This window comes from Schistocerca serialis, chromosome 11, assembly GCF_023864345.2.
Source record: "Schistocerca serialis cubense isolate TAMUIC-IGC-003099 chromosome 11, iqSchSeri2.2, whole genome shotgun sequence".
Taxonomy (NCBI): Eukaryota; Metazoa; Arthropoda; class Insecta; order Orthoptera; family Acrididae; genus Schistocerca; species Schistocerca serialis.
In genome coordinates this window covers 75,532,561-75,671,253 of record NC_064648.1, presented here as the reverse complement: position 1 = coordinate 75,671,253, position 138,693 = coordinate 75,532,561, and the positions used below count along the sequence as shown (strand labels likewise).

General features: G+C 41.8%; 2 protein-coding genes across 4 annotated transcripts; both read left to right on the top strand.

The window, feature by feature from the left end:
• The first annotated feature begins 18,803 nt into the window (after nucleotides 1-18,803).
• On the top strand, nucleotides 18,804-77,948 carry LOC126427314 (uncharacterized protein K02A2.6-like). Of its 3 annotated transcripts, none has more exons than XM_050089619.1 (4): nucleotides 18,804-18,878; nucleotides 31,020-31,122; nucleotides 31,245-31,292; nucleotides 73,019-77,948. In XM_050089619.1, the coding sequence occupies exon 4, from the start codon at nucleotides 73,418-73,420 to the stop codon at nucleotides 77,627-77,629; it is 4,212 nt and encodes a 1,403-aa protein (XP_049945576.1). In that variant the 5' UTR covers nucleotides 18,804-18,878; nucleotides 31,020-31,122; nucleotides 31,245-31,292; nucleotides 73,019-73,417; the 3' UTR covers nucleotides 77,630-77,948. The 3 variants fall into 3 exon arrangements, with proteins under 3 accessions (XP_049945576.1, XP_049945578.1, XP_049945577.1); XM_050089620.1 differs by having other exon boundaries at nucleotides 18,827-18,878; nucleotides 31,081-31,122; XM_050089621.1 differs by lacking the exon at nucleotides 31,020-31,122 and having other exon boundaries at nucleotides 18,810-18,878.
• A 24,721-nt stretch (nucleotides 77,949-102,669) lies between these two features.
• On the top strand, nucleotides 102,670-106,755 carry LOC126427319 (uncharacterized). The gene is made up of 3 exons (XM_050089628.1): nucleotides 102,670-103,342; nucleotides 105,940-106,273; nucleotides 106,384-106,755. The coding sequence occupies exons 1-3, from the start codon at nucleotides 103,116-103,118 to the stop codon at nucleotides 106,426-106,428; spliced, it is 606 nt and encodes a 201-aa protein (XP_049945585.1). The 5' UTR covers nucleotides 102,670-103,115; the 3' UTR covers nucleotides 106,429-106,755.
• Nucleotides 106,756-138,693: the final 31,938 nt, after the last annotated feature.

The window sequence follows — 138,693 nt, the reverse complement described above, 5'->3', positions numbered from 1 at the left end:
CAGCCACTGCAAGCTCTTCGTGAAGGTGACAAACAACGACGTGTGTTCTGTAATTTCGTTGTCAGCAAGATGGAGGGTGACAGTTTTCTTCCACCCTTAGTGTTAAGTGACGACGCAACATTCTATTTAAAGGAAAGGTGGACCGTAATGCTACGAGAGTATGGGGTACGGAACAACGACATGAAGTTGTACAACATGAGAGGGATTCTCCAAATTTTAATGTGTTTTGTGCAATTAGACGGTAAAAGATGTACGGTCCATTTTGCTTTGCCGAGAATGCTGTTACAGGAGGCACAAGCCTCGATATGCTTGTGAGCGTTGCTATCCCACAGTTGGAGACTGCATTCGAACGACTTCATTTACCAACAGGATTGGGCACCGCCACACTTGCAATTGGAAATGCGGGAATTTTTAACTCAAAGGATTACTGAACGATGGATCGATCGCAATGGACCAAATGGTTCACCCTTACATTATTGGCATCCAGGTCTACGGTCCTGGCTGTATGTGATTATTTCTTATGGGGGTTTATAAAAGACTGTGTTTATTTGCCTCCATTACCAACAACAATGATTGAATTGAGACATCGCATGACTGCAGCTGTGGAGGCTGTAACTCAAGACATGCTCGCTGCAGTGAGGAACAGTTTCAATACCGGATTGAAATTTGCAATTCATGTCAAGTAAAGCATATTGAACACCTACGAAAAGGTATGAAAAAGAAACTTTTTCAGTTTCCCGTTAACGAAAAAAGAATATTCATTGTACGAGGGTCACTGAGTAAGTAATGTTCCACTTTTTTTTTTTTGAAAATGCGTTAATGTACAAATACAAATGTCCTTGTTGATGCTTTACATTTTATGTTTGTTCTGTGCCCGGTGTAGTTTCGAACCGTTCTGGCAGATGCCAGAGCCGTAGTACAGCGTCAACGTGGCGTCTACATACGACTAACGTTACAAGCAGCGTGCTGTTATTGAATTCTTGTGTGCGGAAAAACGAACTGGGGTGAACATCCATAAAATTTTGCGTACAGTCTATGGCGATGATGCAGTTGACAGGAGTACAGTTGGTCGATGGGTAAAGAAAGTTACAGCCTCAGGAATTTCAGAAACAGAACTCCATGATTAGCCATGCTCGGTACGTCTTGTCACAGCCACTGCTCCAGACATGCTGAGTGGTGCGGAAGCCATTATTCGTGCCGACCGGAGCATCACAACTCAACAGTTGCCTCGGCAGTTGTCGGCCAGCATTGGAAATGCGTCTGCAATGATCGAGACTCACGGATATCCAAAGAGGTGCTGACGATTGGTTGCACGAATGCTCTCAGCGGACCACAAGATTCAAAGAAAAGCCATTTCATCTGAAGTTTTGAGACCGACGGAGGGACCTCTCTGTCACGGATCGTTACCGGTGACGAACGCTGGGTGCGCCACTTTGCGCCGCAAACAAAAAGGCTGTCTATGGAGTGGCATCATGCTCATTCACTACAAAAGAAGGAATTCAAGACAACCCCCTCTGCCGGAAAAATCCTGATAGCAGTATTCAGGGATTGTGATGGCGTCATTCTGGTAGATGTGATGCCATCAATTCATTGACATACCTGAAGACTCTGAATAAAGAACCGTTCCCGACATGTCCGATCGGACAAGAATCCAAATCTTGGTCCTACACAATAATGCATGCCCGCACATAAGTATCCGGGAACACATCGCCAAACTGGGATGTACATCACTGCCGCATCCATCCTACCGTCCAGACCTGCAATCCCCCACCCACTTCCATCTCTTTGGGCCGCTTGATGATTCTCTACGGGGAACACACTTCGTACATGACGAAAGTGTCGGTCTTGCAGTGAAAACATGGCTATGCCCTCAGGACACGAGCTTTTACCAGCGGGAAGTACATGCTCTTCCACAACAGTGGGGTACAGCCAAAGATCGTGATGGAGACTACGTAGAAAAATAGGACATGAACAAGACATGTTGATGTATATTGTCACAAAATTCTGAGTCTTAACAATATATACGTCCTGAGGAAAAAATGTGGGGCATTACTTAATGAACCAACCTCCTATATCTTTGTTAGTTTCAAAAATGTAGACGTGCCAAATCGGATGATTCTTTTTCATACACCCTGTATAATGAAAACGGCGGTATAATCTGACGTGAACGTGTATATTAAACATATCATAAAATGTGCAGACAGAGAGTGCCTTTACGTCTTTTTCCTCATGTGAAGCCACCTTTTTCGCAGTTTGTTTGTTGCTCAGCTGCACTGGTGGGTAATTACTACTCAGAAAAGAAAAAATAAACCTTGATAGCGACTGCTGGCGGTCGAGGGCACAGGTCCACAAGCGATACGCGGCGCCTGGCCTTCGCTGAGTCGGCGGCTCCCTGCGTCACACCGGCAGAGCGCGGTGCACTGGAGAGGCTGTTTCAGTCCGCAGAGCTGCAACATGGCGGGCGAGGCAGGGGCGTAGCAGCTCGTTCATCTTGTACTGAACCCATTTCTTCTTTAACTTTTCGAGCCCCGGATCTATGATTTTTGCGAACTGGAGCCAGAACTTGATAGTGGAGCCCATCCTCCTCCCACCACATAGACTGTTTGTGATATGTCGTCAAAAATTTAAAAAAACTCAAGTACTCAAACATATGTTCATTTTGTACCGCGCATCTTCCTGAGGAGTTTGATGTACAAAATATATATGTCCCAGGATATGTAAAACAAGTTATTCGGTCTTAAGTCTCCCAAACTGGAGTGCCACGCCGCTTCACACATCAGTCTTGCATCACACGTGACTGTATTTTGCTCTGTGGAATTCGATCGTGTATATTTTGCAGTGGAAGCAATCAAACGTATATTGAGGGCAGTGGAATTTAAATTGTCCTGTAGTGTCTTTCCTGCTCCTAGTCATTCGGTTTCACATCCTGCCTCCTCCTAAGGAAGAAAAAAAAAACAGTAAGAACAAGAGACCATCAAAACAATACACATCTCTTTAATCCTTAGATCCCAGAATTTTTTTGTCTCTAATCTTGCTACAGATTTCCATGGTGTGCCTTCCTTACTGTGATAGGATCTACTACCTCATCAAAGTCCGTCAAACGGTCTGCTATATGCAAAATCAAGATGTCGTCTTCTAATACTGTAAAAACTGTTATACGCGTAGTACTCGACTTGATTATGTCTATTTTTCCACTGTCTGCTAGATAAAATGAACTGGCCTTCCTAATATTGCTGCAATTGTAACACACACCAAATAAGTGAGACTGTTTTCGCACAAATGATCATTTTTATTCATTTCGCTTACGTAAGTAACATGACAGCATAATTCACGAAGTATCGATATCAAATGCCTATTAGGCCTATTACAAGCAGACAGTTTTATATTAAGAAATAGTATCATGTTTCGTTCATGAGATCGAAAAATAGTAATACAAAATCTTTTATATAAATTTGCAGTCGTCATATTCTTCCACATAATTTGTGTGGTGTCGCCGTTTCCTCTCCTTCCTCGTTCTAACAAGAATCTTTTCATCAAAAATTCTGCAAGTATTCCTTCCATTGTGAAAGCTTATTCTCTGGTTAATTTCAGTAACCCTGCCAGCACCACAGGTTCAATTATCGAGCGTTTATTCCCCGCTCAGGCGTCATTACGTATTCGTACGACTCGTTTTCCGCTCTCTACCGAGAACAGACGTTAATGCGACTGCTAACTGGGGAGTGTACAATTGGTAATGTAGCGATGTGGCAAAAATTTTCTGTCAAAATTTCCTTTTATTGGATAAGCGCAGAAATATAATATGTAATCCGTCTTACCAGTTATTTCCACTCTGATAGTCTGAATTTATGGATTTAACTAATAAAATAACGCTGATAATTCGCACTGCCAATCAACCACATAAACAAACTGCAAATAGCATTCACCCATTCGGGTTTATTCGGCTCAGCTCGTATAGCACCGTCCTCTGTTTTTATTTCTAGACGCGACGGAATTCCCTGGTAGAAATATCACTTAGACTATGTATACATGCGAAAACAACTTATGATTCTTTCAGATACCGCGCGACTGCTACGGTCGCAGGTTAGAATCCTGCCCCGGGCATGCATGTGAGTGATGTCCTTAGGTTAGTTAGGTTTAAGTAGTTCTAAGTTCTAGGGGACTGATGACCTCAAATGTTAAGTCCCATAGTGCTCAGAGCCATTTGAACCATTTTTTTCAGATACCAACTTAGAATGTGTTCAAAAATATCCAGAAAACAACTTAGATGCATTTCAAAATCATATGAATTATTGATAGAGAACATGCGCTGGATGCTCAGGCGACGTGTGAAACAAGGTTTCTTTCTTCAAGAATATGAGCTTGGCGCCCTGTGAAATTGCCGCTCTGGGCAGGTACTCCTGTCTGCCCCCTACCCCTCCCCCCGCCCCACCGCCCAAATCCGGGCCTGAACTATTCTCGTCGAGCCGTCCTCAGGTGCGTGCAGTGTATGTTGATATTTTTCACGTTAGGTTCAAATGGTTCAAATGGCTGTGAGCACTATGGGACTTAACATCTGAGGTCGTCAGTCCCCTAGAACTTAGAACTACTTAAACCTAACTAAGCTAAGGACATCACACACATCCATGCCCGAGGCAGGATTCGAACCTGTGACCGTAGCGGTCGCGTGGCTCCAGACTGTTGCGCCTAGAACCACTCGGCCACCCCGACCGGCTCTCACGTTAGGTCGTTCATAGTCATGTGAATTAACGAGTTTTATGAGGCTATTAGCCTTGATTTTTTCCAAACGGCGTTGTCATTGGTAGGGTGTGTGAATCATGTACTGGTTTTAGTTCTATTCTTGTCCTTCCTTTTGTTCGATGGATCAGAGCTGGCAATCTGTAGGTTATGTCACCTCACGTTATCTTTTGAAGATAACACGGAAAAAACGTGTGTTCTTACTGTCAGTGCGTGCTGCTGAAAATTCCAATGGCAGGAAGATGAAGACCAGCGCTGAATCCTGAACTAGAAGGACCTGTTTATCGTAGGTCGCATGGAGCAACCAAGCGTAGCTAGCGACTGAAAAGAAGCGCAGGTCATTTTCATTTCGAAGAAGGTTCATAAGACCGAGGTAAATAATAATACGCCTGTATCGTTGACATCAACCAAGAATTACGGAATATGAACTGCGCTCACGGAAGCCTACTGTATATAAATCAACACGGATTCCATGTATAGAGATCTTGGGACACTCAGCTCGCTGTGTTCATCCATGAGGCCCACTACGGTGTATACACCGGTGGCCATGTTTGTGACGTTTTCCTTGAATTCAGGGAAGCATCCGACACAGCTTCACACTGCCGTTAGTGATAAAGCGAAATCGACGCTGTTATTGTGGGAGACCAAACACTTCCTATCTCAGACTGCAAGAGCGTCTTTATAGCATCTGAAGTGAGCCGCTGAGCATTGTCATGAAGAGGGTCACTGCCCAATGGCTGGGTTCCTCTTCGCTTGTTCTGGACTGCCCCTTAAGGTCGATTTTCTCGAATCGCCTTATACAACCAGTGAACAAGGAAATCGGCTGTCATTCGCTTCCTTCCCTGACAGCCTGAATCATGGACATCCTGCCTCAAAGATCTTGCGTGACTGCCACTCCTTGCTATCACACGTGAGGGTTGTGTTCATGGGCCACATGAAATCAGGCGGAATCCCTCAGCATAAAGAAATCGAACTGCAGCACACACTTCTCATCTGGAGCATGTCTCTATTGCTTACGCCACCAGTAGCTGCTCATTTTGTGCTCAGAGCTGGAAAGTGCGACGAGGCGCGACCAAAGACACTGCACAGCACAGCAAAGTTGCCTGGAGTCCATTTGACAATGAAATCCAACACATAACCAGCATATCTCCGGAAATATGCGGAACCACCGTTGTGATCCTAAACAGCAGCGAACGAAAAGAAGGAAAAATAAAATCAAGTGCAGTAAAATCGTCCAAATAAATCTTAAAGCGATTTTGTACAAGCTTCAGTTATTACTGTTTACATTGATCAAAATTATGTTTGCTTCTAGATTTACGGCAGCATCAGGCCTAGGATGTATAGTTGCTGTTTCGTCCGTACATTGACCGTGAAATGCACTCTCCAACATTTGGCTTTCAACTCAGCTTGGAACGCACAAATTGGTGTTACGCTTTTGCCAGTGTGATAAACTCGGCCTTACAATATATCAGGTACGGTTTTAGCGAGAGGGATAATATCTGCGAAAATATGTCGAATGAGGGAAACTAATATATTGAATCGTGATTTCAAATCCATGAGCAGAATTACAGGCTTCATCGTTCTACTTATCTAGAGCTATATTGTCGTTGAAAAGTGAAGCTAACTGTCTGCAATACGAGGATTTCACCAAACGATATGCTGTACTGCACCACAGGGCTCATGCTCAAGGCATTCGTTTGTTTAATTTCTCCTGTAGAGCTCAAGTGAATTAGGTTCAAGTGGAATGGAAGGAACGAGACCATTTAAGGTGAGGAAAATATTACTGCATTTACCTCTGACAAGACTAGCAACAGCACTGTATTCAGATGATGAGCGAAACGGTGACCCAACATTGCATTGGAAAACATGTCCACACAAATGACCGACAATAACTGCAGCTCCGTCGTAGCTCTGAGAATGTTCATTACCTTTAAAAAAAATCTTTGTTCGACTTCAGCAACAGCTCTGACCTAGCGAAGTATTGGGAAGACATACAAGAAAAACTGAGGCAAAATTCGATTCACATATCCCTTTCTGTATTTTATGCGTGAGCGTCTCTGAAACAGAAGTATTCAGTTCATTCTGTGTTAGATTTTACACTCCTGCAAGCACACCAAAAAGCTTCCAAATTTTGCTTAAGCTATTTATTTGCTGTATTCACAGAAAAGAAATTCAGCAGTCCAGCGTTAAACCAGCTTCTTTATAGTAGAACATCTTGAAAGCCTCTTGCGATGTATGATTCAGGCGTAGGTTACTCAGTGTTATGTTCTTCTCCTGTTGCGAACTGCGGGCACAAAAACTGTGCCGCAGAGTCCCGCGCACACACTAGTGCAGCCCTGCTTGAGGTTCCAAGGTCTCACCGCCTAGTTGTGGCTGCGCGGGGTAGCCGCGTGGTCTAGGGCGCGTTTCTACGGTTCACGCGGTTACCCCCATCGGAGGTTCGAGCCCTCTCATGGGCGTGGGTGTGTTTTTCTTAGCGTAACTTACTTTAAGTTAGATTAAGTAGTACGTAAGTCTAGGGACCATTGACCACAGCAGTTTGGTCCCATAGGAACCTACCACCACCACCGCTTGCCTGTCCTCCTGTGAATCGGTGCTTAGTTACTATTTTTTCTAAGAATCATAAAGAAAACAGCATTTATCGAAATCTATTGTGTAACATCGAATGTGATTTTACCGAATATTATGCCTGCCCCCTGTAGCTCAGTGATCAGCGCGGAAAAAGGGCAATACGAAGGGCCCGGGTTCGATTCCCGGTGGAGTCGGAGATTTTTCTCCGCTCGGGGACGGGGTTTTGTGTTGTCCTAATCATCCCTATTTCATCCCCATCGACTCGCAGGTCGCCGAAGTGGCGTCAGCTCGAAAGACCAGCATCCGGCGAACGGTCTACCCGACGGGAGGCCCTAGCCACAACACATTTACATGGAATATTATATTATTCAGTATGTATAGCGAGCAAGCAGTAAAGCAAACGAAAGAAAAATTCGGAGTAGGAATTAAAATCCATGGAAAAGAAATAAGACATTGAGGTTCGCCGATGACATTGTAGTTCTGTCAGAGACAGCATAGTAACAGGAAGAGCAGCTGAACGGAATGAATAGTGTCTTGAAAGGAGGATATAAGATGAGCATCAACAAAAGCATAACGAAGTTAATGGAATGTAGTCGAATTAAATCAGGTGATGTTGAGGGAATTAGATGAGGAAATGAGACACTTAAAGTAGTCCGCCGACCGGTGTGGCCGTGCGGTTCTAGGCGCTTCAGTCTGGGATGACCGCTACTGTCGCAGGTTCGAATCCTCCCTCGGGCATGGATGTGTGTGATATCCTTATGTTAGTTTGGTTTAAGTAGTTCTGCGTTCTAGGGGACTGACGACCTCAGAAGATAAGTCCTATTGTGCTCAGAGCCATTTGAACCATTTAAAGTAGTCCATGAGTTTTTCTATTATGGAGGCAAAATAACTGATGATGGTCCAAGCAAAGAGGATATAAAATCTAGACTTTCAATAGCAAGGAAAGCGTTTCTGAAGAAGATAAATTTGTTAACATCGAGTATAGAATTAAGTGTCGTGAAGTCTTTTCTGAAAGTAGTTGTATGGAGTGTAGCTATGTATGGAAGTGAAACATGGACGAAAAATAGTTCGGACAAGCAGAGAATAGAAGCTTTCAAAATATGGTGCTACGGAAGAATGCTGAATATTAGATGGATAGATCACATAACTAATGAGGAGATACTGAATAGAATTGGGGAGAAGAGTATTGTTCCATAAGTTGACTAGCAGAAGAGATCGGTTGGTAGGCCATGTTCTGAGCCATTAAGGGATCATGAATTTAGTATCTGAGGGCAGCGTGGAGGGTAAAAATCGTAGACGGAGACCATGAGATAAATACACTAAGCTGATTCAGAAGGATGCGGGTTGCAGTAGGTACTGGGAGATGAAGAAGCTTGTACAGGACAGAGTAGCACGGAGAGCCACATCAACCCAGTCACTGGACTGAAGATCACAACAATAACAACAATACCCAATTTGTTAAACTATCTAAGGAGTGATATTAAATTCTAATTTTCGTTTTGGCTTCACCTTTGTTCAGAGTTTTAAGGTGATGGGGTGGTGGTAAGTTCCTTTGGGATCAAACTGCTTATGTCATCGGTCCCTAATTTTACATACTACTTAACCTAACTTAAACTAACTTACGCTATGAACAGCACACACACCCATGTCCGAGGGAGGACTCGAACCTCCGACGGGGGGAGCCGCGCAGACCGTCACTAGACCCCTGAGACCGCGCGGTGTAGCAGCCTCTCCAAGGTCCATAACTTATGTCACTTACACAGTTAATCATGTGTGTTCCTTGTCATATTGCATACCGTCAACAAATATTTTGTTAATTGCTGTTCTTCCTGGTGTAGCGATTTTAGAGGACGGCAGTCAATATACCGAAGCAGAAGTTGCCTTGCCATCTGGGCAAGCGAGAACATGGCTACTGTGCATCGAGTATACTCTTCACCTAAAACAAGTTAGCCATAATAAGCATTGCCAAAACTGGGGTTTAATGTCTCTTGCTTCAGGGAGAGAGGGCCCTATCTAATTCAGTGGGCAGGCTGTAGAGCTGAACTTAACAACGACCTGCAATAACCCTAGTGCCAACGACCTCGCCACAGTGGTAACACCGGTTCCCGTCAGATCACTGAAGTTGAGCACTGTCGGGCTGGGCTAGCACTTGGATAGGTGACCATTCAGTCTGAATAGCGCTGTTGGCAAGAGGGGTGCACTTAGCCCTTGTGAGGCAAACTGAGGAGCTACTTGATTGAAAAGTAGCGGCTCCGGTCTCGTAAACTTACATACGGTCGGGAGAGCTGTGTGTTGACCACATGCCCCTCCATATCCGTATTCAGTGACGCATGTAGGCTTACGGTGACACGGCGGCCGGTCGTTACAGTTGGACCTTCATGGCCTGTTCGGACGGAGCACAGTTTTAGTTCATAACAATTCCTATTGTGTGTCGAGGGAACATAGATGTGTGGAGAATACATACATACTTCATTAAATATTCTGCTGTCTTTTGACGCTGCAGGATCAGGAAGAAAAGCTATTAACAAAATATGACCAGTTGTCTTCACTTTTCTGAGCGCCTGCAGCTTTGTTGAAATGTGTGTGAAATCTTATGGGACTTAACTGCTAAAGTCACCAGTCCCTAAGCTTACACACTGTGTAACCTAAATTATCGTAAGGACAAAGACACACACAGACACACACACACACCCATGCCCGAGGGAGGACTCGAACCTCAACCGGGACCAGCCGCACAGTCCATGACTGCAGCGCCTAAGACCGCTCGGCTAATCCCGCGCGGCGCCTGCAGCTTTGCTGTATAGTTAAATAATGAGGGCACACTGTCGGGTAAAATGTTATGGAGGTGTGGTAGTCCTCCATGAGGATCTCTGGGCGGGGGAAACTCGGGAGGATGTCATCAACAGAAAAAAACGAAACTGGCGTTCTAGAGGTCACAGAGGGGAATACATTAGCCGTTTAAGTTGGTTAGAGAATTTAAAAAGAAAATGAACAGGTTCAATTTAGATGCAGTGGGAGTAGTGAAGTGTGATAGGATGAAGGACAAGACTTCTGGTGAAGTGAATATAGGTTTACCAATACAAAGTCAAATGGGGTAATGTAGATGCAGGTCTAACAATGAAGAAGAAAACAGAAACGTGGCTAACGCACTGTAAACAGCGCAGAGAACGCATTATCATTGCGAAGATAAACAGGAAGCTAAAACCAACCAAAGCAGTACCAGTTTTATACGTCAACCAACTTCGCAAATGATACATAAAATGAAACAATTTAATATGAAATAAAAGAAATTATTCATAAGTTTACGGAGAGCAAAGTTTAATTTTGGTAGAGGACTGGTATTCGAGTGTAGGAAAAGGAAGAGAAAAAAAATTCACAATGTGATCAAAAGTACCCGGACACCAGCAAAGAGATACGTTTTTGGTGTTAGGTGCATTGCGCTGCTACGTACTACCAGGTCCTCCATACCAGCGACCACAGTAGTCATCAACCATCGTGAGAGTGCAGAATGGGGCGCTGTGCAGAACTCAGAGACTACGAATGTGGTCAGGTGATTGGGGTGTCACTTGTGTCATACGTCTGTACGCTAGATTTTCCCATACCTAAACGTCCCTAGGTCCACTGTTACAGATTTGATAGTGAATTGGAAACGAGGAGGGAGACGTACAGCACAAGAGCGTACAGACCGACCTCGTGTGTTGACTGACAGAGAGCGCCAACAGTTGAAGAGCGTCGTAATGTGTAATAGGCAGACATTTATCCAGACCATCATACAGGAATTCCTAACTGCATCAAGATCGACTGAATGTACTACGACAGGTATGTGAGAGGTGAGTGCAACTTGGATTTCGTGGTCGAGCGGCTGCTCATAAGCCACACATCACGCCGGTAAATACCAAACGACGCCTCGTTTCCTGTAAGGAGCGTAAACACTCGACGATTGAACAATGGAAAAACGCTGTGTGGAGTGTCGAATCACAGTACACACTTTGGCAATCCGATGGCAGGATGTGGTATGTCGAATGCGAAGTGAACGTCTTTTGTCAGCGTGTGTCGTGCCAACAGTAAAATTCAGAGGGCCAACAGTAAACTTCTACACATGTTAGTTGTAAATAAGCTGGAAAACAGTAACACTAGACAGAGCGGTGGACGAGTATACTCTCATATCTTGTTAAGCTGGTTTCTAAGACCCCAGGTTCCATACCTCAAATTGCTCAGTGGAGCAATCTCTATGTCCTGTTGAATTTTTGTTCGGCCTTACGGAAACACCCGGTATGTAATGTTAACAGTATCGGTCCTTTGACACGTCCTTCTGATGCGAATGAAAACACCTTTCCACCTGACGATGTAGTTCCTTTAAGAGCAGCATGCTGAATTCTGGTCGCAGGGAAGGCTTCAGCCTGGTCCCCTGACCGGCGACGTCTTGTTTCCTCAGCAAACGGAGAGCCGGCACTGTCCCAAGTGACTTCCTGAAGTCAGTAAACTAGGAGGAATCAAGCTGGCCGCCGATGTCTACAGCGCTGTGGCACTCAAGGAGAGTACGTGATACGTGAGCATAAAACTTGTTCCATAACTCAACAGCTGCTTTCGTAAGCAATGATTGCTTCTAATTTCCTTCTTGGAAAATGTCATGACTTGTGCTTTTTTTCATTTACTTCGTTGCTCCACTTGTTCTTGTTTTAAGGCTGTTCTTCTAGTTTTTGCCATTCGAATTTTCATTAGAACGGCAACAAGAAATGAACTCTCCTTTACTTCGTGTTATCTCGTCGCAAAACGGCACGCTCTGGTGAAGGCGAGACCCGCGCTATCGCTGGCGACCCCTACGCTGTTGACCCGCGACGAGTCCAGGGAGCGCCTGAGTGTTTTCCTGGTGGACAGTCACTCATCAGTGCAGCTGGCCAGTGGTTTCAAGCAAGCTGCGAAACCACAACTAAATATTTCGACTGTCATTCCACGACGAAAGCAGTTCCACAAAACCTTCAAAAATAATTGTATCTTAATGTCTGATGATGTGTTCATTGCACTGGTATGATTTCACGTTGTTACATTTCATCCCTCTCATTCTATTAAGTCCATTCATTTCAGATAATTTACTTTACTCAAATATGATATATTATATTTATTTCTCTCATATTAATTGCAAATATATATGGGTTTTGGGAAGATCAGCTTTTAACATTACCATATGTAAAGCATTTATTGCAAAATTACGAAAAGTCTTAATTGCATCATATATACTGAAGGAGCTGAAGATACTGGTACTCCTGCCTATTTTCATAGAGGGCCCCACAACACGACGTGTCTCGTGTCATGGACTCGACATGTCATGGACTCCACTATTGTCTGAAGTAGAGCTAGAGGGAACTGACCCCATGAATCCTGCAGAGCTGTCCATAAATCTGTAAGGGTACGAATGAGTGGAAAGTTTTTCTGAACAGCACACTGCAAGGCATCTCACATATGCTCAGTAATGTTCATGTCTGGGGAGTTTTGTGGCCAGCGGAAGTGTTTAAACTCAGAAGAGTGTTCCTGCAGCCACTCTGTAGCAATTCTGGACGTTTGGTGGTGTCGCATTGTCCTGATAGAAATTCCCAAGTGCGTCGGAATGCACAATGGACAGAAATGAATGCAGGTGATCATACAAGATGCTTACATACGTGTCACCTGTCAGAGTCGTATCTATACGTATCAGGAGTCCCATATCACTCCACCAGCACACGCCCCACACCATTATAGAACAGTGAACATACCTCTGCTGACATGTAGGGCCCATGGATTCATGGGGCGGCGTCTATACGCTAGATACAATTACAAACGTGACTCGTCCGACCAGTCAACAAGTTTCCAGTCATCAACAGTCAATATCAGTGTTGACAGACCCAGGCGAAATATCCTCAGACCTCTGGAAGAATGTGAGAGTTCCTATTTCACATAATGCAGGTGCTCACAACTGAAAATTGTAAAGACCCACAAATTTAGTGAGGTGCAGTCGCCATTTGTTCAGACGAATTATTTGTGGAAGAATGGAAAAAGTGACAAGAAACCCATGTCAGGAGAGATAAGCATATGCTCCAAGGAAATACAGGCATATACTAGGCTGCACTTACCCTGAAACTTCCTCTAGAACAGAAAGGCAAACATTTTGTTATAGCGTTTGTAGATTCAGGGAAATTTTTTGACTATGTTGATTGAAATACCTCTTCAAGTTCTCAAAGACACTGGGATGAAATATGCACTCTGTGATCCAACATATCCGGACGTCCCCAAAAACGTGCGTTTTTCATATTAGGTGCATTGTGCTGTCACCTACTGCCAGGTACTCCATACCTTCGACCTCAATAGTCATTAGACTTCGTGAGAGAGCCGACTGGGGAACTCCGCGGAACTTACGAACTTCGCATGTGGTCAGATGATAGCGTGTCACTTGTGTCACACGTCTGTACTCGAGATTTCCACACAAATAAACATCGCTAGATCCACTGTTTCCCATGTGATACTGAAGTGGAAACGTGAAGGGACTCGTAGAGCACAAAAGCGTACAGGCCGATCTCGTCTGTTGAGTTACAAAGACTGACGACAGTTTAAGAGGGTCGTAATGTGTAATAGGCAGACATCTATACTAACCATCACACAGGGATTCCAAACTGCATCAGGATCCACTTAAAGTACTATGACAGTTAGCCGGGAGGTGAGAAAACTTGGATTTCAGGGTCGAGCGGCTGCACATAAGACACACATCACGCCGGTGAATGACTAACGACGCCTCGCTTGGTTTAAGGAGCGTAAACATTGAATAGTGGAAAAACGCTGTGTGGAGTGACGAATCAGCGTACACAATGTGAAGATCCGATGGCAGGGTGTGGGAATGGCGAATGCCCAGTGAACGACATCTGCCAGCATGTGTAGTGCGGTGGTGTTACGGTGTGGTGGTGTTTTTCTTGGAGGGGGCCTGCACCCCTTGTTGTTTTGCGTGGCACTATCACAGCACAGGACTAAAGTGATGTCTTAAGCACCGTCTTGCTTCTCACTGTTGAAGACCAATTCGGGATGTTGATTGCATCCTTGAACAAGATCGAGTAGCCGTTCATAATTGACGGCCTGTGGCGGATTGGTTACACGACAAGAACCGGGATGAACTGGCTTGCACATAGCCCTGTCCTGAATCCTATAGAACACCGTCGAGATGTTTTGGAACGCTGACTTCGTACGAGGCCTCAGCGATCGACATCGACCCCTCTCCTCGGTGCAGCACTCTGTGAAGGATGAACTGCTGTTCCCCAAGAAACCTTCTAGCACCTAACTGAAGGTATGCCCGCGAAAGTGTAAGCTGTCATCAAGGCTAGGGGGGGGGCCAACACCAAAAGGAATTCCAGCATTACCGATGGAGGGCGCCGCGAACTTGTAAGTCATTATGAACCGGGTGTCTGGATAGTTTTGATCAGATACTGTACGTAGTGAAAGGTTATTCACATTAAGTACAGAAACAAGAAGGTGGTTATAAGTGTCGAGAATGGAGGGAGACAGGATTGTAAAGAATCGCCGCTTCTATTGAGTCTGTACGTGGAGCAAGCTTTGAAGTAAAATCTGGAGATATTTTGGAAGATAATTAAAGTTCAGGGTAAAAAAATAAAAACATTTAAGTATGGTTACGACATCCTAATGTTATAAGGCTTGCGAAGGACTTGGAAGAGCACTTGGAATAAGTGGATAGCGACTAGATATATTACAAGATGAACCTCGAGATTAGTAATCAACGACAATTAAGTGTGACAGAATTACATGAGGCAGTGCCATGGTAATTCGATTAGGAAATGAGACACTAAAAGTAGTAGATGACTTTTACTGTTTGGATAGCAAAATAATTGATGAAGACTGTAGTGCAGAGGATATAAAGTGTAGAGTGTAGAGTGACAATAGCAAGGAAAGCTATACTGAAGAAGTGTTTGTTAAGGTGTAATATCAGTTTAAGTGTTAGGGAGTATGACATGTAGGTATTCGTTTGGCAGTAAATCGTGGATGATTGGCAGATCAGACAAGAAGTTAATATAAGCTTTTACAGCATGGTTCTATTTAAAAAAATGTTGAAGGTATGATGGACTGAATAACAAATGAAGAAGATAGAAGAGACAGACAAAAATTTGTACCAAGGCAGGGATTTGAAATGAGGATCCTGCGCACTACGGAGAAGCAGTAACCACTACGCCACGCTGGCACAATGGCTTTGCACAACTCCACAGACTATCCTAGAGCACCTCCCTCCCCAAACCAAATCCATATTCACACCTGAGGCCGTTTGGTAGGAATGAGAATTTTAATTGAACATTGACGCATGCAAGGGTAGTGCACACTTCTGCAAACCCACTGTAGCAGGGTGGCGTAGTAACCAGCACATCTGCCTAGTGTGCAGGCCAGACAGGTTCAGATCCTGGCCTTGGTATTAATTTTCATTCATCTCTCCAGTCTACATATATCTGATGTTTCAGACTTGAAGAGATGTCTGGAACCATATACTTTAATTTGATTAAGTGAGGAAGTACTTAAATGAATTGGGGAAAAGCAAATTTATGACGCAACTTGACTAAAGGAAGAAACTAGTTCATGGGAGACGTCTTGATGCAATAATGAATTGTCAATTTCATTGTGTAAAGATACGTGGGCAGTGGGGGTAAGAGTTGTGGAAGGAGACCGAGGCTTGAGTAGAGTAGATACGTTGAAATGAATATAGATTTCTGTAGGTATACAGGAATTAAAAGACCGATGACCTCATCGGAAACAATCAACGGAAGTTGTATAATGATTGTAAGGTAGGACTAAAACTTGAATAAAGGTGGCTGATTTGAATGTATACCAAAGCGGACTGCCCAACGTGTCTTAACGCTCACTCCATGTAATGCGACGTGGGAACAGTGATCGTAACAAGGAAGACGAGTGTCACACCTCGTTAACAACAGCAGGCATCAAACCTCCTATTAATTGCTGCTGTCACTGTGTGTCTGGCCATTTCGACAAGTTTGCGAGTGAACTTTGCTGAGAGAACCGTATACACTGGCCATTTAGCGTTGGTAGCCAGCAGCACACGAGACTGCTGGTCTTCAGCTGTGCCAGACAGCACAGGAACTGGGCGGCAGCCGGCTGGAGGTGTGCTGTTTGGCCCGACGTATCACAGGTCTACTCTCTCGTCAAGTGACACGAGACCCTGAGTGCACCGGAGAAGCAACAAGGCGTTCTGCCCGGTACGTGTGGAGGCTGCAGTTCACGCTGGAAGCGGCTCAGTCAGCTTTCGCGGTGTTTCGTGTACCGTCACTCAGGCCCGTTCATTCAGGTTACCGTGAACGTGGACCACCGTGTGTGCTTTCGTACATTCTCGGTGTCCCGGTGTTGCCGTTACTGAGCCGTGATTTCCTGCGATGCTCTTGGTAAGATAGTTTCTCTGTCGAAGCTACGCTCTTTGCGGCGTCCGGGTTGGCTAGCGCCCTCTAATTAGGACGGCCGCGGCTCTGGAGGAGTGGCGGCAGCGACAGGGGGAAGGAGGCAGCGCGAGCAGCCGGTCGGCGCTCCGTGTACTGCGGGGACGCACCGTGCTGACACTCCGGCGCCTGGGCCTGGCGGAATGAGTCTCCGGCCAAGATGGGCTCTGTTTGAGAGCCGGGTCTGTCTGGAATCCTGAGGAGAGCGCGGAAATTTACCCTGGCGTGCAAGTTAACGGCGAGCTCCTGGACTGACTGTAAATGGTGAGCCATTTGTTGTAGAGCTTTTGGATGTCATTGCTCCATGTAGCCTCTTTGATTTCCGCTAGTCGTTCCTTAAACCACTTGGATGTGGGTCCGCGATACTTGGTACTGCAAGTCCATCCAACTGCACTGTGCACTGGTTCTGTTGCTTTACAAGTGTGGCCGATATTCGGCGATTCCTTTTATTACTGTTATTGTTAATACGTTAGGTCGTCAATTTTATGAGTCAAAGCTTATTCTATGTATAAAACTTGAGCCGCCAATTTAAATTGGAATCGCCAACTTCATTGTCGTTGGCAACTGTAATAGTAACAACTTTGCATCTTCAAACGGTGCTTTGCTTTTTAACGATGTGTGCGGATTGTCTGATCATTATCACCTTCAACTAGTTGTGGTTTATAAATTTATGAAGTGAAATTTGACGTCATTGGAGATGTGTAATGAACTATTGCTGTAGCAGTAACTGCGGGTGTCACACTATAACATTTAACATGGCCCCCTGCATTTGGCGCTATCCACGGCTCAGCTGTTGGTTTTAGTATTTTGGTGAAATGTGTATTAATACTGGGACTGTGTGATCTAGAAGCCGTTATTGACGTGCGCAGGTCCTCCTGCGTGTCGTTCTGACTTCAGCTCTCGAGCACGGAATTCACACGCGCGGCCATCGAGAATGTGCTGATTGATGTGTAAATCTTTCAGGCTATCATAACATCATATTCCAGAACGTTTTCCATAATAGTTAAATCACGTATTTATGAGACCTTGCTGTTTGAGTATTTTTCTTGAGACCAAATACCTTTTACAAATTGTAATTTTTCATATTCACAGGTCACTAGTGAACTCAGATCTCTAGTTATGATACGGTTATATTTGTGTATAGTAATTTTTTATGAATTTAAAGTTACGGCCATGAGGCTGTTTCTCTTTAAAATTATGTTTTGAATTAATCTCATTGTTTTATACAATTGAATAAACGCTGTAAATCATCCCAATTTGCAAATCCTAATTAAGCACTGTGTTGTTAACAGTGCTCTGTTTTAATTATCGTTTTGAAAATAAATTCTTGTGTCCACAAATGAGATCAGCATTCCACTGCAGAAGCCCATGCGCCCTGCGTAGTGTTGTACCACCTTACCACTTACTTCTGCACTTCCTGCTGAGCATGCTGTAGACACTCCCGTTTGGATAGATGCCAACAGCCACATTCACTGGACTGAATGGACACGTCCACCTCTTGACAATCGCTCAGGAACCCGATCACTTCTTAATATCCCCACTAAATAAATGGATCTTAGTCCCATAGAAAGGCGAGTCTGTGAGTTCCTGGGACAGCGTGTGATCGCAGCTCACCACCGACAACTAGCTCTAGAGATGTAGTCATCATTTGGTGCAGATCATACGAAATCCGTGAACTTCATTAGCCGCCGAATGGAGGCCACTGTCAAGTGCACACGCAATGTTGACGGTATTTGCATCCTCAGGGCGTGCCTCTCAGGGAATGGGCAGGAACGGGCTCCGATGTGAGCACGCTGCGGTGAGCAGGTACCTGGCTAACACTGAGTAGTTTAGGAAGATGCCGCGAGGTCAGAATGAGCAGCAGAGCGGTTGCCATAGTTATCACGTGCCCTTGAGGTCAGTGCTGCGAGGCGTTGCGCAACAACGCTTCCAATGTCGGACGTCAGGAAAGTTCGACGACGCTTGAGGGGGAGGGGGGGCTGAGAGGGGGAGGGGTTCTGGAGCAGAGGGCAGACTGCGGACACAGTAGGTGGGAGGTGTCAGCCCAGTGCAGCAGTGGCCAAGATACACTGGCTGCAGTGGCACAGAGCAAAACTCACACATCTGGTAAGTCTCTACGTGTTTCTTCCAGCACTGTGGCGGAGTGCTCAGCGTATCAATTTCCTCAACTTGATGGTCTCCTGCTCTCAATGGTCACCCCCCTCAAAATCAGTACCTGTGAATTCGAGAGTAGCTAGAGTTTGTACCGAACTTTAATACGACTTTCTCAACTGTTTCTATGACCTCTAGCGCAATAGCTCTTGATACGCATTCCGTCATCGGTTCACGTCATCTACGCATTTCAGCAGCTACTGATTCTTACGGCGTAGTCTACGTAATGGCGTCACTAGCCGCACTAATTATTGGTATATGTTGTATGCCGTCGAAACAGATTCACGAAAGCATTGTACTTTCGATACAAACTTGTCAGATCTGACAATAGAAGTAGTAGAGATCTGCTGGAATACGGCTGTACAGGCGTAATTTACAGGGTGATTCACGAGGATATGAAAATACTTTAATATGTTACGCTACGTTTAAAACTAAAGAAAAAAGTTCATAGGTCCGCAAACGTTTAGTTACGGAGTTACGGGTATTAAAAGGTTTTGCCTGAAATCTAGCAACTTCGCTAATATGAAGCCATCGCAAATCTATAGATGGTTAAAGTAAAGCATGATTTAAATTTATTTTGTTATTACTGCTCTGGCGAATCTAGCAAAACATGTCCCATATGCGTATCTACAGTTGTTTTCCAGAACATCCAGAGAAGCAAAGGCATAATTTCGTAAAATTTGAATTTATTAACTACCTGGTCTAATTTGTTCTTTAAATTCCAGACAACTGCACATAGTTTTTAACGGAAGTTGTAGAGAATTTAATTTTGGAAAATTTATGGTAAAAGCGTTATCTGAAACCGTATGAATGTGTCACATAATCTGGTTTTATGTATACCACAGCACACGTGAATTCGTGTTAAACCGAAAAAAAAACAAAGCTCACTGTTAAGAAACTTGTACAAAGTACATACAATTTCGCAATACAATCACAATCACAGTAAATGTTCAAAAACGTCTCCACCGAGTTCAGTGCATTTAGCTGCACGTGTACAGATTTTGTTGCTCGTTTCAGTTTCACAGGATTGTTCTTAATTTCTTCTATTGCACTCATAATGCGACCGAGTCCTGCCTCACGTGTATTGATTTTGTCATTATAATCATTATCTTTCACCCATCCCCGTACACAAAATCCGTTGGTGTTATATCGGGAAATCTGGGTGGCCACAGACGTGTAGCACCACCACCAATCCATCTCTGGGAAAAATGTTCATTTAATTGTGCAGTAACTCTGTTGGCGAAATGTGGAGGCATGCCGTCATGTTGAAAATACATTTGAATTTGCGTAGCAAGTAGAGTATCTTCGGGCAAGTGGGGCATTTCTTCTTGAGGGAATTGTAAGTACGACCCGCCAGTTAGACGTCCTGGGAAAATGAATGGTCCAATAAAGTGTTTATACCATCTCGAGTAAACTGTGCCTCATCAGAAAATAAAACGTATTTGTGTAACTGTCAATTAGTTTTTAACCAGTTGCACAACTCCAAGCAGAGGGCTGGATCTCCCGGATAACTGATGCACTTTTTGTTTATGGCAGAGACACACATTATTTTACTTCATTGTACACCATATCTTACATTGTTAAATGTCTAATAGTTGAGAGATACGCCGTGTACTGTACACAGGCTAAGTTGAACAGCATCCATAATATCCTCATAATCGTCTTCACGTATCGAGCGCTCGTACTGATTATGAGAGCTAGGTAGAGAACTTGTCTCCTGTAACATTCGAAATGCTCCACTAATGATTCGTCCATTTGGAATCCATCGAGTTGAATAACGTACGCCATATTCGTTAATTTCAGCCGTATCATTGCCATAACATTTTCTATAAATAAACACCATAGTGGCGTATTCCTACGTCGTAAATTTGAAAGGCATTCCTACTTCATAAATAATCTACAAACTACAACAGTTACTATGTGGTTTTACTTAAATACACTGTTCTTATTGTGTTCTTTCACTGAACAGTACAGAAAACTAACTCGTTGTAAGGTTAGGGAACGTCTGCAACAACTCACTAAAGGTAGCCAACAATGACACACACGTTTCTACATTCTTAATGAAAAATAAACAAATTTACTTGTATTACAACCTTTCCTTCTCTGGACGATACACTGCAGATACACGTCTGGGACATGTTTTATTATATTCAGCACACCAGTAATAACAAAATAAGTGGAAATCGTGTTTTACTTTAACCTCTTAAAGTTGTGCGATATCTTCATAATATCGAAGTTGCTAAATTTCTGGTAAAACCTTTTATTACCCGTAACTCCGTAACTGAACAATTGCGGACCTATGTTTATATGACCTTTTTTTCTATATTGTTACATGTAGAACGACATATTAAAATATTTACATATCTTCGTGAATCACCCTGTATGGCAGATGTATTTGCGATGTGGCCCAGCTTGAGACACTCAGTATTGATAACTGACCCAACATGCAACTTCTTGAGTTTTGTTTTCGAACGTCGGACGTCATTAAAGCTTGACAACGGTGCGGGAGGAGGCTTCATATCAAAGGCCCCGGGTATGTGCCACCAGTTTCTGACGTTGGACCTCTTCTCGCCAGGATACCTGCTGCATCTGACGAAGGTTTCGCCCCCCGTAGATGCCTAATGGACACGGGAGAGCGCACCAGACTTCTCTGCAAATACGTTATGCACTGCAGTGAATGTGACACTCGCAATATTGAAGACATTCTGCTGTACAAAACGTAAAATGTGATTAAAAGTGTCTGGACACCTGGCTGAAAATAACATACAAGTTCGTGGCCTCTCCATCTGTAATGCTGGAATTCAATATGGTGCTGGCCCACCCTTAGCCTTGATGACAGCTAACCCTCTCGCAGACATACGTTGAATCAGGTGCTGGAAGGTTTCTTGGGAATGGCAGCCAATTCTTCATGGAGTGATGCACTGAGGAGAGGTATCGATGTAGGTAGGTGAGGCCTGGCACGGCGTTCCAAAACATAGCTAAGGTGTTCTATAGGATTCAGGTCAGGGATCTGTGTAGGCCAGTTCGTTACAGGGATGTTATTGTCGTTTAATCTCTCCGCCACTGGCAGTGCATAATGAACAGGGGCTCGATCTTGCTGAAAGATGCAGTCGCCATTACCGAATTGGTCTTCAACAGCGAGAAGCAATGAGATGCTTAAAATATAAATATAGGCCTGTGCTGTGGTAGTGCCACGCAAAACAACAAGGGGTGCAGCCCCCTCTATGATAAACAAGACCACACCGTTACACCACCGCCTCAGAATTTTACTGTCGGCACTACACACGCCGGCAGATGACGTTCATTAGGAATTTGCCACACCCAGACCCTGACATCTGATCTCCACATTATCTACTTTGAGTCGTCACTCCAGACAACGTTTTTCCACTGTTCAGTCTTCCAACGTTTACACTCCTTACACCAAGCGAGGCGTCGTTAGGCATTTACCGGTGTGATGTGTGGGTTATGAGCAGCCGCTCGACCACGAAACCCAAGTTTTCTCGCCGCCCACCTAAGTCATAGTACTTGCCGTGGATCGTACTGCAGTTTGAAATTCCTGTATGAAGATCTGGGAAGATTTCTGTTTATTATGCATTACGACCCTCTTCAACTCTACGCGCTCTCTGTCGGTCAACAGAAGAAATCGGCCTGTACGTTTTTGTGCTGTATCACATTGGAAATAGTGGACCTAGTGATATTTAGGATTGTGGACATCTTGCGTGCAGACATATGACACATATGACACCCAATGACCAGGCCACATTCGAAGTCTATGAGTTTCGCAGAGCGCCCATTCTGCTATCTCACGGTGACTAATGACTACAGAGGTCGGTCATATGGAGTTCCTGGCAGTAGGTAGCAGAACAATTTACATAATATGAAAAACATATGTTTATGGGGGTGTCCCGATACCTTTGTTCACGTAGTGTATGTCTATGATCTCCCATTAAATCACTGGACCCATTTCACCGAAACATGGCAAACAAACAAACTACATGACTGTACGAGCATCATCACTGCTTGTCTTGTAGCCTTCCAGCTCGACAGGAGTGGGAATAGGGACAATATCGTATTTTGTCAGCCCATGCCATATTGGCTGAGCCGTATAATAGGCAAGTTGTGTTTAAGTAGTAGTGGCTGGCCTTAGGAACCTGCTTTACTGTGAAGCCTACTAACCGAGAGTACGAAATGGTTTGACAGTGGGTAGGCTGTACTGAACGACAGTGTGTTGGGTTCAAGTAGAACCGACCTGCTTTATCGATCTTCTTTGCATGACAACTTATTTGACAGGAGCAGTGATTGGTTTCTAGTCCCTGATGTGTAAGCTGCACTTCACATTACGTATGTGGTGGGAATATTATCAGCCTGCTTTATCGACATGTTTAGTGGGGGGCTACATTTGTGGGTGGGCATGGCTGAGGAATGTTGAAATAGATAAAGGAGGTGATAGACTGAGGTAGGGACCAGGAAATGATGGACAGGGTAAGTGGAGGCAGGGGGAGATGATATGAGGTGATGGACTGAGGGAGGAGGGGCAGGAGAAAACATAAAGGGGGATGGGAGTGGGAGGAAATGAACACTGATTGGCTGGGAGTAGAAGATGAATGAGGAGAGGGGACTACAGTAGATAGGACGAGATAGGTGGGAGAGGTGGGCAGGAGGAGAGGAACAAAGATGGGGAAGAAGAGATGGTTAAAAATGGCTCTAAGCAGTATGGGACTTAACATCTAAGGTCATCAGTCCCATAGACATAGAACTACTTAAACCAAACTAACCTAAGGACATCATACACATCCATGCCCAAGGCAGGATACGAACCTGCGACCGTAGCAGCCCTGTAGTTCCAGAATGAAGTGCCTAGAACTGCTCGGCCACAATGGTCAGCGAAGAAGAGATGGGTTTGGATAAGAGGGAGATGAGGACAGAAAGGTAGAGAGGTGTAGGTGATAATGGAAGGAGAAATGGTGGCAGGAGGAGATGGATAAGAGAAAGAGGCCAGGAGGATATGGACAGGGAAGGATGGAAGATGCGAAGGGAGAGGGTACAAGAGGAAATGGATATAGAGTGGGGGCAGATTTAGATGGAATAACAGATTGGGGGCAGGAAGAGATGGAGGGGAGAGTGAGGAGAGGCTATGGACAAAGCGGGGTGGAGGATATGGACAGTGAGAAAAGGGGAAGGAGAAAATGGAGAGAAGGGGTGGAGAAGATGGACAGAGTGAGAGAGGGGAGGGGGAGATGTATAGAGAGAAAATGGAGGAGATAATCAGAGATAGAGGGAGAATGAGATGGGGGGATGCAGGAGCCAAATGGATAGTGTAGATGAGTAGTGGTAAGATGGAAAATGATGAGAGCATAGGATGAGATGGACAGACAGAGGGGTGAAGAGGAGATGGGTGAAGACTGTGAGTAGGCAGAGATGTATACAATATATGTGCCATACAGGTTCGCAAGTGAAACTGTGGGGACAGTGACATACAACTGGTCATCTAAACTGTACACATATATCACAGACATTATAGTCAGTACGATTTAGGAGCATACGGGCTGTTCCAACTTTATAAAGTACCTTGAATTATTGGCACATGGACAGCACTGACTCAGAAAATATCTTTTTTATGGAACGCTAGTGGATTTTTGTTCACACAAAGTAATTACTGCTATCGACAGAGGACCTGCAGTTGATTCCATAATTCTAGGCCTACCGACAGCTATTGAAACCGTTGCTTACAACCAGCTTCTAATAAAATTACAATCCTATGGAGTATCATCTGCGACTGAATTCGTGATTTCACGCTATAAGGCTCTCATTATTCATCTCTTGGTGCTCCATCTCTCTTTCCATCCCTCTTTATCCCAATCCATCACCATCTGCCCTTCTCTCTAGCATCCCCTTCTCTATGTATTTCAACCTCCTCCCAGCCATGCTCACCCAGACATGTAGCCCCTATTAAACGTGACGACAAAACAAGCCAATAATACTCCCACAACACACCTATAATAATGGGTGGTTTGAAACCAATTAATTCTCTTGACTTGTATGTGGTTGTGCTCTGTATGGCGTCTGCAGGGTGAACCATCTAAAGCTTGGACTGCAAATATTATGGAAATGGAAAGTGCTATTGACGTGCAGTTTTCACAGAATGAATTCGAAGCCAGGGTCTCGTACTGTTAGCCAATAAACAGATTTAATAATACTTAGAAATTGTATTTTCTGTACCTGCGATTTTCCTAATGAAACAAATCTTATTGCCAGTAACAAACTAAAAATAGGGTAAACTAGAATTTCAGTGCTGTTTGCTGCAGAAGGCTAGTGCAAGCCAGTTATGGGATACCACATTGTGAGAAGTTTCCACACTGACACTTCTTTGAGCCATTCAACCTGCGTAGTTGTTAGATCGAAGTTGTTATGTTCGTTTACAGTGTGCTTGTGTGCTCCTGCTATCAGTTTTCTATGTGACAGTCTAAGCAGTAGCTCATGTGTGTACAACGGGATATTTCAGTGCAGAAAAAGCTGACACGCTCATGGTGCATGGAGAGTGTAGGAAGAATGCAGTTTGTTCTTCTACAGTGCTTGCGGCAGGATCCCAATCTCGACCATCTTCTTAATCAGTTGTGTGAAAGTGATAGTGTAAGAACTAGGGAACGTAACAGAATGAAGCAAGTGATAACAGAAGAGCGGGAAATTAACGTTCTTGCGGTTGTTGCAGTTGATCAACACTTTACCTCCTATGCAATCGCATGTGTAAGTGACATGGGTCAGGCAAGTGTCCTACACATTCCCCATCAGCTTAAATTCCATTCCCATTACATCTACCTCAATGAAGAGCTCCATGGAAACAATTATAAGAATCGTGTTAACTTCTGTACATGGGAATTGGGACTAGTACTCCATATGTATCACGTGCCTTGTTTAGTGGTGAAGCCAGGTAAACTACCAAAACGTGCGCTATTGGTGTGTTGACAATCCCCATTGGCTTCCTCAGGTGGAACATCAGCGCCCATGGAGTGTAAACATTGCCGTGGGATAGTAAACCGTCAGATCATAGGCACGAGTTTCATAGATAGAACACTGAATGCGCACAACTATCACAGCCTCCTAACAAACCATCTCCCACAGATACTAGAAGGCTTTCCTCTGCACACAGAGAGGAACCTGTGTTACCAATATGACCGCTGTCCAGTACATAGTGCGTGGAGTATTACAGCATGTCTTCACAAATTGTTTCCATAACGTTAGATTGGATGCAGAGGACCAGTACGTTAGGTGCCCCATTTTCCAGATTTGATGCCTGTTGACTTTTTCTGTGGGGAAAGCTGAAAGACGCTGTCTGCAAGGACATACCAACTACACCCAATGATACATAACGACGCATAACTGCAGCCTGCTCGGAGATGTTCGACGAAACGCTAGCATGTGTGCAGCAGTCGCTCCATACCAGATAGGGAACGTGTTCTGCCACTGCTGGTGGCCGTTTTGAACACAACCTGTGATGGACAGTTACCTCGTTACGGCCCAGAATCCACATACCTAGTGCATGCATTTGTGTTGTCCTTTGGTGTGTACTACTACAGGTATTGTACAAGTGACAGTGTGGCAACTTTCCAAAGTATTTATATTGTAAGCAGCTTGCACTAGAATCCTGCAACAAATCAACTAACATAATTTACGCTATTTTTAGTTTCTTAATGTCAATAAGAATTGTTCCATTCAAAAAGTGTACTTTTGCACAAAAAATACACTTTATAAATATTATTACAGACTGTTTATTGGCCAACAATAAACAGCCCATGACTATCTGCACGTTCTGTGATAACTGCACATCAACAGCACTTCCCATCTCCGCAATATTTTCGGTTTTAATTTTATGTTAGTCGCCCTGTATGTATACTTTAAATTTTCTTTTACACACATATCTGCAGCCAAGCTGCTGTCCTGGAAACTAGCATCAGTTTTTGCAGCGCCTATGTGACCAATCGGTACATCCGAACATTATGAAGCACCGAGATGAAAACGATTTATTGACACATAATCAGCACGGACTCAGAAAATATCATTATTTTAAAACACAACTAACTCTTTTTACTCACGAAGTAATAAGTGCTATCGACAGGGGATTCCTTTTTTGAGATATCCAGAAGGCTTTCGACACCGTTCCTCACAAGCTTCTTCCAACCAAACTGCGTGCCTATGGAATATCGCCTGAGTTGTGCAACTGGATTCGTGATTTCCTGTCAGAAGGGTCACAGTTCGTAGTAACAGACGGAAAGACATCGACTAACAGAGGTAATATCCGGCGTCCAACAAGGAAGTTTTATAGGCTCTCTAATGTTCCTGATCTATATTAACGACATAGGAAAAAAACTGAGTAGCCGTCTTAGGATCTTTGCAGATGATGCTGTCATTTATCGTCTAGTAATGTCATCAGATGACCAAACCGAATTGTAAAATGATTTAGATAAGATATCTGTGTGGCGTTGAAAATGGGAATCGACACTGAATAAAAAAAACTGTGAAGTTATTCTCATTAGTACTAAAAGAAATCCGCTAAATTTCGATTACGCGATGACTCACACAAATCTGAAGGCTGCAAATTCAAGTAAATACTTAGGGATTACAGTTACAAATAACCTAAATTGGAACGAGCACATAGATAAGGTTGTGGGTAGAGCAAACCATAGTCTGCGATTCGTTGGCAGAACACTTAGAAGGCACAACAGGTCTTCAGAAGAGACTGCTTACACCACGCTTGTCCGCCCTATTCTGGAGTATTGCTGCGCGGTGTGGGATCCCCATCAGGTGGTACTGACAGATGACACCTGATAAGTTCAAACAAGGGCTGCTCGTTTTATATTATCGCGAAATAGGGGAGATAGTGCCACAGAAATGATATGTGAATTGGAGTGGGAATAATTAAAACAAAAGTGTTTTTCGTCGCATTGGGATCTTCTTATGAAATTTCAATCATGAGTTTTTTTCCTGCGATTACGAAAACATTCTGTTGGCACCTACCTACATAGGGAGAAATGATCATCACTATAAAACATGAGAAATTAGGGCTCACATAGAAAAATTTAAGTACTGGTTTTTCCTGCGCACCATTCGAGAGTGGAACGGTAGAGAGACATCTTGAAGGAGATTCATTGAACCCTCTGCCAGGCACTTTATTGTGAGTAGCTGAGTAATCACGTAGATGTAGATGTAGAGGTAGAACCCTGCATAGCATATGGGACTCTATCTAGATAAATCCGTTGACAGGGTTCGATTTCATTCCTCTGCTGAATGTACCCCACAGCCATTTGGGAAGTTTGAGAAAGGGGTCACATGTTGCCACTGGGCGCGTCCTGTGGAGCAGAGGACACTGAAGTGTCGCCCTCTTGTGACGCAGTCGCCATGCAGAGCAGACGCTCCTGTATTTGCAGCCTTCTGTCGTAGCTGACCGCACTTTGCCGACTTTTCCCTTCTCTGCTCTCTGGTACCAGAAACAAGCTTTCTCTGAACGCGCGCTACCTTCTTCTCTCTTTCCTGCACCAGTACTTCACTAACAGACTGATGAACGACCCTCAAGTCCAGCCTGGACAAGACCTCGTGTACTCCATAATTTTCAAAATGTACCAGAAGGTTGGTTTCCCTGCCAGTGCTCTTCTCTCGCATTCTTGACACAGTGCACTTCCACAACTGGTGCAATTTGTACAATTGTTGTGAACTGGTTTTGACTTTACCACTATACAGGAAACGTAACATTCTGTGTAATGATGTGTAAATGCTTTGTTGTACATAAAGACAGTGAGTGAGTAATGTATGAGGGAGTGCCTGATTTTCTCTTAATATATGCGAGATTACTCATGTAAGATTTTGACCTTGAAAATACACAATGCGATAAAAAGTATTCAGGCACCTGGCTGAAAATAACTTACAAGTTCGTGGCCTCTCCACCACTAATGCTGGAATATAATATGGTGTTGGCTCACCCTTTGCCTTGATGACAGCTTCCATACTCGCAGGCATAGTTCAATCAGGTGGTGGAAGGCTTCCTGGGGAATGGCAGCACATTCTTCATGGAGTGCTGCACTGAAGAGAGATATCGATGTTTTTCGGTGATACCTGGCATGATGTCGGTGTTCCAAAGCATCCCAAAGGTGTTTCATAGGACTCACATCAGGACTCTGTGCAGTACAGTCCGTTACAGGGATGTTATTGTCTTCTACTGACGCCTTAGACTCTGCATTATGAACAGGTGCTCGATCGTTTTAAAAGAAGCAATAGCCATCCCCGAATTGCTCTACAACAGTGAGAAGCAATGAGATGCTTAAAATATCAATATAGGCCTGTGCTGTGACAGTGCCACGCAAAAAACAAGGGGTGCAATCTCCCTCCATGAAAAACACGACCACACAATAACACCACCGCCTCCGAATTTTACTGTTTGCAGTACACACGCTGGCAGATGACGATCACTGGACATTCTCGATAACCACACCTGCCACCGGCTGGCCACATTGTGTACCGTGATTCGTCACTCCACGCAACGTTTTTCCACTGTTCAGTCGTCCAATGTTTACGCTCCTTACAGCAAGCGCGGCTTTGTTTGGCATTTACCTGCGCGATGTGTGGCTTAACAGCAGCCGCTCGACTGTGAAATCCAAGTTTTCTCACCTCCCGCCTAACTGTCATAGTAGTTACAGTGGATCCTGATGCAGTTCGGAATTCCTGTGTGTTCGTCTGGATAGATGTCTGCTTGTTACACATTACGACCTTCTCCAACTGTCGTCAGTCTCTGTCAGTCAACAGACGAGGTCGGCCTGTACGCTTTTGTGCTGTATTTGGTGCTTCACGTTTCCATCTCACCATTACATGTCAAATAGTGGACCTAGGGATGTGTAGGAGTGTGGAAATCTCGCATACAGACGTATTATAAAAGTGACGTCTAATCGCCAGACGATGTTCAAAGTCCGTGAGTTTTTGTGAATTTTTTGATTAAATTCAGCCAAAAATAACAGAGTTGCTCTGTGGTATCCGCTGAAGATTGTGAGTATAGTTCTCCAATTACGTGCAGTGTAGCCATTCCGATTTTCATCTGAAATCAGAAAGGATTTGATTTTACATTACTAACTTATTTTCTAAGAATATGAGCCTCAATGCAGGTGAAAATATTGAAAATTAAAAACTGTGCAGGCGTTGGAACAATTTACTGCGATTTTCACGTTTTTTTCTCCATTTAGGCGAAGAAAAATACCCGTGCAATCGTGACATCTCCTCATAAGTTTGTTCATATAATTAGTAATTTTACACACAATCATATTATCACATTTAATAATGATCGATTCAATACTTTTTGAGTTAGATTGGACGCAAATGTCAAAATAGTCATTTGGAGATGAACGCGTTTGAGAAATCAATTCTTGGAAACTGGAAATTCAAGGAAGTCAACAATAATGTAAAATGCTTACCAATTGATCTGCGATTCCAGAGCCATATAGCAATCATTCTTCTTTCTCAGAGGCTTCGTTTTGCGCTTGCAGCAGTGCTTTCCGAGCTATCCGACCTTCCTTCGTTTCAATGAGCTACGTCGATTCTGCCAGCATACGCGCTGGTTATCCATTTGTTCGGCAAAACTGAAGCTTTACGTGTCTCCTAAAATTCCTGCCTCGTTCATGGCCATCAGAAGGGATGAATTTCCTTCATTGAATAAGCCAGCTGCTAAATAAGACGCCAAATCAACCACTTTTAGTCCGGAGTGCAAGTGTTTGGGAGCTAATCACCAAATAGTGGAATTAAAAGTTTTTTAGCATTTTGTGTGGGGCCACCTACACATTTCTCCAGTAATTCATGCTCTGATAAATCTTATATGGGAAGAATTTCCTTCTGTACGAATGCGAATTTCGCTTTGAAATTTTGACAGAGTACTCTTGGATAGTTAGCTTAACGATTTCTCGAACCTCCTAGTGTGGTTTCCGCATTAACCATCGTAATCCAAATTAGGTTATTATATTAATTTAGATTTTCTATCCAGTTTGTTGAAAGTAAATGAATTGTGGAGATATATTTACTCATAAATTCACAGATTCTCCAGCAGTTGTTTATTTTGCCTGACAGCATTGTCCTTACATCATGTTCTGCAGAAGCGTTAGTTGGTTCATCTGCATGTTTGTCGCAGTTCTCACAGCTGCCGACTATAGCGACTCTCATCCCAGTACAGGTAAATATTTTACTTGTATAAATTGACGTAAGTCTGTATATGATAATGAATAACCAGTTTTAGTAGGTAATGAAAAACATATTCAATATTTTCATTAAGTATTTTATATATTTGTTTTTCAGGATTAGATCCCGAACTCACAGTCTACCACTTTGGAACTGACAATATGAGTAAGTGTCATAATTTTCCATTACTTCCAGAAACTTTTCATGGTTCAAGAAATTCATTCAGTGCAAACTTATCTCATTGGTAGGCGTATTTGATGATTTAATAACTGATTTGGGTCATTTGATTATTATGCATAAAATCTCTAACTTCACTGAGTTTCTATATTATTACTTTTGTTTTTATAGTCGGTATGAGTTGGAATACAGTTTACATATGTGTTACATACGTGTTGGTAGACCTTGAGAGTGGTAATCATGGCCTTTTTCTAAATTATTTTCATAATGGTTTAGTGGTCCCGTCTAGATCAATATAACACATGAATAGACGAAGCTAAACAGAATCTATTTCACATAAGTAGTCGTGATATACAGGTATTTGACATGTCTTCCAGGATTACAGTAGTACATTGTACACCGCCTTCCATAAATTTATACTGACTACAGAAAAACCTTCTCACGTTCACAATATTTATATAACCAATTAAAAACAGGAATCTGATAATGGTAATCATCTCAGGAGGTATCCATCAGAAATTGTAATGCTTGTGCTGACTACGTTATATCCCTGTTTCTTATCTGTTTAAATTCATTGAGATATGGGTTCAAAATTATGGTACGTTTGCTTCCAACGTGTCCTTTCATCAGTGGCAGAGTTTTTAAATTAATAGTGGATGTCATCATTGTGGTTCAGCTGAAGATTTGCTTTCATGTAAAACATAGTTCCATAGAACCTTCACATGGACACAAACAGTAAATTTTGAAGGAGTGTTAAGTATTTCCATCTATATAGATAACTTGTAGCACTTACTCCTTCAGTTTATTTTGAACAACATACTAGTTTCTCTTTTCTTGGAAATAATGGTTATTTTAGGAAGACAGGTATGACCTTAAGAGCCTGTTACATGGCACATGCTGCAACTATACCAATAGCATTATGATTCTCTTGTTAGTAACATTAGTAAATCAATAATAAACCATGTTCCTCTTCACAGTGTGAGATATGTCATGTTCCCTATTATGATTGCTATCTGAGTGAATGTCCATCAAATTATTGCTATTTACTTTCTGTAACAATACGTTACAGAAAGTAACTACAAGTTGGTCTACATTTTCGAAGCAGTATGTAGTTCAAAAATGGTTCAAATGGCTCTGAGCACTATGGGACTTAACATCTGTGGTCATCAGTCCCCTAGAACTTAGAACTACTTAAACCTAACTAGCCTAAGGACATCACACACATCCATGCCCGAGGCAGGATTCGAACCTGCGACCGTAGCAGTAGTGCGGTTCCAGACTGAGCGCCTAGAACCGCGAGACCACCGCGGCCGGCAGTATGTAGTTGATATGTACACTGTTTCAAAGGAACCACATGGTAAACAAAATGTCATTCAAGAATGGGACGTAATTGATGTCTGTAGATCATAAATTTTAAGTAACCATGTTGGTGTCGTCTGTAAGCATTAATTTAATTTCACACCTAATTAACGCCTGCTGTGTGCAGATTGTTACCAGAAATTTGAAGCATAAGGGGACGCTAGGCTATACAAAAATGTAACTACTTGTTCTGATGTCACAGAAACTTCCTGTGATGTGACAAGTTTTTAGCCGGTTAACTGATGAGTTCCTGATTTTATAATTGCTAATAGCAGGCTGAACAGCACAAAGGCTTTAGTCAAATCACGCAAGCTATTTACAGAAGAACAATTTCTGTGTCAACGCTCTAAGGTATACACAAATACAGAGATAGGAATGTTCCTCTGAAAGCCAAATTATTTTTATTCCTAATTGCAAAGAATTCAATACATTTGATTGTATGAATTAATTATTTTAATAATTTTAGGTTCTCCACATTTGTAACATCCAATTAGAATTCCCTGGAATTTTGTGTAGGGCACCTTTTTCTAAAGAGTTCATATGATGGTGTATTTCGTTTTGATAAGACAAATACTGTGGTGAAGTGTTGCATTAAAACATGAATGAAATCTATGTATTCCATCTAGTTCCCCAGAGTAGGTTTTCAGCTGTTTACATGATGTACTGCCACATCATGTGATGTATATTTCTGGAAGGCAGGATGGTTTGGTTGAGTTACCCAGTGGTTACAGACAGGTGACTCATAACTTTCATGTAAAATATTGGGAGTTAGTTGTTGTAGGATATAAACTGCAAGTCTAATGTCAGTGACATTTGAGCATCTCATGTACCTGTTCAGTTTGTGTCATTTACCTTCTGCCTAGTCTGATGCACTGTCGCAACTTCCTCCCTGTGCCAACCTCTTACCTTCAGAGTAGAACTGGTTATCTCACGTTCCATGTTGAAAATTCGTATCAGGACGTAAAATCTTAGAAATATTTTCCTTATGTTTGGTTGTAGTAGACACCTTCGACGGAGGAAAGCCATCTTTCCCTCTGCATGTCTGCCTCTGAAATCCGCCTTACTTTGTCCTTCATCTGTAATTTTGGTTTCAAGGAAGCCAAATTCCTTCATCTATTTTGTGATCCCAGACTTTGACGTTAAATTTAACGCTAATCTCGTTTCTGGTATTCCTCATTACGTTAATCGTTCATTTGTTCACACTAACTACATACACTCCTGGAAATGGAAAAAAGAACACATTGACACCGGTGTGTCAGACCCACCATACTTGCTCCGGACACTGCAAGAGGTCTGTACAAGCAATGATCACACGCACGGCACAGCGGACACACCAGGAACCGCGGTCGAATGGCGCTAGCTGCGCAGCATTTGTGCACCGCCGCCGTCAGTGTCAGCCAGTTTGCCGTGGCCTACGGAGCTCCATCGCAGTCTTTAACACTGGTAGCATGCCGCGACAGTGTGGACGTGAACCGTATGTGCAGTTGACGGACTTTGAGCGAGGGCGTATAGTGGGTATGCGGGAGGCCGGGTGGACGTACCGCCGAATTGCTCAACACGTGGGGCGTGAGGTCTCCACAGTACATCGATGTTGTCGCCAGTGGTCGGCGGAAGGTGCACGTGCCCGTCGACCTGGGACCGGACCGCAGCGACGCACGGATGCATGCCAAGACCGTAGGATCCTACGCAGTGCCGTAGGGGACCACACCGCCACTTCCCAGCAAATTAGGGACACTGTTGCTCCTGGGGTATCGGCGAGGACCATTCGCAACCGTCTCCATGAAGCTGGGCTACGGTCCCGCACACCATTAGGCCGTCTTCCGCTCACGCCCCAACATCGTGCAGCCCGCCTCCAGTGGTGTCGCGACAGGCGTGAATGGAGGGACGAATGGAGACGTGTCGTCTTCAGCGATGAGAGTCGCTTCTGCCTTGGTGCCAATGATGGTCGTATGCGTGTTTGGCGCCGTGCAGGTGAGCGCCACAATCAGGACTGCATACGACCGAGGCACACAGGGCCAACACCCGGCATCATGGTGTTGGGAGCGATCTCCTACACTGGCCGTACACCACTGGTGATCGTCGAGGGGACACTGAATAGTGCACGGTACATCCAAACCGTCATCGAACCCATCGTTCTACCATTCCTAGACCGGCAAGGGAACTTTCTGTTCCAACAGGGCAATGCACGTCCGCATGTATCCCGTGCCACCCAACGTGCTCTAGAAGGTGTAAGTCAACTACCCTGGCCAGGAAGATCTCCGGATCTGTCCCCTATTGAGCATGTTTGGGACTGAATGAAGCGTCGTCTCACGCGGTCTGCACGTCCAGCACGAACGCTGGTCCAACTGAGGCGCCAGGTGGAAATGGCATGGCAAGCCGTTCCACAGGACTACATCCAGCATCTCTACGATCGTCTCCATGGGAGAATAGCAGCCTGCATTGCTGCGAAAGGTGGATATACACTGTACTAGTGCCGACATTGTGCATGCTCTGTTGCCTGTGTCTATGTGCCTGTGGTTCTGTCAGTGTGATCATGTGATGTATCTGACCCCAGGAATGTGTCAATAAAGTTTCCCCTTCCTGGGACAATGAATTCACGGTGTTCTTATTTCAATTTCCAGGAGTGTATTTGCATTCATTTGACTCCCCATTCCACACAACAGACCTAATAATTCTTCCTGATCTTCACTGACAGTAATGTTTTCAGTGAATCTTCCCCACGGCACTTATAACCATGACTGTTAATCCAACTCCTACGTTTGTCTTTTATATTATTACGGTTTCCTAAATGTACAGATTAGACAGTGGCGGAGAAACACCGTTTCACTAAGTTACACCCTCATTAAGCACATCTCTTTTCTCATAGTCTTCCGTTCTTATAGCTTCTTTTGTGTTCCTATATATATTATTGTATACCGAAATTTCCCAATATTTCTAGTCATTTCACGCTGTAGAACGCTTTTCCTAGGTAGAAGAATTCTATACAAGTATCTAGATTCTTCTTAACTCTTGAATACATTACGAAGTGGAATGCAGCACATGTGTTTTGGGTTCTGTCGTGTTTCCTATGCACCTACGCTACATCTGTTCTCCAGAACAGAGCTTTCTTTGTGGACCAAAGTCTCCTCCAGCCACTCACCCTCCCACGGATGCAAGACTGTTAAGCTCAACATCGAGGTGATAGCATACAGGAGGATGGCACACTGTAATACTTGAGAATCGAGACAATCCTCTTGGCGGCCAGATCTGTCCTTTCATTCCTCACAATTCCGATGTGTCTTTGTACCCAGCAAAAAGACACCTAAATCCCCAGTCGTTGTAGATGGAGCAGGGACTAGCTTCCCTGCTGAGTACAAACGTCTCACAGAGTGAAGGGAACGTAGAAAATCGGATGAGACATGAAATTTATCACTGGAAGAACGTCTCACCTACTCCAATGACCGCAAGATCGCGTAAAATTCTGCATAAAAGACAGTAAACGCTTAAGGCAGTCTGATCTTGAGGACAAGATCTGTCAAAAAAACATAGCAACCAACAGGATCCCCCTGTAGCGATACATGCATAAAAACAGCTATATTGTTGTGGTGCCCAGGTAAAATGTCAGAAAATATGTCATTAAAAGCGGAAGCAGGAGTGTAATCTCTCTTGTAGCGCCCCAAATCCAAAATCACTCTGGGTCTCTCCAATAACCATGGCAGCAGGCAGTTAAAACCCTGGATTTGGGGCAGTACTGGCTCCTCACTGAGGGACTCCAGCACATGGTGCACATGGATCGCAAATGGCATTGTGGCTCTTAAACGGCTGGAAATAAGGGGGATGAGCAACGTTATAGAGTGTGGGTGAAGTTGGAGCTGTGAGGAACTTGCATGCCTGATGCAGTAGGTGGAGCTGCTGGTGACCCCCCCCCCCCTCCCAGCCTCTGCACATAGGCTGGGTATGGGACTGGTCCTATAGCGACCTGTGGCCAACTGGAGACCCTCAAGGTGGACAGTGTCAATTCAAATCAAAAGGCCTCGCCAATGCATAAACCATGCACCCATAGTCCAGCCATGAATGCATGAAAGCCGTATAAAACTTCAATGCTCAGATACACATTGCTGCGGCTCAATGCAAGTTCTTTAGCTGTCAGAATCTACATTCCTAAATCAATAGCTAGGGTCCGGGGTCTCTCCCAGGAATGCTGGTCCCCATGTGCCACAATGCATCCCTTGTGCATCAGCTCTCATCTGTGACTAGATTTTAGCTCACTTTCCTGATGAAAACCTCCAATAGAATCTTCTGAACCTCAAAGATCCATTGCTCATCTCATGACTTCCTATCATTCGAGCTTCTGAGCAGGCTGCCACAGCAGTAGCTTTTATCGAAGACCTAATTCTGGTATTTGCCACATAACCCAAATTGGAGGAACATTGGTTGTAGCACAAGTGAATTGTGTTACTAGGTGTTAGTGTGCCACACCTCCACTTCTATGTCTGTGGACTGGTGACTGGGCGACACCAAGGAATATTCTTCCCAACCATATTTTACAGAAGCGGCGCTGGTACAGGCTATACTCTTGCAGTCCACTCAGTTGCTGTCTGTACAAGTCAAGTTGTAACGCAAGCCAGTCACCTTCCAGACTAACACTGGGTAATCAGCTATAGTAATCGACTGGGCTACACAAGCCATTAAGTCTCCTCCAGGCACCGCTTGACAACAAAGTTATGTAGTTTTAGTAAAAACACCATTTCTGTTACAGGACATACCTGTTAGAGGACTTTTCCATAGCAAACGCTACTGTGGCGTTACAGTAACTCCAGCTTGGACTCTGATGGTTGTGGCCCCTCAGGTCTCTAACCTGTCCAGCATAGACTTATTCCATGCCTTGGGCCTTGTGTTCTGCGCCAATTCTGATGCAGTCCAAGCACTGGGCCTCTCCCTACACCACCTACATCTTGGTTAAATTAGGACCAGTGTTCTGCCAGTGAGCATCCTGGGGATCCAGTCGCATATATCCCTTACACCTACTGCAGCTCCAAACTCCAAAATTATTTAAGGTCCGTAGCGCCGAGTTTGCATACCAGGATAAGCATCAACAGGACTTGCAACATCTTCAGGATGAGGGCGTCTTCATCCCAGTAACACACAGCCAACGGGCCCTTCCTATTTGACTTTGGAGAAACCATCAGGCGCTGGCTGCATTAGTGGTGACTTCCAGGACACTGTGAATGCCCAATCTGTAGTCGTCAGATATACCACTCCCATGCTTCAGGACACTGTTTACATCTCGCTGGGTCTATGGTATTTGCCAAAAATGACCTTCATTATGCTTATTTGCCCAAAATGATCTTCATGATGCGTATCTACATCTCACACTGCGTAACGGCTCCCAGGAGACTGAAATCAAAAAACATCATAGCCACTCCTTTGGGATTGCTCCAATATACATAGCTTCCGTTTGGCATCGCCAAAGTTACATCAATTTTTTGGAGGTACTATGTTGTTGGTGTGGTCTTCAGTCCTGAGACTGGTTTGATGCAGCTCTCCATGCTACTCTACCCTGTGCAAGCTTCTTCATCTCCCAGTACTTACTGCAACCTCCATCCTTCTGAATCTGCTTAGTGTATTCATCTGTTGGTCTCCCTCTACGATTTTTACCCTACACACTGCCCTCCAATGCTAAATTTATGATCCCCTGATGCCACAGAACTAGTCGTATCAACCGGTCCCTTCTTCTTGTCAAGTTGTGTCACAAACTTCTCTTCTCCCCAATTCTATTCTATACTTCCTCATTAGTTCTGTGATCTACCAATCTTCAGCATTTCGAAAACTTCTGTTCTCTTCTTGTCCAAACTATTTATCGTCCATGTTTCAATTCCATACATGGCTACACACCATACAAATACTTTCAGAAACGACTTCCTGACGCTTATATCGATACTCGATGTTAACAAATTTCTCTTCTTCACAAACGCTTTCCTAGCCATTGCCAATCTACATTTTATATCCTCTCTACTGCGACCATCATCAGTTATTTTGCTCACCAAGTAGCAAAATCCTTTACTACTTTAAGTGTCTCATTGCCTAATCTAATTCCCTCAGCATCACCCGACTTAATTCGAGTACATTCCATTATCCTCGTTTTGCTTTTGTTGTTTTTCATCTTATATCCTCCTTTCAAGACACTATCCATTCTGTTCAACTGCTCTTCCAAATCCTTTGCTGTCTCTGACAGAATTACAATGTCATCGGTGAACCTCAAAGTTTCTATTTCTTCTCCATGGATTTTAATACCTACTTCGAATTATTCTTTTGTTTCCTTTACTGCTTGCTCAATATACAGATTGAATAACATCGGGGAGAGGCTACAACCCTGTCTCACTCCCTTCCCACCAACTGATTCCCTTACGTGCCCCTCAACTCTTATAACTGCCTTCTGGTTTCTGTACAAATTGTAAATAGCCTTTCGCTCCCTGTATTTTACCCCTGCCACCTTTAGTATTTGATAGAGTGTATTCCAGTTAACATTGTCAAAAGGTTTCTCTAAGTCCACAAATGCTAGAAAAGTAGGTTTGCTTTTCTTCTAAGATAAGTAATGAGGTCAGTATTGCCTCATGTGTTCCAACATTTCTATGGAATCCAAACTCATCTTCCCCGAGGTCGGCTTCTACCAGTATTTCCATTCGCCTGTAAAGAATTCGTGTTAGTATTTTGCAGCGGTGACTTATTAAACTGATAGTTCGGTAATTTTCACATCTGTCAACAAGTGTATTCTTTGGGATTGGAATTACTATGTTCTTCTTGAAGTATGAGGGCATTTCGCCTGTCTCATACATCTTGCTCACCAGATGGTAGAGTTTTGTAAGGACTGGCTGTCCCAAGGCCGTCAGTAGTTCTAATGGAATGTTGGCTATTCCTGGGGCCTTGTTTCGACTCAGGTCTTTCAGTGCTCTGTCAAACTCTTCACACAGTAGCGTACCTCTCATTTCATCTTCATCTACATCCTCTTCCATTTCCATAATATTGTCCTCAAGTACATCGCCCTTGTATAGACCCTCTATATAGGCCTTTCACCTTTCTGCTTTCCCTTCTTTGCCTAGAACTGGATTTCAATCTGAGCTCTTGATATTCATACAAGTGGCTCTCTTTTCTCCAAAGGTCTCTTTAATTTTCCCGTAGGCAGTATCTATCTTACCCCTAGTGAGATAAGCCTCTACATCCTTACATTTGTCCTCTAGCCATCCCTGCTTAGCAATTTTGCACTTCCTGTCGATCTCATTTTTGAGACCTTTGTATTCCTTTTTGCCTGCTTCATTTACTGCATTTTTATATTTTCTCCTTTCATCAATTAAATTCAATATGTCTTCTGTTACCCAAGGATTTCTACTAGCCCTCGTCTTTTTACCTACTTGATTCTCTGCTGGCTTCACTACTTCGTCCCTCAGAGCTACCCATTCTGCTTCTACTGTATTTCTTTCCCCCATTCCCGTCAATCCTTCCCTTATGCCGTCCCTGATGCTCTGGACAACCTCTGGTTTAGTCGGTTTATCCAGGTACCATCTCCTTAAATTCCCACCTTTTTGCAGTTTCTTCAGTTTCAATCTACAGTTTATAACCTATGGATTGCGGTCAGAGTCCATATCCGCTCCTGGAAATGTCTTACACTTTAAAACCTGGTTCCTAAATCTCTGTCTTGCCATTTTATAACCCATCTAATACCTCCTAGTATCTCCCGGATGATTCCGTGTATATAACCTTCTTTTATGATTCTTGAAGCAAGTGTTAGCTATGATTAAGTTATGGTCTGTGCAAAATTCTACCAGACAGTTTCCTCTTTCTTTTCTAATCCCCAATCCATATTCACCTACTATGTTTCCTTCTCTCCCTTTTCCTATTCTGGAATTCCAGTCACCCATGACTATTAAATTATTAATTAGGTGAATATGGATTGGGGCTAAGAAATGAAAGAGGAAGCCGCCTGGTAGAATTTTGCACAGAGCACAACTTAATCATAGCTAACACTTGGTTTAAGAATCATGATAGAAGGTTGTATACATGGAAGAACCCTGGAGATACTAAAAGGTATCAGATAGATTATATAATGGTAAGACGGTGGTACAACATGCAATGTGTGGTTTTCACAAGCAATTAAAAGTATGGAAATGATGTTTGTGTTGAGCTCAATTCCAGTTTTCTGTAATGGTTCCGAAACTCTCCGAACTGAGTTGATGCAAACCTTGCTGTGATGTGTGCATTTTAGCAGGTCAAGAGGCATCAGATAAGGTGTTCTTGGTTAACTTCTCTCTGTAAATAAATGAATCTATGAAAAGGAACTTTACCTATGTCGTTCAAATCCGCCGTCTGTGCATCTAACTGCGCTAGATGTCACATCGGCAGAGCATCTGCAGGTGCCGCAACTCTGGCAGGGTAGGAGCAGCAGCCTACTGTGCCCTCAGTGTTCTAGTCATCAGTGTGCTTAACTGCAGTACGTATGAACTGAAAAACGGAAACAGGAAATTTTGTAGAAAATTTACTGCTTGTTCAAGATGCAGATTGAATAACATTGGGGATAGGCTACAACCCAGTCTCACTCCCTTCTCAACCACTGCGAGGGCTTTGTGTCTGTTTTGGCTACAATAATGCATTCAATATGCTGTTCATAGTTGCTTACCAGCACTCCTGCTTTTTTAATCATTATTAATTTTACTCCTGCATTAACCCTATAACCCTGTATTCACCTGACCAGAACTTTTGTTCCTCCTGCCACCGAACGTCGCTAATTCTCACTATATCCAGCTTTAACCTATCCATTTGCCTTTTTAAATTTTCTAACGTACCTGCCCGGTTAATGGATCCGCCATTTTATATTCCGATCTGTAGAACGCCAGTTTTCTTTCTACTGATAACGATGTCCTAAGTAGTCCCCACACAGAGATCCGAATGAACACTAGACAGTCACATAAATATCACAAAGATACACATGAAATGGGACCCACCCTAGCAGAATGGTGCAACTGAGGTGGTAATTTTAATACCAGAAGTACAGGAAATAAAATTTGCTGCCTTTTGCCGTAAATCAAGTATATTATTCTGATTAAGTTAGTGGTACGTCAGCTGAGTTGATGATATCCATACTGATGGAAACTAAACAGCTTTTGTGACTCTCACTGAATGATAAAGCGTAATATGTCCCCAAACGTTTGTAAAAGTTAAGCTATCATTACCTGTAGATAATGAGGCTTTCAGACTTTAGCTGCACTGCTATTGACCTTCACTTGGGGAGAATCAACAACATCTACATCTACATGGACTCTGCAAATCACATTTACGTGACCGGAAGAGGGTTCATCGAGCCACCTTCTCAATTCTCTATTATTCCAATCTCGTATAACATGCAAAGAACGAGCACCTGTATCTCTCTGTACGAGCTCTCATTTCCCTTATTTTATCATGATGATCGTTTGTCCCTATGTAAGTCTGCGTCAAAAAAATATTTTCGAATTCGGAGGAGAAAGTTGGTTATTGGAATTTCGGGAGAAGATTCCGTCGCAAAGAAGAACGCATTTGTTATAGAGATGTCCAGCCCAAATCATGTATCATTTCAGTGACACTCTCTCCCATATTTCGTGATAATAGAAAACGTGCTGCCCTTCTTAGAACTTTTTCGATGTACTCCGTCAATCATATCTAATAAGGATCCCACAGAGCGCTGCAGTATTTTAAAAGAGGACGGACAAGTGTAGTGTAGGCAGTCTCCTCAGTAAATCTGTTACATATGCCAATAAATCGCAGTCTTTGGTTAGCCTTCCCAAAACGTTTTCTATGTCTTCCTTACAATTTAAGTGGTTCGTAATTGTAATTCCAAAATATTTGGTTGAATTTACGGCCTTTAGATTTGACTGATTTATCATGTAACCGAAGTTTAACCGATTTCTTGTAGCACTCATGTGGATAACTTCCCACTTTTCGTTATTTAGGGTTGACTGCCAACTGTCGCAAATTCAGATATCTTTTCTAAATCGTTTTGCAATTTGTGTTGATCTTCTGATGACTTTATTAGTCGATAAACGACAGCGTCATCTGCCAACAACCTAAGACGGCTGTTCAGATTGTCTCCCATATCGTCTATATAGATACGGAACAGCAAAGGGCCTGTAACACTACCTTGGGGAACGCCAGAAATAGCATCTATTTTCCTCGATGACTTTGTGTCCATTACTGCGAACTGTGACCTCTCTGACAGGAAATCGCAAATAAAGTCACATAACTGAGACGATATTCCATAAGCACGCAATTTCACTACAAGCCACTTGTGGAATACAGTGTCAAAAGCCTTTCGGAAATCCAGAAATACAGAATCGATGTGAAATCCCTTGTGAATAGCACTCAACACTACATGCCAATAAAGAGCTACTTGTGTTTCACAAGAACGATGTTTTGTTGTAAATAATTGTTAACTGTGTGTCAATAGACTGTTTGCTTCGAGGTAATTCATAATGTTCGAATACAATACATGTTCCAAAATTCTGCTGTGAGTTTTCATTCAAACTTTACTTTACTTTACTTTTTCGTGTCCGGAGATTTATTGCAAAGCCTTTCAGCCCAATGTCGGGCCAAGTCCAATGTTTCTCTCTCCTCAAGCCATAGTTCGTCAAGGGTACACCTTGTGGGAAGATGGAACACTGTAGAAGGTGCTCCATATCCTGAACTTCACCACAGTCGCATTTGTTGTCTCCTTCGTCCTTGAAGCCCCATTTGACTAGGCTTGCTTTAACTGGTGCTACGCCTGTTCTCATGCGGTTCAGTGTTCTCCAAATCGTCCAGCTTGATGTACTGCCGCTGGGTATTTCTCGTGAGGCAGGGTAGTCCTTCGGAGGCTCGTTCAATTCACTAGTGAGGAATCTCTTGCGGGATTTAAGTCTGCTACGTCCACCTGAAGAAACATGCGGCGGGTAGAGCTCGTCGATAATCTGTTTACATATTTCTGTACGTTCGTGCTCAATTCTTCGGGATTCAGGAGATGAGAATCCAGCTACTTTGTATATTTTCCAAAGTGGAGTGGGTTTCATGCATCCTGTTGTTAGCCTGCATGTTTCATTAAGGACTGTAGTGACTTTTGGCATGTGTGGATCGGGACCAAACAGGGCATGCATATTCTGCAGTGGAGAAGCAAAGTGCTTGAGCAGTTGTTCGTAATACAGTCAGACTAGCTCCCCATTTACTATTGGTCAGTTTTCTTCAAATATTGTTCCTGGCGGCAACTTTTTGGCAGGTTTTTTTCACAGTGATATCTGTACGTCAGTGATCTATCCAACACGACACCAAGGTATGTTGGTTTGTCCGTATGGTCCAGTTTGTTGCCATTCCAGGTGACGTTCAGCTTTCTGTTTGCTTGTTTTGTGCGGAGGTGGAAAGCGCTAACCTGTGTCTTAGATGGATTTGGTTTGAGGGAGTTCTCTTTATAGTATTCAGACATTACGTGTAGCGAGCTTTCTAATTTCCCTTCTACTTCCTTGAAGCTATTTCCTTGCGCTGTAATGGCCAGATCATCGGCATACAAGAAATGGGTAGTACGTTCCGGTGTTGGTTGATCACTGGTGTACAGGTTAAACAGTAGGGGGGCCAGCACACTGCCCTGGGCGAGACCGTTCTTTTGTCGACGCCATCGGCTTTTTTTTTTCGTCCAGCATTACATAGAACTGTCTGTTTTGCAGCAGAAATTCAATGATTTTTGTGAACTGATTATCCTTAAATGTACAGTACAGTTTTTCCATGAGCTTTCAGTGGTTCACGGTGTCGTATGCAGAACTTACGTCCACCAATACTACACCTGTTACTTGTTTGTTTTCGAACCCTTCCTCTATGTGTTCTGTGAGTGCTAGGATTTGACTGGTGCATGATTTCCCAGGTCTTAATCCAGCCTGTTGGGGAATGAGCTTTTGGTCTGTGGTATTTGCTATGCGGTTTAGGATTATTCGTTCGTACAGTATGTACAGATGGCACAGGAGTGCTATTGGGCGGTAGTTCTTCGGTTGACCTGCGTCTTCCCCAGGTTTTAGTAGCGCCACTACCTTTGATAACCTCCACATCTTTGGGATCTTACACTTTTTTAAGCAATGTTTAAAGAGCTCCAGGATCCATTGGTTGACACTAGGTCGGAGCTGTTTGATCTGTTCCACGCATATATCGTCGACTCCCGCTGCTTTCCCGTCTTTCATTGAGTTCATTCCATGATTAAAATTTTTCAGGGTAAATGGTATTTCGAACATGCTTGACTCTTGACTCTGTATTCTGCTGATTTTTATTTTCTGACATTTCTTGTTGCATTTAAAACGTATATATAAGTAGTTTTAGCGTAGATGAGTCACAATTTTTTTGCCGCCAGCATAGCCGAATGGTTGTCGTCATTGCCTTCAGTCGGAAGCAAGAGAGTTCGAATCCTGGAACCACCTCATTTTTTCTATGAGGCCAGGAACTCTGGAAAAGGGTCCACCCAGCACTTGAGGCCAGTGGAGTAGCTGCTCGAATAAAGAACTGGTGATACCGTCAGGATACATCTGTGGCAGTAGCAGGTGGAATTATTGGCTGTATGGCGATGACAAGGGCCACGTTCATAGATAGCTCATCAGTGACTTGTAGGTATAAGTTGCCCAGACTGAACAGACCTAAGGATTAACCTCTTAATGGTTGTTTACGTTTACGTCCTACATCTCATATTTTGTATGTACAGAGTACAGGTGATATGTCACCAGGACAGAAAGTCCTTGATTTAACACACTCAGGTCACAAAAGTCTTGAGATACCTCCTAATATCGTGTCAGACCACATTTTGCGCGCGTAGCAACTCGACGTCGCATTGACTCAACAAGTCGCTGGAAGGCCCCTGCCGAAATACTGAACCATGCTCCCTCTACAGCCGTCACTGACTTGTAAAGAGTGTGTCAGAACTCTACCCTACATGAAACAATATATCCAACTCAACGCTATTCTTTCCACTGTGTAAGCACTCGGTCGAAGTATAGAGGTTCTAAAATTTAGATTGGCAACGGAAAGGGAAGCGTTTCAGCAAAAGAGAAATTTTTTTGACATCAAGCATAGATTTAAGAGTCAGGAAGTATTTTCTGAAAGTATATGTAAGGAGTGTAACCATGTATGGAAGTGAAACGTGGACGATAAATAGTTTAGACCGTAGGAGAATAGATGATTTCGAAATTGGTGCTACAGAAGAATATTGGAGATTAGATGGGTGGATCATGTAACAAATGAGCAGGTACTGACTAGAACTGGGGAGAAGAGAAATTTGTGGCACGACTTGACTAGAAGAAGGGATCGGTTGGTAGGACATGTTCTGAGGTGTCACGGGATGACCAATTTCGTACTGGAGGGCTGCATGGAGGAACAAAATCGTAGAGGGAGACCAAGAGATGAATACAGCAAGCATATTCAGATGGATGTAGGTTGCAGCGTTTACTTAGAGATGAAGAAGCTTGCACAAGAGAAGCATTTGCAGCTGCATCAAACCAGTCTCTGGACTGAGGACAACGAAAACAACAACAACAACAATATGGTAAATCAACAGTGCTTCAGAACTTTGAAAAGACTGAATAGGGGTTTTCAAAGTTAGTACTTTGACAACAAACTCTGCGTGTACATGCTCTACTTTTAAGCTGTATCCTTGCATTATCTTTATGACTTCATATCAATAACTCTCATTTGCATCCTCACTAATTGAAGGCATCTTTCACTGATGTTTGCATACTGTCAGTAAACTTTTGTCACATTCGTACTGTTGTCCTTTGGTGTTAGACAACATTGTTAGCCACACGAGAATTTATCTGTTCTGTCCACTGGCGCTAAACTTGACTTACTAGCCTATGAGTACATGGCGAGCCAGCCGGCAGTTGACGCCGTCCGTTTGCCCACGGCGCCTCTGTTATTCCGCACTCGCCACGTTTAGGCGCTGCACCCAGGCAGAGCAGAGATACACAGGGTGATTCACGAAGATAGGATAATATTTAAATATGTTATTCTACTACAAGTAAAGTTAAACAAAAAAGTTCATATAAACATAGGTCCGCAAAAGTTTTGTTACAGAGTTACGCCTAAGAAAAGATTTTGCCTGAAACTTAGCAACTTCGCTAATATGAAGTCATCGCAAAACTGTACGAGGTTGAAGTAAAGCACGGTTTCCTTTTCTTTTGCTGTTATTGATCTGGTGACTCTAATAAAACATGTCCGGGACGCGTATCTGCAGTAGCTTTTCAGCACATCCACATTATGAACGGTAGGTAGAGATCCTGTCTCTCGTAACATTCGAAATACTCCACTAATGTTTCGTGCATTCGGAATCCTCCGGGATGGATAACGTACACGACATTCGTTAACTGCACCCACATTTACCATAAATAAATACCAAATCGGCATATTCCTCTGTCGTCAGTTTAAAAGGCAACTCTATTTCACAAATAAACTACAAACTACATAGTTTACTACGCGGTTTCACTTAAATACACTGTTGTTATTATGGTCTTTCACTGAACAATACAGAAAACTAACGCGTCACAAGGTTAGGGAACGACTGAAACAAATCACTAACGTTAGCCAACAATGACATAAGCGTGTCTACATTCTTAATGGAAAGTAAACAAATTTACTTGTATAATGATCTTTGTTTCTCTGGATGGTCTGGAAAACTACAGCAGATACACGTCTGGGACATATTTTATTACATTCAACAGACCAATGACAACAAAATAAATGGTAATCGTGCTTTACTTTAACCTCGTACAGTCAGTTTTGCGAAGGCTTCATATTAGCGAAGCTGCTAAATTTCAGGCAAAATCTTTTGTTAGCTGTTACTCCGTAAGTAAACATTTACGGACCTATGTTTATATGAACTTTTTTGTTTAGTTTTAGTTGTACAGTAAAATATTAAAATATTTGCATATCTTCGTGATTCAACGTGTAATTGCAAATAACATTTACTGTTTAGAATTTATCTATGTTGGACATCAAAACTACTGCTTTCTTTTTCGCAACTTCATGCCTTCAACTGAAAATCAGGGTACGCCTATTTTTTAGCTCTGGCAGTATGGAGCTGAATAATATGGAAAGAAAAGTCACGAACGTAGGGAAACGAAATATTCTACCTATAGACAAAAGGGAATAAACTGTATAATTACATGAGTCCGAAAGTAAAATTCTTTTGACTTCTCAGAAGATGCTATGAAAATTTCGTCTTATGTTAAATCAGTAAACAGTGCGAAGTCATCTCTCTAGAAACTCCGCGGCCATAATGGAATCAAAACGGAGGATGACACGGAAAACGGAGAAAAATTAAATGATTTTTTCTTTTTCTTTTTCAAAACTCCTTCATTGATTCACTGTGGAAGATCGTCCTACGTCACAAATACGGCAATAAGTGACCAGGGGGTAACGAAGCAACTTATATTGGTCAGCAAAGGACAAGCCACTGGACTGGATGGGATATCAATGCGACTCTAAGCACAGTATGCGAAGGAACTTCTTCCTCTTCTAAATGCACTTTGCCGCAAGTCGCTGGAGGAGCGAAGTTTTCCTAGTGATTTGATTACACTTTTTATAGATCTGAGATTGTCTACAGCTTGTACAGAAACAAGACTGCAATTCCAAGTCTGAAAGGAGATGAAAATGAACCAGTATTTGAGAAGGGAGTAGATGGCATTGTAGCCTATCCCCGATGTTATTCAATCTGCACGCTGGGAAAGATGTGAAGCAACCAATAATAAATTTGGAAAGTGATTGAAAACATTGAGGTTTGGAGATCACAGCGGAATTCAGTCAGTGACAGCAAAGGACTTGGGAAATTAATGAGCGGAATATATACGGGTTCGAAACGATATTATAGGATGAACAGAAAATTAAAACAACAGTAATGAAACACAGTGTAACTAAATCAAGCGATGCTTAGGGGATTAGGTTACAAAATTCGACACCAACAGTAGGCGACGAGGTTTGTTATTTGGGCAGGAAATTGACTGATGATGGCCGACGTAGAGTGGATATAAAATGTAGACAAGCTACAGCAAGAAAAGCATTTCTAAAAAGGAGGATTTCTTTAATATGTGATACAAATTTAAGTGCTGGAGTGTCTTTTCAGAATGTAGATGTCTGAAGATCATCGTTCTATGGAAGTTTAAAGTGGACGATTTAGAGTCGGCACAAAAAGAGAATAGAACCTATTGAAATGTGACGCTACAAAAGAACGTTCAAGTCTAGATATACAGGGTGTTACAAAAAGGTACGGCCAAACTTTCAGGAAACATTTCTCACACACAAAGAAAGAAAATATGTTATGTGGACATGTGTCCGGAAACGCTTACTTTCCATGTTAGAGCTCATTTTATTACTTCTCTTCAAATCACATTAATCATGAAATGGAAACACACAGCAACAGAACGTACCAGCGTGACATCAAACACTTCGTTACAGGTAATGTTCAAAATGTCCTCCGTTAGCGAGGATACATGCATCCACCCTCCGTCGCATGGAATCCCTGATGCGCTGATGCAGCACAAAGAGTCTCTACATTTGGTACCGGTGTTGCGTAGACAAGAGCTTTCAAATGCCCCCATAAATGAAAGTCAAGAGGGTTGAGGTCAGGAGAGCGTGGAGGCCATGGAATTGGTCCGCCTCTACCAATCCATCGGTCAGCGAATCTGTTGTTGAGAAGCATACGAACACTTCGACTGAAACGTGCAGGAGCTCCATCGTACATGAACCACGTGTTGTGTCGTACTTGTAACGGCACATATTCTAGCAGCACGGTTAGAGTATCCCGTATGAAATCATGGCGGTGAATCGAGGAAGTACACAACATACTGACGAAACTAAAATGAGCTCTAACATGGAAATTAAGCGTTTCCGGACACATGTCCACATAACATATTTCCTTTATTTGTGTGTAAGGAATGTTTCCTGTAAGTTTGGCCGTACCTTTTTGTAACACCCTGTATAGGGCTAATAACAAAGCTGAGACACTGAATCGAATTACAGGAAAGGTACAGGAAGATATAGCTTGAACAAAAGCAGTAATGTTTTTATAGGACGTATCACGGGACACCATTACATATCAGTAACCTCAGCATCGGTTTGCTGCAGGATTTTTGAACATATTATTTATTCGAATACAGTAAATTTCCGAGATTTCGGGAAATCGTTTTACACGGTGCCCCACTACAGTCTGCTAACGAAGTTACGAGAACACGTAATCGGTTCCCAGACATTTGAGTGCTCGAAGACTTCTTAAGTAACAGGACGCAGTACATTGTCCTCTATGGCGAGTGTTCGTCAGAGAGTTGTCTGAAGTCAGCAGTGCGCCAGCGGGGTGTGGCAGGACCGCTGGTGTTTTGTGTGTACCGAAGTGACGGTGGCAGACAGGGTGGGCTGTGGTCTGGGGCTCTTTGCTGGTGATGGTTCGGTGTGAGGTAAGCTGTAGACGTTGGGTGACTGTAAGGGTATACGAGATGGTTTGCACAAGATTTCTAATACCTGTGATGAATGGCAGCTAGCTCTAAGTGTACGAAAATGGGAGTTAGGGCAGATGAGGGGGAAAAACAATCCTATATAATTGAATGCAGCATCGGTACTGTACCGCTTGACTCAGTCAACAGGGTTAAATATCGGGGCCTAGTGACATGAAATGGAATGGGCGTGTAAGGACTGTAGCAGAAAAAGGCGAATGGTCGACATCGGCTTGTTATGGGAATTTCGGGAAAGTGTGGTTCATCTGAAAAGGAGATTCTGCAGTAAGGCCGCTTTATAAAAAGGCAGAGAAGGATAATGTAGAAAATTTTAGATCTATTTCTATGCCATCAGTGTTTGCTAAAGTTTTTGAAAAACTCTCTATGTAAGGATAATTGATCATTTTATATCACATAATTTACTGTAAATTACACCCAGAGACTTTAGAAGCTATTTAACAACTGAAAATGCTGAATTCTCTTTCCTCTGTGAGGAACTGGATGGGTTAAACAACAGAAGGCGTTTCATTGTGTTGATCACAAAATATTTCTCTAGATGTTGGACCATTACGGAATACGGGGAGTAGCTCACGATTGGTTCACCTCTTACTTTCACAACAGACAGTAAAAGGTCATTATTGACAGTGTTGAGAATGGCTGCGACGTGAAGTCTGAGGTGATGGTGATGTTTGGTTTGTGGGGCGTTCAACTGCGTGGTCATCAGCGCCCATACAAAGTGCCAAACTCTGCTCGGTCCCAGTACGTCACTTAAATCAATGAGATGAAATGATGAGGACAACACCAACGCCGAGTCATCTTGAGGTAGGTGAAAATCCCTGACCCCCCTAGAATCGAACCTGGGACCCCACGCTCGGGAAGCGAGGACGCGACGGTGAGACCACGAGCTGCGGACTGGAGTCTGGGAGGGGTACGGTCAAATGGTGGGTGCCACAGGGATCTGTGTGGGGGCCTCTCGTGTTCCTTATATACAGTACTTGCCATTAAAATTGCTACACCACGAAGATGACGTGCTACAGAAGCGAAATTTAACCGACACGGAGATGATGCTGTGATATGCAAATGATTAGCCTTTCAGAGCATTCACACAAGGTTGGTACCGATGGCGACATCTACAACGTGCTGACATGAGGAAAGATTCCAACCGATTTCTCATACGCAAACAGCAATTGACCGGCTTTGTCTGGTGACACGTTGTTGTGATGCCTCGTGTAAGGAGGAGAAATGCGTACCATCACGTTTCCGACTTTGATAAAGGTCGGATTGTAGACTATCGCGGTTGCGGTTTATCGTGTCGTGACATTGCTGCTCGCGTTGGTCGAGATCCAATGACTGTTAGCAGACTATGGAATCGGTGGGTCAGGAGGGTAATACGGAACTCTGTGCTGGATCCCAACAGCCTCGTATCACAAGCGGTCGAGACGACAGGCATCCTATCCGCATGGCTTTAACGGATCGTGCAGCCACATCTCGGTCCCTGAGTCAACAGATGGAGACGTTTGCGAAACAACAACCATCTGCACGAACAGTTTGCAGCCGCATGGACTATCAGCTCGGAGACCATGGCCGACACCCCCGGGATAACAAGGCCGTCCAACAGTGATAGTGACGTCACACTAAGCGGCCCATAGCCGACGCAGCAATCCACGGACACCTCCGTACAGGCGCGCCTGATGCTAACGATCTTCTGTCCGTCGTACAGAAAGGAGCCAACTATAATTCGAACCAAAGACCAAATTATATATATTCTTGTAAACAGCATAAAGGTTCATCATGAAATATCAAATATATATACGGGCAGGAATAGGTTCTAGAACTCTTCTGAAAAGTGTTTATCTTCAGTACCAGAATGAACATCAAATTGTCAGGTTTTCTAAACAGAAAAGCACTTTGTTAGTAACAGACAGCAATAATGAGACTTGCAGTTGGTGATTTCTACGTGGAAAAGGAAATAAGCTGTAGAGAGATTGAAAATGGTAAGTAAAGAGAGCCTCAGCCTTTTCCTCACATTCTTACATGTAATGCACTTGGTTGTTTTTCATTTCCTTACCTTTCATAACATTTTTGATATTGTTTCAAGAAGTGTATCTTCAATAGCAGAGTGAACTTCAAATTGTCAGGCTTTTCTTAAAGGAAAGAGCAGTCCCTTAGTATCACAGTGCAAGACAGAATCTTGTGTTCAGTGATGTCTATGTTAAAGGAGAATATTTGATATCTATCTTTTGTTTCCATTCTTTATTACTGGGGATACACTTGTAAAAATTCTTGAAAAGGGCTGTCACCGTGAACATGTGAGTAAATTCACAATAGTCATGTGTTTTATGAGATAAAGCGAACTCTTGTTACCTTATTGTAAACGAAAGTTGTGAGGGTTTTGCTATGTATGACAGTGCTTAAGATAATTTACTTTCAGTGTAATAGCTTGAAAATGTTAAGTCCTGCTGTCAGTTGGCATTTGTCACCACCTGTATGCGAGTTTTAAAGCTAAATAGTGTTCTGACAATTATAAGATAGTGGCAAAGTTCCTCAATCGATTAAACTTATTCCTGCCCGTATATGTAATCGGTATTTCGTTATGAACCTTTATGCTGTTTACAAGAATATATATAATTTGGTCTTTGGTTCGAATTATAGTTGGCTCCTTTCTGTATGACGGACAGAAGATCGTTAGCATCAGGCGCGGCTGTACGGAGGTGTCCGTGGACTGCTGCGTCGGCTATGGGCCGCTTAGTGTGACGTCACTAACACTGTTGGACGGCCTTGTTATCCCGGGGGTGTCGCCATGGCTGCGGTTACCCTTGACACTGCATCACAGAGAGGTGTACTCAACGACGAACCTTGGTGCACGAATGGCGAAACGTCATTTTTTTTCGGGTGAATCCAGGTTCTGTTTCCAGTTTGATTTTCCAGCAACACAGGCCTAGTAATACTAGGGCCCGTGTTGCGCTCTCTCTCGCACAATCGAGCAATTCCACTTCCCTCGCTGCAGTGCCTCAGGCGGCCCAGCCAATCACAGCGCGGCAGGCGCGCAACTCCAATTCCCCTCCCGGGATAGATAAGGATGGTTCAAGGTCACAGGATAAATCTTTATTGTCTATAATACAACATACAATCTCCCGTTATTTTAATTTTACAATTGCCATTGCCAACTTTAGCCGATATGAAAAGGTACTCGTCAGCATTTAATTTCTTCTTCTTCTGGTAGAGATAACAAATGGCATGGATGGAACAAGAGTACCATAAGGCACTTTAGCCAAGAGTCCTGTAGTCTCTGCTATACTCCATGTTTTCCAAGCCAAAATATTTGCATCAGGGAAGGCTTCAAGGCCAACATAGTCACAGTGATTGCCCCACACAACAGCAAGTGTGAGCCATGTACTCCCTCCAAACAAAGCCTGTACATCACAGGTGAATTGCAATCTGAGGCCACGAAACACATTCGGGCCTCCAATTAGCTGCTGCTTATTAAACTGCCCAGCAAGATCAATGTCTATTGCCTTCAGTGAACGATACACTGGAACACTGTGCCACATGCGACGTGGAGTATAGCAGAGACTACAGGACTCTTGGCTAAAGTGCCTTATGGTACTCTTGTTCCATCCATGCCATTTGTTATCTCTACCAGAAGAAAGAAGAAATTAAATGCTGACGAGTACCTTTTCATATGGGCTAAAGTTGGCAATGGCAATTGTAAAATTAAAATAACAGGAGATTGTATGTTGTATTATAGACAATACAGATTTATCCATGCCATTTGTTATCTCTACCAGAAGAAAGAAGAAATTAAATGCTGACGAGTACCTTTTCATATGGGCTAAAGTTGGCAATGGGAATTGTAAAATTAAAATAACAGGAGATTGTATGTTGTATTATAGACAATAAAGATTTATCCTGTGACCTTGAACCATCCTTATCTATCCCGGGAGGGGAATTGGAGTTGCGCGCCTGCCGCGCTGTGATTGGCTGGGCCGCCTGAGGCACTGCAGCGGGTGAAGTGGAATTGCTCGATTGTGCGAGAGAGAGCGCAACACGGGCCCTAGTATTACTAGGCCTGTGTTGCTGGAAAATCAAACTTTGAGATAAGATAAGGACTTCCAGCGCTGCGGCCTGGTGACGCTGTGCCGCAGCACGGAGCGCCATTCGCTTGGCGACCGGCGTGGAGTGCGGACGCATAGCTCTGGGTGTCTCGCTGGGCGTTGGCTTGCTACGTTCACTTGTGTTAACGTGCCACAGCAATGCCTCGTCGACGTGCTTGGTGACGTCGCATGCGGCACAGCGTTCCAGTGTATCGTTCACTGAAGGCAATAGACATTGATCTTGCTGGGCAGTTTAATAAGCAGCAGCTAATTGGAGGCCCGAATGTGTTTCGTGGCCTCAGATTGCAATTCACCTGTGATGTACAGGCTTTGTTTGGAGGGAGTACATGGCTCACACTTGCTGTTGTGTGGGGCAATCACTGTGACTATGGTGGCCTTGAAGCCTTCCCTGATGCAAATATTTTGGCTTGGAAAAGCAGTGAACGCACATTGTAAGCGTGTATTTGTCATCACCATACTGGCGTATCACCTGGCGTGGTGGTATGAGGTCCCATTGGTTACACGTCTCGGTCACTTCTTGTTCGCATTGACGGAACTTTGAACAGCTGACGTTACATTTCAGTTGTGTTACGACCCGTGGCTCTACCCTTCATTCGATCCCTGCGAAACCTTACGTTTCAGCAGGATATTGCACGAGCGCATGTTGCAGGTCCTGTACAGGCCTTTCTCGATACAGAAAATGTTCGAGTCCTGCCCCGGCCAGCACTTTCTCCAGATCTCTCACCAATTAAAAACGTCTTGTCACTGGGGGCCAAGCAACTGGCTTGTCACAATACGGCAGTCACTACTCTTGATGAACTGTGGTATCGTGCTGAAGCTGCATGGGCAGCTGTACCTGTACACGCCATCCAAGCTCTGTTAGACTCAATGCCCAGGAATATCAAAGCCGTTATTATGGCCAGAGGTGGTTTTCCTGAGTACTGATTCGTCAGGATCTATGCACCGAAATTGCGTGAAAATGTAATCACATGTCACTTCTAGTATAATATATTTGTCCAATGAATACCCGTTTATCATCTGCATTCCTTCTTGGTGTAGAAATTTTAATGGCCAGTAGTGCATATAAATGATTTTACAGGTAACTCTAAAATATTTATGTTTGCTGATGATACTAGCTTGGTAGTTATGGATTTTGTGTGCAACATTGGCTCAGTTTCAAACATTGCTGGTCATGGCATAAGTTCATGGCTTGTAGAAAATAAACTAACGCTAAATGAGAGTAAGAAACAGTTTCTACCGATTCTAACACACAATGCAACAAAATCAGATGTTTTAATTTCACAGAATGGGCATATGATTAGTGAAACTGAACATTTCAAGTTTCTAGGTGTTCAGATAGTAAACTGTGGTGGAAAGCCCACATTCAGGATCTTTTTCAAAGACTTAATGCTGCCATTTTTTACTATTCGAACGGTATATGAAGTAAGTGATCGCTCAACACGAAAATTAGTTTACTTATTTACATTCGCTTATGTCGTATGGTATTATATTTCCATTCTAAAAAGGATATATTCGGTTCAGAAACGGGCGGTTCGGGCAATAAGTGGTGTAAGTTCGCGAACCACTTGTCCAGCCCTGTTCACTAGTATATATATATATATATATATATATATATATATATATATATATATATATATATATATTTATATATATATATATATATTCCTTACGGTCATTTCTTGTTAACAATATTGGCTTATTCCCAAGAATAAGCACCTTTAACTCAGTTAATACTGGGCAGACTTCCAACCTGCAATTCGATCGGGCTTTCTTAACCCTTGTGCAGAAAAGTGTGCAGTATACCGTTGCATCCATATTCAATAAGCTACTACTAGAATTCAAAAATCTTAGCAGTAATCCGCACGCTTTCAAATCGAAACTGAAGAGTTTCCTCACGGGTCGCTCTTTCTCTTCTGTTGAGGAGTTCCTTGAAAAATTAAGCTGATTCTTATGTTATGTTGTTGACGACATTTAGTGAAATTTGTCGATTGATATTTTTGGGTCATAAATATTTAATTTTTATCTCTTATTATTTTTATGTTGTAATTTCATGTACTGACACGTTCCATGATCTTGGAGATTTGCTGCTCAGTTTGCTCCTAGGGAACTGGACATGTGCAAAACAAACAAATAAAGACACCAGAGAAAATTTAGAAAACCGAACATTCTAGGGCCGCTAACGTTCATTTTGTGTAAGGGCCACGAAAATAAGACAAACTAGGGCTCATACTGACAAATTTAGACAGTGGTTTTTGTTGTGACTTGGCAAGACAGCCAAGCCACTATGATTGGTAGCCGAAAGGCACCCGTTAAAGCTCACGCAGGCTGGCGTGAGGTCTGGAACAGTGAAAGGGATTGAGACTGGCAAATAAAGTACGTAGCTGATGGAATACTTAACTTTAATCCATAATTGGTGAACATCGGTCTGACGGTTCATGCATCACAAGATAAATAGCAAATGATAATGGCGCCTTGCTAGGTCGTAGCAAATGACGTAGCTGAAGGCTATGCTAACTATCGTCTCGGCAAATGAGAGCGTAATTTGTCAGTGAACCATCTCTAGCAAAGTCGGCCGTACAGATGGGGCGAGTGCTAGGAAGTCTCTCTAGACCTGCCGTGTGGCGGCGCTCGGTCTGCAATCACTGATAGTGGCAACACGCGGGTCCGACGTATACTAACGGACCGCGGCCGATTTAAAGGCTACCGCCTAGCAAGTGTGCTGTCTGGCGGTGACACCACAGTTTTCTCCTCGCTCTATTTGCGAATGGAATAGGAAATGAAATGACTAGTAGGGATACAAGGTACCCTCTGCCACACACTATACAGTTATTTGCGGAGTATGTATGTAGAGATTTCAAGGTAGCGCCAATTTGTTAATGTAGGGAAGTGTGTGAGATGAAAGGTGTGGAGGGAACCAGCTCTTGAATATCGTACGCGCGTTCGAATGGATGTAGGTTACGGTACCAGCAATTAAACGGAGGTGCCGAGGTCTGCTTGTGATAGACATGGGTGAGGAGAGGCGTCAAACTAGCGTGCGGGCTGGACGTCACAACAGCAACACGCAGCGGCAGGAGTACCTGCGCTACACGGGGTGATTCACGAGGATACGGAAGTATTTTAATACGTTATTTGTACAAGTAAAACTAAAGAAAAAACTTCATATAAACAAAGGTCCGCAAATGTTTAGTTACGCAGTTACGGCAGATAAAAGATTTTGCCTGAAATTTAGCAACTTTGTTAATATGAAGCCATCGCAAAACTGTAGGAGGTTAAAAGAAAGCACGATTCGGAGAAGCAAAGACTATCATACAAGTAAATTTGTTCACTTACCTGCAACGAGCAACAAAGTCTGTTCATCCATGTGCACCTAGATGTATTGAAATCAGTGTAGACATTTTTGAACATTTATTGTGGATTTCTTGTGAAATTGTATGTACACTGTACAACTTCGTTAACACGGAGATTTTTTTCCGGTTTAACATGAAAACACGTGTGCTACGGTATTAATGAAAGCAGATTATCTGATACATTCATTCAGTTTCACTCAGCGTTATTACCTTCATTTTTCCAAATTTAAATTTTCTACAACTTCTGTTGAGAACTTTGTGCAATTGTCTGGAATTTCAACAACAAATTGGGCCAATTACTTAATAAACAACAAATTTTACGAAATTATGTCTTTGCTTTTCTGGATGTTCTGGAAAGCTACTGCAGGCACACGTCTGGGACATGTTTTATTAGATTCATTAGAGCAGTACCAACTAAATAAATGGAATTCGTGCTTTATTTTATCCTCGTACAGTTTTGCGATGGCTCCATATTAGCGAAGCGGCTAAATTTCAGGCAAATTCCTTTATTAGCCGCCGGCCGGAGTGGCCGAGCGCTTCTAGGCGCTTCAGTCTGGAACCGCGCGACCGCTACCGTCGCAGGTTCCAATCCTGCCTCGGGCATGAATGTGTGTGATGTCCTTAGGTTAATTAGGTTAAAGTAGTTCTAAGTTCTAGGGGAGTGATTACCTCAGAAGTTAAGTCCCATAGTGCTCAGAGCCATTTGAACCATTTTTACTAGCCATATCTCCGTAACTAAACATTTGCGGACCAATGTTTATGTGAACTTTTTTCTTTAGTTTCCCTTGTAGAATAACATATTAAAATATTTACATATCTTAGTGAATCACCATGCATATGTCTGCATGGCAGTGTAGTTACATATTCCAACTACAGCGCCAAATACTCGTTTAGCCAGTCCCTCATTTTATAAAGATTCAGAAGCTCGCTTATCAATTTTGTCTATAAACTTAAGTAACCAACTTTCGTCGTCTCTATGCATCATGCCATAGCGCTACGTTTATAACTTCTGTTATGAAGAGCGTACCCATTGTCTGAGATAGATGATGGAATGGGGGGTGATTCCCATTCATTTTGTGGATGGAGATTATGAAGAATTGTTTATTTACTATCAATATACCACTTCCAACTCCTTATGATAAGATATCTACTAAAATAAATAGCTCTAGAATTAGGAACAGATTACCGTCAGATGCCGACCTGCTACCGTGTCATCCTCTGCCATATGCCGACACTGATTACTTCCTCACAGTGGCAGCGAGCCCCGTACAGACGCATTAGATTTATTTGTCCAGATACTGCTTTTCATCCTACAGAATTTAGTTTCAAATGTGGAGAAACTATGGACATTACAAGGTGATCAACTTCTGTTGGCTATGACCGAGTGTTTATAGACTCATCACATCAATTAAGGTTAATAATAATGACGGTCTGATAGGGTTCCTGCTGATTTGGTAGGATCACCCCTTAGCAATTTATGTAATCAAGGGCTTGGTGCATACATCCTGACAGAGTTAAATGTACTATAGGAATAGCGATCTATAAAATTACACATAGCCAGACCATCTTTAATTATATATCTGTGAAACGTCCCCTCAGAAAAATTAGTGAATTACTGTGCTGGTAAACCCCTTACGTTATTTGATTTTCGAACAGCTGAGCAAAACTGAACATACTCAGACTTTTCTCTCTTTACTTATTCTGATCATCACTAAACTGACACACAATATTTTAGCGCAACGCAGTCTGACTTTTAATAATCCCTACAAAACTATGGCCCTGACTAACAATAACCTACACCTTTCATGAATCACTTACCTCACAACAATCTTCATTACTCGAAGTACTGCAATACAGCGAGCGCCGTCACTGACAGCTAAATAAAAGATTCTAACTACTGAAGTCACTAACTACAGATAAGCATAGTTAGCAAATGAAAGATTTTGATAAGGAACAAATAATGTATGTACCCTAATAGTGTTCAAAAGTTATTTTATATATATATATATATATATATATATATATGCTAATCTCACCGAGCGAGGTGGCGCTGTGGTTAGCACACTGGACTCGCATTCGGGAGGACGACGGTTTAATCCCGTCTCCGGCCATCCTGATTTATGTTTTCCGTGATTTCCCTAAATCGTTTCAGGCAAATGCCAGGATGGTTCCTTTGAAAGGGCATGGCTGGTTTCCTTCCCTAACCCGAGCTTGCGCTCCGTCTCTAATGACCTCGCTGTCGACAGGACGTTAAACACTAACCACCACCACCGCCACTATGCTTATCAGTAGTTAGTGACTTCAGTAGTTAGAATCTTTTATTTAGCTGTCAGTGACGGCGCTCGCTGTATTGCAGTAGTTCGAGTAATGAAGATTGTTGTGAGGTAAGTGATTCATGAAAGGTATAATGGTTCAAATGGCTCTGAGCACTATGGGACTCAACTGCTGTGGTCCTAAGTCCCCTAGAACTTAGAACTACTTAAACCTAACTAACCTAAGGACAGCACACAACACCCAGCCATCACGAGGCAGAGAAAATCCCTGACCCCGCCGGGAATCGAGCCCGTTGGTAGTTATATATATATATATATATATATATATATATATATACACATCTCAGTTCACGACATCCAGTTTTACAAATTTATTGTCTGATGGACACACGTCCAGATCATCTGCTGTCAAAACTCCACCATCTCTCTCCCAACATCCACCATTGCTGGTGGCTCAGCTCCAACTGCGCAACACACTACGCGCTGTTAACAGCCAACTGCCCAACACAACAATGGCGAACATTACAACAATGCTATCCAGCAACAGACTGCACACAGCACAGTCAGTGATTTGCATACAGAGCGCTATGTGGCGTTACCAGTATATAAACCTAAACAGCCTACTTACATAGCCCCCATGCTCCCCACTAAAAAATTTACAAATTGTTTCGGGCACTGGCCAATACAGATTTGAAAAAAAAATTTCATAATTGCAATAACAAAGAAATACAATGCACACACTTAATGATATACTGTTGGTCAAAAGCAAAGATTTTCTCACAGTCCATAAAGTGGGTCCTGATCGTTCATCACAGTCAAATTGCAGTGTTTTTCTCAAAGTCTGAGCAGTAAAAGAAAATGCACACGGAAGTAGTGGATTTCCATGCAGTCTTGAAGAAGTAGTACTGTCCTTCCAGTGGGAAGACAGTGCTGACTCTTGACATGCAGACAGGTAATGGGCCACAACAGAGCAAACCCACAGCAGAGTCAGTCGAAGTTTTAAGAACATTGGTAGGTAGGTCATCACAAAGCAGACCCACTGTAGTCCTGGCAGAGAATATGGTATTGGTAGGCCACCAGAGGTGCCGACCCTCTGGAGTCCTTGTAGAAATAATTATATTGGTGGGACACCAAAGGAGCAGGCCCACAGTAGTCCTTGTAGAGATTATGGTATTGGCGGGTCATCAAAGATGTAGACCCACAGTAGTCCTTGTAGAGATGGCCAGCAGCCATCTGTTGCGACTGTGCAGGTGCACAATCACCATCGAAGAGTCTTGCGGACAATATAGCAAGTCCATAAACCACCACATGTGCACTCACAAAATTTTTGGAATTGTCCTTAGAACCAGCAATGCTGTGAAGCAGTCCCTTGCTGAATTATCAACACACGTGTGAGCACTAACAGTCCTTTTTTTCACATATTTTGCATATACTATGACCAACAGAAATGTGTGCAGTGAAATGAATGCTTACAAGTTACTTAATTTGATGAACTGGTGTCCATTAAAATTTTATAACATGAGAATACAATTACAAAGATACCGAAAACATCATTAAAACATAATAATACAGTAAACATTTGTAGTAATACAGGCTTTACAGAAGAATAGAAATAAACATATACATCAGTGTTACAGGAATTATGACATAAGTAAATATATAATATAATGAGAATAATTTTGGAAACACTAATTTCATATATGAGGATTGAAACCAAAAAGAATTAATTATGTCTATAAACATCTTTACAAAGAAAATAACATATTATTAATGCAAATTATATGTGAGGATAACAGTATTCCTCATCATAGTGAATGTAGCTTAGTACTAGAAAAATTCTACAACATAAATCTTATTAGCTAAACACATAAAGACAGGAAAGACACAAGGGTACACAAACACATAGCGGAATAACACAAAAAGAAAAGACAGGGTTTGTTTTCAGTGAGACGTCTAGTACTGCAGTCCAATCCAAAACTTCATTCCATAGATCTTTTCTCTTATTTCAACATTTGTTTCCACCAAAACAAAATCCTATCCAAGCTCGCTTTCTGCATTCTATTCATATCCTCTTTGGAAAGAGTTATTCTCCACTTTACAATACTTTTCTTGGCCAAATCACTTTCTTATACCATCTCAATGCATTTCTTCCAATTCATCACAACTCGTTCTCTTATATATCGTACCTCATCTAAAGCTGACTTAAATCTACTGAGCTTAGGTATATATACTAAGGGATGAGGCAATGCAGCAACACACAACAAATTAAAACAAACAGCACAGACAAAAAAATGCAAACTGGCAAAGCAAGCAGCAGTATATCTGAATTAGCAAAGCAAATGCTACATTACCATTACTATGAGCCAATGTGCAGCAAAAACAAAAATAAATCAGTAGTAAAACTGGCTTAATATAATGTAAAATTCAGTAGAACTATGCCTGGCAAACAACAGCAGCAAATCCAGAATGAGATTTTCACTCTGCAGTGGAGTGTGCGCTGATATGAAACTTCCTGGCAGATTAAAACTGTGTGCTGGACCGAGACTCGTTCTCGGGACCTTTGCCTTTTGCGGACAAGTGCTCTACCCCCTCAGCTACCCTAGCACGGCTCGTGCCTCGTCCTCACAGCTTTACTTCTGTCAGTACCTCGTCTCCTACCTTCGAAACTGTAAAGCTTTACTTCTGTCAGTACCTCGTCTCCTACCTTTGAAACTGTAAAGTTTACAGTTTCGAAGGTAGGAGACGAGGTACTGACAGAAGTAAAGCTGTGAGGACGGGGCATGCGTCGTGCTAGCGTAGCTGAGTTGGTAGAGCACTTGCCTGTGAGAGGCAAAGGTCCAGAGTTCGACTCTTGGCCCGGCACACAGTTTTAATCTGCCAGGAAGTTTCAACAGCAGCAAATGCTATAACTTATACCTAACCATGACATAGCTCAAGCAGAAAAAATATTACAGTAAAGATAGGAAATGTCTAATAACTATGTCACATCTTAACAACAGAATGATGCGCCATGATAACTTATTCCAACAGACAAGTTACCAAATCGTAAAAAAGTTATTTATGCAATTCCTGTGAAGGGAAATGTCTAATTGTGTTCCCTTTTTTAAAAAAAGAAAGTAGATGGTAAAATTATTGTTTAATGGATCTGTAGACAGAAAACATTTACGTTAGTACATCTACTAAATTTTATTTTAACCAATGCTGCAGTGCAGCTAGAAACTAGATATTAAACAAAATAGGCGAATATATACAAAGGAAGGCATGAAACATCATTCACTAGCCATATGGCATTTCATAAGGCAGAAAAAAATCTCTCGACTAGAAAGACAGTAGTCATAATCAGGTGTATAGACATAAAATATTTCTCGTCATTTCATTAGGCATTTCAGTAAATATCAAAAATTAAGAGCTCCACAGTGTAATCCTATGTTTTCAAGTTTGAGCGTGTCATGTTTGTGATGCTTTCTACAAAAAAATGTCAATAGCGAGGACATGGCCTCCTTTTTTGTTGTTGTTGTGCCTCTTAAAGGCACGGCTTTTTTTCCAGGCGACTGTCGCATAGCTTGGCGCCTACAGCGCATTATGTCAGGGTTACTTAGCTTTCTTACCGAAATATTTATGACAGCAGTTTGCGCTACAGTGACAGTCTCTTTAAAAAAATTTCACAGGTCGAGAATTTGCGTTACAAATGTGTAGAAATACTATCAATATAACAGAGTCCAAATAATTATTGGGGGCATTGTGATACATTCAAGCATTTACACACATTTCATAACTCTTAAAGTACGATTCTTGGTTTCCAACATCCTTTTTCACAAACCTGAGTCCCTAACCACTACTCATTATTCCTTACTTTATTACACATATATATATTCGTCGACACTTCTTCAATATTTCATCATAATAAATACATAGCATAATCGAATTCCTCATATAGCATCAGCTTATTGATCATAAACATACCTCAACAGCATAATAAACATCGTCATCGTAATAATAACATCATAACAGATCAATCACATCTCAAAATCGTCGCTGCTTCTTTCAATAATTTCAAGACCATCAATAAAGTCATCTACCTCAAACGTACTTCATAAATCATGATCCCTTACCAAATACAACATTCAAAGCTCTCATAGTATCACAATGGTTCCAAAATAATATGAAGAGACACAGAGTACAGACAAAATACTATTTCATAAGTGTGAAGTTATCCAACTGTGTAATTGTGTAAACGTGTAACTGATGTATTAAAAAAATGTTTGTTTCTCTGTTAAATAATTAGATAGCTGTGAAATTCAGTGTTAGAGAAATATGGTACCGATGTGTAAAGTTGTATAGGCAAATACCATATTAACTAGGGCTCCCAGCGCTCGCAAAACGCTTACCGTGTACCCCCTGAGGATTAATGTAATTACACCCTCAGGTGTTAAAGATTATAGCAATGGAATGAAATGTATCATGGAAAACCTTTGTATCATTGTAATTCAAAAATCTTTAAAAATAAATGTCTTAAGTGCAAAATTAATCACTCAAATACAAGTACTGCAGCGCTAAACTGTGTGTCTTGTTGTAAGATAATCTCTGTCATTTCTTAACGGTAAAAATGTGCCAAGTGTAGTAATTATCGTCGTCCATAAGCAAAGTTCTGTAGAAGTCAATGTACTTACCTCGTAATAAACAAAAGTGAAATGCTATGTGTATAGATATCGTAGTTATTACGCTTATTGCCGTAATGAAGTAAGTACTGTACTGTAATGTATTGTCGTTCTACTGAAAAGGCTGTCATATTGTAGCTATACCACAAAGTTACTACTAAAACATGTTTTACTTTCCAGAATAATACAGAAAAACTGTGAAGATATAAAACAGACACACCGCAAATACAAGAACGTAAATTGTGGTTCATATTAGTGGCGTCGTGATATAATCGTGTAGCTATCAAAGAAACCAAATGCTAAGTCATCTTTAATCTCACAGAATGTACTTCAAATAAAGAATATCTTTTCAAGTAAACCAAAATGTTGCATTAAAATTTCATTAGCAGTACCAGTATATGTTCTAAGTATGTAAGACTTATAGTCATTACGCAATTGTGCAACTATCAAGCAAGAATGTACACACACAATAACACTATTTCGCCTGTTCACTGTGAAAATGCATTCGTAATTACTGTCTAAATATGTTCCCTAGGTTCTAAAAATGGTTCAAATGGTTCTGAGCGCTATGCGACTTAATTTCTGAGGTCATCAGTCCCCTAGAACTTAGAACTAATTAAACCAAACTAACCTAAGGACTTCACACACATCCATGCCCGAGGCAGGATTCGAACCCACGACCATAGCAGTCGGTCGGTTCCAGACTGTAGCGCCCAGAACCGCACGGCCACTCCGGCCGGCCCTAGGTTCTACTGGATAGTTAACTTCAAAACATTGTTGCATATTAACAGTATCTAAGTGTGACAAAGCGTACTAATAACGTGAAGTGAAAAATTTTATGGCAGAGACTAAGTTTAAAAGCAGCTTATCCTTCAATAAACGGTTTTACATTTGAAATGTGGTGCAATCTTTTACCCATTCTAGTGATCAAAGTTTCAACTTCAAAGCAATTATCATGTTGTATATGTCGGTAAGGAATGCTAAAATTTTTTCTCAAGGTTAGCGTCTATCTTATTTTTTGCTGAGCCAGCCGGCGCATGTGGCTGCCTGGGGTGTGAGTCATTGTCTGTCAGTTTGTTGGCGCGCGTCGTTATTGGGATTAGGAGGCCTAACTTCTACAAATTCACCTCATCGAGAGGGCCCTGCCCTGTTTCAATCCCGCCAGTTCTGATGTAGTTCAGGTCTGTCGTTACGATCATATCGTCTGAAGTCATGTCGGTAGATTCCATAGTTTCTTTCTTGTCGGTCATGTGGTGGAGAATTCCTCCCTGAATCGTAACTGCACGGATGACCGTTGCGTTGCGTTGATAATAATTATTTTGGTTCCCATATTGTCTGTTTCTCTGATTGTCTCTGTGATAGTCGTTACTGCAGAGAGGTGATCTTTCCCTGTAATTATCACTACTCTGCCAACGGTTGTCATGTGGGTGGTGTCTGTTTTGGTCACGATTTACGTTGTAAGAATAGCCTAGTCGTGTCCTTTTATTATTTCTGTCATCGCGAAATTGTGACGGATGTGACCTGTAAATGTTGTATTCCTGTTTTCGCGTCCCGCGAGTTTCTGTGTCAATTTCCAATTCTTGTAAGACTCCCTGAAAAGCTTCAATGTCGTCTTTGCAACGTCCCGCCAAAATAATGTGTCATAAATGTTCAGGCAATTTGATTAAGCAAATGCGGATGAGTTCTGAGGGGCAGTAAGGGTTTGACAGGTACTGATTCTTGTGCAACATGTCTTCAAAATATTTCACATGACTGGAAAATTCAGATTGTTCGAAATGTTTCATCATTATGATGCTATGTTTTACCCGGTGTTGTGTAGCTTAAGTCCAGTATGCTGAGAGGCAGGCATGATAAAATACTCCTTCACTCTGACAATTGTGAATGACCGATCGCATTATTACAGCTGGTTCATTCTCTAAGTAACCACACATAAATTCTAATCTGTGCTCTAATGACCAGTTTGGAGGAAAACAATGAGAGAATTGATGAAGCCACGCTTGTAGATGAATGTCGCTGACAGAATTCTTAAATGATTTGAATTTACGTGTAGTAATGAACAGCTTATAGTCAAAATCATCGTGTCGGCGAGTCGCATATCGGTCATTGTTACGTCATGTCGGCGGTTCCATCTCAAAATTCGGTGTACCTTGCCAATTTCTTTCATAATTTCCGAAATGGCCTGTCGCTGTTCCGTATTTCTATGTCTCTCTTCCCGTGTTGGCGCGCGAGTCTCCTCTGAAATATGTAATTCTTGTATTATTTGTGCCAACTGATCTTGTACTTCCTGCATTTCTCTTTTGTGTTGCGTATTAATTTGATTCTGATTTTGTTTGAATTTCTTAATTTGTTCATACTCTTCTGTGTCAGTGAAGGCTGCAGGTCTTGGGTCATTCGGGTCATCATCTACCTTTGAAGATAAGTTAGTGAACTGATCCGAAAGTTCTGCTACTTTATCCGATAGTGAACTTATTTCCTCCGTGTGTTTTTCTGAACCAAGTTTCAGAGTGTCCAGTTGTGTTGAAATCGTATTTACTGTGTCCTTTAAGTCTTCCTGAGTTTTTGCAAGTTGCGTAACTGAATCGGTAGATGCAACTGAGTCATTTTAAGCTTGCAAGGTGTCGTGATTTTCATGAACAATAGTTTGCAGTTCCTTTATGGCTGCTTGGTGATTCTGTAATGCATTTTCATTACGTGAAAAAATAGGTTGTAAATGCTCACAAATTTGCGTTTTTACGTCATTACAGACTTTTTGACATTTCTATTCGATTTTCAGTAACTCAGCAGTTAAACCTTCACGTGTTTGTTCCAGTGTGGTGTCTAACTTTTGAAGCTGTTGCTGTGACTGTTTTTGATTTTGTTCCATTGCGTCTAACTTTTGAAGATTTTGTCCCATTTGTTTCTGATTTTGTTCAAGCGTTGTGTCTAACTTTTGTAGCCTTTGTCCCATTTCTTGCATTAACTGTAAGAACAATGCACTGGTGTCTGAAACATGTTCCTCAGTGCTATTCGGCAGTGCATTTGAACCGGCAATATTCGCATTTTGAAAAGCAGAAAATGTGGGTTGACTTATTTGATAAAACGGTGAGGACGCAAAACCTGAATCTACAGTATTTGCAAGATTGTGTCCTGTCATTTCGGATTCCTGAGGCGAGCTGTTGCCGACCGATCGATCGATAATGCTTCCCTGTTCACTAATTGTTTCACTGTCTACACTATTATCTGCAGCCCGATCCATTTCCCTATACACAATTACCAAATTACTACTTTGAACATTAGTTAATTCATTACTCGGTGGCGCTAACACACTGCTTTCGTCTTCACTGTCATTTCTCAGTTTACTTTGGAGCCTAGTATCACGTTTTTCACACGCCATAATTGTCACAATATTTCACACGATGACACAGAAAAGCAGAATTTGAAGAGCAAAAACAAGAAAACACATTAACATAGCTCTGAAAATAATATCTAGCTAATTTCAAGCGCAGCTGCGAAATACTTGGTGCAAATCTACATGCATGCCACAACTGTTTTACTGTACAACAATGGAAGACTGCAATTACAAAGTAGATTCTCTCTACAATTACGCGCTAGCAATAAACAAAAGCTACACTAATTACACAAACTATAGGAAAAAATCAGAAGATTCCAGTGAGGTATCCTCGGCTAAGGGTCGACATATGAAACGTTCCCTTTGAACAATTATACATGACTGTGCTTAAACTGACACACAATATTTTTAGCGCTACGCAATCTGACTTCCAAAAATCCCTACAAAAGAATGGTCCTGACTAACATTAACCTATACATTTCACAAATCACTTACCTCACAAAAATCTTCGTTACACGAACTACTGCAATACAGCGAGCGCCACTACTGCCAGCTAAATAAAAGATTCAAACTACTGAAGGCACTAACTACTGATAGGCGCAGTTAGCAAATGAAAGATTTTGATAGAGATCAAAAAATGTATTTACCTTAATATTGTACTAAAGTCATATTGTATATATCAGTTCATGACATCCTGTCTTACAAATTTACTCTTTCTTAATGAGACACGTCCAGATCGTCTGCTCTCAATATTCCGCCATCTCTCTCCCCACATCCACCACTGCTGGCGGCTCACCTCCAACTGCGCAACGCTACGCGCTGTTAGCATCCAGCTGCCCAACACTACAATGGCAGACAACAATGCAAACTAGCCACAGACTCCACACAGCACAGCCAGTGATTTCCATACAGAGTGCTACGTGGCGTTACCAATAAGAAAACCTAAACAGTCTACTTACAAGTTTCCACTACAAAATATACGTGTGTAAATTGCACTGAGCGAAATACAGCGATGTGCGATAGAAGAATGTTGTGGGAAGTGGCGTGGCACTGCACTTTGGCACACTTAAGGCCAAATAACATCTTATATTTCCTCGAATATACACTCCTGGAAATGGAAAAAAGAACACATTGACACCGGTGTGTCAGACCCACCATACTTGCTCCGGACACTGCGAGAGGGCTGTACAAGCAATGATCACACGCACGGCACAGCGGACACACCAGGAACCGCGGTGTTGGCCGTCGAATGGCGCTAGCTGCGCAGCATTTGTGCACCGCCGCCGTCAGTGTCAGTCAGTTTGCCGTGGCATACGGAGCTCCATCGCAGTCTTTAACACTGGTAGCATGCCGCGACAGCGTGGACGTGAACCGTATGTGCAGTTGACGGACTTTGAGCGAGGGCGTATAGTGGGCATGCGGGAGGCCGGGTGGACGTACCGCCGAATTGCTCAACACGTGGGGCGTGAGGTCTCCACAATACATCGATGTTGTCGCCAGTGGTCGGCGGAAGGTGCACGTGCCCGTCGACCTGGGACCGGACCGCAGCGACGCACGGATGCACGCCAAGACCGTAGGATCCTACGCAGTGCAATAGGGGACCGCACCGCTACTTCCCAGCAAATTAGGGACACTGTTGCTCCTGGGGTATCAGCGAGGACCATTCGCAACCGTCTCCATGAAGCTGGGCTACGGTCCCGCACACCGTTAGGCCGTCTTCCGCTCACGCCCCAACATCGTGCAGCCCGCCTCCAGTGGTGTCGCGACAGGCGTGAATGGAGGGACGAATGGAAACGTGTCGTCTTCAGCGATGAGAGTCGCTTCTGCCTTGGTGCCAATGATGGTCGTATGCGTGTTTGGCGCCGTGCAGGTGAGCGCCACAATCAGGACTGCATACGACCGAGGCACAGAGGGCCAACACCCGGCATCATGGTGTGGGGAGCCATCTCCTACACTGGCCGTACACCACTGGTGATCGTCGAGGGGACACTGAATAGTGCACGGTACATCCAAACCGTCATCGAACCCATCGTTCTACCATTCCTAGACCGGCAAGGGAACTTGCTGTTCCAACAGGACAATGCACGTCCGCATGTATCCCGTGCCACCCAACGTGCTCTAGAAGGTGTAAGTCAACTACCCTGGCCAGCAAGATCTCCGGATCTGTCCCCCATTGAGCATGTTTGGGACTGGATAAAGCGTCGTCTCACGCGGTCTGCACGTCCAGCACGAACGCTGGTCCAACTGAGGCGCCAGGGGGAAATGGCATGGCAAGCCGTTCCACAGGACTACATCCAGCATCTCTACGATCGTCTCCATGGGAGAATAGCAGCCTGCATTGCTGCGAAAGGTGGATATACACTGTACTAGTGCCGACATTGTGCATGCTCTGTTGCCTGTGTCTATGTGCCTGTGGTTCTGTCAGTGTGATCATGTGATGTATCTGACCCCAGGAATGTGTCAATAAAGTTTCCCCTTCCTGGGACAATGAATTCACGGTGATCTTATTTCAATTTCCAGGAGTGTATATGTTTTATATATCAAATTCTTCAAAAGTATGTGAGCTACAACAACGCTGTAAAGGCGGTGGTTGGGGGGGGGGGGGGGGGAGGCGCCACTACCAGATTTTTGCACCGGTTCGGAAATATCACAGGGGCTGGATTCATCATAAACTCTGAGCTGCGTGTAAATGTAACTGCAGGATGAAATACGCTAAAGATACGGATAAAATATGTGTACCAATAAATGCGAAATATGTGTGAAATATATTCGACACGTGCATACGTGGGCCAAGCCTCCGGTTAGAATTCATCCCAAGCCCCTGGACCGATTTGAACCAAATCTGGTAAAAACAGTTACAATCTGGAAAGAAATACTGTGGGGTTCGGAACCACCAGCCTCCTACTGGAGTTGCGCGTGATGGCGTGGAGAGAGAAGGGTGGAGCATGAGAAGTACAGAGAGCGAGGGGGAAGCAAGAGATGGTGAGAGAGAGAGAGAGAGAGCGAGAGGAGGAGGACAGACAGAGGACAGGATTAAGTGCACAGTCAGAGGGCAGGGGAGAGAGGGACTAACAGAAGACTGGAATAAATACACAAGCGTGCAACACAGCGTATTCAGGTGGTTAGAAAATTCGGGAACCTTTAAGCGTGAAGAATAAAAAGCTGTAATGAAGAAGCCCAGAAGAAACTCAACCGACAATTTTGCAGTGGCAACACACAAACTCATACTTCACTAAGAGGCAGGCTGAATGAGCGAGGCGGCAGGTGAAGGAGTGTTTTGAGATCACCACCTGCCAACGAATTTCACCCTGCGCACATTCAGCTCCGTCAACAGCTTCGTGGCAATTACTTTCAGAATCGGTTACACTCCTAATGCTGTACAGGAGTGGTGCGAGGTTTTTATACAAGATTTTGCTTGAAGGTGAAACATCATTTGCAAACCGTAGGGAAATCACTCTTCGCAATATACAAGACTCGTCAGACGAAAACCGTCGCAGAAAGAAAAAGTCGGTACACGACTGCTTTCAAGTGCCAACCAGCTGTGCGGACTCTACAAAAGCCGCATCACTGGTACGTGTTTCGCTGATGGGACTCTACACATGCAGGCGTATCTACAGATTGATGCCCAGAAGCAGTTTCGGACCACGTACCCATCTTCAGTTACACAAGCAATAAGAGCAGAATATATGTAGTTACAAGTGTCACTGTCTTGTGCAATATCATTGTAGAGAATATTTACTTGGTTTGGAGTCGTGTGCTTACACATTCAGTGACTACTACATCCTTTCTTTTATTAGCCAGTCTCTCGCCTAATACGACACACCTGCAGGGTGCAAAGGACAGCCGTTCGCAACGTACCACGGGGTTGCAGGGAAATTCGGGACGGGCAGCCTGATATGGGGCACCTGCGGTCTGCGAAGCCGGCAAACAGTCTCAGATTAGCACACGAGAGGAGCCGCCCGAGCTACAGCGCATGCGCACTGCGCTGCAGTTTCACAACCCTCTCACTCTCTTGCACCACCGGCTTAATAGGCTGATTCGTTAACATGGTCAGTTTAAACTTTGTCGTGACAGGAATATAAATGAAAGAATACTTTTGTAAATACTGTGCAGACACAAATTACATGTACAACAACGATGTGAACTTAACCCTTACAGGGACAATAGTTGCTTAGTAAAAAAATCGCCGGACAAACAAACTATGTAATTCCTGATATTATGATATTACAATTCATAAACCCTTTCAGGTGAAAATTTCACCAACGTCAGTTTTATATTTTGTGAGTGCAAGAACAAGGGGGCTTTAATATTCGTGCACTATTTTAACCAAAATTTCGCGTGTCACGCATGCACCGTGAAGATGATTTCACAGCGGCGTAGCGTACCTCGAGCTACGTCCCCGGAAGACGTCGCAGGCGTACCTTGCAGAGTAATCAGACGGGCCACTTCCTACTGGCACCGCGTCCGACCGTGACACGTGACACGCGAGTCCCCACCCAGGCACGCGTCGGCTCGCGCAGGCGCACAACACTACACCCCCACAAGCCACGTTCTCCGTGTGGTGTCACCGCCAGACACCACACTTGCTAGGTGGTAGCTTAAATCGGCCGCGGTCCATTAGTACATGTCGGACCCGCGTGTCGCCACTGTCAGTACTTGCAGACCTAGCGCCACCACATGGCAGGTCTAGAAAGACGGACTAGCACTCGCCCCAGTTGTACGGACGACATTGCTAGCGACTAGACGTACGAAGCCTTCCTCTCATTTGCCGAGAGACAGTTAGAATAGCCTTCAGCTAAGTCCATAGCTACGACCTAGCAAGGCGCAGTTAACCATATCTGGAGAGAGTCTTACTTGTATTCACCATAAACGAAGTATACCACAAAGATAATAAAGTTAAGTAAACCGACATTACGTTCTTTTCTTATTAGCATTCATTGAGCATCCTGTTTCAGACTTCACGATATTCTGGGTGAGCTGATAGCGTGCCTATTCGGCCCTTCTAAATAACACTGTGTCGGCACTTCTGTCGACACATAACATTGGCGACGAGTTAAAAAAAAAGGGTCTTGTTCTTTCACCTTGCTCTGAATTATTTGTGTCATGGCTTCGCCACAATCTCCAGATGTACTGTCCGAATTTTATCGCTTGCAGAATCAGCAGACGCAGGCGTTATTGGATGCCCTTGGACAGCTCGTCCAGGGTCAACGTGCCATTCAAACCGATGCGGCAGCTGCCGCTTCATCGCTCCCGCAGCCACAACACGCAGTTGCACCCTCTTTTCGTCAATTTCGTCCCGACGACGAAACATGGACGGACTGGTCACGCCAGTTTGGATTTCATCTCGCCGCCTACAGAATTCAAGGTAACGAGCGGCAGCCTCACTTATTGTCTTGTGTCGGCGTGCAAACGTACCGTGTGATAGTGAAATTGTTTCCCCGACGCGACGTAGCAACTCTGTCCTACGAAGAAATTGTGTCGGCTTTAGATGCCTATTTCAGAGAAACAGTTAATGTGGTTGCAAAAAGGTATACGTTCTTTTGTACAAAACATATGGCCGGTCAAACTAATAGGGAGTGGGTTGCAACTTTGCAAGGCCTTACTAGGGACTGCGCATTTGAATGTGACTGTGGCCTTCCTTATTCAGATACAATGGTGCGTGATGCAATAGCACAGAACGTTTCTGATGTTCGCATAAGGGAACAGATTTTGAAACTGGTCAATCCCTCCCTTCAACAAGTGATAGACATATTGGATAGGCAAGACACACTTGACTTTGCTCAGGAATCATTTGAAACTTCGCCAGCTGTGTGTTGCATTAACCGGCCCGCCGGGCGCGCGGCACAGAACGCTAACCGGCCCTCGCGCACGTCCGCACAGCTGCGGCCTAGCTCACAAACACGTGTGCCGCGAAAGCACGCACCTGCAGTAAAATCATGCCCGCGGTGTGCAACTAGACATTCGCGTGAACATTGCCCGTCACGCCAAGCTATTTGCTTTTTCTGCAATAGGAAAGGACATGTTCAAAGTGTTTGCCAGAAAAAGCTTCGATCGGACACTACCAACCATTCCAGGCCCTTTGCTTCGCGCCGGAATCGAACCAAGGACACTCAGGCTCGGGAACCTTCGCCCATGGACATTCATGTTGTTCATGCCACTCCGCCCAGTGTTTCTCTCTCTAACAGTGACTGTGTTCGTCCCACAAAAAGTGTGCGTCGACGTCGACGGCAATCCCGTCACGTCGCAAGTGATTCTGTACCAGTGTCTGTTCAAGTTGCACAAAACAGTCGCTCTTGTCGTCAGCAGGACAATAAACTTTTTGTAGATTTGGACTTTGCCGGACAAGTGATACCGTTCCAGCTCGATACCGGAGCTGCAGTTTCATTGCTCAATCACGCCACGTACAAACAACTGGGCGCCCCGCCGTTGCGTGCCGCAAAAGTTCAGCTCACTAGTTATTCAGGACAGCATATCCCTGTGTTAGGGCAATGCAGCCTTCTTGCAACATACAAGGGACAAACAAAACTTGTGTCATTTTACGTTCTTCGTTCTTCTGCTGCAGTGAACTTGTTTGGTTTAGATTTATTTCAATTGTTTAACTTGTCAATAGTGAATCAGGTCCTATCAGTGAACCAGACTGTGCCTTCAGCCAGTCTTTCTAGTCTATGTGAGGAATTTGCAGACATTTTTGCACCGGGCCTTGGTTGCGCTAAGAACTATGAAGCACAGTTGGAACTCAAAGTCAACGCCCAACCGAAGTTTTTCAGAGCGCGCAATGTTCCCCACGCATTGCGTGATGAGGTCGCAAGAACATTAAACGATTTAGAATCCCAAGGTGTAATTGAACGTGTGCAGGCTTCTCTCTGGGCCTCACCCTTAGTCATTTTGCAAAAACCTTCCGGAAAATTGAGACTTTGCGTGGACTTCAAGGCAACAGTGAATCCACAACTAGTGACTGCTACTTTTCCTTTGCCCCGCCCGGAAGATCTTTTTGACAAACTGTGCCCGGGAAAATATTTTTCAAAGTTGGACCTAGCAGATGCGTACTTGCAAATACCGGTGGACGAAGAATCCCAGCGCGTATTGGTGGTTAACACGCATCTTGGATTGTACAGATTCAAAAGACTGCCATTCGGGTGTGCATCCGCCCCTGCATTGTTTCAGCAATATTTACAAACTATTTGTGCGTCGGTCCCTACTGCAGCAAACTATCTGGACGATATAGTGATCTCCGGAAAGACGGAAGCGGAACATTTACAAAATCTCCGAACATTATTTCAGGTCTTGCGACAGAATGGTCTTCGCTTGAGGAAGGACAAATGTGTGTTTTTTGCTCGTGACTTGCCGTATCTGGGACATGTCATAAATGCCCAAGGCATCCATCCGAGTCCAGAGCACCTCCGTGCCATACAGGACTTGCCTTCGCCGCAGAATTTGAAGCAGCTACAGAGTGTGTTGGGAAAAATAAATTACTACCATAACTTCATTCCGCATGCCTCTTCCATTTCAGCTCCGCTTCATCGCTTACGCCGTAAAGGTGTTCCGTTCGTCTGGTCGACGGAATGCGAACGCGCCTTTCGCCAATTGAAATCGGCGTTGCTTTCAAATACTTGCCTTACGCCATTCGATCCCCAGAAACCCCTTTTGTTGATGGTAGATGCATCGGATTTCGAGATCGGTGCTGTGCTTGCGCACAAAGTTGGTTCGCATGATCGCCCTATTGCCTTTGCGTCCAAATTGCTCTCGTCAGCGCAACGAAATTATTCCCAGATAGAGACAGAAGCTTTGGCTCTCGTGTTTGGTGTTACAAAGTTTCACGATTTCTTGTATGGTCGTCACTTTACCATCATTACAGACCACAAACCTTTGACATCGCTTTTTCATCCGAACAAGCCTGTACCTCCGCGTACCGCGCAGAAATTCATTCGCTGGTCTCTTTTCCTCTCGCAGTACCGCTACGATATCTTGTATCGGTCCACTGCTCAGCACGGAAACGCAGATGCGTTGTCCCGTTTGCCTGTTGCCGAGGATAAAGCATTCGATTCTTCCGAACTTGCTTGCATGTTCATTGATGCGGAAACTGCTGACGTGGTCGACTCGTTTCCGATTGATTTTCGTCGTGTAGCTACAGCAACTGCTGCTGACCCTGTCCTTGCTACCATTTTGCGTTTTGTTGCTACGCAATGGCCCTTGTCGAAGTCGCGGATCGAGGATCCGATGGTTCGCCGATTTTTTGCTCACAAGGCGAGACTTTTTGTACGACGTGGTGTTTTGTTGTTGCGTTCTGATAATGATCAGTCTAGGGTCGTGGTCCCACGTTCGTTACAGTCCTCTGTCTTAAAGCTTCTCCACCAAGGACATTGGGGTATAGTGCGTACGAAACAACTTGCTCGTCAGCACTGTACTTGGTTCGGAATCGATGCTGCGATTACGAATATGTGCTCTTCTTGCATGGCGTGTGCCGCACAACAATCCGCGCCACCGCGGAAATTCTTTGCATGGCCAAAAGCCACTTCCCCTTGGCAACGCTTACACATAGATTTTGCTGGTCCATTCTGGAATGCTCGATGGTTGGTTGTTGTCGATTCCTTCAGTAATTTTCTTTTTGTTGTCCGGATGTCTTCCACGACGTCTTCTGCCACCATCCAAGCGTTGTCTCCTATCTTTTGCGTGGAAGGTCTTCCACAGACTATTGTTTCCGACAATGGCCCACAATTCATGTCCGCAGAATTTCAGTCATTCTGCAAGGCGAATGGTATTCAACATCTGACATCCGCGCCGTTTTCGCCTCAGTCAAACGGTGCCACTGAACGATTGGCCCGGACTTTCAAGTCACAGATGTTGAAGTTGAAAGAGTCGCATTCTCGGGAGGACGCGTTGTTGATCTTTCTGTCTTCGTATCGCTCTCAGCCCCGCGATGGTCGCTCGCCGGCTGAGTTGCTTCACGGTCGTCCTCATCGAACCTTGATGTCTTTGCTGCATCCGCCGCATCAGGTACCTGTGCAGCGGCAGACTCCTGCTTTTGCTCCTGGCGACGCTGTATTCTATCGCAACTATCGCGGTTCACGGCGTTGGCTCGCAGGGCGCATTCTTCGCTGCCTCGGCCGCGCGATGTATTTGGTTTTGGGGGCCTCTGGTGAGGTGCGTCGGCATCTCAATCAGCTGCGCCTCTGTCGTCGCCTGGGTTCTGCCGCTCCCCGTCTGCTTTCAGCGACGGAGCCGTCCGGTCAGCGCCCTGGGGACCCATCTACTGGCTCGCCTCATCCCCAGGTGTTACCGACGATGCCTTCCATTTTGCCCCATGGCGTCGCGCCGCCGCCGCCGCCGCCGCCGCCGGCGCAGCCCGCAGCGGACGCTTCGCTGCAGCCGCCATCCGCCTCCCTGGGTCCCGCGCCGCCGATCGCTTCCCGTGACCAGCTGTCCTCCGCCATGGAACTCTTGCCCGCTCCGGACCACATGGCGTCATCGCGCGTCGGATACCCCGACGCAATGGAGGTCGATCCTTCGGCCACTCATGTCTCATTACGGGCGCATACGCCGCATGTTGACGTGCACCCTGGAGTGGGTTTCCAGGCGTTTCCTAGCTCCTCTCGGACCGAATGGCCGGGTGCGGGTGGCACAGCCTCGCCTGTTGTTTGGCTCCCCACCTCATCGCATACGTCAACATGGGGCCCTCCCCACGGCGGGCGGAAGCCTTATAACACGACCGTTCACCGATTTGCGGGGCAGGAATGTGGTGTCACCGCCAGACACCACACTTGCTAGGTGGTAGCTTAAATCGGCCGCGGTCCATTAGTACATGTCGGACCCGCGTGTCGCCACTGTCAATACTTGCAGACCTAGCGCCACCACATGGCAGGTCTAGAAAGACGGACTAGCACTCGCCCCAGTTGTACGGACGACATTGCTAGCGACTAGACGTACGAAGCCTTCCTCTCATCTGCCGAGAGACAGTTAGAATAGCCTTCAGCTAAGTCCATAGCTACGACCTAGCAAGGCGCAGTTAACCATATCTGGAGAGAGTCTTACTTGTATTCACCATAAACGAAGTATACCACAAGGATAATAAAGTTAAGTAAACCGACATTACGTTCTTTTCTTATCAGCATTCATTGAGCATCCTGTTTCAGACTTCACGATATTCTGGGTGAGCTGATAGCGTGCCTATTCGGCCCTTCTAAATAACACTGTGTCGGCACTTCTGTCGACACATAACACTCCGTGTTTGAACAGCTCTGCTACTGCCTGCTTCACTGTGCAACATGTCTCCATTAATTCATCGAGAGCGAAAGTATCTAGTGCTCTGCGACTACGCAAAGCTGGAATACAGAGATCGAAATGGAAGTGAGCGTTTGGCGTCGTTGGCTGGGAGGCCCCTTGCGGGTCTGGTCCGGCCGCCTTCGTATGGGTCTTATCACATTCGACGCCACGTTGGGCGACCTGCGGCCAGATGGGGATGAAATTATCACGAAGACAACACAACACCCAGTCCCTGAGCGGAGGAAATAGCCAACCCAGCTGGGAATCGAACCCGGGCCCATAGGACGGCAATCCGTCACACTGATCACTCAGCTATCGGGGCGGACAATACAGAGATGCGAACTTGCGCGACTTAGCTTTGGAAGAAGTTTCAAAAAATTTGGGAAACCAAGCGAATACAAAAATTTCTTATCGTCGAGTACTTTTGCTGGAGATAAGACCGCAGTACTTAGTCTGTGGCCGCGCTGGCTTCGCCGAGCGGTCACTAGCGCTGCAGTCACGGACTGTGCGGCAGGTCCAGGCGGAGGTTCGAGTCCTCCCTCAGGCACGGCTGTGTGTGTTTGTCTTTAGGATAATTTCGTTTAAGTTAAGCTTAGGGAGTGATGAGCTTAGCAGTTAAGTCCCATAAGATTTCACACACACACTTAGTCTGTATTAACGGCTGTGCAACTTTCTTGCCCTTGCTGTGAAACTTTATTTTGTGTTTTCGTATTCTCCTGAATTTCAGTAACTAAAAATGCTATTCTCCAAACAGTCAGACAGACCTGGATAATATGACCGCTACCTATTCTTCGCTACGAAAATAAATCTCTAGATATGGATATACTTCCTAATATATATATCCATTTAATTTTACGAAAACAATATTGCCGTAGCGGAATTTGAAACTAACTAAAATTGTATATCAATGCCTAATTCAGAATGTACAAGGAATTGTTATAATAAATGCTACTCCACCCTCCTGGCTAAACTAGAAAGTAAAATTCCGAATACAGTTCAGTCAATATCGTTTTGTTTTTCTCACCTAAGCACGTGGAAACACATTTTTTTCTAAATTACTGGGTGTATGGAAGCTGGCTTTGAAATTAGAAGGTGACCGGTTTTGTTACTGTTTTTCTGTTACATTCTAATGGATAGTGAAATAAAATAAACCTATTTCGTCTATGATGGCATTCTGTGGTTAAGTTCCTAAGGGACCAGACTGCTGAGATCACCGGTCCCTACACTTACGCACTACTTAATGTAACTTAAACCAACTTATGCAAAGGACAACACACACAGCCATAACCGAGTGAGGACTCGAACCTACGACGGGGGGAGTCGAGCGAACCGTGGCAAGGCGCCCCGAACCGCCCGGCTACACCGCGCAGCTTCGTCTACAACGGACGTGATCAGGACTCAGCGACCGTTTTCGATGATAAAGACTAATTGAAATAGACTTTTCTGTGTCAGTCACATTTCATTTTATTCCCCCACGCATTTCGATGGTTTGCACCCTCACCATAAGTATGCCGAAACAGTTTAACAACAACACGTCTGCACCGACTCACTCTGTACTTGCAAAGTGTCTTCTGGTCGCTAAGATTTCTGCGTGGCTGGGGACAAGGCGGGTGCCGCTGCAGGGGTACACGTCCGTCTCCCACGACGACGTACGGGCCAGGGGCTCCTCCTGGTACTGGCGGCTCGTCTTGTGGCACTGCGAGACATTCTTTCCCCACGTGTGTTGTTTGACAATACGATGGAGTCGCTCTCCGTTCCGTATGATCCCACGCCTACGGCTATAAACTTATAGTTAGCATCTACCAAACCCAACACTGTATAGTAATATTTTTGTTTAACCATAGTAAGACGACCCAGACGAAGGTGGTGCCCCAATTCCGATGTGTTTTCCGTCAATTGCAGCGGTGCAGAGAGGGAGGTTCCGCCTGCCGTGAAATCCTGCAGCAACGGTCGAGAAAAATCTTCATTTGATGTTAGCATCTACAACGGTTCCATTGCACGCCACAAAGTGCCACACACTTTATTTAATACAGACAATGCAGTACTGATGCCGACCCTATAGCGGAAGCTCATAGTATCGTACGAGTCTCCAGTAGGGAGATACCTGTTATAAAAACACAATGGAAGAAGCTGCGAGATGCCATAGTAAAGAGAGTGACAGTGACCAACAAATTGAAAACCTGGTAGCAAGAGAAAGAAATGGAGTTTTTACTGTTCGCATTGCCAGCTCACAACTCGTAAGTATTAACATCATGGAACAAAGATCTTTTTGAACAGAATATCCCGCCAGCGTATGGTAGTCATACATTAAAGTACAGTGTAGAACAATTACTGCCTTGGTGGGACCTTTAGAAGTAAATAACAGAGGGGATATGGCCGGGCGAAACTGATTATTTATTTCATTGCTAATATTATTCCTTTCCAGGCATGACAACAATATTCCTGACGTCATGGATGACTGACAACTTGCTGAGAAACAAACGATGACCATGCTGTTAATGCTGAAGCTTTCGCTGCTCCTGGAGACAGCTCTGACCACGATGTCAACACAGTCCGGAACAAAACCAAAAGAGTCGACAAAGCTCTGAAATTTTCGAAAAATAAGCAGGAAAATAAAGCTATTCGTTCTGTCCCTGAGGAAAGAGATTTGTTTTTTGGCAGCACGTCAATTTCGAAGGAAAAGTTTGTCTGTAAGGCTACAAAACAGAGTAAAGGAAGAAGTTTTAGAAGCAGTAAAATAAAGCTATTCGTTCTGTCCCTGAGGAAAGAGATTTGTTTTTTGGCAGCACGTCAATTTCGAAGGAAAAGTTTGTCTGTAAGGCTACAAAACAGAGTAAAGGAAGAAGTTTTAGAAGCAGTAAACCGAGCTGACGATGAAACTGACTCATTCGTGACTTTAAAAACGCCGGTGGTGCGTCAGACTCGCTCTCCCTTGTTGTCTCCAAGTACCTCATCTGGCAACTCATCAGGGTCACGTAATAACTGTTTCAAAGATCCTTCACCGTGAAAATGATAAGACACAGATGTTGATTCGTTAGTGCTAAACTATTTAGAAAAACAGAAAAAATTTAAATACTCTAAGCACAAACCTCGAAAATTAAACTCAAACTGAAAATATCTCTTTTTGTGGTTGCAACTTGTTAACGTATTACTTAATATTTTTTACCTTTTGTCTTGTCACAGTAGCAGGAAAATACAGTCTTGTAACTTAATTGTAGTTAACATACACTTTTACTCCATTTCCTACAACATTATTCACAAAAAGGCTATATTTCAGTTTTGGCATTACAGACAAGGAATTCTTACCTTTGACAAATAGCTAGCCGTTCTTCAGGAGGTAGTGATTTTCTGTAAAGTGTCTCCTGCTTTTTAATACCGCTGCCTGTGAGTGATAAAACTCCACTGAACTGTGTTTCATTAATTCTAAAATAAATTTTCAACCTAGCATCGTCAAGCTGTAAATCTTGCATTAGGTCGTGGTATTCCCCCTACACTGTTGTTCTAACATTTATCGGATGAACCGAATTCTATTTGATGCCGAGTATAACAACAGCAGTTACCGACTATAACAACAGCAGGTCATCGACGCTACCGCTGTCTGAACTACAGTCCATCCGTGGCCCACTAGAGCTTAGGTCTGGCTCACACCATGGCACACTGAACGCCATTTCCAGGACCATCCGTAAACTGCACTCTAGTTAGCACGTCGTGTCAACAAATGAGGGAATACGAAGACAGAACACAAAACGTAGATCACAATAGGTGGCTTTCGGTTTTAAGGGTACGTGTATCTCGAATCAGGGTACGTGCCACGTACGGCGAGCGTAGGCGTAGCTCGAGATATCCTACGCAGGTGTGACACGACCTTAACTTAGGTCGCTTTTTTAAGTCAACCTGACTCTGTTTCCCAGCTCGATAGACCACAAACATCGGACGGTAATCTTGACGTACACCCCTGTTGTGTGTTGTGAGTGGTTTCCATACACGCTGCTTGTACAGAAAGTATAAAGGGGTGCAGTTCAACAGAACGGCAACGTGCAGCACAAACGAGATGAAGCAGACAGGCCACCTGTTCAGCGGCTCGTGTCTGTAATTCTGTATGGAGCAGTGTCGCAATATTTTCGCACGGCATTCTGAACAGCGGTTGAATGATGTAATTAGAACTCGCCCATAGCGAGGAGAATGAGCAATACGCACACCAAAGAGACAGTAGTTGCGTGAGATTAACATAAGGGACGTACAGTAGAGACGAACATTCGTAACAGTTGTAAGTAGGCTGTTTAAGTTTTCTTATTGGTAACGCCACGTAGCGCTCTGTATGAAAATCACTGGCTGTGCTGTGTGCAGTCTGTGGCTAGTTTGCATTGTTGTTTGCCACTGTAGTGTTGGGCAGTTGGCTGTTAACAGCGCGTAGCTTTGTGCGGTTGGAGGTGAGCCGCCAGCAGTGGTGGATGTGGGGAGAGAAATGGCGGAGTTTTGAAATTTGTAAGGCTAGATGTCATGAACTGATATATATATTATGACTTTTGAACACTATTAAGGTAAATACGTTGTTTGTTCTCTATCAAAATCTCTCATTTGCTAACTATGCCTATCAATAGTTAGTGCCTTCAGTAGTTTGAATCTTTTATGTAGCTGGCAGTAGTTTCGCTCGCTGTATTGCAGTAGTTCGAGTAACGAACATTTTTTGTGAGGTAAGTGATTTGTGAAAGGTATAGGTTAATGTTAGTCAGGGCCATTCTTTTGTAGGGATTTTTGAAAGTCAGATTGCGTTGCGCTAGAAGTATTGTGTGTCAGTTTAAGCACAGTCATGTATAATTTTTCTAAGGGGACGTTTCATATGTCGACCCTCAGCCGAGGATACCTCACTGGAATCTTCTGATTTTGTGTAATTAGTGTAGCTATTGTTTATTGCTAGCGCGTAATTATAGAGAGAATTTCCTTTGTAGTTGTAGTTTTTCATTGTTGTACAGTAAAACAGTTGTGGCGTGCATGTAGATTTGCACCAAGTATTGCGCAACTGCACTAGCAATTAACGAGATTTTATTTTCAGTGCTATGTTAATGTGTTTTTATTTTTATTTTGCTCTTCAAATTGTGCTTTTCTGTGTTGTTGTGTGAAATATTATGACAATAATGGTGTGTGGAAAACGTAATACTAGGCTCCAAAGTAAACTGAGAAATGGCAGTGAAGACGAAAGCAGTGTTTTAGTGCCACCATGTAATGAATTAACTGAAGTTCAAACTAGTAATTTGGTAATTGTTCATAGGGAAATGGAGCGGGCTGCAAATAATGTTGTAGACAGTGAAACAATTAGTGAACAGGGAAGCATTATCGATCGATCCGTCGGCAACAGTTCGCCTCAGGAATCCGAAATGACAGGTCACAATCTTGAAAATACTGTAGATACAGGTTTTGCGTCTTCACCGTTCTCTCAAATAAGTCAAGACACATTTTCTGCTCGTCAAAATGTGAATGTTGCTGGTGCAAATGCACTGTCGAAAAGCATAGAGGAACAGATTCCAGACACTAATACTTTATTATTGCAATTAATGCAACAAATGAAACAAAATCAGAGACAAACACAGCCACAGTTAGACGCAATGGAACAAAATCTTCACACCACGCTTGAATAAACACGTGAAGATTTAACTACTGAGTTACATAACATTGAATCGGAATGTCAAAAAGTCTGTAATGACGTGAGCATTTTCAACCTATCTTTTCGCGGCATGAAAATGCATTACAGAATCACGAAGCAGCCATAAAGGAACTGCAAACCATTGTTCATGAAAATCATGAGACCTAGTGGGCTAAAATTGACTCAATAGCATCTACCGACTCGGTTACGCAACTTGCAAAAACTCAGGAAAAATTATAGGACACAGTAGATACGATTTTAACACAAATGGACACTCTGAAACTTGGTTCAGAAAAACACACTGAGGATTAAGGAAACGCAAACCTACGTTTCTAACATTTGTAGACTTAGAGAAAGCTTTTGACAATGTTGATTGGAATACTCTCAAATTCTGAAGGTGGCAGGGGTAAAATACAGAGAACGAAAGGCTATTTACAATTTGTACAGAAAGCAGATGGCAGTTATAAGAGTGGAGGGGAATGAAAGGGAAGCGAGTGAGACAGGGTTGTAGCCTATCTCTGATGTTATTCAATCTGTATACTGAGCAAGCAATAAAGGAAACATAAGATAAGTTCGGAGTAGGTATTAGTATCCATGGAGACGAAATAATAACTTTGAGGTTCGCCGATGACATTGTAATACTGTCAGAGACAGCAAAGGACTTGGAAGAGCAGTTGAACGGAATGGACAGTGTCTTGAAAGGAGGGTGTAAGATGAACATCAACAAAAGCTAAACGAGGATAATGGAATGCAGTCGAATTAAGTTGGGTGATGCTGAGGGATTTAGATTAGTAAATGAGACACTTAAAGTAGTAAAGGAGTTTTGCTATTTGGGGAGCAAAATAACTGATGATGGTTGAAGTAGAGAGGATATAAAATGTAGACTGGCAATGGCAAGGAAATCTTTTCTGAAGTAGAAAAATTTGCTAACATCGAGTATAGATTTAAATGTCAGGAAGTCGTTTCTGAAAGAATATGTATGGAGTGTAGCCATGTATAGAAGTAAAACGTGGACGATAAATAGTGTAACCTCCCCACAAAATTTTACGTGACAATATTACATAGAAATGGAGCCAAGAAGCAATATCGTCCCCACAGAAATATTTAAATGAAATATAATAATAAATGGGACCCAAGAATAACCTCCTTGCAATGAAATGTGCTGACAAAGGCAATAAAAATGTGAAATTCGCAATCTTACTCTGGTGTAAGCTTCCGCAAAATAACGAAAAACAATTCAGTACTAATGAAACTTCAGTGATAATGATAATTCAATTAAACCGAAATATCGGTCTTTGGCCCTGTGCAAAAATCAGAATTAAATTCTTACCTCATTGTAACTGCTAGTCAAATTTCTGCTCTTATTCTTGCGCACAGCTTGGAGGAAATGCATCGCAAATATAATTGTTATATATATATATTTTTTTTTACTTTAAGGGAAATTTTTTCTTTAAGGAAATGCAACGGAAATATTATTAAAAAAAAAGAATTGTTTATTAAAAATGCTTAGCTTGAAATCAAATTATTATTGGGGCACTTGTTGGAAATTAATTACAATAAATGAACTTTACATTATCTGATGATTACCTTAATTAACAATATGCCTCATTCAGCATCTTGACCAGTGTTGCCGACAGACTACATCACACAACCGCACTGGGCTGCTACTACTGACCGACTGCTCTGCATGACGACTACTACAGAACTGCTCTCAACGACAACTAACTGAGTACTGCCCTCAACTAGACAGAGCTACAGACTCGCAACGACTGAAACTCTCGCGCGCTGTTACTCTCTGGTCAAAGATTGTTATGCCTCACCATCGCTGCTATGTTACATACGTGTTTCATAACCCTCCACTGGGGGGGCAAAAATTTGGCAGCGATGGTGAGTCATTTGGACTTGCCATCGCAAGAAATTTTTACAATTTACAGAATATTCAAATTTAGTACATAAATTAAATGTTGTGCACATGCACCGAGTACAAAATATATCAGACAAAGACAGGATGTGAGTACAAAACATAGTAGTAAATCAGAAAACTGTATATACAAATTATTTGACAGAAAAAGTGCACAGGCACTGAAAAAATTCTTTAGCATTTTCAGAACAAATAAACAGAATGGCAGAAAAAAATTATGTTGACAAGTGACATGAGTGCACATGCACTGCAGTTGAGAACATATCAGTAAATGATGAAATGTATATACAATGAGTAACAAATGACATAAGTGCATACGCACTGAAGTATTGAATATACAGAATGAGTACAAATCATATTGAAAAATGAGAAAAGTGCATAGGCACTGAAGTTCAGTAGAAAACATATTAACACACAACATAAGTGCACATGCACTGTAGTTCAGAACATATCATTAAAATAAAATACTAAAAAAATGTATATACAATATGAAAGACAAGAGTGCACATACTGTACTTGAGAACAAATCGAAAAAATGTCTTAGGCAATTTTGCAATAAATAAACATAATGGCAAAAATCATATCGACAAGTGACATAACTGTACTCGCACTGGAGTTAAGCGAATCAAAAAAAATGTATAGTCATGAACATAAATAATGTTAGCAAAAAATTATTTTCACTATGTGACAAGAATTAGGATAGGAAAGGGAAGGATTGCATCATGGTTGTAGCACTTTAGATTGCACACAGCTGTTCTGAAACTCCATATCTTTCCCCAGAAGTACAACACCAAGTGACACAATTTGCAGTTCTTTTCCCATCAGAATTCATCAGTGTAGCCAAGACACTGAACTATCGTAGTAATATTTCATGTTCTCATTTTGGCAGTACATTAGGTACACCAAACAGTGGGACCATAATAACGTCTTCATCGCTCATGGTGGTGGACAGCATGTCGTGTCAACACCACGCTTTTACAAGGCACACCAACGTAGAAGTAGTGCAAACCCAAAGGTAGTGCTCCATGATCACTAGGATAGACAGGACAAATGGACATTGCAGTAATTCAGGGTAGTTAGCTCATGAGGTGAAGGACATTAAGTCACATAATATTGACAATTACAGTTTTCATTTGGGGCATTCATAGCCCAGTGTTGAACATTTCTGTACCATGAATGTAGTATTACAGAAAAATGTTCACAAAATTAAATTATTGGCATCATGGGTAATCGTATTACAATAAACAGTGGCAGTCCTTGGCCAGTTACAAAGCATATTTAGTATGACAGAATAATGTTCATCATTGGCACTCAGTGGCCAGCAAGTATTGAATATTACAGAACATTACACTCATTCTTGGCACTCAGTGGCCAGCAAGCACTGAATAGTACAAAACATTACACTCATCATTGGCACTCAGTGGCCAGCAAGTACTGAATAGTACAAAACATTACACTCATCATTGGCACTCAGTGGCCCAGCAAATATTGAATAGTACAAAACGTTACACTAATTATTGGCACTTGGCACTCAGTGGCCAGCAAGTACTGAATAGTAAAAAATATTACACTAATTATTGGCACTTGGCATAATACATTGAGTTATACAAATTATTGGCACTCATTGGCCAGTGACCAAAACATGAAAAGTCATAATTGAAAACAAGAGCTAATTCATTTAGTTACATTAATTATCGGCACTCAGTGGCCAGTTATTAAAACATGAAAAGTCATAATTGAAAACAGAAGCTAATTAATGGCATAATTATTACTCAGAAATCTCTTAATTCACTATTCGGGGGGTAATTATAAGAGAAAGCAAGAAGAGAAAAAGAAAGAAAAAATTGGTTCTGGGTTGTTGCTGTAAATGAAAAAAAATGAGTAACGTCATTCGTCATGAGTCAGCTGTAGCAAGGTTATGAAACAAGGCAGTATATGTGATCACATTTATAAATAATAGACACAAATGGGTAAAAAAATGTAAGTGCTAGTACAGGTATAATAAGTAATAGGTTTAGTATGTATCATGAAAAACTTCTCCTGGAAAAAATACAAAATGGATTATTGACCTGAAAGAAGAAACGCACACTATGCTGAAAAGTAGTGAACTTCGAATTAACAAGTAGTGAAATGTGTATAAAATGTGCTCCATAGCTGTCCTTTCCAAAACTTTCCGTCATCCTACTATGTAATATAACACCTGCTGTCAAAACAAACTGCAACAAATACTTAAATAACTACGTAGCATAAATACATGACTTCAACATTATCCTCATCTGTAAAAAAAAAAAAACTTCATTATCAATCACTTCATTATTCATAACTCCATCATTATCATCACCTGTAAAGAAAAACTTCATTATTCATAATAGCATATTCTTCATCATTATTCATCAGTATTCATTATCATCTGCAAAAATATCACTTCATTACTCATTATACAACTATTCCTTATCTCTAGCATATTTCATCACTAAAACTAAGACGTGTAGTTCTGTCTGACAGCCTGCATCAATCACCTTGTATTCTGAAAGAAAAAATTAGTTAAGACTGCTATTCTACGATGAGTATAGTATATTCTTGTTAATGCTTGTTAATCCTGATCCATTTACTCTTTCTCATAAAGTTATTGCATCCTCTTTCGTTTATTCCGTAGGTGAAATTCCCATTTCTGTTTAATTTATTTTCTTTACACGTTATTTCTTTCTGAAAATGATGAACAGAGATTAATGTCTTGCATTTAAATCATATACCCACTAAATAATTACTGATTAACGGTAACAGAATCAAGCATACAGCATAACGTGACAGAAAACGTAATATGTCAAAAGCATAGACAGTGTTCAAAGGCAAAAAATGTACACGGAATATCACAATGCAGCAGCAAAAAAAATGTAAAAGTCACGAAGTTGAGATGTCATAAGCCCAAAAAAAAATGTCAAAGTCGACTGGTGTGTTTTATATCTTAACTATTTCACAGTGCATATAGACAAAACTGGAATACAATCGTACATAAAAAGTGGAAAATGTGCATGGTCTGATGTGTAACGACAAGAAAAGCGACCTGCTAACCTTACCTTGCCGAGCACTTGCCAAGAAAAATACGATAATCATCAGTAATTAGTCAGGTGAAATAATTGCATTAGTAAATGGCATCATAGCATGTTACATTATAAAGTGATTTCATTCAATAAACGGTTTAATGTTTGAGATATGGTGATTGCCTTTCGATTTTTTGGTTCTCAAAGTTTCGACGTGTACAACATTGGGGTGAGGGATGCTGCGAATCCGATATGGACCTGCGTATAGAAGTTCAAATTTACTGCACTTACCTTTTAATTTGCTGGATAAATGGTGTGTACGCACTAATATTTTCTGTCCAACGTGAAAGTCGCGGCGTGTACAAACCTGTTTTTGCTGTCTTCTCCGGCGCTCTGCGGCACGTTTGATGTTGTTCAGTGCAATGTCAATTATTTCACGGTGTCGTAGTCGACGATGTCTCGGAAAATTTATTAATTCTTTAATCTTGTTAGGTGGTTCTACATTTTTTAGTATAACAGACGGAGATAGCATAGTGGATTCATTTGGAATGGAATTAATTACATCTTGGAATGAGAGTATGTGTGTATCCCAATCAATATGTCTTGTGTGGCAGTATGTTCGGCACAGCTTACCAATTTCTTTCATTAATCGTTCGCAAGGGTTCGAAGAAGCATGGTACTTGGATATATAGATCGGAGAAATGTTTCTAGCTCGTAACATACGTGTCCATATTGCAGATCGAAACTGTGGTCCATTGTCGGAAATTACTTTCATCACATGCCCTACATGAAATAGAAAATGCTTTACAAATGCTTTTGAAACAGTTTTAGCGGTAGCTTTGCGTATCGGAGTGAAAGTAACAAATTTTGAAGTGAGCTCAACAGCGACAAAGATGTAGCAAAAACCTCTGTTAGTTCTCGGAATCGGACCAAAAATATCTACTGCGGCCATATGTCTTAATTTAACAGGTACAATCGGATATAAAGGAGGAATATGTGAAGTGGTGTCTGATTTAGCTTTCTGGCAAATTTTACATGACGCTAAAACTCGTCGTATACGTTTCTCCATGTTGTTAAAATAACAGTTCTGTCTCAGTATAAGAAAACATTTTCGTGCTCCGTAATGTGCGTAACTTAAATGAGTGTACCAGATTAATTTGTTAACAAGTTCGTCAGGGATGCATAATAACCAATTGTTGCTGTCAGGATGAGAGCGGCGAAACAGAATGTCATTGCGTACAGTGTAATGGTTTCTAATCGTAACATTTTTCCTATCTTGCCAAAGGTGTTTAATTTCTTTCCACACATTGTCTTTATTTTGTTCTTGTGCTATGTCCTGTAATGACGATGAAATAAAATTTTCAAATGCTACTTGCTGAATGTACATGACACTGAAATTTGTTTTGCAGAAGTTGGTTGCTACGTCTTGCTGATTGTTGCCGAGAGAACGCGATAGTGCATCTGCTATAACATTTTGTGTGCCGGGAATATGAACAATTGTAAAATTAAATTCCTGTAAATAAAGTTTCCATCTGCTTAACCTGTCGTGAGTGAATTTAGCTGAAAGTAAAAACTGTATCGCTCTGTGGTCTGTGTACACCGTGGTATGTCTGCCATAAAGAAAATGTCGAAATCTCGTAAAAGCCCATACAACACATAATGTTTCCAATTCTGTAACGGAGTAATTTCGTTCAGCAGGTGACAAAATGCGGCTTGCAAATGCGATGTTTTTAATTACTGTAGAACCATCTTCTTCAATTTCCTGAAAAATATGTACGCCTAAAGCTGTGTTGGAACTGTCGGTAGCGATGGAAAAATTTCTGGTAAGATCTGGGTGCGATAAAAGTGGAGCATTTAACAAAGCATGTTTCAGGTTCATAAAGTCAGAGTGTGCTTGCTTATCCCAAGACCAAATAGTGTTTTTACCTGTCAGTTGACATAATCTAGGTGTGTCTAAAGCAGAGTGATGAATAAATTTACGAAAAAAGTTAATTAAGCCCAAAAAACTGCGTAGTTGCTTTTTTGTCGTAGGAACAGTAATGTCACGTAGAGCTTGAAGTTTTTTCGGATCAGGTGCAATGCCTTCCGCTGAAATTACGTGTCCAAGAAATTTTATAGAAGTTTTGCCAAAGTGCGATTTACTAAGATTAACTGTAAGTCCTTGTGCATGAAAAGTTTGTAACAGTTGTTCAAGAATCAGATTGTGATCAGACCAGTTAGCTTCTGCGATAAGAATGTCGTCTACGTACGTCGTAATTCTGTCCTTAAGTTCTGTCGGAAGTATTGTGTTCAAACCGCGAATAAAAGCTGGAGAAGAAATAGTTAAGCCGAATGGTAATTTACAAAATTGATAACAGTCGCCGAAACAGAGAAAAGCTGTATATTTTCTGCAACTTGGATGAAGTTGAATTTGCCAAAATCCCGATTTCAAATCTAATGTAGAATAAATAGCAGTACCATGAAATTTCTGTAGTAGTTCTTCTAGTGTCTGTGGTCGATCTGTTTCATTAACAATTATGTCATTAATGTGACGCGAATCAAGTACAAGGCGAAGTGAGCCATCTTTTTTCTTAACAATATGCAGCGGGTTTATGTATGGACTGACTGCTGGTTCAATAATTCCTTGGTCAAGCATATCCTGCAGTTCTTTTTTAACTTGTTCTCTGTGAATATATGGAATGGGATAATGCTTTGCTTTAAATGTGTCGTGCTGTTTCACTTGAAATTCATACATAAATCCGGACATAGTACCAGGAATGTTGTCAAAAACTGGAGCTTGTTGTAAAAGAATTTTGTGTAATTGCGTTCGTTCGTCGTCTGTAGTTGCACTGCTTTGTCTAACTTTATCGGAAATCATTTGCATTACGTCGTAGTCAGCTTCGTCTGGAGTATTATCGTTGTGTACGTACGTATTCGTGAACAATGTGGGATTACAGTCTATGTTACGTGTTGCGGAAATGACCTCTGTGCGGTTAATTGTTTGTTCTTCCGCAGATAAAGAGTGCTGAAATTCTAAAGCCAATTGTACATCTTCATCCTTTAGCATTAAATAAGAATTTTGAAAATCGATAACTGCGTCGTGTTGTACCAGAAAATTCGTACCTAAAATTACGTCTGTTGTCAACAAAGGAACAATCCAAAAATTAGAGTGGAAAGTATGACCTCCAATACAAAATGATAAATGTGTCTGCAATTTAACGTCTACTCCTTTACTTGATACTGCTCCTTTCACTTTTGTTTTGCCTAAAGGTAATGTCGGATAAGTATTCTCTTTGTTGCACACGTTAAAAGTCTCCTCATTTATTACTGATATAGGTGATCCGGAATCGATTACTGCTGAAAATTTCGATGAACCAATTTTAATTTCAATGACAGGGTGTGAAATAGTTTTCTGAACAACTGGTCTTTCCTGTAAAAGAGTGTCTCTGATGTCGTCAAAAGTAATAACATTTTCGTGAACAATATTCTGCGTTTCTAAAGTAGTGCTTGTGTTACTGGAAGATGTGGCCTGTACAGTATCTAGTCATATTCTATCTGACGTGTTATTATTTTCAGGACGATTCTGTGGCATTTCGACTATTTGAACTGTTCTATTACTTCTTCCAGACGTGTTACGCTCTGGATGATACCTACTGTCGGGTTCATTCATGAGAATATGTTCTTGTTGATTACTTTGTTGCTGGTAAGACCGACTGTTATTATATGTACGCTGATAATTGTGCTCATCGTTTTTACGTCTGTCGTGATAGTCACTCCTATACGGTGCATTGCGATAGGAATTGAAATATTGTCTTCTTTGTACGTAGTTGTTTCCTTGCTGTCGTGCGTTACTATTTGTTGTATCAGGGACTATACGTGCTCGCGGCGGAACATTAAAGCCTGGTTGACCTTGTGCATTACATTGTTGGTTACGTATGCTAACCGGTTGACTTTCATGCTGTTGCGGTGGAAAATTTCTATTGTTACCATAATGTGCTTCTTGTTGCTGAAAATTTTGACGATATTGACAATCTGAGTTTTGTCTGTGATTTAAGTTCTGGTAGTTGTCGTTCCTAAAGCGTCTGTTACTTTTCCTATTGAAATTACGTCCCTGATCATAATTACCGTAAGTTTGTTGACCTTCGTTATTAAACGAAAGGTTTTTGTTCACAAATGAATAATCAGATTGCTGTACTTCTAAAAGCTGCAAAAGATCCCTGAATGCTGAAATGTTTTCTTTTTGCTGGCCCGTTAGCAGTGACACTCGTAATGACCGTGGTAATTTGGAAATGCATAATTGTATAAGTGCGGATTCACTGTACGGTTCACTTAGGTACTGGTTTTGTTGCACCATGTGCTCAAAAAATTGCGTCACACTGGGAAAATTGGAGTTTTCATAGTTTGGCAAACTAATTAGTTGGTCTTTAATTCCGCGCTGTGTCGTCTTCGACCAGTACGCTGACAAAAAAGCATTCTGGAATTCTTCTACCGAGTAACATTGTCTCGCGATCGGTCTCATACGAGTTGCCGGTTCGCCTTCCAAAAAGCTGCAAATAAATTCAAGTTTATGCGTTACAGGCCAAGTCGGTGGAAGAGCAAAGCTAAATTGTTGAATCCAATCTAGTGGGTGAATCTGTGTTCTGTCATTCTTAAACACTTTAAATTTTCTAACTGACAGAAAATGTTTGTAATCAAAATTATCGTCTCTGTGTGATGCAACAGGTTCAGGATTGTAAGAGAATCTGTTGAACTGTGGTTGTTCGGAATCTAAGTCCCGTCCTCTCTGTAGATTACTCAAATTATACTCGTTGCGCGAGTCTGACAAATGTTCGCAAAGTGGCGTCTGTTGTGGTATGTTATTAACTGAAGTGTTTTTCATCTCTGTTACTTCTTGTTGTAAATTTGACAACTTCCTACGTAACGTGTTGTTAGATGAGTCGATCTCATTAATTGTCTGCTGTAAATTTTGAAATTCAGGTGTTTGGTTAAATGAAATCGGTGTAGTATCGTCTGATTTATTGTCATTACTACTTTCAATAACATCAATACGACTGGCTAATTCATCATATTTTTCAGTCAGTATTTTTGCCTGATCATCGGTTTTAGAATCGGACGCATTAATCTGTTTCTGCAACTTACGCGTAGTTTCGCTCAGTTTTCTAACATCAGCTTTGATGACATCGCAATCCTGTGTTAGTTCTAATTGTTCGAATCTGTCTGTCACTGTTTGAATATCTACTGTGTGTGTATCTGTTTTTGATTTAAAATCAGAAATCTCATCCCGTAATTCTGTGTTCAACTGTTTGATGGAATTAATTTCGTCGGTCACTGACGCAATATTGTTGTCTACGTATGTCTTCGCTTTCGCGAACATTTTACGTTTGTCTTCTTGTCTCTGAGCCGTGATTGTTTCCATGACTTGACGTTTGACTTTATTTTGATCTTGAATAAATTTGCGGAAACGTGTATTACTGTTTTCTATGTTGTGATTAAAGCGTTCGTCAATCTGAGTATTTTGTTGTTCGAATTTCGCGTCTATCTTTTCATCCATTGTGCGCGAAAGTTCTGCTGTCATTGCTTTAAACTCGTCGCGTAATTGTGTAGCTTTTTCAGAGCATTGTTTAGCGACTCCGCTAATTTCGTCTCTGAGTGTTTCTGTTGCGGCTGTTTGCATTTCCCTTAATTCTTGCGCAACAGACTTAATTTCTTCGCTATTTTTACGTGAACAAGCCTCAATTTCCACGCGCAACTGTTCCCTAGTATCATGACACTGCGTGGCAACAGCTCCAATTTGTTCACTAAGCTGTCTGGAATTGTCGTCTATTTTTTTATTAAACTGTTCGTTCTGTTCACTAAGTTGTTGTTTGAAATCTTCACTCTGTTGTTTGTTTGATTCAAGAATTTGTAGCAATAACGCCCTAATTGGATCCGACACAAAATTAGCATTTCTATTCTCTGTATTATTTAATGATGGATCTGGAATTGTCTCGCTTTCTGTAACCATTTGGTTATTCTGAGATTTACAAAAGGGTTTGCCAGTCGAATGTATACTATCGGTCACTATTTCGGAATTAAATGGATCCGTCGTACTTTCAGTATCCTGTTCATTTTCATTAGAAAAATTCGTCTGAACGTTACTTGAATTTTCCAAATCGGGTGTGTTAAGCTGGACAGCGCTCATTGCAACAGAGCGTTCCGCATCATCGATTGTCGTCAAATCAACAGAAGACACAATCGAGTTCGTTCGTTCATCATTAAGACAAAAGCCATCATTAGTGGTTGGAATACACTGATTGTTAGTGAACGCAGGATTGTCATCATTACATTGCGTGTTACAATTACTATCGGTCACGTTGTTTAAGTCGGTAATTTCATTCACAATACCTCGCGATACACTATTCACAGTCTTTCGCGGCATTTTTACAATAGTCACAATTATTCACAAAACAAATAAGCACAATGCAAAAGCAACACACAAATACAACAGAGCAACGAATTGCCGTTGACCTGTAGAAAGAAAGTCACAATATTAGTAAAAGCGTTGCGCCAAATCCTAATTATATCTAAGCAAATAAGAGCAGATATCTGACTGTTTTTCAAAAGACTCTCAACGAAATACGATCCTGGACTGGGTGTCGCCAAGTGTAACCTCCCCACAAAATTTTACGTATGACAATATTATATAGAAATGCTAATGGACATTGCGCTAAGTGTGACCTCCCAAGAAATATTTCGTAAGACAATTATTTAATATAAATGGACCCAAGTATAACCTTCCCACAAAAATGTTGAAGGACAATAATTTGAATGTTAACAAGAATACAACCTAACGTAACCTCCCAGCAAATAAATTAAATGACAATGACAATTAGACAAAAATTAGCAATCTGACCCAAGTATAAGTTCCTCACAAACAAAAAAAATCAAAGTCAATTCAGTGATAAGAAAATCTCAGTGATAATGAAATTTCAATTAAACCGAAATATCGGTCTTTGGCCCTGTGCAAAAATCAGAATTAAATTCTTACCTCATTGTAACTGCTAGTCAAATTTCTGCTCTTATTCTTGCGCACAGCTTGGAGGAAATGCATCGCAAATATAATTGTTATATATATTTTTTTTTTTTTTACTTTAAGGGAAATTTTTTCTTTAAGGAAATGCAACGGAAATATTATTAAAAAAAAAGAATTGTTTATTAAAAATGCTTAGCTTGAAATCAAATTATTATTGGGGCACTTGTTGGAAATTAATTACAATAAATGAACTTTACATTATCTGATGATTACCTTAATTAACAATATACCTCATTCAGCATCTTGACCAGTGTTGCCGACAGACTACATCACACAACCGCACTGGGCTGCTACTACTGACCGACTGCTCTGCATGACGACTACTACAGAACTGCTCTCAACGACAACTAACTGAGTACTGCCCTCAACTAGACAGAGCTACAGACTCGCAACGACTGAAACTCTCGCGCGCTGTTACTCTCTGGTCAAAGATTGTTATGCCTCACCATCGCTGCTATGTTACATACGTGTTTCAATATCTTAGACAAGAAGAGAATAGAAGCTTTTGAAATGTAGTGCTACAGAAGAATGCTGTCTTCAGCATATATCACATAACTTATGAGGAGGTATTGAATAGAATTGGGGAGGAGCTTGTGGCACAACTTGACTTGAAGAAGGGATCGGTTGGTAGGACATGTTCTGAGACATCGAGGGATCACCAATTTAGTACTGGACTGCAGCGTGGAGGGTAACATCGTAGAGGGAGACCAAGAGATGAATACACTAAGCAGATTGAGAAGGATGTAGGCTGCAGTAGGTACTGGGAGATGAGGAAGCTTGCATAGGATAGAGTAGCATGGAGAGCTGCATCAAACCAGTCTCAGGACTGAAGACCACAACAACAACATATGACAAGTAAAATCCTTGGTATATGTACACGTGAAGGATGTAAAAGAATGGTCTCCAATGTAAGATTAGAAGAAGGTAATCCATACTAGGTAAAAATCTTAACACAAGTCGAGAGAATGAGATGTTAAATTATTCGCCAAAAGAAACCAAATAAGAATACAAGGAGAGTGGGCGATAAAGGGAACTGACCTCTTATGGAAGTGTAAGAATAAAACTGTCTCAGACAATTGTAAGACGTACTCGAAATGAAGGAATAAAAGCGCAGTAGGCAGGATCTGAAAACCACAGCTGCTTTGCCTGATCACACAGAATCGACTAGCAAGCAAGGAATAGAAATTGAAGAAAAAGTATGTTGAATGTAGTTTGGAAGCTATCGTAAAATGGTTTTAACTGTTGACTAAATGAATGTGTAAATTGTTACATGTAACCCTTGAACGGGGCCTGGAGGGACGCTGAGCACAATGGAGCGAGACAGCCAGTCTGGAAAGCCTCAGCAACGGCTACACACCACATCGCTCGCTGCTGCCACATTCACATGGGCGTCAGTACCACACTTTCTTTCCATTTCCCAGCTCACACCATCACGAACTGCAGGTTTCATAAATTATTTCTAGTGTAGTGAACTTCAAGTTGATTTATGACCACCAGAATGGCCATAACATGGCCAATGCTTTAAAGTTATAAGAGCGCAAAGGACGGCATTCGCTGACGAAAAAGGAAAAAGTAGTGAACCAGTGACTCATAGGATGGCAGTTACATATCCGAGGATTACGGTACATGTTCTTGAACATAGTAGAAAATTGTCATTGTAAATTAAAATAAGCCAAATGGTAATATAATAAGTTTTTGATTAGCCTGTTCTGTATTGGACATAGAAATAATTAATACATAAATGTATAGATGAGCTACAAGGAAGTGGTATATGAGCAGATGTTCCATCTCAAATAAGACTAAAGTACATCTGGATAAATATTCAATTTTAAACAAGGTACATGTTGTAATGTGTTCATGGTTTATTCAGGAGAGAATTAAAGCTAGAAAGTTGCCACTCTGAAGGCATCAGATAAAGATCAGAAGGAACTTTGAAGATAGTATACATAAGTTAATAGGACATTTATCTGTATAGCTATATCATGCTAAGTATAGTGTAATAATGAAAACAGTAATCGATAAGCGATGATACCAGAGTATGAGTATGTGCCAGATTAAGTAGCACCAACGATAGAAGATGTAAACCCAGAATATTTCAAAATTAAATAAGGTCTTCGAGCATATAAAATTTAGAAAATAAGAGGGGGGGAATGTGTAATGCATACGTGCATTCCCTTCACGTGTGTACGCCAAGTATCACACACATTTATGCGATCGGGAATGCTCAGTAGCAGCCAGGCTACACGTACATCTGACAATTATGCGTCGGCAAGGAGCATTAATGGTAATATCAAAGGAGGCAATGTTGTGCTACCTTAGTAGGGACAAGATCCAACTATCCGGGAGTAGGATCTTACAATCTGAGACAGTGTTCTGAGACAAACTTCTGTCACAATGTCTGCAAACGTGACGTCAAATTCGTCTAGCAACAGCGATCTCAACGCCCATTGGCTGAAAGTTATTATATATAAAGGAGACGAGTGAAGTGTCCTTAATGGCTGAGGAAGAAAGGTGGGGTCTCTCTTGTCCTTCGGGAAGACAGGGCTAGTTAGCAGCGAGGCGTCACTCAAAATGCATGGTCGAGTAACCGGCACGTCTCTGAAAGAACGGTCCGCGAGTAAATATTCCAGCTGTTACACAAGATTTAAAGTGAAGGTTAGTTATCAGTGACGGACACGTGTCGTGAGCAATGTAAAGCACGAGTATGGAAAGTGAGAAATGGGTTAATGTGTTGTAAAGGGTTGAATATAATGGCCCAGCCCAGAGCCACCATATTGCAAATTCTTTGACGTGTGTGTCAAAGTATTTTCTTTATTAAAACCAGTATGATACAAAACGTTGTTGACATTTAACAACTGGCATATGAAAACACTCCGCTTCAACAGGATCACAACCCAGATGGAACCTGGCACCTGAGAGCTACTACTGTTCGACGAGCAGCAAGACACCTTGTTAGAGACACAGCGACCAGAGAAGTAAGGCAGAGGCACTTCCATCTCGCTACAAAGCCACAGAGGGCATTGTAAAATACTTTCAGAGAAGACTTCCTGACACTTAAATCTATACACGATGTTAACAAATTTCTCTTCTTCATAAACGCTTTCCTCCCCATTGCCAGTGTACATTTTACATCCTCTCTACTTTGACCATCATCAGTTATTTTGCTCCCGTGATAGCAGAACTCATCTACTACTCTAAGTGTCTCATTTCCTAATCTAATTCCCTCAGCCTCACCTGATTTAGTGCGACTACATTCCGTTATCCTCGTTTTGCTTTTGTTGATGTACATGTTATATTCTCCTTTCAAGACATTGTCCATTCCATTCAACTCTTCTTCCAGGTTCTTTGCTGTCTTCAGCAAACCTCAAGGTTTTTATTTCCCTCCCATGGATTTTAATTCTTACTCCAAATTTTTCTTTTGTTTCCTTTACTGCTTGCTTTGTATATAGATTGAACAGGCTACTACCCTACCTCGCTCCCTTCCCAACCACTGCTGCCCTTTCATAACCCCTCAACACTTGTAACTGCCATCTGGTTTCTGTACAAACTGTAAATAGCCTTTCGCTCCATGTATTTGACCCTGCTACCTTCAGAATTTGAAAGAGAGTATTCCAGACAACATTGTCAAAAGCTTTCTCTAAGCCTGCAAATGCTAGAAACGTAGGTATACGTTTCCTTAATCTATTCTCTAAGGTATGTCGTAGAGTCAGTATTGCTTCACGTGTTCCTACATTTCTATGGAATCCAAAGTGACCTTCCCCGAGGTTGGCTTTTAGCAATTTTTCCATTGGTCTGTAAGGAATTCGTGTTGTGCGACATAAATGCGAAATTACTGGGAGCAGAGGAAGATATCTTTGTAATATTGTAACATTAAGTGGCGGCTGGACGCTGGTGTCTGCTATCATGGCTGAATATTAAATTGTTGAGTACAACAGGAGCTCGAACCACTAAACAGTATGGGAAGTGGTCGTCCTGATTTGGTTCCGGTCTCTCTGTGGTGTGGTCGGTCTCTCCCCTCTCGGCGGCCGTGTTCCGCCGCCGTGGTCGGACCGCCACTCTGCCGCCGCTGGTGGCTCTGGGCGCAGCGCCCCTACGGCCTGCTCCCACCCTGCCCACTGCTTCTGCGCACGCGCCTCCTTCACCCACGAGCCCTTAGCGCCAGGATTTCGCTCTCCATGCATACCATAGTCTAAGCCCCACCCCTGACCATCACCATTTCCACCCACTGCAAGTTACATAAAAAATCTTAGCGTTACAGTTATGTCAGTCGAAGACACTTCGTCCAAAGATTGTTGCGATATTCAGAAGTAAGTAAGAAATTTATGTTTGTTAATACAATACATTGCAATAAATGAAAATATGCATAGCGAACTGAAAACATTACCAGCAACACGAAACAAGAAATTAATGTGGTGATAGTTAATGTCAGTAAGGAAAAATTTAATTAATGTGGTGTTAGTTAATGTCAATAACGACAAATTTTCATTAACGTAGTTTAATTTGTTCCTTATGGAAACAGCAGAGGCAACATACACCCCGTTCACACGGGGCTCTGAAAACCAAATTTCATAAATACCTTTCCCACTACCGCTTTGTTGGTAATTTAACCACTTGAAAATGGATTCAGGAAATCCTTTTCTTTTTGCCGGATTTCCGATTACGCAATCGATTTTCGATCGTATATAAACGCAGCCGATTTTGAGACGTATTTGGGCTGTTGGGCTTTGTCCCGTTTTTAAAAATTTTCGGCTAATATGGATGGAGTGGCTTTTCGTACAGTCAACGTTAATGAGAAACATTAGATCGAAGCTGTTTACATCTCGTCTAATTGAAGAGAAACAGCGACTGTGCTGACTAAACCAGAAACTGTAACAGCTGTTTTCCAGGGGTCATATTTAACTGATGTAGCAAATCCGCTTCACATCTTAACATGTAAACACGACAGCGAAGAAAGGTTTCCGAAATTCGGTTTTCGTTTTTCGGAAGATGTATAGCACGTAAACGTAGCGATACAATATGAAAAAAATTCTCTTCTTCCTGTTATGTTGGTAGTAAGCCAAAGATGCAGACGATTCACTCGATTGTCTAAAATCAACATTATACACAAACAAGTCAAAGTCGATTTCCTTTTTTATCTACAATCAGCTTACGGAAACTAAAGAATATAAGATTGAAATACAGTAGCAATGCCTAATGGAAGCAGTAAGATATTCGTGTATATGAGTTACTTCATTACTATTTGCTTCTGTAATTGGTAAATTTGAACTTCTAAATTCTTCCATTGCTGTCCCTGAGCTTTATAAATGAGATTAATTAAGGGATTATAGAGAATTGTAGCTGTTGCTGTGCGAAACGTTAGTGTCTAATGTGCTGTTGCAAACTTCTCAGGAAAATAGCCTGTTGCTATAATTTGTAGTGTCTGCTGTCAAGCAAGAGATTTATTCCATTTTGTGTCATTCACACCAGTTCTTTTTCTCCCTTGTTCCTTGATGATGGTGATGTTGTGAGGTAGCGGACCAGTTCTGGCGCTCTGAAAAGTTCCGAGGTGGCGTGGCCGCACGGGCCTCTCAGCTAGCCAGGCCAGGGCTCGTCAGCAACCACGTGGTGCCCAACACTAGCCGGAGCGAGACGGGTAGCCCCAGCGCATGGTCCAGGCTGACCGCGAGGCTGGGAATTCCATGTCGACGCTGTGTCGAGGATTGTGATTTGTGTCGATGAAGGAGATTTGCATGCGGGAGTGAAAAAGATGGCGAACTTTGTGATACCACAATGGCAGACATTTCACAGTTCATGTAGAAATTAACAATAGCCAGAGGAATAATGATACTTTAAAAAGAAACATGTACATTACCATTATTTGCATGACGATTTTGATGGTGTTATCAGAATATCAGTATCTTTATTAGTTTCAAGTTTAGTATCTGACTGTGAATTATACAAGTAACACTCAGAAACGAATTTCCAAAATCTAAACGGTTCATCCGATATTTTCGATCAACATGTATATAGAAAGCTATTAATGCAAACCGAAATAGGTATGAATTACAGGCATGTAACTTGAATAGTACATGAGTTATTGGAGGTTAAAGCGGTCGATTACTATTGATCATGACAGACCATAAGTACTCCACAGTTAGACAAAAAAACGGTAGCAGCATGCTTATAAATATATTTATTCGTCTATGTCTTTGTTTATGTCGGATTTATACTATTCATGAAGAAATCGGTCCAATATTTACTGTGCTTTAGAAAGTACAGAAACATTAGGCTACTGGCCTATTTTAGTTCCTATTCCTTTGATACACGTTTCTTTCATTTTTATCTATTTAATAATGTATGTTAGACCGTGTTTACGTTCCAGCCATAGGAATACTTATTTAATTTCAAGTTATTTAAATGTAAATCCAGTATTTTGTGTGTGTTTCAATATGTTTGTGAGTGTGCTTTGGCTTGGAGACAGCACTCGTTACTACGGTGGGCAACTACCAAAGAATGGAGATACTATATGGAAGTGGGGGAGGAGTATTGTTTTAGAAAAGGACACGAGGGGTACTGAACAGGGTGGCATGATGGACGGTGGCAGATGTCACGGGCAGTGCTGCAGGGGAAGGTGCGATGGAGGGTCGCAGGAAGTAATACTTGGAGAGTGTTGAGCAGGTTGCTCGAGGTCACAGGAGACAGAAATATTTCGTAGTGCCTGAGATCCCCTGCTAACCACGCAGGACAGGACAGATAGTTTGATTTGTGGGAAGGGCGAAAATGAGTAGCTGTCAGTTGCACTTGAACATACTACTTTATTCATTTGACAAACATTACAAAAGTAAAGAAGATATTAAAAACAGAGCAGGCCAACCATTAATTTTATAACTTAATTCTCGGATAAATGCGCCATTCGGTCTCATGCCTCAAGGGAAAAACTAATTTAAAACCGTCTGAAGGCCAATAACTTAAGATTCAGAAACAGGAATTTGAATTTTAAGGAGCAGAAGGCCTCATCTTAAAATATATCTCCAAATTAGGCTGAAGGCCCAAACACTCTCACGCCCTAAGGGCAAAACAACTTTAATTTAAAATCGGCTCGAAGCCAAACATAAAAAAAAACAACAAATAAGAAGAGGCAGCACATCAAACAGCGCTTAGAAGTTTCCAAGGGTTGGCCTGGAATTCAAACACTAATGCTCACTTAGGTGAGACAGGCAGTTGTTCCAACAATTTAGGGGCTCGGAGAGATATAGTCATAAACCACAACTTCCACGAAATTGAGTTTTTCATGCTGCGGCATTCTTAACAATGTCTTCTTCACAATGTGTTGAAAAAGTTCTGTGTTACTGCAACAGATGGCAGGCTATGACAGAGTGCAGATCTATGCTGTAACATCTGGTGATAGTTTCAGAAGATACATAGTCACAAGCCACGACAAAATGGCAGGTGGGTCAGGAACGTCTGAAGCGTCTTTGGGTCTTCAACGCATAGTAGTGGAAGTGAAGAGCTTTACCCCTTGGAATCTGACAGTGATGAATCTTGGCATCCATCGACCAGCAGTTCCAGCTCAGATGATGTTTCGGTAAGTATATAAAACGGTTTATTTCTGGTGATTAACTTCCTGTGGCATGTTTATTTCTTTCTCTCAACATTGCCAACGCATTTGTCAGCCACTGTGTGTTAATGATGAATCTTGATGGGCACATTTATATTACTTGTTAATGGTGCAATAATGTAGTTTCAAAGGCAAAAAATGTGTAAAAAATATTTTCTCATTAATGTGATTTTAGCGAAATTTAAAGTTTTGTGTGGCTTATGACTAGATCTCACGCAAATTCTTAGACTATTTTGCTCATCATATTATATCTTGAAATAAGTAGAGTAAATGAAGAACCACCCAATAAACCAAAGCCTTCACGGAAAAGAAAGCGAAATATTGATCAGTGGAAGATGTAAAGCAAAACGTCGACGAAATGGTGGTCAGCAGTATAAGCCTTCAAAAACCCACAAGACTGTTCAGGCTGCTACTACAGGACGTCCCTGTACTTGTTTAAATAAATGCTTCACCAAACTGCTTGGAGAAGAAAAATCATTTCTCATACATTTTGGGACATATGAAACTTTAATGCGCAGAATACTTACCTGAAGAGCTGTACGAAAATGGAACCAGAGGTTTGTTCACTATTTAAATATAAATGGTATAATATTTTGTATATTTATATCATTTTGTTATATTTGTCATAATTTCTTCCAAAGCTATCCAAAAAAGACTTCCAAGAAAATATCATCCAGGGATGTTACATTTTCTTATAATGTGAGGGTATGTGGAATAGAAGTCATGATCTGCAAGGAAGCTTTCCTAAGGGTTCATGGCTTACAGATACATGCACGAAGAGTGTGGAATTTGCACCATCAAATGAACCAGGGATTTGCAGCGCCAAAAGAAGATGGAAGAGGTTTTTATGTTACTCTGTTTGGGATGTACTCAAACTGAGTACTATTAGGAAGAGGATATAAGCTCATCTTTTTTTTCTTTCAGGAAAACATGGAAACTACCCACATAAATATCAAGACGAAGCTGTACAAAGTGTTAGAGAATTTCTAAATGCCATACCGAAATATAACAGTCATTACAGTAGGCAACAGAACACCAATAAAGTGTATTCGGATTGTGATCTCAAAATTGCTTCCATATTTCGAGATAAATACTCAGAGTACTGCAAGGAAAAGCAGGTTCTTGCAGTATCTGAAAGTAAATTCAGAGAAATTTTCGTATCTGGCTTTAACACAGACTTCAAACTACAAAGAGTGACACCTGTTCAAAATGTGATGGATTGCTAATGGCAATAAATAACCCAGAATTATGTGCAGAAGATGTCACAGAAAAGAAACAATAATATGAACAGCATCTCAAAAAGGCTGGCGGAGGACAAAATATGATTCCGTTTTTAACTGCTCTGGCTGAAGAAAATTCGAAAGAGCATCATGTGATAGCAATGGACATGCAGCAAACGTTCCCCACACCTAAACTAACAGTTGGTTCAGAATTTTAGCAGAGGAAAATACGGACATACAACTATGGTGTCCACGACTGTGGATCAAATAAGGGTTATATGTTTCTGTGGAGCGAGGAAGATGGAGGACGGGGTTCAGATGAGGTTGGGAGCTGCTTATTGAAGTACTTGGAGATAACTAATCCTCAGACAAAACATCTCCACATAATCACAGACAACTGCAAGGGTCAGGCAAAGAATTGGACTATTATTGCTTTGGAAACGTCCCTTGTTGCTACCAAAAGATTTGATTCTGTCCGTCATTACTTCCGTGTGGTACGTCACAACATGATACCTTGCGATCGTGATTTTGGTCGCACTGAACGGTATGCAAGACACAGACGTCAAATAGTGTACACTCCAGATGAATGGGCAGAAGTAATAAAATGCACGAGTCCAAAAAATTTCATTGTAACTAAAATAGAAAGGAAAGACTTCAGAAGTTTGGAAAGGCTGAAGACATTCATTTCAAAACGTACAGAATCCACGTCTGGAGATCCCCACCATTTCAGTGAAGCTACTCAATTTAAGTTTGAGTCTGAAGATCCCTTCGAGCTAAGTGTAAAGCACTCTTATTCAGACATAGGAGCTTTAATGTCAGTGGATATTCGTGTCAAAAAGAAAGGAAGGCTAGTTGAACCAAATCCATATCAGCTGCCAATAAAGGACAGAAAGCCACTACCAATTAACCAGAAAAAAATCGATGATGTACTACCTCTTATGCCATCCATACCTGCAGCAAATCAAGATTTCTTTCGGTCATGTACTGGAAATAATGTGTACAATGATGAGGTAGAGGAAGTTCCTTGATTAACTGTATTAATGAAAAAGTTATTTATACATCTCAGATACCTGATATGGATATATTAATGTGTAAAAATTATATATTCTGCTTGCTGTGTAAGAGTAGTTAAAATAAATCCTTACTGATTCATACTTTATGTTATAAACAATTTTTTGGGAGATATAGTCTTAAGCCACCATTGACTACATCTTAATAAGAATCATTCTAAAATTAATATTTTATAGCATGCAGAGAGCTGACTATTTAACAACATGCTTTGCAAGTATGAAGCAAGTGTTTGCAGTAGAAATATGATTTCTATTTTCTATTAAACATTTTCAGACTTCCATGGAACTTTAAACTCGCTGTATCTCAAAACTTGTTCAATGTGGCTTATGACTATATCTCTCCTACCCCTTCAATTCTCAATCCGATGGCAACCCAACCGACAGACAGTCAATGGACCAAGCGAAAGGATAACTTCCACTCCACCCGACCAGCTCACAACAGGGGGTTCAATGGAACAATGCAGAACATATCGGCGCCCACAACAAATTACACATCCATCTGTCAAACTACACTCCGTGCAGGACAGCCACAACACGACGAGGAGAATACACTGCCTGAATTTACGTCAACTGCCAGGGCAGGTAACCGGAACGACAACGGCCACAAGGTAGGAGATTCCGCTGGTGCACTTTAATTCAAAATAATCAAGTTAAGTTAAATTCCACAGGAAGGCGACTAGAATTTCGCCAACTTGAAAACACACGTTGTTGCTCGCAGGAACGTCCCAACAGCCCACAACGAAATTCAAACGACAGAATGTGAACAGTTAGGGCTGGCTGGTAGTAAAGAATCATCTTTCGTGTCTGGGATCAGTGAGCCATGGACCTCGTATCAATAAGAACAGCCCCTCACACCTTGATCACTCGTGGACGCCACCAGCGGCACCATGGAGACTTCCTCACTTCTCCACGCCTACCAACCATCTCTCCACACACGGCACAGCTGGAGGCAAGGCACAAGGGTGCGAATATCGATACACGCATAATGGTGATAACCGTGGGAGACAAAACAGAGAACAGCAACCAAGGTTTGATGCAAAGCATAAGACGAACCAACCACAGCTCAGTGCCGACTTGTGCACTTGTGAGATTTACATGGCTTCTGCATTAAAGATGTAGTATGCATTTAGAAGTGAATATCTCGGGAGCTATGTTGTTGTTCATAACTACTTACGTGAACTAGGAATCTATTGCTTCCCTGTTATTCAAATTATATTTTATTTAAGTGCTGGACCATCGACATCAATAAGTGTTTTGTAGTAATAAATGGCATTCTTCGTACTCATTATTTAAATAGTAGGTGCAGATTTTATTTAACTGAAACCTTTCATTTATAAATTTCTATGTTACATTCAAAATTCGCAATTGTCGACTGATATGAACCTTCGACCATTTGATTCATGTGTATATTCGTATTGTATACTGTAGACTCAGCAGTATTTGGCTTGTAATGAGGCAATTACGTATCCCACCCACCAGACAACGAAACCAGCAAAAACTTTGAATATTTCAACTCTGAGTCTGAGGGTACATAGTTGAGGGTAACATTTCATTTATACCGGAAAGCCAGAAATGTGTATGTTTACCCTAGGGTGGGCTTGCAGGAAACAAATGCTACAGTGTTTCATGGCTGTAATGTATGTTCTTCCCGCTATCCTAGTTCTTTTTCCCACCTTAAAACATTTCAGTAGTACTGCTCAGTGAATAATACATGAAAGCTTGATTTAATCTAACAAGAAGTAAGAAATTTGGCTGCCTTTTGGAATTACAGTCAAAATTGGTGTTTGTTTCACACATACTGTCTGAATAATGATCATACTTTTTAGCTATGCTGTGGTTCTACTTTCTCTTAGTTCAAATTATTCATTGAGAGAACGTTTTTAGGTTTTAGCTTTGGGTGACTTTTTTCGCTGTGGAGTCTGTTTCTTCATAGTATAATCGCCCAAATACTGAGTACAGAATTCAGTATTAAGCTGTCTTCACCTGCATTAGCCGTTGAAGTAACTGGCACAGTTGAGGCCAATTCAGCAGGTGCTTAGCAATGTGTCTTGTAGTTTTGAAGCAAAATACTAATTTAACATTCACTCCAAAAAGCATTAAAATTCTGTACACTTGTATAACTTTTACATGTATTTTAATTTCTCAATTGTGACCTGAAATCAGTTTTATACTAACTGAAAATACTACTGCACTGTACATGGTTACTTCACGACAGTGTAACTAAAGAAGAATTTTCGTTTTTTGTTGTGTTGTAATATGTTAGCTGTTTGCCACAGTTTGTTCTGTCACTGGATATTCCACAACTTCAATATTAAATTAGTTTCACTGACCACGTGCTGATGAGAAGCTGAGAGGGAGGTTTAGATGGAATAATTTTAACTTTCAATTCTTATGTACATAACATTTATAAAATTGAAAGTGAGGAATTAACACAAAAATAAAATCTGAAAGCCACTAATTTTTGTATAGATACACCTTAATATGAACAGCATACTATCAACATTTGATGTTTCAGTCTCTGTTCGTCTTCCATCAAAAAAAAGTAAGGGTTAATGTAAAATAAGACAATTAACTCATACTACTAACTCTGCAATGGCTTCGTGGCTGTCACTGGGTTAAATGTCACAGATGTAAATATTAATGTCACTGTCATGACACTTCCACTTAACATACAGTGAAGGACTGGAATTATGTACTTCAAAATGTTAACATAATTGTGAAAGGTCACATTTAGGAATAAATGAAGAGCATTAAGATAACAGATTTAGTGTGAAACATTTAATTTCAATATAGAAAAAGTTAAGCTTTCCCAAGTTTCTGTGATAAGCTCTTCCCAGCTCTATTTCTATCATTCTTTTCTGGCCATACAAATTTATTCCCTTCTTTGACAAGTAGTTTAAATAATTTTTGTAGGATTTTCTTGCCAGCTTGTCCAATAAATTAGTGCAAATGTGCTTCAAAATTGTGTCTAAGGATAACCCACTGCTCATTAAATAATGAAAAGTTTTCACTCCTGCTACAGTCAATGAAAGAATTTGAGTGTTTCTTCTTGACCGCTCTGGCTTGCATCCAGTATGAACTGGAAGTGGGTGCCATTTCCATATCATGATTTTATTTAAATTATATATTTGCTAATGGTTCAGAGAGTTTGCCTTTGAGTGTTTGAGGGGATCTGGTATTACTCCTACGCATCTGTACATTGCCAACATGGTATTGTCATCTCCTCCACTAGAACTTTGGTTTAGTAACATCCAGTTGGGAATTTTGTACATTTTACAAAAGATGTGCAATCAGTAATGAGAGTTTGTGTAACCCTCACACAATGCCAAACATGATGCTTTGGTTCCACCACAGAATATTTCCAACACTTCAAGATTATTTCTCCAGAAGTATTTTTTCTCATTAAAAGCACAATCACCTACCTTCTCATGTTGCAGATAATCAGATACTAGGGTACTGAAACCGGAAAGGTAACTGTGTGGGCCATTACTGTGTAAATAGTAATTTGTTCATTTCTTCAGTATGCACTCCCCACCTTAGCTTGATGAACAACCAAACTCTCACTGAAATTAATCTGGAGAGTACTATAATGTTTCCTTCAGAAAACACTGAATGCAGCATGCACATTGATGGGTTTTCACCACCACAGTGGTGGATAAACACCATAAGGCTCTGCTGTGGCTGTTGACAGTCACTGTGTTAAATATAAAATTATGGGAGTAAATGAGGGAAATAAATTATTTTACTCTTTTGTTCCTAAAATGTGAAGAGGCGTTTTACAAATACTGTATGAAATTTGTTGGAGGTCTCTAAATGATTTATTGGTACAACAAAATAGCAATGTAACATTTTGTACCAAATATAACATACCAAAAGTCATGATTCTTTATCGACTTTGTGTTAATCTCCATCAATCTGTTTTCAGTAGAAATATAAATTATATCTCAATATGGTGTGGAACATTGTACAGTTTCAGAAATTATACATTCTGACTCCTGATTGACATACAGGAAGGCAAAATCTATAGTATTTCCAAATTTTCCTGGAATTGCATTTGTAAATTAACATTGAAACCACTCAAATGGTTAAGTATGTCCTTGATGCATTTAAGATAATGAATTCAAGAAAAGACAATCATTTATGGTACTGATGGAAATGGAAGGGAAAGATGTCATACACTATCAACGGAAACCAGGGACTACAAACTGAAATTAACAGAGGTTCCACCGCACCTCTGTCCATCTTGGTTGTTGGCTGGTAACGGTCAGGACTAGGGAGAGAAAGAGTAAGGCGAAACTGGAGGAGGTGAGGCCTTGTATAAGGCCCTGAAAATTTATTTTCTACAATAGAAGTTCAATTTCTGTGCATAGATTTGGATAGTCATTAATCCTGAGATGCGTTAACTTGTTTCCAAGTTTTGCAGACTTTTAACTTTGTGCAGAGTTGTCATATAACTCTATAGACTTTTAGTTTTTCATCTCTAACCACAATCACTGAATGTAGCAAATGTGAAAGAAATTGAATGTTTCAATTGAAAATTTATACCTCTTGTGTTGTTGAAATAGAATGAACCCTTGATATGTGTGCTCATCACATCCCTAACAGTTTTAGCCAAATATCCATTTCCTGCACATCTGTTCTAAAATAGTCCTCTAGAAGTTAAAAAAGTTGTGTCAACAGTTGCTCTCATGGAAGTTACCACTTTTTGCAACAGTTGCTGATTTTCAAGGTATTAATGAATTACTGGAAGGTGCTCTATGGTGATACACATATACCAGTAAATACACGAGTGAATACATACAAATGGAGTACAGTCTTCATCTGATACATACATTGCAACTGGAGTTAACAGTATCTTCTACAGACCGATAACTTTAAAGTGTGGGTACCAATTTATGACATTAGCTCTGGTTTAAAAGTGTATGGGTTCAAAATTCTAATTTTTATCTGTACTGAAAGTTAATTGTGACAGTATGAACACCACCTAGGAATTCGAATGTGGGTGGGAAGTTTATGTGAATCATACGTATATAGTAACGATGAGACTAGGAAGGAATGGGGCAGAACAACTAGAGAAAGAAGAGAGAAATATGCTGAGAAAAATACTGGGTTTTAAAATAGGTGGAGAGAGATGGATGCAGAGCCTAGGGAAGAACTGTACTGGAACATGAGAACAATATCTGGGAAAATCACACTCAAAAGGTCAAGGTTTTTTGGACCTGTAATAAGGATGAGTATGGACAGAATGACGAAAAGAGTGTGGGAAACAACAGGGTGGACAATGGGAAAGACAGGACCCAAGTGGGTTGTGGAACTTCAGAAGGACTGGTTGGGATTGGGGATCAGGGTCAGAGGCAAGGAAAACTGTAGAAACAAATATACAGCAACCAATATTCCAGAGATCAGTGATAGAGAAGAATTCAGGAAAAAATTAGAGTGTCGCCAGTGGAACCGAGAGGAGAAAAGGACACGACCTTGAAGGAAGAGCAGAAGAGAAGAAGAGAAATAATGTTCTGAGAAAAGAGGAGGAAACGCAGTCCACAAAGGGGCTACCAGTGGTTCTACAGAGGAAAGAAGATATAGTCACTTGCCATGATTATATTTTTCACAATTAAATTTATTGTAGCTAACAGACACAAACATCACATGTATTGCCACTTCCCTCAAAGGGATTTTTCATTACGTTCGAGGTGCCAAAAATAAGTTGCTTATTAGTGCCAAACTAAAAGGTTAGTATAGTGTACTAGATATTAGTACATTTTCAGTCAGTAAAACATTTCGAGAATATCCAAATGTTTAGTGCTGTGGAGTACATCAAGCACCACCTAGACCATATAAACAGAGTCTTGTGTAGCACTTCCATTTTTTTGTAGCTAATGACACTACCATGGGTATAAGTATTTGGAGAGCAAACATTTAATTGTTTATAGCAGTATACTTCAGGTGCAAGAATAATCACGTCTCATAATTCATGAGTAAATGGACAAAAGCGTTCCAAACAGTTTAATATATCTTTTTTATGACTGCATCTTGTATTATACCAATCATAAGAAACTGACAATCAGAAAGAAATGGTTTCGAAATTATTTTTTATCAAGAATAAGAATACTTACCAAAATAGCAGTGCCTTCAGCTACTGCTGTCTTTTATGCAGAACAAAATCACTAAGTTTTTACATTATTGCAGAAGTAATCATTTGCATCTTAGAGGTCTTTCTCACATGACAGCACAGTAAAACATGTCTGCATCTGTGTAATTTTAAACTGTACAGTAGGAGTTTTGTGTGAAATTTCATAACATTACAGTTCAGTATGAATAAGTTACCAAGACAATAATAACTCAACAGTTAAGTGTTGACAGGCTCCCCACATTGAGAAACAATGTAGACTGCTTTCACTTTGCTTATCAACACAAAACTGAATTGAAATTTTAATGGCTCCACCTCAAATCTCCAGGACAGTGAGTAATTTGCAAATATGTCAAATGAGCAAGGTAATAAATACAACCAATTCTATAATGACGTATTTTTATTGACTCAGTAAAATTGTTGTAACTACTTAACACACTGGAATAAATCAAAAGTGGGAACAAACTGTAGGTGACATACAATTGGATATCTGATAGGTCAAATTTTCAGTTGACTTTGGTAGTGTGATGTGCTGAACAGTAATTATAAAGTTCAGTTGTTGTGAATGATTTTATTCTGCTAACTCTGTAATAGATGATTAAAACATCTTCAGTGTTTACTATAGTGAAAGAAACTTTGACTATTTCAAAGGATAAAATCATGTGTTCTAGGTTAATCTATAATTTAAAACTTTTTCAAATATTTTGAAATAAGTTAAAACCGCTATTAAATAATTACTGTTGTTTGAGGGTGCCAAATTCATTATTGGTACACTTTCCTAAAATACAGTGAGACTAGTATGGTTTTAGCAATGAATGGAATGATTCTTCACACCTAAGTCATGTTCGAATGGGAAAGGATCCATCCAGCACTTTCTAGAGTGAATTTCAAATGAACACATCGTATAGTTCAACGTTTCTGTTGCCCTTCCCCAGGAATATTTTTTGATGGTGTTGTAAACTGCTTAAAGTAAAATCGCATAAGTAGCACCGACAGGTAGACGAACGTTCGTATTTTAGCAGGAGGCATTATTTCGCTGAGCTTCTGTGGGTTTGCTATGGAAATATGCCGCTTCAGAGGCCTGCAGTAATTGCACTCGTTTCCTCCAACGTGTCATCTAAAAGCATTCATATCAAAACACTGCTGCAGCGAAGAAGTACAAGTGTTGTAAAACAGCGTTACAACGACAAAGCTAACGCTATGAAAGTCACAAAGGAAACACGGAAAAGTCCCAATACCGCTACAGTGCTGTCCACATTAGGCGCCGCGCCCCCACCTACGATTTTCCCCTCGGCGACTGCACTGGCCATTTGCGCGGGCAGTCTAACTACAGAAAATGTGAAGCACGAATGACGCCCCCTGTTGCTATTTCTATGTGAAAAAATAATATGGTCTAGAAGTCTTGCATAAACCAGAAGACCGAATGTTTACACAGGCTTCCATTACGTAAGCAGTTACACAACATGTTATGTTCCTCTACACAGAAAGAACTCCATGCAGAAGCTATTAACCAGTAAAAATTGTATAATATCTATCAGCGACTCGTAAACAGATGCTATGACAATTAATTAATCTCTCAGTCATCGCTATCCGCTTTCAGTGGCTCTGTATGGGAGAAGTTGGTTCCTTTTCTTAGGATGTTCCACAAAACACTAAATTGCATTTCAATAGAAACAACCAAAGTATCCTAACAGAATATCCTCAAGATGTGAGCATCTTTCTATAAGACCACTGTGACTTTAATCTAGTATGGCGTTTATTGTCTCTACCTCAACAGGTAACACTGCAACATGAGACAGGGACAAAACGTTTCTACTGCCCACTGGGCCAAGTACTGATGGGGCCCTACGTTCCTGAACTTCAGTGGTCGGAAGCGACCCGGTGCACGGTCTTTTGAGCCAGAATAAACAAATCACACGCCACCAGTCGCCTGCGGCGTAACTCCAGACAAATGCAGTCGCAATTTTTGGCCCAGATCGGGACATATTTGATACAACATTGGCCGTCCTCCACCGTGGACAATTAAACCTTTCATCTAATTCTGAACACAAGGACTTTAGAGCAGTTATATTACCAATCAAAGCTCGAATCCACTGTCGATTTTTTCCATCATTTAGAATAAATAGCTGCTTTAAATCTTCCTGAATTTGCAACAGTTTCCGTAAACGTTTAGAATAAATGCAAAGTGTTATTTTATACTGTTTGGGATTGCTACATTTTGCTGATTTAAAGCTGTCAAACAGATTATCATACATTTCAAAGAATAAGCTGTAACAGCAGCTGAGGGTGGCAAAGAACCAAATTTCATATGTACTTGAATACCGCAACCAAGAGAGCGATTGAGGGTTCACACCCCTAAATACACCCCCACTGGTGTGAATACAGGGAGTATGATGCATAGTTTTGTGAGCTTCAGAGCAAGTCTAGGCAGAACTACTCCGTCTTTCTTATAAAATGCTTTACTGTGACTCCAACTACAGACTTTTGCTTTCCACTAAAAGTCATATTTCTTGAGATTATTCCTCAGTGACTTGAATAAGTGAGGAGTGTCATAGGAAAAAAATAGTTTTTCTCCATTCACTTCAAGAAATGGATTTTCTGAGTTAATCCCTAACAGTTTTCTCATTTTCACATTATTTGTACCTTTTTCACAAACTACAGTTTTAGGTTATAGATCACTATCCTGAATTTGAACGAAAATGTTAATCAAAATATCTTTTATTATCTGCCCTGACATGACTTCTCAGTTTAAATAATAACCTATTATTTGCTTAAAATTTTATTAAAGAGCTTTGACCATCACTACAATGACTTTGTTACATAACTGGCAATCAGTTAACTTTGAATCACTACAACTTTCTACACCAGTATCGTCAAAACCTTCAAATAAGTAATTTTATGCGCTGTAGGTCAACAGTGACATTTCATCAAATACTACTGACAACATTTTTTCCTCTGGTTAGATTTTTCAGCTTTTAGTTGTAACAAATCAAACACTAAGCTATTAATACCTGGCTTAAGCTCTGAATTTTTCAACATGCTCCTCAGTGTCCTTAGCGTAGGTAAAGAAAAATATTTCGTCTAATACCTGTACGATTTTGGTGAACAGAAAGGAAGAGCCAAAGCAAAGATCCTGTCTTGTTCCGTACACCTTCTTCCCTTATGTTTCTCGTTTTTCATAATTTCCTGTAGGTTGATAAACTTGCCCGCCACATCATGAGATACATTGCTTTTAGCAGCGCTGCACTTCATTACTTTGCGTTTTAAAATACATAACTCGGATCTCAGAGCACAAATCACTCCTTTCTCTCTCGATTTTTCTGCTACATTCTCCACTTTAAAATTAATGGGAAACATTTTTCACACTTTTTTGCACTTTGGAGATGACACTACCGTCCACTTCAGTCTGAACGTCAGCGACTGATTCTCGTTCCTCCACTGCCTTTTCTCTCTTTCTCCTCTTTGGGCTTGGTCTGAAATTACTTTCCTCTTTATTGGGAAAAACTGAAGGAACAGAGTCAGGCGAAATACTGAAACGAGGAGAAAAATTGTTAATGTAACAGATAATTCGACATGCAATAAATATAGCCATTTTATTGCTTTACAAACAATCCTTATCCGTGGCTTCGTAAATTTTTGTTACTTAAGTTCTTCTCTACAAAATGATCAGAGCATACTACGTGACTTCCACTTAAATGCTCTGGTCCTTCTTTTATAAATATTCCGCCAAGATATGGCCTCCTGCTACGAATAACTCACTATTTACATCTAGAAATTAGAAAAGCCAAGTTAGATATAATAACTTTCTCTAATATAAAAAGTAGAACTAACCCACTGAAAGACACTAACCACCAACTTACATTAATACGTACTTTGCTTTATTCCTCGGGAATCTTTAGAAAGACTTTCGATCACTTTGTTACCAATAATCATTGCAAACATGTATGGCTTAAATAACACCTCTACCAGCCATATTCTGCTCATGAACCAACAGGAACTATCATTCAGGTAAGGCCACCTACGTTTGTTTACACACGCCAACCTGTTAGTATTCATTACCAACCACGAGGTCATGCTGCAATCAGTGTCACACACTCAGCCATAGTTTCCGCTATTGTCTTTATAGGCTGCTTGCTTTCATGTTTACTTGCAAGTGACACGCTATTTATTGCGCCAACTTCAGTGACACACTATTTAATGCGCCAACTTCATTCGTCAACAATTGTTTTAAGATGTCTGCTTGCCAATATTGAGGAGTAATAAAGACACAAGGAAGCCGATTGCTGCAAACCGCCACAATAGTTTTTTTTTTTTTTTTTTTGACGTAACAGCCCTGTGGTTTAAGATTTCAGCGAAATTGTTTTCAGGTACTGTGGATTGTTATCACTTCGTTTGTCGACACAATGGCTTTGAAGGACGTGGAAACTTAAATTGTAGACTGAAGGGGTGTCAATGCATTAATAGCTAGTACAAGGGAGAGGGTCTACTGACGGGATGCGTGGAGCAAAAGCTCGTCGTCGGGCAAAAATTTTCACAGTTTCCAAATGTTGCGCGATTACTGGACGCGTGTGGAAAGCTGAAACATAATACTGAGTATTGCTTCTACACACACTTTCGAACACAAACAGTTTCCTTGTCACTATGGATAAATTTGTCGTATGTTTTTCGCTGTCCTCATCATAAGTGGAAATTACTGACACCGACAATAGTGAGAGGCATGGTCAGCCAAAAAATAAGGAACCTAAGAATATGTCTTCTTCGAGTTGCGTAGTAAGCAAAAAATTTTAAAAATACCGTCAGGTAGGTCATGCCATGAAGGATAGAAAAACACATTTTCTTTGATTTATTAAGGCAAAAAATGGACAAAATGTTCAGTAGTGTTTGAAAGAACAGTTTTGATTCCACCGTCACCAGCTGCTACTTCTGCACACAGTGTAATACATTTGTTCGAAATGAATTTTCCCCGTGGAAACAGGTAATTGAACGTTTCAGAGTTCATGAAAAACGCCTGTGACTGCTCTGGCAACTGCGGAACAGGGTACCAACGTGATATCCCTTAACTCAACATTTAAATTAGAACATATGAAAAATGCATGCAAGACCATTTTGAAAGCTAATATCGTCCCTGCAGTTTTCAAGTCAGTGAGGAACAGCAATTCGTGGTCACACCAATGAAGCATCAAATATTCATCAGTTCCTGCTGTTAGAGCAGAAGATGGTCCTGACTTAAAATCTCAGCGACAGAGAACTTCAAGCAAGTGGGTCTCTCATCATATATTGAATGAAGTTGTCTCGTTATTATCCAGCGATGTGCAGCAAAACATCGTGAAGTCTAATAAGGAGGCACTACACTTTTCTCTTATTGTAGATGAGCCTTCCGACACATCAGTGAAGGATCAACTACCCAAATGTTTCAGATATGTCGATAAAAATCTTCAAATTAAAAAGGAAATTACAGGCTTCTATTAGGTAGCTTCAGCAAGTCCTAGGACATTGTTCGAAATCGTCCAGGATGTCATAAGACGTTCATCCCTCGGCATAAAATACAGTCGTGGTCAATTTTATGATGGCGCAAGCAATGCCAGTGGACTTTTAACTGGATTTCAAAGTAGGATTATTCAGTTGCAGCCGAGACCTATATTTGTTCATTGTTCACAGCATAATGTGAATTTGGTAGTACCAGATGTGCGAAACTTTCTGATTGTTCTTCGTGAATTAATATCATTTGTAAGACATAAGCCAAAAAGACTAGTGGAGTTTCAGTCTCTACAAGAAGACAATGATAATGGTGTTGCAGAAAATGTTCAGACTGACTTTGTGACCATTCTGTCATATGAGGTGGTGTGTCAGTGTACTATCAACTAAAATCGTTGAAAAAAATTATGACAATATTTCGCAATTATTGGAAGAAATGTCAGAAGTTAACAGTTAAGTCGGTGGAATGGCTAGCATATATTTTTCGGGCTTGCATCAATTTAGTTTTTTATTTCCATGAAAATGTTAATTTCAGCTTTTGGGAGGATTGAGGAAATTCAATCTTCCTTTCAGAAGAAACCGTTCTCATACTGGGAAATCAAAACATTGGTGGAAACTTTGTCTGCAAGTGTATCTTCAAAAAGAAATACATTTTATGAGTTGTGGAATGAAACGATTTGGAAAGGAGTCGAATGTAACATTCATAAACCAGTTGTGCACAGAAGAAGGAAGATGCCAAAATTGCTACGATAAAGATATTGATTCTCATACTTGTCAAACGCCAGAGGAAATGTACAGACGAACTTTCTTTTAAATAATTGACGTGGATGTGAATTCGCTAAATCGTAGATTTGACTCAAATGTTTTGGAACTTATAATTTGAAGCTTTTGCCATCGCTCAAATTGGTGCCGATCGAATCGTGCAGTTCAATGGAGCAGACTTTCGATGAAGATAAGCTAACACTGCATAGGGGGCATGTTTCTAGATTTGTGCAGAATGAAGGAAGACGAATTGGCCAACTTTCAAACATTAAAAATATCTTAAGTGGGGAAAAGAGTTGTCCCATGCGTGAAATGCTCATAGAATTTGTGATATTTGTTCAGATAATTTTAACTATACCTATTACTTCTTGTACCTCTGAGCAGTCATTTTCAGCACTTACACGACTGAAAACGTTTTTTCTGTCAACAATGATAAATAAAGATTGAATGATTGGGCAATTTTCGCATGTTGATAAAGAAATGACTAAAATATTGATAGTACCAATATTGCAAACAAATTCATATGTGAAAATGATCTGAGAAGGAAAATGTTGTATACTGAAAGTTAACATATCATGATTATTATTTGGTATGTAAACGGAGTTGTTTTGTAGTTATTTTCACAAATAAATCTTTGCATATTTTTTTCTGCAATAAATTCAAACTATCTGATTTATAAGGATTTTTTTTCATTTCGATTTGTATGAATGTGTTATATACTTTTAGTAATGTGTTGATAATATTGTTGCCTCTTACAGCCGTTGTGCATGTGAGTTGTTTAAAGTTAGCAATGCCTGATACAGATATAAGTGGTATCTTGTAAGTGAAATAAAAGTTGAAAAAAGACGAAAAATTTAACAGAGGAAGAATCGATTAATGTCACAATGACATATTTCGAAAATATTCGTTACAGTAACGTATCCTTATAAGCTAAACCCACTACCACGATAGTCGTTGCAGGCCAGGGTCTGTCACAGAGGCCTTTGTGTGGGCAGACACGTGGTCTGTGAGTACCTGTTGTCCCAGAGTTGCCTCCCATGTACTCATTTTAGACTGAGTAGAGCTCGGAAACGCACGGCCTGTGCAGGCCTGTAACATTAGGACCAGCAGTGCGGGCAGGCCTGGTAATTTGGCAGCTCCCAGAAAGTAAAATATTATTGTTATTTCACTAAGAATTAAAAATCAAAATAAAATATTAAAATATATACAGATATCAACACAGAAATGTGTATATGATAAACAGTAAAGTCAACTGCATAGAAATGGTCAGATGAACACTGTTTCATAGACTCAGTCAACGCAAAAGTTTTAGCACAGAGTACAAAATAAATCCTTGTCTTTGCTGTCTCTCGTAACACTCTGATTGCACCATGTTCCTTGCACCTCACAAAAGTGTGGCACAGATTAGTTATAACAAAACAATGACAACAATCAATATGCATACTAAAGTATCTCATTTAGATAAATAATCAGCCATTTTAGATGTTTTGTGTACCGGAGACTGTGTAATGCACATGTGTCTGAACATTTAACTTTTGCCATATCTTTAATCGACAACACCATCAATTATCCAGGAAGAAGTAATGATGTAATAACGGCAAGTCCACTCAGTTTAGAACAACGGTTACAGAAATTTGCAGTGTCACAAGTCAGTGGTATTATGAAGAGAGAAGTTATAACAGGAAGTATTAAGTCGAAGAAGAAGACAGTAGCAAAATCGCTATTAATGTAATTAAGCCTGTTAATATGGTGGACTATACAAATAACCACCCAGATTATGTTATATCTAAAAAGTTATTTGCCTGACAAAATCCTTCAGCTTGGAGGGAAGTGGTTCGAGGTGGGAGGTTGCCCGTCTGGAGGCATGCGTTGTTTTCAGTTCGTGGTGTAAGAAGACCACATTTGAGGCCAGTATGTATTCATAACTAACGAAAAGTCAGAACGGGTGAATAGGGGCTTGAGCTCATTGTGAATATGAACGGAATCGAATAACATAGCTTTTCGGGGACAGGGAGAAAACAGGAAAATCCAACAGAGTAAGCTGTTTAGGAACCAGCAAATTTCTCTCAAAGTAGAATCCGGTATTACTCGATCTAATATGTAAACGAAAATAGGCCTATACGCAAAAATACCTTAGCCCTTCAATTCAGAATATCCTATCCTGTGCCGTTGAAATAATTATTTGTGATAATAATGATGCCTTATAATTTTATATTATCACACAAGCAACATATCACACTAAAAAAAGAAGTTAACTCAGATATTTGGATATGTTACAGTGCAAAGCCCTGTCACAAGAAGATAAATCAAAGCTTTTTAAGTTTTCGTGAAGATGAAGGTGCATTAGGACCAGAAAAGGATAAGCTAAGTCCAATAGATGAAAGGGGACTTTTTAACTAAATGCTGCGGTTAGGGTGCCAAGATTTCAGCCATACGCAAAGTGATCAGAACGAGAATTAAAGAAAGACAAAAGACTGCAAAATATGTGCATTGTGAAGTGCTCACTTTATGTCTAGTAACTTATAACGATGCTACATGTGGAATTCAAGAAGTAAGGTCCTTTTACGACGTAGTAGAAACGTTGTATCTTGCCGTCAATCATACAATTAAAAGATGGAAACTTCTGGTATCTTCTTGTACCTTAAGAAAGCTTCGTCCAACACGTTGGTCTTCGTGAGACCAGTCTGTAAGAGCCCTCCGTTATGCTTACGTCTGTTAGGCTACTTAAGGCCCAGTAAATAATAATATCGACATCTAAGCAAAGGGAAGCCAACGGTCCTCCCGCAGTGGTAACACCGGTTCGCGTCAGATGACTGAAGTTCAGCTCTGTCGGGCTGTGCTAGCACTTGGATGGGTGACCACCCAGTCTGCCGAGCGCAGTTGGCCAGCGGTGTACACTCAGCCCTTGTGAGGCCAACTGAGGAGCTGCTTGGCTGAGAAGTTGCGGCTCCGGTCTCGTAAACTGACATACGACCGGGAGAGCGGTGTGCTGACCACATGCCCCTCCATAACCGCATGCAGTGACCCCTTTGAGTGAGGATGACATGGCAGCCGGTCGGTTACCGTTGGGCCTTCCAAGCCCTGTTGGAGCGCAGTTTAGTGCAGCTTTAAGTAAAGAGAAGGAAGAGAACAAGCGGTTGTTTCGGAAAACCAATTAGAGAGATGTAAATTCATTTTTCAGATAGCGCTGCGATAAAATCTCTGCAATTTAGCATCTCAGATATTGCAGTGGGAAAATGTAGAGCTTGATAAAGCGTGTTCTCTTGTTCAGATGCAGCTGATAATTTATCTTGCTATCAGTAAAATTATTAAGAAGGAGTGTCATACGCTACAACTTTGAAGAAGAAGTGGGACATTTTAATGGCAAATAAAAGAGCAAATTTCAGGGTATGCGTAACGTTAACTATTTCTTCGGAATTGTTTTCACAAAATTTAGAAATTCTGTTTCCGACGAAGAGACTGCAGTAGTAACTCTTCGAAATGAACGTGAGGAGGATTTATCCCGTAAATTCCCAGACCAAAAAAGCTGAGAAACATGAAATAGCCTCATTAACCTGGACAGTTAATTAACAGAACTGTCAGTAACAGAGAATTCAATCTTAGCTATAGCGATCCAGATTAGTGCATAAAATTTTGCCTGTTTTTACTATTGCTTTTGCTGTTTCATCAGCTGAATGCTTGCTTTAGAAACTCATACAGAACAATCTGTGGAATTCTATGACCCAAGACAGAGTTAATGATCTCAGCCTCCACAGTATTCAAAATGATCTGTTGATGCCAGTGAAATAATCAGGACCTTCCATCACAGAAAGTTCACCCAATGGTCCAGTTTCTCTAGAGGTCAATGTGATTACAGTCGGATTTTATACATACAAAGCAATCAAACAATAGATAGGTCTATAGGTCTATGCTTGTTGATAGTGACTGCCAATCACTATAGTGTATTTAATTTAAAAAAAAAAATTATAACTATTAATAACTTTTGTTTAATACTTTGAATATAATAAACGAATGACCTCTTTGTTTATATTACATGGGATTTTACAACACACTCCAATTTCTGTTTTTAACCGCTGTAATAAAAGTTACATTAATTAATGATAAGTTGTACATTTTATGTTAGGAGGGTCAGGATTTTTATTTTTGTAGGCGGGCCCATATTGTATACATTGCGCCTCTGAGTCTGTAGGTTCGTTCAAATACATTTGAACCCGAGTTTGATGTCATTTCTGTTGCATTTAAGTCAGCTGCCTTACCGATTGAGCTAGCACAGTCTCAACATACTCTAATAGTACTGGTATACTTTACTTTATCACAATACAGATCTTTGACACAGGCAGTGTTCATAGAAGATTATAAAGGAAAGAGAAGCATTTTAAAAACTATCAAGTCTCCCCACATAACATATACTACATTCCGCCATTGATAGACGCCCTTGAATAGATATGCTAGAATGATTAGTGTTCGCTTCATGTTTGTGATGGGCAATGCTATACAGTTCGCTTGCTACTTCTGCGACAGTTGTATGAAGGAAGCATTTAGCCTTGGGTTGAGACAGTAAATAACCTCAGATCAAGCTTCACCTGAAAACAGGATCGTGCTTGGCGCGAAAATCGGCGCTCCAAACTCAGGTTCACTTGTTGAGAGGTCCCATGCCTTCTTTTGCATTTCGCCTCTCATTTTCACCAATGTTATTAATGTTTTGTATCATTTCACGGTGGGAGGCGGCCGAATAAGATCATTCTGATGAGAGTATTTGTACTCATAGCTGAAATTACTTTTCACTTGATTGCTATGCATATTGGGAACTGTAGTGGTCTTGCTTTTAGTTTCTTCTGCTACTTCCCTGGGTGGCTTGTGTCGAGGCGGGCAGCGGAGGACGCGTCACACAGCTTGCATTTTCATGGGGGGGGGGGGGGGAGGGGGGGTCTGCATTTCCACAAATACGGAGAGGGTCGTACATCAATGGGCTTGAGACCCTGGCGGGGCAACTGACCTCGGTCGAGTTTCGCCTGTTGTATGGACGGCGAAACGACCTACGAGCTGTCTGAGTGTCACCCTAGTTTATGTTTATCGTCCCGGTGCGTCTGGAACGAAGGTTGTTGGCGCTGACTGACTGTATTGTCTTCGTGATTCTGAGAATTCTTGTGGTCGGTGCACTGGTGGGAGAGACTGTCTGCCGCCAGATGGCCGGTGGTCTAGGCAGGTTGTCTTCTGTAGCCGGTAAAACGGCAAGTTCAGTGCCCCCAGCCAAATAGCAGAGGCGTGATTATTCAACTTAAACTGAGGCCAGTTGACGACAGAAAGTCCTGCTCAAAATTGGAGGGAACGGACGCTAAAGGCGGGAATGATGTTCTGACATAGTGTGGAGGAATTCTGGAATCAATATTGAGTGCTGATTCGCGGCTTTTCGAGGGTAGTGGTGAGCTGAGTAAGTTTGGATTCGCTCTTGCGTTGCACGGGCGGAGGCATTCGGGATCTGATGTTCATGAGAATCGGACGGTCTTGCAACTTAGTCTCACTCTTTCGGAATCGTTGAGGAGTATGACTGCGGTCATATTCCAGTTTCGTTCTGCGCCTTAAGGCGAAGATTCTTACTCCTCGTTTTCGCACCTGTACCGACAGGGCGAGTTTAGGCGTTTTTGCTGTGTCTCTTCCTGGAGATACATCCTTGTGCATCCTGGAGTTTCCCTACTTCGCGAGCAGAACAGAATTCTCGGACATCATTCGAGGCCACGGCTTGAAACAGAGTTGCTGCACGGCAGGAGTCGGCGCCTACATCACCAGGACGCTGCCTACCGACCACGTGCTGCGGGTTTCAGGAGTGGTAAAGTATTTTGCGGCTCCAGCACTGCAGGACCTGTCGTTTCTGTACAGAAGTCCTCGGCAGCACCAGCGCTCGCTTTGTTACAAGTCCACCTTGTTTGTTTCCCCATGTGTTCCCATTTGAGCTCTCACTATTAATCGCGACTCTGCATTATAGTCGGGGCAGTAATATTTGATGAATTAGAACCTACAGTCATTATCGTCAATCTATTGCATCACAGAGAGTAGGAGCCCCTTGTTCTCGAGCCAACTCTTATTCTCACAATAGTTCAGTATACCTTATCGTTTAGCCTACTGTTTGTATCGACAGTCCAGTACCTTTGTATTCTGATTTATAATAAATCTCACTCTAATGTTTAATCAGCATAGCGTTTCGCAGATAAATGCAGAATCCCATTTCCTGTCATTTATTATGATAAAATTCCTTTCTTTAATCAGTAGATTACTATTTTTATTGTGAGCATGCACTCATTTTGCCAACTAGCAGGGTCCACCATCAACTCCCTTCGTTACCGTTGTGCACATAATTAATTAAGTGGTAGGTAAGGAGGGGGTCGAGTGCATTTCTGGTTTTCATGCAAAATTCGCCAGAATTAAAGAGTTACAAACTCTTCTCCACCCTGTCACCTCCCACTGTAACTGCCAGTTTATAGTGTAGTGGCATTGCTAAACATCGCTTTTGCTTTTAACAAAAAGGAATAGAAATAATGAAAAATTATTATTAACACCAAAAATGGTAAGTGAATACATGATTACGCCATTCCCACCTCGCTGATGCCCGAAATACTTTCCTCCTCGACCTGGAAGGTTAGTTAAAGAAATTACCGGCGACCGTTTGTATGTAATGATTAATCTCATAATAGTTGTTGGGAGATGACTGGCAATTTAGCTGATTAGTTCAAAGAGATTTCATAAGCACTTAACTGCTCACTGCAAATATTTCGAACTTTCCTTTTTTACTCTGCTGTTACGTATGGGAATTCTGACAGCAACCAATAACGATTTACCATCTCCTACGTATGGTCTCTCTTGGCGTGATTGGCAGCAACTACGGAGTCAGTATCAAATTTTTTACGACTAAATTCTGCTATGCCAATACTACATGTGTTGATGAATAGAACGTAAGAAAGTATTTAGCGATATGCCAATTTTCTTCAGTTAAAACTTCCGGGCTGAGAGGCCGTGGTCGATGTATAAAATTTCTACCTGACGTTTCGTCTCCAGCTGCGGGGGACATCTTCTGAGGTCGTCCGGCTACTGCCACTCCAGGTACTCTAGCATTTATAGAGAGCATAGAGGGCACCACCATTCGTCACTTGATGCCGACGATATGTCTATCTTTGGAAGGCGTCATCATTCTCGATTAAAAGTAATCGATCGTCATTCTGCTGGCGCAACGTCGACATCCATATTTTGTCTAACTTTAAAACTTCCTCTTTTCTATTAAAATTGTTATGGTGTTTGTGAATCTCTATTGCTTCTCTATACATGCGCGCATGATTATGGGATGTTCGTGCTAGAACGCTTGTCTCACTAAATTTAATTTCGTGATTCCCATTTCGAAAAACATGCTCAGCTACGGCCGATTTCTCGATGTGTCCTAATCGACAGTTTCTTTTATGTTCGGCTAAGCGGGTGTTTACACTTCTTTTCGGTGTTCCAATATATATCTGACCACAACTGCATGGGATTTTGTATACCCCAGGTGTTGCTACGGGGTGTCGGGCGTCTTTTGCAGTTCTTAAATATTCCTTAATCTTCTTCGTGGGCCTGAAGATTGTTTCGATCCCATACTTGGCCAGAACTTTCCCGATACGGTCCGTGACTTTATTAATGAACGGTAGGAACACTTTTCCAGTAGGTGATCGTTGTTGCTCTGGACTTCTGGCTTCTTTTCTTCTTTGATGGAGGGCTCGATCAGTTTCCTTGCTGGTATATCCATTTATCATGAAGGCTGACCGTAAGTGATTTAGTTCATTTTGTAAGTAAGCTGGCTCGCAGATTTTGTTGGCTCTGTCCACTAAGAGCCGGCCGAAGTGGCCGTGCGGTTAAAGGCACTGCAGTCTGGAACCGCAAGACCGCTACGGTCGCAGGTTCGAATCCTGCCTCGGGCATGGCTGTTTATGATGTCCTTAGGTTAGTTAGGTTTAACTAGTTCTAAGTTCTAGGGGACTAATGACCTCAGCAGTTGAGTCCCATAGTGCTCAGAGCCATTGTCCACTAAGGTTTTCATGACACCTCTTTTTGGCCTTCGATGATGGTTAGATTCCTTGTGGAGGTATAGATCCGTGTGAGTGTTGTTTCTATATACCTTGTGGCCCAGCGTCCCATCCACCCGTTTAATTACCGACCCATCCAGGACATTGAGTTGACCGTTGATCTCTTTCTCCATTGTAAACTGTATCTTCGGGTTAACACTGTTCTGATGCACCAAGAAGACATCCAACTCTTCTTCACCATGAGTCCACACTACCAATGTGTCATCAACATAGCGGTACCATTTAGCAGGCTTTTTCGGAATCTTTTTCTTCATTTGTTGCTAGTTTCTCCGCTGCACTGGTCGTAACGATAAATACATCAACACTACCACGTCATTCCATTCCATACTATTGAAACCATACTATACTCTCCGTTTTACAAGCTTTCTGAAACAGTGTTGGGCAAAATTCTGTGTGCAACAACCCTACACGATTTGAATTCCATCGTTTCATTTCGTTCATTTTACACATATCTCAGCATTCGGATGTGTCCACTGAAAACGACGACCACGACGAGACCCAGTTAGCTCCCCACATGTTCCACGAGAGGACGAATCCACTGTTGGAGGTAAATAACAAATCGTTTATGCTGGCGTTTCGCTTGGACAAAAACACTACAAAGCAGTTGCAACTAAGGTTCAGAGGCTATCTGATGAAACCAACATAAAGAAACCAGCCATTGACTGCAATGCGCATGTTGCTCTTAACTTTAAGATTTCACGCCACAGGAACCTTTCAAATGGTAGTTGGTTACCTGTATAAATTAAACATAGCAACAGCTTGCAGAGCTGAAATGATAATTAAATCACGACCCTAAGCTGTCGACACGCGTTGATATACATCAACGGGGCCAGCTGAAAATGTGTGCCCCGACCAGGACTCGAACCGTGATCTCCTACCTACATGGCCGCCGAGGGCTCAGAGGATACTGCGACTGCAGAGATTTATCCCTCGCACTCTCCCCGTGAGACCCACATTTCCAAATTAATGCCCACACACTACATTCGCAGTGTCTCTGCCAACTGCACTCATTACTCGCCGCAGACAATCTTACCGAGTCCCGTAAGAGTTCGGGTAATGCGTGTGCATCCAGCACAGACGAAGATGGTCAATGGCCGGTTAGCCTTAACTATATGAAGATGGTATCTGTTCTTTCGGACATGTCCGAAAGAACAGATACCATCGGTGACCATGCAACTCACTTAGAATGAAATGATAATTAAATGAAGACCCTAAGCTGTCGACAGGCAGAGTTGTCCACAAGGTATTAATCAAACTACTTATGGGTAAGAAATGGCGCTACGAACACCCAACATCGATTTGTTGTAGACACGTAGAACATATTCTGAGATCAAACTTGATGTGGTATCTAGAACAGAATGACCTTCTCAAAGCCAACAAGCATGTATTTCGAAAACATCGATGATGTGAAACCTTACTCACACTTTTCTCATATGACATATTGAAAGCTTTGGATCAAGGCAAGCTGGAAAATGCAGTATTTGTTGATTTCCGAAAAGCATTTGACTCAGTACCACACTCACACTTATTGTCAAAAGTACATTCGTATGGTGTAACAAGTGAAATTTGTGACGGGACAGAGGACGTTTTGGTTGGGACGACACACCATGTTATCTTCGATGGAGAGTAATTGTCAGATGTGGAAGTAACTTCAAGTGCGCCACAGGGAAGTTTCTTGGAACCCTTGGTGTTGATACTGTATATTAATGACCCTGCACACAGTGTTAATAGCAAAATCAGGCTTTGTGCTCATAATGCAGTTATCTATAATGAGGTGCTATCTCAAAGAAGCTACACTGCTAAGATTTCAACATGGTGCAAGGATTGGCAAATTGCTCTAAATGTTCAGAAATGTAAAATTTCAGACCACAAAATAAAGAACCGTACTGTCCCATTACTCTAATATAATGAGTCACTGTTGAAGTCGGCCTAATCATATAAAAACCTGGGTGTAACATTTCGTACAGATATGAAATCGAGTGATCAGATAGGTTCAGTCGTGGGTAAAGCAGGTGGTAGACTTCGGTTTACTGGTAGAATACTGGGGAAGTGCAGTCAGTCTACAAAGGAGATCGCTTACGAATCACTTGTGTGACCAGTTCTAGAATACTGCTCAAGTGCGTGTGTGAACCGTACTGAGGAGGGCAGCATGAATGGGCACAGGTCTGTTTCATCCGTAGGAGAGTGTAACAGGGGTACTGAACGTTCTGAATTGCAAGGCTTTTGATGACTATCCTGAGAAAGTGTATCAACAAAGTTTCAAGAATGAGATTTTCACTCTGCAGCGGAGTGTGCGCTGATATGAAACTTCCTGGCAGATTAAAACTGTGTGCCAGACCGAGACTCGAACTCGGGACCTTTGCCTTTCGCGGGCAAGTGCTCTACCAACTGAGCTACCGAAGCACGACTCACGCCCGGTACTCGCAGCTTTACTTCTGCCAGTACCTCGTCTCCTACCTTCCAAACTTTACAGAAGCTCTCCTGCGAACCTTGCAGAACTAGCACTCCTGAAAGAAAGGATATTGCGGAGACATGGCTTAGCCACAGCCTGGGGGATGTTTCCAGAATGAGATTTTCACTCTGCAGTGGAGTGTGCGCTGATATGGAACTTCCTGGCAGATTAAAACTGTGTGCCCGACCGAGACTCGAACTCGGGATCTTTGCCTTTCTTGCCCGCGAAAAGCAAAGATCCCGAGTTCGAGTCTCGGTCGGGCACACAGTTTTAATCTGCCAGGAAGTTTCAAAGTTTCAAGAACCGGCTTTAAATGATTACTCTAGGAATATACTACAACCCCCTACGTATAGTTCATATGGGGATCGTGTGGATAAGTTTAGAATAATTACAGCACGCCCACAGGCATCCAAACAATCATTCCTCCCGTGTTCCAAACGTGAATGGAGCGGGAAGAAATCCTAATAACTGGTAGAATGGGACGTAACCTCTGCCAAGCACCTCATGGTGGTTTGCAGAGTATATATGTAGATGTAGAAGGAGATTTTTGCCAAATACAGCATTTTCCTGGCGTTTCAGGTGATCTTGACTGCACTCACATCCCCATCAATCGCTTGGTGGTGACAGTGGCCGCACGGTATCGCCGAGCGGTCTCAGGCGCCTTACCACGGTTCACGCGGCTCCCCCTCGTCGGAGGTTCGAATCCTCCCTCGAGCATGGGTGTGAGTGATGTCCTTAGCGTAAGTTAGTTTAAGTTAGGTTAAATAGTGTGTAAGCCTAGGGACCGATGACCTCAGCAAAAAAAAATGGTTCAAATGGCTCTGAGCACTATGGGACTCAGCTGCTGAGGTCATTAGTCCCCTAGAACTTAGAACTAGTTAAACCTAACTAACCTAAGGACATCACAAACATCCATGCCCGAGGCAGGATTCGAACCTGCGACCGTAGCGGTCTTGCGGTTTCAGACTGCAGTGCCTTTAACCGCACGGCCACTTCGGCCGGCTGACCTCAGCAGTTTGGTCCCATAGGACCTTACCAAAAATTTGCAAAAAAGCTTTGGCGACAGTGCTGAGATATTTAGAAATCGTCACGGGTGTTTTCATGTGCAAGCGATCTCAGACCCTCAGCGGCGATGTTTAAATGTCGTGGCTAGATGACCAGGATCTGCTCATGACAGCAACATTTACGGAAACTCACATGTACATGTTCAGTTAGGAGCAAGAGAAATCGCAGGAGGCATACTTCTGGGAGACAGTGACTGTCAGTGAAGGAGGTATTCGCTGACGCCTGTACTTCGCACAGAAACAGTGAATCCGTAATCGTGCCCACGTGAAGACCAGGTCAGTAGTTGAAAGAATGTTTGGAGTGGCGAAAAGGCGATTTCCCTGTTTAAGTTTAGGACTCAGGATGAAAGTAAATCGTGCAGTAGTTATAATAGTGGCAACATTTGTCTTCCACAGTATGGCTGGCAATGCCTCAGAGCGGCTACCTGAAATGATGACAAGCAGAAGGGAGAAGGGTGTACTCAGAAATTCCAGCATCTGCAGAACACGAAGACGACAGAGGTAATTATGACGTGAGAGCGGCGTTTATTAACAATATATTTATTTAAAAAGTTTTTGAATTAATTGAATAAATGTCAAAAGTCTCTGTTTGAAAGGGAGATTTTCTTTTCCTTTCTTTTACGTCTTCTTACTTCCCTTTCTCGTGGTTATTTAATTCCGCATAAGGAGAAGAACACCACGAATAATATTAAAAGCTACCTTTTACACAATAAATTGGTCTCAGAAAATTGATTACATTGTATTAAGATTTATACAACACCCCACATATAATTTCAGGATGACAATCTGTCTACAAAGAAATTAGGACAGACTACATACCCCAAGGAAATGAAGGTAACAGCAGTCACAATGCAATGCGTGCGAAATTTATTGACAAGGTATGTACCGGAAATTAGAAGACTGGAAGATATTTACAATGTGTCAGTTTAAAAGTCTGATAATCTTTTAATTTCTTTATTTATTTTGAGGGTTTCCATTCTTATTTCACGTTCTGCAAGAGAGCACTGTACCTTGATTTTATGTTCACGCTCGAGGCGTGCTAATCTTTGATTCCCAAACTGGCATTTCTTATCGAGAGTATTTTCTGTTCTTTCGTTCTTGCAACGAGAGTCTGACACCACGAGGGTGGTTGGAAAAGTTCTCGGAGTCACCACGAGAGGTCAGCGCTAGCGCAACGAGTTGTTCACGCCATATTCATTGGGTTGTTGATGTCGTGTTGAATTTCTAAGTCTTAAGCGTCGAAGTATCAGGTATTTGGTAAAGTTCAATATTACGGTTTAATTAATATTCCTTACGGTAAATGTAGTTCTAGTTCGAACAGAACTGACAATATGGTTGTGAAACCTACTAGCGAGGCTGGCGCACATTGCCTTTTCTTTCTACCCACAGGCATTAAGCCTTATGCCCACATTTAATTCAAGCTGGCCAATAATATTTGATGAGATCTTGACGCCAATTTAAGCTAAGTTTAATATTTATGCAATATGGTTTAAATTATTCTTCCATAGGCAGATAACTTTGACATTGTTGCTCTAAAGAGCAAATCTTTTTTAATGAAAACTACAGCGTTTTCCGCGTGGTCACGCTGTATACAATGTAACATTTGAGATATCAAAGGTTAAGTTGCAGACTATATTTTGTAAATGCTTGACCTATGTCGGTCAATAGTATATAAGTAGTGGCGTTGCTCGCCCTGACAACACCCTACTTTAAATATTAGGTCCTTATTTCTTGGTAGTCTATGTCAGAATTTCACCACCCTCACAATAATCCTCATCCTAAATAGTTAATAGCCTTACAGGCATTATCCTAAGTAGGTAATATGTGACACACTAGTGTGTATATTTCGACAATTAGGGTAGCATAACCCATGTAAATGCATAGGGGTCTTGAACCCGCTACTAACTAATAATTAAACTTTTCCCTTAAGAGTTTTGTTCCACATCACCCTTGTGACTACAAATAGTGAGAGGTCGTATATATTATATTTATAGTTGGTGTATGTTTTGTTAAGTTACTACAGGTTTCCTAAACACGACGTAGACTATCTGTGCATAAAGTTATAAATGATGCCCTAAGCTTTACACACCCAGTCAGTTATAAATGCGTAGTAATGTAGTGCCATAACATAACAACGTCAGTCAAATTTCGCGTTAACAAATTGACGTATTGCTCCCTGTACAATGGAAATTATTTCATTTCCACCTTGTCCTAACCCTGAGAAGTTCTCGCGTTATGGACATATAATCTTGTTCATCCCCCGCATAAGATCGTGCGGAACCATACAACATAGCGGTGATCATATGTGGTTTTTAACGTAACAAGCTGAACTTAACGTCTAAGTAAATTTCTTATCAGTTAATAAGGAGTCGGGTTACAGTTAACGCTCATCGGGATTCTTTATACTTAGTGCCTTGTTCTCTCACAAATTTACGGTTTAACATTATAGGTAAATTCCCAGTATGTAACATAAAAGACAGCCAATGGCAGGCCCCTCTGACTTTTCATGCGCGCATGCGCGTGGTCCGCCGTCTCAGTACATACCCGAGTGCCGCAGTCAGTTCCGACGTAGCGTCCGCGGCTAACCGACTGCTCTCCACGAAGTGGGGCATAGGGCAGTTCCTCAGCTAAGTGACGTAGCATGACGTGGTACCACGGTACTGTAGCTTTTTACGTTTGACCGTGCCTTGTTGTGGCATGTGTTAGTTTATTTTATGCTTCTGAAGAAGGCTAGATTGTTCTAGCTGAAACCTAGGTAAAGACCAGTAACATTTCGCAACTGAGGCGGATTTTTGACGTGCTATTTTATCACAGTTGCTGACAGGGCTGCAACGCGTTAAGAGTTCTTAAGACTGGACTGTCGCCTGTACACACGTGCCACGTCAGCGCTCTCAGAAGAGAGCTGTTGTTGTTCCGGCGCAATGATTTGCGAAGATGGAAAAAAATCGAGATTCGAGCAGTGATTAAAGAAAGGTGTGAAAGCAAAGGATTTTCGTGCCGATTTCCAGAATACACTGAGGCACTCTGCTGCTGCATATTCAACTGTTGCCAAGTGGACAACTGAATTTAAATTTGGTCGGTAGAGCTTAGATGATGACCCGTGCAGTGGACGGCCAAACTGTGTCACTGCTCCAGAAATCATTGCAAAAGGCGGAGGCGGAGGCGTGTTTGTTGCTGTCAGAACTAGTTCAACTTGACACGAAATTGAAGTGGATACTTCCTGTGAGTTAGAATGGACAGAGGTCATTGTTGGAAACCGGAATAAAATAATAATAGGATCCTTTTACCGACCTCCCAGTTCAGATGATACAGTTCCTGAAAGGTTCGTAGAAAACTTGAGTTTGATTTCAAACACGTACCCGACTCATGCGATAATAGTTGGTGGTGACTTTAGTTTCCCCTCGATATGTTGGCGAAAATACATGTTTAATTCCGTAGATATGCATAAAATATCCGAAATTGTGCTAAACGCATTCTCTGGAAATTATTTCGAGCAGTTAGTTCATCAGCCCACACGAATAGTAAACGGTTGTGAAAACACACTTGACCTCTTAACAACAAATAATCCTGAGTTAATAATCAGCATCAAAACCGATATAGGGATTAGTGAAAGTTTTGTCGTAGGGAGATTGAATATTATATTCCCGTAATCCTAGAAAAATAAGAGAAAAATAAAAAATATACCTATTCAAAAAAGCAGATAAAAATTCACTTGACGCCTTCCTGAGAGACAATCTCCACTTATTTCAAATTAATAATATAAGTATAGACCAAATGTGGCTTAAATTCAAAGAAATAGTATCGGCAGCAAATGAGAGATTTATACCAAATAAACTAACAAACGACGGAGCTGATCCTCCTTGCTACACAAAAAGGGTTAGATCACTGTTGCAGAAACAACGAAACAAACATGCTAAATTTAAACAGACGCAAAATCCCCAAGATTGGCGATCCTTTACAGAAGCTCGAAACGTAGCGCGGAGTTCAATGCGAGACGCCTATAACAGTTTCCACAACGACTCTTTGTCCCGAAACCTGGCAGAAAATCCAAAGAGATTCTGGTCATATGCGAACCATGTTAGCGGCAAGACATAATCAGTGCCTTCTCTGGGCGATATCAATGAAGATACTATCGAAGACAGTGCTGGCAAAGGAGATTTACTAGACACAGCCTTCCGAAATGCCTTCACAAAAGAAGATGAAGTAAATATTCCAGAATTCGAATCGAGAACAGTTGCCAACATGAGTAACGTAGAAGTACATATCCTCGGAGTAGTGAAGCAACTCATTTCACTCAATAAAAGCAAGTCTTCTGGTCCAGACTGTACACCAATTAGGTTCTTTTCGGAGTACGCTGATGCATTAGCTCCAAACTTAAAAATCATATGCAACCATTCGCTCGACGAAAGATCCGTACGCAAAGACTGGAAAGTTGCACAGATTGAAAGATTCACGTTTACAGTCCTAGCCTAGGGACGCCAGATGAAAGTTGATGTCGTCAAGCCCTGAATGAAAATTGCGCAACGGATGACTGTGGAAGGGAACTTGAGAGCGCTACCTAGAGAGTGTGCCCTTTTTGTACGATACTAGGCAAGGGGCTGGAGGGCTCACACGCTGATGTGTGGCTCCTTGCATTCTATATCTTTTATTTTAAATGAATTCCTTTAACTTGACTTCTTTGTGATTTGTAAGGTATGTTAAAGATTGATGACAATTGATTACCTATTTAATTTAATCATTATCACTCGATTTTACAGCGATTGCAGCAAATGTTCCAGTTTACAGATATTACAATTTTACAACTTTTAGCTTGTATGTTAAAGATTGATGACAATTGATTACCTATTTATTTTAATCATTATCACTCGATTTTACAGTGATTGCAGCAAATGTTCCAGTTTACAGATATTACAATTTTACAACTTTTAGCTCGGGTATATTATATACTAACCTGCACGCAAACTTCTGCGGGCAAAGTCTCCCAATATTTTACATAGGACATCCACTATGTGAGGAGGATAATGGGCTAACTGGGGACCAGAAACATTAACACAGGGAGTCAAATTCCCGAAATTAAACAAGAACATTCATTGCCTTACACAATCCGAAGCTGGAAATAAAAGAATTGGTGCAAATATTCAAATACCTCTCTTCCATGCTTGAACATTGAGACAGAGGGCACGTCTGCTCACTTACCCGTCTTCTTTAACACTCCACGAAAATGGCGGGCACATGCAGGTCTTCCTGGGCCCCGGTGGAGGGGATGGTCGAACCACTTCGCCATGACCAACCTCTCCACCCCAAATCTTGTGCCACTGGAAAGTCTTTGAATTTTACCTGCCTGTGCTGTCTCTCTTATCCCCCAACCAGGAGTAAGGTTGGCACTACTATACTACAGAACCACTTCCCAACTAAGATTTGGCCACGCTTTAGGGAAAGGTGTGAGGAGGATTAGGAAAGTTCATGTGCAGATTCATATTCACGTACAAGAAATGCATAATACGCGACACATATAAATACATATTATGAAGCCTGACACATTTCTTTCATCCGTCCACATGGGTCTGTTGCACCCCCAGCCGGCCGCGTCGTGCGATAAATTTGGCGGTGGAGCCGCCTCTGTTTGTATTTCTCGGTGCGAGCGAGCAGCGAAACCTGCTGCTTATAGAGCGGAAACTACTGTACCGTTTCAAGGTCACACCAGTATTCAAGAAGGGTAGTAGGAGTAATCCACTAAATTACAGGCTCATATCGTTAACGTCGATATGCAGCAGGATTTTACAACATATATTCTGTTCGAACATTATGAAATACCAAGAAGGAAACGGTCTATTGACACACAGTCAACATGGGTTTAGAAAACATCGTTCCTGTGGTACCCAACTAGCTCTTTATTCACATGAAGTGCTGAGTGCTATTGACAAAGGATTTCTGATCGATTCCGTATTCCTGGATTTCCAGAAGGCTTTTGACACTGTACCACACAAGCGGCTCGTAGTAGAATTGCGTGCTTATGGAATATCGTCTTAGTTATGTGATTGTATTTGCGATTTTCTGTCAGAGAGGTCACAGTTCGTACTAATTGACGGAAAGTCATAGAGTAAAACAGTAAGCGATTTCAGGCGTTCCCCAAGGTAGTGTTATAGGCCCGCCGCGCGGGATTAGCCGAGCGGTCTCGGGCGCTACAGTCATGGACTGTGCGGCTGGTCCCGGCGGAAGTTCGAGTCCTCCCTCGGGCATGGCTGTGTGTGCTTGTCCTTAGGATAACTTAGGTTAAGTAGTGTGTAAGCTTAGGGACTGATGACCTTAGCAGTTAAGTCCCACAAGATTTCACACAAATTTGAACATTTTAGTTATAGGCCCTTTGCTGTTCCTTAATTATGTGAACGATTTGGGAGACAATCTGAGCAGCCGTCTTTGGTTGTTTGCAGATGACGCTGTCGTTTATCGACTAATAAAGTAATCAGAAGATCAAAACAAAATGCAAAACGTTTTAGAAAAAATATCTGAAAGGTGTGAAAAGTGGCAGTTGACCCTAAATAACGATAAGTGTGAGGTCATCCACATGAGAGATAAAAGGAACTCGTTAAACTTGGGTTGCACGGTAAATCAGTCTAATCCTAAAACCGTAAAGTCAACCAAATACCTAGCTATTGCAGTTACGTACAACTTAAATTGGAAAGAACACATAGAAAGTGTTCTGCGAAAGGCTAACGAAAGGCTGCGTTTTATTGGCAGAACACTTAGAAAATGCAACAGACCTACTAAGGAGACTGCCTACACTACGCTTGTCCATCCTCTTTTACAATACTGCTGCGCGGTATGAGATCCTTACCAGGTGGGACTGACAGAGTACATCGAAAAAGTTCAAAGAAAGGCAGCACGTTTTGAATTATCGCGAAATATGGGAGTGAGTGACACAGAAATGATACAGGATTTGGTCTGGAAATCATTAAAAGATGGGCGTTTTTCGTTCTTCTCACGAAATTCCAATCATCAACTTTCTCCTCCGAATGCGAAAATATTTTGTTGACACTGACCTACATAGGGCGGAACGATCAGCACGATAAAATAAGGGAAATCAGAGCTCGTACGGAAAGATATAGGTGTTCATTCTTTCCGCACGCTATACGAGATTGGAATAATAGAGAATTGTGAAGGAGGTTCGATGAACCCTCTGCGAGGCACTTAAATGTGATTTGCAGAGTATCCATGTAGATGTAGATGTAGATGTAGAAAAGTGCACAAAATGGTCACGGAGGACTGGCTATTGAAAGTCCGTGAAATTGCTCACGCTTGCCAGATGTCATCTGAAAGGGTACATCACATTTTAACTGAAGAATTAGAAATGAAAAAATATCTGCAAGATGGGTGCGGCGGCTCTTGACGCTGAGTCAAAAACGCACGAGAATGGACATATTGGAACAATGTTTGGCCCGTTTTAGAAGAAACGAACAAGATTTTTAGCGCCGTTCTATGACCACAGACAAAACATCCGTCAAAGCAGTGGAAACATGCTGATTCTCTGCCACCAAAGAAAGCAAAGACAATTCCTTCGGCAGGAAAGGTTATGGCATCCGTGTTCTGGGATGCGAAGGAGATTCTGTTTGTAGATAACCTCCCCACTGTGCAAACAATTACTGTAGAATACTATGGTAACCTCCTGGTCAAACTGCAACAAAAGCTACGCCAAAAAAGGCCAGTTTTAGGAAGGAAGGAAATCATCTTCCATCAAGACAATGCACGCCCTCTCACATGTGCCGTCGCAATGGCAAAATCACACGAACTAATTCACCTGATATGCTTCCGTCAGACTTCCATCTCTTCCGAAAACTGAAAATTTGTCTCAGTGGACGAAGATTCACTTCAAACGAAGAACTGTTAGCCAGAGTTGACAACTATTGTGCAGGCCTGGAAGAAACTTATTTTCGAGATGTGATCAAGACAATGGAACATCGTAGGACCAAGTGCATTAATCTACAAGGAGACTACACTGAAAAATAAAAAAAAGTTTCAGTGATGAAAGTACTTTTTCCTATTCCGTTCCGAGAATTTTTTCAACCACCCTCCTATAACAGAATACTGGCTTGCTCATCTACATTCAACTAGATGTTAGTTTCAGTGCAAAATGGGCAGCATTGTGCTGTTACGGTAAAGTTTGTACATTATTTTAGTACCGCTGTTACCGGCTCAAGTCGCGGTGGTCTAGCGGTTCTAGGCGCTCAGTCCGGAACCGCGCGACTGCTACAGTCGCAGGTTCGAATCCTGCCTCGGGCAAGGATGTGTGTGATGTCCTTAGGTTAGTTAGGTTTAAGTAGTTCTAAGTTCTAGGGGACTGATGACCACAGATGTTAAGTCCCATAGTGCTCGGAGCCATTTGAACCATTTTGAACCGGCTCAAGTAAACATCCTCTCCTTCGTTTTCATTTTCATTGTCATCCACGAGAGCAATAGTTTCACGTGAAGATACAGCTGTCTCCTCGTTTACTGTTGAAGCGAATGAACTGCAGCCTGTGATATCCGAATCTGTGTCAGAAAAAGAGCGTAACGAATAGCGTCATAAAATATCTTCTACACAGCAAAATTGCTTCAGAAAAACTTACAGAGCAGTGCACAAAAAATTGTTGCTTCAGGAGTTCCACGTTCCATTACAGCCTGAGGAAATTACCGCCTGCTGTTTTACGCATTTCAGCCTTGAAGAGTTTCGCCGCCGTTTCTGCTCTAGTTTACGTATCATATACATAATTAGACCTCGTCATGCGAGAATGCTTTGTTGATCCCTTTCTTAACTTTTTCGTAACACAATTTCAGGCTCTTCCAGTCACGATTTGCCGCGATGTTACGAGAATTAAAGTCAACAGCAACTTCTCTCCATACCTTTCTCTTTTTTGGCCGCAGTGACTTTAATCTGAGTTTTCTTCTTTTTCCAGTTGTATCTTTGTACTGGTCTAACACAATTTCCGGCAGCAAATCATGCATGTACACTCCTGGAAATTGAAATAAGAACACCGTGAATTCATTGTCCCAGGAAGGGGAAACTTTA

What these genes read in the sequence shown, in the direction of transcription:
- LOC126427319 (XM_050089628.1), top strand. Translation starts at nt 103,116, where the DNA reads ATGGCAGGCTATGACAGAGTGCAGATCTATGCTGTAACATCTGGTGAT. An exon ending in CCAGCTCAGATGATGTTTCG is followed by an intron (nt 103,343 to 105,939) that starts GTAAGTATATAA and finishes AAACATTTTCAG; the next exon opens with ACTTCCATGGAACTTTAAAC. An exon ending in GGAACGACAACGGCCACAAG is followed by an intron (nt 106,274 to 106,383) that starts GTAGGAGATTCC and finishes TGTTGCTCGCAG; the next exon opens with GAACGTCCCAACAGCCCACA.
- LOC126427314 (XM_050089619.1), top strand. Translation starts at nt 73,418, where the DNA reads ATGGCCGGTCAAACTAATAGGGAGTGGGTTGCAACTTTGCAAGGCCTT.